This window comes from Nerophis ophidion, linkage group LG20 (genome assembly GCF_033978795.1).
Source record: "Nerophis ophidion isolate RoL-2023_Sa linkage group LG20, RoL_Noph_v1.0, whole genome shotgun sequence".
Taxonomy (NCBI): domain Eukaryota; kingdom Metazoa; phylum Chordata; class Actinopteri; order Syngnathiformes; family Syngnathidae; genus Nerophis; species Nerophis ophidion.
In genome coordinates, this window is record NC_084630.1 from 3,554,622 (window position 1) to 3,698,800 (window position 144,179).

Consider the following 144,179-nt stretch of genomic DNA (forward strand, 5'->3'; position numbering starts at 1 on the left):
TCTCAGCTGCATTCAGGCGGAAGGCGGCGTACACCTTGGACAAGTCATCACCCGGCCAACACAGACAACATTCACACACTAGGGCCAATTTAGTGTTCTCTTCATTACTATGCAAAATATACGCAGATCATCTAAACATACGCAATACAGTGAGAAGAAAATTCAAATATAATTGTTTGGCACGTGCAATGGGATTGATCAACATTCATCACCGTTTTGCATTTTGCTGGGTGACAGCACTAGTCAAAAAGTGTATGTTAGAGTAACTTAAAATCCGTAAATGATTGGGGAGATTTGGACAAAGTGTGGCTGGGGGACAAACTACACTCAGGTTCTTAATATTTCGGACTTGTAATTAAAATTAGAATGTTGTGCATTTGTGAGCAAAAATCCTTTGGCGTGTGGGTCATAAAAGAAAACACCGAATATAGATAAAGAAATTTAATACGTAAAAAGTGTTGCAACATTTCACATGTAAACAATTGCAGCATTTCCATACCTGAATCATTAGAAATGTAATTTATTAGTGATTAAATGCATCATGTAAAAATAGGTTCAGGCTTCACAACATCAGTGGATCATCTTTAGAATGTTTTTTTTTTTGTTCACGTCTTTAAAAATGTACTAGCCCACGTGCGTTTGCTGTGGTTACAAAAAAAAATGTCTTTATTGTAGAGTAGTGAGGACGAAAACAGGAGCAGCATTGTTGGCACTAAAGTCCTAACCTCCTCCAAAGGTTGTTTTTGTCTTTTTGTTGTGTGCTAGTGCTCACAAATATCACATCATTTTGGACCAGTCATTCCTTCTAACTTAATAACTGCACATTACAAACGTACAGTAGTTGGATATTTGATAATTCAGTAAATTAAACAATTGTGTTCATTTTTGAGTGTTTATTAGAATAATGTGTAAATTGTGTGGGACCTTGCTGTTGTTGTGATATTATAATTCTTCCGCAAATATGGCCACTTCTATCCAACACTTTGTTGAGTTCTGCGATCAAACTAGCCAGGCTTCCCCACATATTCATGCTGCTTCATTCCTTCATTTCTTGGAGCTCCCGTCGCCCCTAGCAACCGTCAGCTTGCTAAATGGCTTCCTCTTGGCATGGAAGCATCTCCTTCCTGCTCCTTCGCCTCGGCGGTGTCTCTGAGGGTCTTCAGCAGGACCCTCAGCAGCGTGTTTTCGCTAAGCAAGTTCTCCGAGGCGTCCGCCAGCTCCTGCAGTCGCCTCACTGCCTCGCCCAGCTGCCGGCTCTTCTCCTGGTGCTGCTCCTCCAAGCTCCGTCTCGCCTGCTGCAGCTCGGCGTTCTGCGCTTGGAGGTTGCTGGTGTCGAACTTTAGCCGGCGGTTGTCGCGCCACAGCTGTGCCAGTTGCTGGGAAAGAAGCTCGCGGGCGCGGTGCAGCGTCCGTACCTCCTCCTGGAGGGCGGTTAACTCCGCACGTAGGACACCGTCGGGTCGTGACGCGTCATCCTCGCGGCGTGGCGCTGAAGGCTCCTCCGTGTCGGGCGGCGGGCCGGAATGCTTCAGGATGAAGCGAAGGAGGTTTGGAAGCGTGATGGGAAGATCATCTGGAAACTTCCTGCTTTCATGTTTCCTTAAACACAAACACAACTTTGTCAATATGTGCACAGTAATCCCTCGTTTATTGCCGTTAATTGGTAAATGACCGTGGTTTACCCGCCAAGTAAGAGTTATTCATTATAAATCAAATACTTTCATAGCTGGGCCATAAAAAACTGTTTCCAACTATTCGAGGAATATTTTCCCACTTTGGCAGAATAAGAATGGCTTAGTATTGACTTTCATTCTGCTAGAAGAAGATAAACACAATGAATGCACCCTAAGTTAAGTTTCAGTTTTAATTCTTAAGTTTAAGTTCCACTTTCAATTCATTGTGAGGTGGAGCAACCTGAGCGGTAGGGCTGCACGGTTTTGAGGAAAACATTGCGAATTTTCTTTCAATTTGCAATTTTCTAATTTTATACATAAACATGTACAAAAGTGCAAAAATGATGAGTGAAGGAAGACATGTTACTCTTAGAATGTTAGTCAACATATTTTTGTTTCAAGGTGCCACACATTAGAACAGATATGTCCAAAGTTTGGCCTACAAGATGTCACAAGTTTAAGATTTATTAGGCCTCCAGCTTAATCTGAACTATCTGACAGTCTAATTGCTACAATTTTGCCGCCAACTTGTGGTCAACATTGGCAAAACAGTCCAATGAACACAAATTGAAGTGTAAAAGACACAGTATTTACTTGTATGACCCAACTAAACAACCTGCCCTAGTCATGCACAATAAAACGTCAACAAAACCTGCTCACTGAACTTTGTAGATATTATAAATAACTTCGCATCATACATTTTTCTAAATTACACCCATTAAAATGTACAACAATGCATGATGGGAAACATGCCAAACGCTCTCCACACTTCTCCATGTTTGGCGTATTTTAGCTGCTTGATATTTCTGATTGATTACAAAACTTTAAGGAGGTCCTTACAGAAGAAAACAAGGTAGGAGTCTAACTTTCCCATGCTATATTTTCCGGAACCGAGGGTGCAACGGATTATAAGGCGCACTGTCGATGGTCTATTTTTGATCTTTTTTCATATATATGGCGCACCGGATTATATGGCGCATTAAAGGAGTCATATTAATATATTTTTTCTAAATGGAAAACACTTCCTTGTGGTCTATATAACCTGTAATGGTGGTTCTTTGGTGAAAATGTTGCGTAGATTATGTTTTACAGATCATCTTCAAGCCGCTTTCTGACAGTGTCTTCCGGATGCGACGTTTTGTGGGCGGTCTTATTTACGTGGCTCACCTTCCCCGTCATCTTTGTTTTAGCGGTGTAGCGTGCAAGGACGGGAGTGGAAGAAGTATCAAAAGATGGAGCTAACTGTTTTAATGACATTCAGACTTTACTTAAATCAATAACGGAGGAGCATTTTCTCATCCGGTAACAACACCGGAAATGTGTCTCGTGAAAAACCGTCCGACCGGAACTCTAATAACTAAAGGTCCTTGGGTGAATAATGTAAACTCACTATACCGGTATGTTTAACCATTTCATGGCGAGTTTACTGACAGATATGAGAAAGAACTTTACACTATTTTATATTAGAAATTGCAACAGCGGAGGATAAATGTCCCATAACAAGAAAATAGAGAAAAATAAGAAGCTTATCGACTACAAGAAGCTTATCGACTACAAAGGCGGACGCACACAATTTTTCTGGATTTATGTAGATCCCAAATACAGATCAGCAGGTACCAGAAGGTAAGAAAAGTTGCTTTTGCATAATATTGCAAAAAAAAAACGCGAGATATGTCTTACATTATACACACCATATGTTGAAGCACATCAAACGGTGCAGCCTACACTTATCTCTTATGTGTGACTGCCATCTAGTGGTCACACTTATCATTACACCATGTACCAAATAAAATAGCTTCAAGGTGGGTAAGCTCAACGAAACTTATTCCTTATTTTAGGCGCACCGGGTTAGAAGGCGCACTGTTTTGAGGGGAAAAAAGGACTTTAAGTGTGCCTTATAGTCCGGAAAATTTGGTCCTCTTAATATCCATCCATCCATCCATTTCCTACCGCTTATTCCCTTTTTTGGGGTTGCGGGGGGCGCTGGCGCCTATCTCAGCTACAATCCAATTATTTATATGTGTGTGTCTATGTATATAAAAGAGAGAGAGACTGTCGATTTGATTCTCACCATTAAAACCTTTTCCAAGAGTTTGTTGTTGGCGTACTAAACCTGCGTCTCTTGTTGTTATTCATCACAACAATTAAAACGTCAATGTCAATTAATCGTGCAGTCCTACTGGGCGGACAAGACCGGCAGCCATTTAAGGGATTACTTCGACCTCTTTTTTGCTCAACACTCTCTCCAGGCCTGGTATTTCAGTTGTTTGTACTTGGTCCTACTTTTGTAGAAAACAATGTTAAACTTCAGTTCTAAATCAGTTAATTTTAGACAGCCTTAGAACTAAAAAAATCAACGAGGACTTTCGTACCAAAAGTGAGAATCCTAATAATACTTTCTAAATACAGTTTTCAACGTTCTGAAATAACACCCTTTGGTTACCTTCATACTCTTAATTTAATATAGTAATGTCTGACTGGTTTGATCCAATTCTATAGTTAAATGATCATTTTCAGTGATACAATAAGGACCCAAATTTTAAAACATGATGTGGCGAGGGACTGTAAGTTGTTTGGTCAATGCTGAAAGACAAGTTAACAAAGTGGCAAATATATATACTTTCCTCGTGATTGTTTCATGAGTGTTGCTCTCACCTGTATCGGGGAAAGAAAAGAATGGAGGGAACTCGATCCGCCATGAACTCCCACGGAAGGTCGTTACGTGCAACGTTCACCCTGGACACAAACATGATTCATTTAAAATGTTCTATTTGTGTGTCAAGTGTGGAGGTGGAGGGGGGGTGATCTCTTTGAACTGAAAATGTCTCTAAAATCCCCATTCAATCCATGTATTTGAGGTTTTTGAACAGGTACTAGTAGGGCTGGGCCATGTCGCAATACACGATATATATCTCGATATTGTGCCTTAGCCTTGAATGAATACTTGATACATATAATCACAGCAGTAATGATTCTATGTGTCTACATTAAAACATTCTTCTTCATACTGCAATGCTCATTGTAAACTTTCATGCAGAGAGGGAAAGCACAACTAAGTCAATTTAGTAAACAGTTATCAAGCAGTGGCACAAACATTCATGCCATTTCCCAAAACAGAAAGTAAAAGATTGTCAGAGACATTTTAAAACAAGCTATTAGTGCCCTTTTGTGTATGATGTCACTAAGATGACATATCAAAAGAATACTACATTAAAGTGCACTTTTTGTACAGAACGCCAATATAATAGTTAAAAACAAATAAAGTGCACTTTTGTGCATGATGTCCAATTTAATAACAGTCAAATCAAAATAAACTGCATAATAGGAAATCAAATAGTGTATGTCCTTCGTTCTGTGGTAGGTTCCTGCGGACGTTATCTCCTTCTGTTGTTGATTTTTTTTTTTCACATGGTGTTGATGTGGAAATTGTTGCTTCGACATAGGGCTGGGCGATATTGGCTTTTATTAATATCGCAATATTTTTATGCCATATTGCGATATACGATATATATTAGGATATTTTGCCTTGGCCTTGAATGAACACTTGATGCATATAATCACAGCAGTATGATGATTCTATGTGTCTACATTAAAACATTCTTCTTTATAATGCATTAATATATGCTACTTTTAAACTTTCATGCAGAGAGGGAAATCACAACTAAGTCAATTGACCAAAACTGTATTTATTAAATACTCTTCATTCTCTCACGGGTGACTTTTTAAATGAAAGAACAAATTAATAGTGTTGCTACCTTTTTGTAGTAATACTTCTGCTGCATACTTTGCATTGATTGATTGATACTTTTATTAGTAGATTGCACAGTTCAGTACATATTCCGTACAATTGACCACTAAATGATAACACCCGAATACGTTTTTCAACTTCTTTAGGTCATGGTCCACGTTAATCAATTAATGGTACAAATATATACTATCAACATAATACAGTCATCACACAGGCTAATCATCAGAGTATATACATTGAACAGAATATTGCTGTTGTCTGCTGAATATCTTCCCACTTGAAGCCAAACCACCGCCAGATGATGGACCCCCTGCTCTTTATGTCGGGCATTTATTGTTTCTTTCTCCATTTTAAGTTTCGCACCATCTCTCTCTTGTATTGTCACAAGCTCTGCTACGCTCGACCTGCCTCAGCTATGATGCTAGACTCGCGAGAGTATGTGACGTATGTAAGAAGGCGGGAAGGCTTGTTTTCCGTATCTGTGAGAAGGACAGACGAGGAGTGACAAACGCCAGTATGTAATGCACACAGCTAAAAGCAACGGTGTGACAACATATAATCGAATAATACGATATAGTCATTTTCTATATCGCACAGAGACAAACCTGCGATATATCGATATATCGTCCAGCCCTACTTCGGCATTTTGTGGGTGTGGCACCAAACGGAGATGTTGACATGCAGTTTCAAGCACTCTTCATTCTCTAGCGGGGTACTTTTCAAATGATGCTACAAATTAGCAGTGCTGCTACTTTTTGTAGGACCATAATTGCATAATTGTTCAACATATTCCCGCTTGCCTTTAACGGTGATGAGACCGGACTTTTAAAAAAAATATATATATGCCAAAGCGGACTTATATTAGAGCTGAGTAGAAGGCACTGCCGGGACACAAGCTGATGAAATATGGCCTCACATTGCTAGTTTGTCCTAACGCTAGCGGTGACTACGTGAAGCCACTGCTCGTTTATCACTCCGAAACTCAGAAATGCCACGAATATTCACAAACACTAGGTAAAAATGATTTTCCTTTTTTTAGGTTTTTATTGTAGCAACATTGTTGTTAACGTTTTGGAGAGCCCAAAACATCAAAGGAACTTACAGTTAGTTATGTGCCCACGTTGACTATTGAGCTGACTGTTTGGATAAAAAAAGATTGTTGAGCCATTACCCCGTTATGTTGGTTTGAGTTAAATATACACACACTATATTGCCAAAAGTATTTGACCACCCATCCAAATGATCAAAACCAGGTGTCCTAATCACTAGACTCGGCCACAGGTGTGTAAAATCAAGCACTTAGTCATGGAGACTGTTTCTACAAACATTTGTGAAAGAATGGGCCGATCTCAAGAGCTCAGTAATTTCCAGCATGGAACTGTCATAGGCTGCCACCTGTGCAACATATATTATATACATATATATTATATATATACATATATATATACACACACACACATATATACACACACACACTATATATATATGTGTGTGTATATATATGTGTGTGTATATATATACACACGTGTGTATATATATGTGTGTGTATATATATACACACGTGTGTATATATATGTGTGTGTATATATATACACACGTGTGTATATATATATATATATATATATATATATATATATATACACACATACATATATGTGTATATATGTATATATATACACATATATCCATATATACACACACACACACATATATATATATATATATATATAAGATAGAACTTTATTTATTCCGTCATATATATATATATATATATATATATATATATATATATATATATATATATATATATATATATATATATATATATATATATATATATATATATATATATGTGTGTGTGTGTGTGTGTGTGTGTGTGTGTGTGGAAATATCACAGATTACAGCTCGGATAGTCCCCCTCCCCTCCCCCCTGAAAATGATCTGTCTAGGGTACACTTATTAATGATGAAAAATAATACCAATCTGCGATTAATACCAATTAATTTTGAGTTTACTATGAATAACGCGATTACTTGCGATTAAATATTTTGATTGTTTGGCAGCCCTAGTTGTAACGCTTTGAGGATATCTGTAGTATTATAGTACACATTGAAGTATTGTAAATACCTTTTAGAGTGTGCGTGGTAGGTAAAAAAAGTGTGCTGAATGGGTTCAACAGTACCTGGCCACAGTGACGTTGCTGTTGCGCTGCAGTAATCTGGCCAGCTGGATGAGGACGTGGTTGAGGACGGAGCAGAATCCGCACCACTGAGTGTAGTAGAAGAGCAGCACATCCTGCGGGAGCAAGTAGAACGCAGTAGTTTCCTAAGTTCATTGAAGTCAGAGGTCATCATGGCAGACCTCCCACCTTATGGAGGTTCATGACACAAGGCAGGAAGGAGGAGGTGGTCAGCTCGGTGATGAGCGTCCTTGGAGGCTCAGACTCATCAGGCTTTGTAGCTGCGCCTCCCCTCTGGTCCTCTCCCAGCAGGTGTCTCTGCAGGAGGCTGTAGGGGGAGCTGAAATTCCTGATGAAGGCTTCTACAAGAAGAGAAGCACTTGTATGAGAGCTAAGAAGGTTAAAATGCGTCTATGACGCAACCTTGTCCTTCAAAATAAGACTTTTGAATTTACACTTTTACTGTTGATACTTGTGAAACTATCACTTTAAAGTAGAGATGTCTGATAATATCGGACTGCCGATATTATCGGCAGATAAATGCTTTAAAATGTAATATCGGAAATTATCGGTATCTGTTTCAAAAAGTAACATTTATGACTAAAACGGCGCTGTACGGAGTGGTACACGGACGTAGGGAGAAGTACAGAGCGCCAATAAACCTTAAAGGCGCTGCCTTTGCGTGCCAGCCCAATCATTTAATATCTACGGCTTTTCACTTACACAAGTGAATGCAACGCATACTTGGTCAACAGCCATACAGGTCACACTGAGGGTGGCCGTATAAACAAATTTAACACCGTTAGAAATATGCGCCACACCGTGAAACCTCACCAAACAAGAATGCCAAACACATTTTGGGAAAACATCCACACCGTAACACCACATAAACACAGCAGAACAAATACCCAGAACCCCTTGCAGCACTAACTCTTCCGGGACGCTACAATATACACCTCCAACTACCTCCTTTCACCTTTTTTTGTTTAAGTACATAACTCCAAATGTGTTCATTTATAGTTTTGATGCTTTCAGTGACAATCTACAATGTAAATAGTCATGGAAATAAAGAAAACGCATTGAATGAGAAAGTGTGTCCAAACTTTTGGCCTGTACTGTATATAAAACAGTGCTGGTTTAGAGGGCTTTATAGGTGGAATTTATAATATACCCGTTACCTGCATTGCATTGCTCTCTTTACGTAGTACGACATAAAAAATCTCTACTGTACGATATAACTCCCTATAGTTTATATTGTAATTTTAACACCAGGGATGCGGCTAAGGCAACTGCAGCAGTATTGCTACATTGCAGCAACATTGCTACATTACAGTAGCATTTTTACATCACCAGAAACAACTCTATGACGAAAGCCAGCGGCAGCATGGATGTCATCGAAACCCGAACAGAAATCGGTGCCAAAAAGAAAAACTCCTTTTTCTGGATTAAAAAAGTCAGACACGACCCTACAACAATAGGCTAATCTGCAAAAAAAAAATGCTGCTAACGAGTCGTTGCCAGCGACTTAAACGCGTCTAATATTTTTATCACTTGAAAACACGACATAAAGAAAGAGGGTTTTAAAATGCGACTAACCTTATCTTAAAACCACAATGTGTTGAAGAGAAAAATGCTCCTAACGAGCCGAACATAGTGGTTGTCCAAAGGCACGTCTGTGACAAGCAGTCCCGCAAACACTATAAGAAATGACAGAGTCCATCTCTAATTTTGTAGTACCTAGTAGAACAAGTACACACTTACGAAGAGAAAGGCTGGTAATAAAAATATATGTTTTGTTTTTTAATTGTTTTGTCCTTTTTATATATAAACTATATGATTTATAAATAAAATGAGAAAAGATAAGCAAAACTGGCATTCATTTAGTGTGTGTGTATGATTTTAGAAAAAATACTACATCGTGATAAATATCGTTATCGGGATATAAAGTTACCCATATCGGTGCACATTCACATGCTGCAGAGAGCCTGTCAATATGTCCGTCTCCACATTGTTTGGTGACTATATGCCTGTAAGTACAAACATTTGCAGTTTAATGTAAATTTTGGTCTGTAAAAATATTGTTTGCTAAACTTTTATACAAGTTTAGAATGGTTGCAATGCTAATTTTCATTAGCCTGTCAAATGAGTTGTCAATTGAATGTTAGCATTAAAGGCCTACTGAAATGAGATTTTCTTGTTTCAACGGGGATAGCAGGTCTATTCTATTTGTCATACTTGATCATTTCGAGATATTGCCATATTTTTGCTGAAAGGATTTAGTAGAGAACATCCACGATAAAGTTTGCAACTGTCGGTGTTAGGAGAAAAGCCCTGCCTCTACCGGAAGTCGCAGACGATGACGTCGAAAGTGTGGGGGCTCCTCACATATTCACATTGTTTTTAATGGGAGCCTCCAAGAAAAAGTGCTATTTGGACCGAGAAAATGACAATTTCCCCATTAATTTGAGCGAGGATGAAAGATTCGTGTTTGAGGATATTGATAGCGACGGACTAGAAAAAAAAAATAAAAAAATAAACGAGTTAAAAAAAAACGCGATTGCATTGGGACGGATTCCGATGTTTTTGGACACATTTACTGGGATAATTCTGGGAAATCCCTTATCTTTCTATTGTGTTGCTAGTGTTTTAGTGAGTTAAATAGTACCTGATAGTCGGAAGGGTGTCTCCACGGGTGTCTTGACGCGCACTGTCTCAGGGGAGTCGACGGCAGCTATGGACGGCACAAGCTCAGCTTTTCTCCGGTAAGAACTGACTTTTTAACCACAATTTTCTCACCAAAACCTGCTGGTTGACATTCGGTTGGGATCCATGTCTGCTTGACCGCGCTCTGATCCATAGGAAAGTTTCAGCTCCGGGAGTTTTAAACAAGGAATCACCGTGTGTTTGTGTGGCTAAAGGCTAAAGCTTCCCAACTCCATCTTTCTACTGTGACTTCTCCAATATTAATTGAACAAATTGCAAAAGATTTAGCAACACAGACGTCCAAAATACTGTGTAATTATGCGGTTAAAGCAGACGACATTTAGCTGTGTGTGTGCGTAGCGCTCATATTTCCTAAAAACGTGTGACGTCTTGCGTACACGTCATCATTACGCGACGTTTTCAAGACGAAACTCCCGGGAAATTTAAAATTGTAATTAAGTAAACTAAAAAGGCCGTATTGGCATGTGTTGCAATGTTAATATTTCATCATTGATATATAAACTATCAGACTGCATAGTAGTGGGTTTCAGTAGGCCTTTAAGCTAGTGATATAGAAGCCAACCTATATGTATAATCGTACTGTTATTTTTCAGTTTATGCTAAAGGTGGGAATTTTTGGGCAGCTCAAGATTTGATTACGATTCAGGAACTACGATTCGATTAAAAATCGATTATTGATGCATCCATGAATAAGTTGTAAAACTTATTTGGGGTGTTCCCATTTAGTGGTCAATTGTACGGAATATGTACTGTACTGTGCAATCTACTAATAAAAGTTTAAATCAATCAATCCTTATTTTATATATATTGATGCAGTTTTACAATTATTTTCACTAAATAAGCGTTTATCACTTGCAACTTTGAAAGATAGTGCATTTGTAATACACAGTTAAATTGATTCCCATTACATTTAATAAATCAATGGATATGTGTGCAAGACTGGAACACAAAAGCCCTATAATAAAGAGGTTGACCGGATCTCTCGGTGAAGTGGCTTAGATTTATATAGCGCTTTTCTAGACACTCAAAGCGCTTCACAGAGAAGTGAGAAGCCATCATTCATTCACACCTGGTGGTGGTAAGCTACTTTCATAGCCACAGCTGCCCTTGGGTAGACTGACGGAAGGGTGGCTGCCAGTTCGCGCCTAAGGCCCCTCCGGCCACCACCTATCATTCATCATTCATTCACCAGTGTGAGTGGCATGGGGGCAAGGGTGAAGTGTCCTGCCCAAGGACACAACAGCAGTGATTTGGATGTCAAGAGGCGTGGAGCGAACCTGCAACCCTCAGGTTTCTGGCACGGCCACTTTACCCACTACACAATGCTGCCCCATATGTTGTGTTACTATATATGTTTAACATTTTTAGCCTGTTAAAAAAATACATGTGTCGTAGCCAATTTTGCAAATTATATAATGACATTCTACTGACACCGCTTTGGCCCCACTCCTGTTGCCACAAATACCCTATTTTTCGGATTATAAGTCGCTCCGGAGTGTACGTCGCACCGGCCGAAAATGCATAATAAAGAAGGAAAAACAGATATATATACGTCGCACTGGAGGATAAGTCGCATTTTTAGGGGAAATTTATTTGATAAAATCCAACACCAAGAATAGACGTTTGAAAGGCAATTTAAAAAAAATAAAGAATAGTGAACAACAGGCTGAATAAGTGTACGTTATATGACGCATAAATAACCAACAGAGAACGTGCCTGCTATGTTAACCTAACATATTATGGTAAGAGTCATTCAAATAACTATAACATATAGAACATTCTATACATTTACCAAACAATCTGTCACTTCTAATCGATAAATCCCATGAAATCTTCTTCCTCAATGTTGCTTCTAAACAACTCTGCCAACTCCAAAGGTATTCGCCGCTTTCTCTTGGCGTTTTCTGCTACGTCCATCTTGTAATCTGCAGTACATGATTTCCTTTTCGCTGCCATTTTTGTTCAGCCCTTCTCAGTTTTTATAAGTTACCGCCAACGTTGAAATGATCCATTTTAACAGCTATGGCAGTAGCATATAGCAGTTAGCATCCCATGACCCACAATGCACTTCTGCCATGACCCCCCCCCCGCCAAATTCTTATTGGTTGACGTGTGTGTGACGATTGCTGACATTTTCTTTGTCTCTTCCGCGAATTAGATAAATAATATTTTTTAATATTTTAAGGTAATGTGTTAATATTTAACACTTAAGTCGCTCCGGAGTATATGTCGCACCCCCGGCCAAACTATGAAAAAAACTGCGATTTATAATCCGAAAAATACGGTAGATTGCCAATCTACGACAAACTCTACATTTAAAATGTGTATAACATGTGACCTTTGAAGTGGTCCTGAACTTACCTAAAGACTCAGTCAGGCTGTCGGCACGGTTTCGCTGGAGCACATAATGAACCTCGTCCTTCAGGTTGACTATGGCCGCAAACGAGCCGTCACCTTGCTCTCCAGTCCCCTGGTGGCCATGCTCAATGCTCCTGTTCCTGTGGAGCTCCGCTCCGAGCCGTACGGCCAGGGGCCAATTCTGGTCGACGTCCAGCAGGTAGAACCTGAGCGTCCTGTTGGTCTGACAGCGGAGCCCCGTGAGGTTGTCGTCTTTGGACGAGGAACTTCTGGATACTTCTTTGGTTTTGTGGAGCTGAGGTACTTTTCTGCAGCAGGCACTGTGTTTGTTCATTGGGCTGTAGCTCAGCTGGAAGCTGCTGCATGTCAGAGGCGCTCGGTCATCATGGCAGCAGTGTTTTAGTGTGGCTCCCCCTAGAGGCGTGGAGTGGAGTGAGCACACGTCACACAACACACTGGCGTTAGGGACAATTATACACTGGCAACATGGCCAGCTGGAGCCTTGATTCAGCGTGGAGTCACAGGAATGATAGCGCAGAGCCAGGTCTGCTACCTGAGAGAGGGACTGGATCAATCGGCGTGCTCATCTCAAATAACCATTTATTCTTCCTTGTCTGTTCACCTGCTGTAGGAGGCCGTCTGGCTTGGCGTCGAGCGGATTGTGCGGCAGAAAGAGCAGCAGTGCGGCACCTTTGCTTAGCTCCTGTTCCAGCAGGTAAGACTTGGTACCTGGAGGCTGCAGCCACTGCAGGACGCTCTCACGGTGCTCAAACACCCAATTGCAGACAGCCTGCGTGGTCAGGTTACGGTCCCTCCTTGGGAAAATCTACCAGACAGTGAACATTTTGTTTCAGCTCAAAACATAGTTCCAAATGTCGTGTACACACAGAAAACATTCCTGCACAATAAGAGCCAACAAAAAAGGAAAAGTGTCACACATTGACTGCACCATACTTAGAGCTGTTTCAAATGTTTTGCTTGTTAAAGCTGTTGTTTGCAACCTTTACGTAGCTGACTTAAGATCACTAACTTCCCAATGTGTTGTGAGCATTAGATCCCGCCCTCATCCGACTGACGCCCCACCTAACACATATTAATGGGGGAGGATGTCCATAGGGCCCAGAATTCCCTTGCTTTTAAGAAAATTAAGTCTGACAGTATATGACGGGACAAATAAAAATAAAAATAGATTTGTCTGAGTCACAAAACAATGCAGGTGCACTTTGAAGTATTTTATAACTTTGCAAGCATGATCTACACATGAGCTTTTACCTGTTGAACTTGTTTTCACAAATAAAAACTGAACTGAAAAATGATACAAGTCAAAATAAAGTGAATATCATTACAGTAAATGAATTTTTTGAGGAACTTTGCAAGTTCATCAATTGGTCTGTCACTTGTATCAACGATTCAACTGTGTTGTTTGACCTCTGGGCTGCTGAGGGAAGCAATTCAGTTTATGTTCAGAGTGCTTTTCTGTCTCTTGGCCTTCATGATTGGTAGTAGGAATGTCCTGATCAATGTTTTTGGCCTCAGATTCAATCCGATTTGAGTCTCGATCCGATACATTGAAAACAGATTATAGAAGTGAAAATGTTTTATAGTAAGTAGCTAAAGAAAACGGTGTAACACATTTCTATACTTATTAAATTTAACATTTTTGTTAAGGCTGGAATCCATTATTAACATTGTGTCTTATAGAGAAACGTGCTTCACTATACACACTTTTCGATTTACAACCCTGTTCAAGAACCAATTTGTTTTACCATGAATTGATTAACGTGGACCCCGACTTAAACAAGTTGAAAAAACTTATTCGGGTGTTACCATTTAGTGGTCAAATGTACAGAATATGTACTGTACTGTACAATCTACTAATAAAAAGTTTCAATCAATCAATCAATCGTAAATCAAGGTTCCACCGTAGTGCGCAATTCCAATCACTCACTCACGGTCAGACGGCTATATTTCTATCAAAAAACATCTGACTGCGTTCTGCTCGCAAGACATTATTTTTCTAAACAAGAAACATCGTCACAATTTAATCTTGGGTGATTTTGTGTGGAGATTTCATCACACCTTAGTTACAACTCCTTCAAGAAACAAACGTAACCTGTATGTCAAAGCACCACTGTTGCTTCCGCAGCTCGTCACTCTAAAATCATGTTCCCATTTGTGCACGGGCCACACTAGAAGTGCTTGGAAAAAAAACAAAATGTGTTGCCAGAGACATGTCGGGGATTTTGAGTCATGTCTTGTTTTGGGTCCAGGTGGTGTCTAATGGTGTGCATTACTCATCACAAGCATTCCATTGCTCACCAAAGAAGTGTTGAATCTTCTGTGGAGGTAAATACTTTCATCCTCCTTCATTGAGATGGCACCGGCCACCTGTCTGTTGGTCACCACCCCAAATCGCACCGTGCCCCGAAAATCTGCACCGGCAAAACACATCTTCACTTGAGATGTAGCTGCAACAAGCACATTTTCCTATCGAACAATCTTTATCAATGATGATTTCCTTACCTCTTTTTAGGGCCTCCAGAGCAGAGGTCAGATATGTGACATAGCCTGGCGGCTGAGGGGAGGAGTTGAAGTCGAAGAAACCCACCACTCGTGACTTTTGAAGCACAGGAGAGCACAATTTGAGAAACTGGGTACAGTCATTTTTTTCATACACAAAGAGCCTGCAGTACCTCGTGCCAGGAGAGGAACTCTTGCAGCGTTTCTCTGGTCGGGAGATAAGTAAGAGGCGTGATGACCCGAAGGATGAAACTTTGCACGTAGGCGGCCACAAATGGACCTCTGTACTCGATGGGTCCAAATCTGCCGAAGCAACAATTCTATTAGCACACGCACTGCATTTATTAATATAATTGCTTTATCACAGCATAGCATAACAATTCTCAGATATAGTGGACCCTCTAACCTTGAACAGTATTTGACCCACAAATTCAAGAAAATATTATCTAAAACGACATTTATATCTGAGTAAATATGGAATAAACTATAAGAAGCCCAATATGTTTCCAGCTTTTTGTCTGTGTAGAAAATCAGCGACACTAAAACCATCTCTTGAATTTGTTAATTTCTTCTGTTATTTGTGTTTTTTCATAAACAAAACACAGTAGTTTCTTCTATAAATAATACTAACTTTAAGTCCCTTATAACTTTGCAAATGTCGTTGATATAAAGATTGAACAATTCCAGTATTGATTCCTGGGGTACACTACAAAATACTTTAAACTCTGTAGACATATAACTTCACATAATGCTTCCTTTTAAGTAGCTTCTAATTTAGTTTAATACTAGATGATATATTGTTGAAACCCTTTGATAAATAAAACTATTATAATTGTGTCAAATGCTTTAATCAGATCCATAAACACTGCAACTGCACACTATTTACCAGCTAATGTATTGGTAATCCCTTACGTTATTTTGATTGAATTGATTAACGTGGACCCTGACTTAAACAAGTTTGATAACGTATTCGGGTGTTACCATTTAGTGGTCAATTGTACGGAATATGTACTGTACTGTGCAATCTACTAATAAAAGTATCAAACTGTGCAATCTACTAATAAAAGTATCAATCAATCAATCAATGATTGATGCCATTGATGTAGAGACGTTGGCTCTGTATTCCTATTGGTTGTCTGTGAGTGTTCCACGGCGTGGCGCGTTTGGGAGAGTGGCAGTGCCAGCGGCCGTGCCAACAACCTGAGGGTTCCTGGTTCGATTCCCAGCTTCTACCAACCTAGTCACGTCCATTGTCCTTGAGCAAGACACTTCACCCTTGCTCCTGATGGGTTGTGGTTGGCGCCTTGCATGGCAACTCCCGCCATCAGTGTGTGAATGTGTGTGTGAATGGGTGAATGTGGACAGTGTCAAGCGCTTTGAGTACCTTGAAGGTAGAAAAACGGTATACAAGTATATCCCATTTACCATTTATTCATTAATTTTTCCTATCATGTTTTTAGACAATTTTATGATTTTAAAAAATTGTGGAAAGTAAGGAAAGAGGTCTATAGTTTGTAAACTGGTGTTTGTCTCTAGTCTTATAAAACGGTACAGCTTTTGCTATTTTCGTTTTATTTGGGAAATTGCCTTATGAAAATGATAGGCTGCTGATACACGTTAAAGGGTCTAAAATCTTTTCAATAACCTTTTTTTTTATAATTTTTCTTTAATTTCCGTTACAAACAATTGAGCCCTTGGATTTACATTTATTCACAATTTTGATTATTTTGTCTTCTGTCACATCAGTGACAAATTAGTTTCAGAAGTATTTCAAAGCAACAGGTCTGACACTGTAACTGCAGCATTCATAAAATGTATTGCCTGGGGGAAGAAACTGTTGAATGACAGGTTGTTTTGGCGTACAGTGATTTGTAATGCCTGCTGGCAAGGATTTGTGGCCAGAGTGGATCTCAGGAAGCTGAACGAGTCTACAGTATAAGACTGTGCTGGTCAGGAGGGGTTCTGACATACAGTCAGCTGTTACACCTTCCGTCTGGAGGCAGGCTTGTCGCCGTCCTGGATGAGATCCACAATGGTAGTGTTGTCTGCGAACTTAAGCGTTTCACAGAAGAATCCTCTGAGGTGCAGTTATTGGTGTTGCAGGAGAAGGCAGTGGGGAGAGAACACAACCCTGGGGGGTACCAGTGTTGCTTGTCAGAGTGCTGGATGTGACGCTCCTGAGCCCTACCGTCCGCCTCATATCCGTCATGAAGTTGATGATCCATTGACAAGTGGAGGCTGCCACTGTGAGCTGGGTGAGTTCACAATGCAGGATATCCGGGCTGATGGCGTTAAATGCAGCGCTGAAGTACACGAACAGGATCCTAGGTTGGGTACCGGGAGAAGCGGAGGTGATGCAGGATATGGTTCAGTCCTGGTACACTGAGCTGTTTGCCTCGATAGGCAAACTGCGAGGGGTCCAGCGGGGGACCTGGGATGTCTTTCAGGTGCCGCATCACCAGACTCTCAAAGGACTTCATGACCACATACATCAGGGCGATGGGTCTATAGTCATTGAGTCCTGTCATTGCAGGTTTATTTGAGACTGCGATGATGGTGGAGCCTTTGAAGGAAGGGGCCACTTCACACAGCTCCAATGATGAGTTGAAGCTCTGCGTGAAGATGGGGGTCATCTGCTCAGCACAGACTCTCAGGTAGGAGGGAGACACCCACTCTGGTCCTGGAACCGTTCTGGTGTTTTGCTTCTGCCAGAGCCGGCACACATTCTTTTCACAGATCGTCAGTGCGGGAAGGAGAAGGGTTTGTTTTAGCTTCTCAGTGTAGCTCCTCTTAGCTACCCTGATCTTCTTCATTAGTTTGTTCCTGGCCTGCTGGAACAGGACCCAGTCCCTACTCCAGTCCCCCTTGGCCTGACGCAGCTTCCTAAGTTGAGGTATAAACCAGGGCTTGAATAGGGCTGCATGATTTTTAGAAAAAAAACTAATTCTGATTTTTCTCTCCGAAATTGCGTTTACGATTCAATTTGACTTTTTTTAAATGCACAAAACGGCAAAAATTATGAGTGAAGGAAGACATGTTACTTTTCGACTGTCATTCAACATATTGTCTCAAAGAGCCATACGTTATTACAATATGCCATAATTTACTGTGAAATTTTTTTGACTCAGAGCTTTTGTCTACATCATGCTCTTAAACTGAAGGAATATTGGATAAAAACAATAGTGTTATAATCTAATGTAATCATAATATATAATAATGTAAGCAACCATTTAAAAGAATATAAAGTTAAATTTCTCAATACAGTAGAATGTGTTTTTTCCCCATCGCGTGACCGCGGCATTCTTGCTCATGTGCCTACCCAATTTGAAGCTGAAATATTACCTTAAAGGGAACTTTGGTTTTGTAATCATATTTAAAGCGTTAAGGAGGAAGGGAAAAGTGACTTTTTTAAACACTCGTCTGTTTTGGCGATGCACATCCATCTTCTTCCTCACCTTCTTTATGATGTCTGACTTTTTTTTTAATTTTTATTCCAGCCCGCGGTTCCTTTTAAACAGCAGACTAATTAGACTGAATCTACAGTGCTTCTGTTGGTTGCAGCCAAGTGCTGCACTCCGTTTTATGTTCACAATAAAGTTTTCATTGACTACGTCAGGCCCTCTCACCGTCGGTAGAAGAGCTGGATGATGGGATACTGGTAAATGTGCTTCTGCTTCCTGCACTTGCCTTTACTCCACCAGCAGTTTATGGCCACAAACTGCACCTGAGTGGGTGGGAGAGAAAGAACATACAAAAATCTATCAAGATGCCACCTTGGTTTTCACAAAAACTGTTTCCAAAAATATTTATCGTTTTGGTTATTGCAGAGCCTCACACAGTGTAACAATACTCTTTCACTTAGTCCAGCCCTGGGCTTGAACCACAATCAGATAGGTTCAAAAATATCTGTCTTGCATAGTCGAATCGACACTTTTATTATAGTCTTGTCATCTGTGCAGCCGGTGGTAATTGAATGGTGATATCAAAAAGTCCTCATTTATTAGGGATGGATACCTTTCACATTTGAATCACAGTACCGGTTCCTGCTACCTAGGACTCAATCTTGGTACTCAAATGTACCAATTTTTGGCACTTTTGTGTTACCAAATGTTAATTGTCTAATAATAAAATATATTTTTTAAACATTTAATAGTGAGCATATAATAAATGTGGTGCACAAATGATGTTATTTCTTGTTTTCTTACATTTCAGAGTATTATTTGCAATAATTATATAGTAGTGTGTTGCTTTGAGTCCTGCAAAGTGTTTATAGTATTGTACTGCTGCTAAGTTGTAACGTGTACCTTAGTTTTCATTACCAAATTTTAAGGTGGTAAAATGTCAAATTGCTAGTGCTAATCGGTAGCATATATACAGCATAACAAATGTTGGAAAGTGGAAATGTACTGTACTTTCAAGCATATTCTATCAGGCATGATTGCTTTTTTGAAAAACTGCCACATTATCCGACTTTGTCATGTGGTTTCAACCTGGGTCCGTCTCCTCTGTTGTCAATGTGCTTTTCATGCGATGAGGCGTAACTGGCAGAACTCTGCACTGCGCAAGTGTGAGGCAAATAGGTGCAGCTGCACAATAACCCACTAGAGTGCCAAACGAAGATGCAAATATCACAGCATGTGGCATACTACTGTGGGGTTGCGGGGTCACGACAGTGTGAGGTGTTGTGGTCGCAACAATTTATGTAAACTAAGTTTCCATCCATTTCCTACCGCTTGTCCCTTTTGAGGTCGCTGGAGCCTATCTCAGCTGCATTTGGGCGGTAGGCGGGGTACACCCTGGACAAGTCCATCCATCCATTTTCTACCGCTTATTCCCTTTTGGGGTCGCGGGGGGCGCTGGCGCCTATTTCAGCTACAATCGGGCGGAAGGCGGGGTACACCCTGGACAAGTCGCCACCTCATCACAGGGCCAACACAGATAGACAGACAACATTCACACTCACATTCACACACTAGGGACCATTTAGTGTTGCCAATCAACCTATCCCCAGCTGCATGTGTTTGGAAGTGGGAGGAAGCCGGAGTACCCGGAGGGAACCCACGCATTCACGGGGAGAACATGCAAACTCCACACAGAAAGATCCCGAGCCTGGATTTGAACCCAGGACTGCAGGAACTTCGTATTGTGAGGCAGACGCACTAACCCCTCTGCCACCGTGAAGCCCCCTGGACAAGTCGCCACCTTTAAACTAAGTTTGTCATTGTCAATGCATTCTTCAATCCAACACAAATGGCTTAATTTAAACAAAACAAAAAAATAGAAGCATTATTCAATTAAAAAAAGGAAGTCATATTTTAAAGTACAAAGTTGATGTACACTACATTGCCAAAAGTATTTGGCCACCTGCCTTGACTCACATATGAACTTGAAGTGTCATCCCATTCCTAACCCCTAGGGTTCAATGTGATGTCGGTACACCTTTTGCAGCTATTATAGCTTTAACTCTTCTGCTTTAACTCTTCTGGGAAGGCTGCGACGTGTGTTTATAGGAATTTTCCACCATTCTTCCAAAAGCGCATTGGTGAGGTCACAAAATGATGTTGGCCGAGAAGGCCTGGCTCTCAGTCTCCGTTCTAATTCATCCCAAAGGTGTTCCATCGGGTTCAGGGCAGGACTCTGTGCAGGCAAGTCAAGTTCATTCACACCAGACTCTGTCATCCGTGTCTTTATGGACCTTGCTTTGAGCACATGCATGTTGGAAGAGGAAGGGGCCCGCTCCAAACTGTTCCCACAAGGTTGGGAGCATGGAATTGTCCAAAATGTTTTGGTATCCTAAAGCATTCAAAGTTAATTTCACTGGAACTAAGGGGCCAAGCCCAACTCCTGAAAAATAACCCCACACCATAATTCCTCCTCCACCAAATTTCACACTCGGCACACTCATGGGCTGATTGGAAAGTCACATAAAGTTTGGAGCTCTGCAGCAACTGACTGGGCAGAGAGTCGGTTTACGTGGCCTACTACTTTGTGGGTGAGTTGCTGTGGCCTTTTGGAACGGATGAATACCAAATTAACCCTGTATTTATTTGACTATTTTTCTCTGGACCGCTTTCTGTACCTGTTTGGCCAGCTTCTTCGCCACCAGCTGCACTTCTTGTCTGGCGGCCATGGAGTGGGCACACCAGGGCGCATAGAAGAAAACAAAAGACACCTCGGCCATGCTCCTGAGTCGCTCCACCTAGTGAGAAAAAACTGGTAAGGCCGACTCCGACACACAGGATAATTGTTGTACTGAACAAAAGCTTGTATGAAGACCAAACAGGAGGATCTTACAGAGTCCAGCTGGCCCATGTAGAGGTCTATGACTGGGGATTCAGTGGAGAAGAAGCGCAGGGGCGGGCGAGCTGCTGCCACAACATTTTTGGCACGACTGCAAACAAAAACACAAATCTCGAGTAGGTTTACTACACACACATGCTTGCTAGTCACCTGGTGCCACATTTGTGATGATGCAGCAAAACACCCTAAAGCAATGTTTTTCAACCACTGTGCCGTGAGATACCGTCTGGTGTGCCGTGGGAGATTATGTAATTTCACCTAATTGGGTAAAAAAAAGTTTTTGCAAACCAGTAATTATAATCCGCAAATAATGTGCAGTTGTTGAGTGTCTGTGCTGTTGAGAGTGAGGCAAAGTAATAATGTAATACTTTTCCATATCAGTAGGTGGCAGCAGGTAGCTAATTGCTTTGTAGATGTCGGCAACATGGTTTGTCGTGATCTCAATATGAGGGAGGCAGCATGTAGGTAAAAAGGTATCTAACATATAAAACAAAAATAGACAAAAGGCAAGTGCCACTAAGAAAAGGCATTGAAGCTTAGGGATGACTATGCAAAACAAAATTAATACAGAAATGGCTGCAAAGTACACAAAAACAGAATGCTGGACAACAGCAAAAACTCACATGCGTGTAGAGCAGACGGCGTCCACAAAGTACATCTGTACATGACCATCAACAATGTCCCCACAAAGAAGGATAGCGTCTTTACAACTTAAATGGTCTTGTTTGCCAAAACAAAGCATGTGCGGGGAATGGCGTTTAAGGAAGACATGAAACTGCTACAGGAAAATACCAATAAAACAGGAAAAGCCACCAAAATAGGAGTGCAAGACAAGAACTAAAACACTACACACAGGAAAACTCCAAAAAACTCACGAAAAGGCCCGGCGTTATGCGACAATTGGTGACAGTACACCTACTTTGAGACAAGAGCTGTAGTGATGCATGCTTGGTTATGGTCTTAATTCCTATCCAACAATTGCGCGAAATACTTTATTGTCAATATCGGCTGCCGAGTTTCACTCTTTTATGTTTTCTGCTAGTGGTGTGCCTCTGGATTTTTTTCAATTAAAAAAATGTGCCTAGGCTCAGAAAAAGTTGAAAAACACTGCCCTAAGGCATCGCAATTATGTCAGCGCTCAGAGGGCCACATGTGACAGTGAATATATATGAATATAAACATATGTATATATATATATATAAACATATACACATATATATATATATATATATATATATATATATATATATATATATATATATATGAATACAAACAGTTGTTTTTGATTATTATATTTTTTACAAGTTGATGGATAACTTGCTTTGAAATCGTACGTCAATATGACAAGCAGATGCTATTCATTTTTGGAAAAACAAAAAAATATGCTTGAAACATATGACAATAAAGTGTAGAACACATGCATATGTGCAACATTTTCCCGTCATGTTTAAAAGAACAAATACATTTACAGAAAGTGTTTGTTTGTTTGACACCTGGGCCTTAAAGTTTCAGCGGTGTGCATTGAGCAGTACGAGAAATTTCAAGTAAATTTGTCTTATGGTATCAATGATTTGAGTTCAATAACAGCAAATGGATCATTTGTCATAGATGTAATATTGAATACACAGCGAGCATATAGTGCATTTTCTGACTTGTGAATGTAGAGTTATCTCAAACAAATATGGGGAATGTGGAAAATAATAGTGTAGTAAGTAAGTACTGTATTATGTTGGAACATATTTTTACAAAAAAGAGGGTGTTTTCTCTATTTTTCCACCAGTTGAGTATATTTAAAGGCCTACTGAAAGCCACTACTAGCGACCACGCAGTCTGATAGTTTATATATCAATGATGAAATATTAACATTGCAACACATGCCAATACGGCCTTTTTAGTTTACTAAATTGCAATTTTATATTTCCCGCGAAGTGTCGTGTTGAAAACGTCACGGTATGATGAGTCGTATTATGACGCGTGCGTTTGACGTCTCGGGTTGTAGCGGACATTATTTTGCAGCCCAATCCAAGCTATAAGTAGTCTGCTTTAATCGCATAATCACACAGTATTCTGGACATCTGTGTTGCTGAATCTTTTGCAATTTGTTCAATTAATAACGGAGAAGTCAAAGTAGAAAGATGGAGGTGGGAAGCTTTTAGCCTTTAGCCACACAAACACACGGTGTTTCCTTGTTTAAAATTCCTGGAGGTAAAATTTTACTATTGATCTGAGCGGTCAAGCGAACATGGATCCCGACCCGACTACATGTCAACCGGCAGTTTTCGGTGAGAAAATTGTAGTAATAAATCTGCTCTTACCAGATATCCGTGGAGCTTCTGTCCTGCTGCAGCTTCGTGACTTAATACAGAGACTCTGGCATCAACACACCCGTGGCCACACCCCTCCGACTTTGAGGTACTATTTAACTCACTAAAACACTAGCAACACAATAAGCTCAAATTAATGGGGAAATTGTCGCTTTCTCGGTCCGGATAACTCTAGCTGCTGCTGGCTGTCATTATAAACAATGTGAGGATGTGAGGAGCCCTACAACCCGTAACGTCACGCACACATCGTCTGCTACTTCCGGCAAAGGCAAGGCTTTTTTATGAGCGACCAAAAGTTGCGAACTTTATCGCCGATGTTCTCTACTAAATCCTTTCAGCAAAAATATGGCAATATCGTGAAATGATCAACTATTACACAGAAAATGGAACTGCTATCCCCATTTAAATAAGAACATCTCATTTCAGTAGGCCTTTAATGTTGATGTGGAACCCAAATAGGATCCGAAATCATAAGTTCATGTTTAACTTTGCAGTTTAATAAGCAATGATTTGAGGTGCTGAGAGTTAAACAAGTACTTCTGTTCAGATACTCAAACACAGTTTAAGCATTATGTTCAATAGCAGCGCATAGTAATAGGACTTAAAAGGAGGAGCTATAATCCACAAACAGCCCTCATTATCTTTACGTTGCTTTATCTAAAGCTCCCAGCATACAGGCAAGTTGCTGCTAGTGCCTACCTGCATGTCATCTTGACGGCCAACACTAGCAGAACTCCGAGCACGATGGCCCCGCAAAGGAGTTCTGGTCTCCGGGCCATCAGACTCAGCACCTGCCGGAGACCCCGCCGAGCGCGCCGCAGCATTACAGCCCGTCGGCGGCTCCTCGTCCCATTTATACGCCCCGGCAGCGGCTCAACGGCGTTTCCATTCGCCTGACGTCGGTGGGGTGGGAGGTAGCGGAGGCTTTGAACCGGACACGGAGTCCTGGGCCGGGTTAGACAGCAGCGTGGACGGCGTGGACAAGTAGTCAAACACGGTCCCCACCAACCTTCTTCCAACACGTAGACTAGTCACTTCCGCAACAATGACATCAGGGGCCGTGACAAAAAAACCCTTGGATGTTTTGAAACATTCCAAAAAGGGGCATAAAAGTCTTGCAAATAACACGTATTACTTATAAAACAATATGTGTGTGTTATATAAATATATATTTTTAATTAATCACGAATCATATGCATCATTATGCATTATGCGTGTTATTATGTACAAACTCTTTGTAGACAGTCCCTACAAGTAAATGACGACATCAGTTTGAACCGGTTTAAGGCACATGACCGCTAGAGGGCACTTTATAAATACTACTACTAATAAAAAATATTAAATAAAAGCACTGAGCTGATTTTTTTTTTTTTTTTTTGGCCAACTGCAAGTCAAAGTAACGGAGCCCCTGAAGGGACATGGGGGATTTTATTTTATCTATTCATATGTTTCTAGTGCGCACAAATATTTTTCCCCATGTCCCTATAGAGCATTGGTTCTCAACCTTTTTTCAGTGATGTACCCCCTGTGAACACATTTTTAATTCAAGTACCCCCTAATCACAGCAAAGCATTTTTGGTTGAAAAAAGGAGATTAAAAAAAAGTAAAATACAGCACTATGTCATCAGTTTCTGATTTTTTAAATTGGGGCTTCACGGTGGCAGAGGGGTTAGTGCGTCTGCCTCACAATATGAAGGTCCTGCAGTCCTGGGTTCAATCCCAGGCTCGGGATCTTTCTGTGTGGAGTTTGCATGTTCTCCCCGTGAATGCGTGGGTTCCCTCCGGGTACTCCGGCTTCCTCCCACCTCCAAAGACATGCACCTGGGGATAGGTTGATTGGCAACACTAAATGGTCCCTAGTGTGTGAATGTTGTCTGTCTATCTGTGTTGGCCCTGCGATGAGGTGGCGACTTGTCCAGGGTGTACCCCGCCTTCCACCCGATTGTGGCTGAGATAGGCACCAGTGCCCCCCGCGACCCCAAAGGGAATAAGCGGTAGTAAATGGATGGATGGATGGGAGAGGGGTTAGTGCGTCTGCCTCACAATTAAAAGGTCTTGAGTAGTCAGGGTTCAATCCCGGGCTCGGGATCTTTCTGTGTGGAGTTTGCATGTTCTCCCCGTGAATGCGTGGGTTCCCTCCGGGTACTCCGGCTTCCTCCCACTTCCAAACATGCACCTGGGGATAGGTTGATTGGCAACACTAAATTGGCCCTAGTGTGTGAATGTGAGTGTGAATGTTGTCTGTCTATCTGTGTTGGCCCTGCGATGAGGTGGCGACTTGTCCAGGGTGTACCCCGCCTTCCGCCCAATTGTAGCTGAGATAGGCACCAGCGACCCCAAAGGGAATAAGCGGTAGAAAATGGATGGATGCAAAATATTGCTCATTTGTAGTGGTCTTTCTTGAACCATTTGGAAAAAAAGATATAAAAATAACTAAAAACTTGTTGAAAAATAAACAATTGATTCAACTATATATAAAGATTTATAAGTATCCATCCGATCCATTTTCTACCGCTTGTCCCTTTTGGGGTCGGGGGGGTCGCTGATGCCTATCTCAGGTGCATTTGGGCGGTAGGCGGTGTACACTCTGGACAAGTCGCCACCTCATCACAGGGCCACATACAAGTTACATCAACTCAACGCGCCCTCTTTGGGGATTGTAATAGAGATCCATCTGGATTCATGAACTTAATTCTAAAAATGTCTTTACACAAAAAATAAATCTTTAATATCAATATTTATGGAACATCCATCCATCCATCATCTTCCGCTTATCCGAGGTCGGGTCGCGGGGGCAACAGCCTAAGCAGGGAAACCCAGACTTCCCTCTCCCCAGCCACTTCGTCTAGCTCTTCCCGGGGGATCCCGAGGCGTTCCCAGGCCAGCCGGGAGACATAGTCTTCCCAACGTGTCCTGGGTCTTCCCCGTGGCCTCCTACCGGTTGGACGTGCCCTAAACACCTCCCTAGGGAGGCGTTCGGGTGGCATCCTGACCAGATGCCCGAACCACCTCATCTGGCTCCTCTCGATGTGGAGGAGCAGCGGCTTTACTTTGAGTTCCTCCCGGATGGCAGAGCTTCTCACCCTATCTCTAAGGGAGAGCCCCGCCACACGGCGGAGGAAACTCATTTCGGCCGTTTGTACCCGTGCTCTTATCCTTTCGGTCATTTATGGAACATGTCCACAAAAAAAATCTAGCTGTCAACACTGAATATTGCATCAGTTTATGAACTTACATTCATATTTTGTTGAAGTATTATTCAATAAATATATTTACAAAGGATTTTTGATTTGTTGCTATTTTTATAATATTTTTAAAAAATCTCACGTACTCCTTGGCATACCTTTAAGTACCCCCATTTGAGAACCACTGCTATAGGGGCCCCGTACAATTAACATGTCTAAAATGTAGTAACAAGTAAAAAGCTGATTTTTGTTTTTACTCAAGTACAAGTTTAAGTTCTTATCTAAAATGTACTAAAAAGTAAAAAAAAAAAATCGACCTATGAGTAAAACCGACTTCTTAAAGGCCTACTGAAATGAGATTTTCTTATTTAAACGGGGATAGCAGGTCCATTCTATGTGTCATACTTGATCATTTTGCGATATTGCCATATTTTTGCTGAAAGGATTTAGTAGAGAACATCGACGATAAAGTTCGCAACTTTTGGTTGCTAATAAAAAAGCCTTGCCTTTACCGGAAGTAGCAGACGATGTACGCGTGACGTCACGGGTTGTAGGGCTCCTCACATCCTTACATTGTTTATAATCATAGCCTCCATCAGCAAGAGCTATTCGGACCGAGAAAGCGCCGATTTCCCCATTAATTTGAGCGAGGATGAAAGATTTGTGGATAAGGAAAGTTAGAGTGAGGCACTAAAAAAAAAAAAAAAAAGCGACGGCTGGCGGCAGTGGGTGCGTTTCAGATGTAATTAGACACATTTACTAGGATAATTCTGGAAAATCACTTATCTGCTCATTGTGTTAATAGTATTTTAGTGAGAATACTGTCATACCTGAAAGTTGGATGGCTGCGGGGAACGCCAGTGTCTCTCAGAGAAGCCGATGGAGGAGCCAAGATCACAGCTGCCTTTTTGAGCTGCAGGAGGAAGTCCCATAATCCACTGAAGTCACCGGTAAGAGCCGACTTAATATCACAATTTTCCCATCCAAAAATGTGCTGTTTGACGTAGAAAACATGTTCGCTTGACTGCTCTATGTTAAAGGGGCTCTACTGCAAAAAAAAATGACGGCCACGTTTGTACTGCTTCAAATATTTAACAAATATTTCAAGTGTAGCAAAGTTCAATGTAATAAAGCTAACATAATTAAAAGTACAAGTAGTTAATTCGCACGGAAAACGACTCACGGTAATTCAAGTAAATATTATTTCCCACCTCTGCTCAGAACTGTTAATATAGGAACGATTTGCTTCATTGCATTGAAATACGAAATTCATACTGCAAGACATAAGCAAACATCTTTATTTTTTATAAACATAAAAATTACACATCAGGTACAATCTCAGTGTGGAACATTTGAGTGCAAATAAAAAAAAAAAAAATTTTAGGCACAAAAAAAAACCTACTAAAAACCTCCATTGCTTCAAAACCAAATGAGGATGGTTTAAACAATGTTTAAAAAATATTGCAGATATTTGTATGGAAGACCAAATTAGAAGAGGTGAATTGAACTGTGGAGGCACAGTGAACACCCTAAAAAAACGTTAAAAAAATAAATGTAGAAAATATTTGAACACATTTGTTCCTCTTGAAGACATCACAACTGTCACCTGAACACCTGCTTTAGTCATCTTGCCAACCATGAGCATGTCAAACACAAGCCTCAAAAGTGCTCCCTGGCTTTATTTCGGCAACATAGTTTCCAAACTAGTCCCCAAACACCTTGTTCCAAGTCCTTTTTGTTCCAGCTGACGGTCAGGAATAAAAACAACGTCCTGCAGCAAGTAAACGAGCTGCTGCTGGAATAAACAAAATAATTAAGCAACACTTTAGCTCTTTGCTACAGAGCTGCGGTTTCTGGGTGCGTGAGCTGCTGCACCACCCGGTCAACGTTCATGATGGGGCTTATGAAGAGAGCCCAGTAGAAGAGGCAGTTGCACACCAACTGAGGCACTAAAGGCCACATGAGAGCAAAGGCCAGTCCCTGAGATAGCATCGTCCACAAGTGGTTCCCCATCATGCTCGGAAGTGTCCTGGTAAGAAAGAAATAACAATGTTTCATAAAGTAGAGCAGGAAGTAGTAACTGTATTAGTTTACCTGAGCCTAGCTGTCCTGAGGTTCCACAGCAAGCAGGCTTCCAACACAGACAGCAGCACGGCGTTGACGATGACAAACAGAGAAGTCCAGTAGTGGACGGACAGCCAGTCCCAAGCGAACTCCGCGATCAGCTGGTACGGAAGCAGGAGGTACTTGACCATGAACGTGGTCCACTGTTCCCAGCAGGGTTCCGTCTGATGAGCAGGATCGTCACAGAGAGGTAAACTTTTGCGTTATGTTGCAATAACACACAGGTGTCAAACTCAAGGCCCGGGGGCCAAATCTGGCCCGCCACATCATTTCATGTGGTGGCAAAAGCCTTGAAAAAATGTGTCAATATAGTATGCTATCTTTTCTTAGAGAAGCTATTCGTTCTTTCTATTTTGACACAAAAAATACATGTATGGCATGCAATTGCATCTTTTAAACTTTATTACCAAATAACACAACAAATATACTATCACACAGTTCAAACTGTTTTTGTTAAAATGAAAATAAATATTTTCTTAACTTGTGATTTTAAAGCAATTTATCCATCACATTGTACACTGTAAAAATGACAATAGATTTTACAGTAAAAAACGGGCAGTTCAGTTGCCAGAATTCTACTGTGGAAAAATAGTGCCGTTTTTGTCTTTATATGCTGTAAAAAACACTAAGTTTTACAGTAAATTTGGGCTTTTTTTTTTTTTTTTTTTTACAGTGTACATAAAAAAATACAATAAATAATATATTACAGTGCATGTGCATTGGTTAATCCCTATAAATGTATATTCATACAGTGGGGCACAAAAATATTTAGTCAGCCACCGATTGTGCAAGTTTTCCCACTTAAAATGATGACAGAGGTCTGTAATTTTCATCATAGGTACACTTCAACTGTGAGAGACAGAATGTGAAAAAAAAATCCAGGAATTCGCATTGTAGGAATTTTAAAGATTTTATTTGTAAATTATGGTGGAAAAAAAATTATTTGGTCAACCATTCAAAGCTCTCACTGATGGAAGGAGGTTTTGGCTCAAAATCTCACGATACATGGCCCCATTCATTCTTTCCTTAACACGGATCAATCGTCCTGTCCCCTTAGCAGGAAAAACAGCCCCAAAGCATGATGTTTCCACCCCCATGCTTTACAGTAGGTGTGGTGTTCTTGGGATGCAACTCAGTATTCTTCTTCCTCCAAACACGATGAGTTGAGTTTATACCAAAAAGTTCTATTTTGGTTTCATCTGACCACATGACATTCTCCCAATCCTCTGCTGTATCATCCATGTATCCATTTTGGTATAAACTCAACTCGTCGTGTTTGGAGGAAGAAGATTACTGAGTTGCATCCCAAGAACACCATACTTACAGTGAAGCATGGGGGGGAAACATCATGCTTTGGGGCTGTTTTTCTGCTAAGGGGACAGGACGATTGATCCGTGTTAAGGAAAGAAAGAATGAATGGGGCCTTGTATCGTGAGTTTTTGAGCCAAAACCTCCTTCCATCAGTGAGAGCTTTGAATGGTTGACCAAATACTTATTTTCCACCATAATTAACAAATAAATTCGTTAAAATTCCTGGATTTTTTTTCACATTCTGTCTCTCACAGTTGAAGTGTACCTATGATGAAAATACAGACCTCTGTCATCATTTTAAGTGGGAGAACTCGAACAATCGGTGGCTGACTAAATACTTTTTTGCCGCACTGTATATCAATCCCTGTTATACGTGGCCCCCCGAGGGCAACCATAACTGCGATGTGGCCCTCAATGAAGACGAGTTTGACACCCCTGCATTAACGGTTTGCGTCACGGATGTCAAACCCACCCAGGAGTTAAAGAAGGGGGTCTCCATTGGCTGACTGGCCAGGCTGGTGGGAGGACAGCAGGTGTGTAGAAAGGGCAGGAAGGTTTCGGAGTAGTCGAATAAATACAAGTAGAGGAGTGTAAGGCGTGGTGAGCTCTTCATTGCATAGAGCAGGAACAGAGACTTCCCAGAGTTAGCAGCCTGAAAGAAAAAGACAAAATACATGTAATGTAGATGCTCCAATGATCACCTCTAGTTAATTAGCTGCTGAAATGTTTTTTTAGACAACGCACCTGGGGACGACCAGAGACTCAACCTCTTGTACTCGCCATGTGTGTGGTCTACAAACCCAATTAAAATGCAGCGACTAAATAGAACCGGGTCAAAAACAGATAGCTGAGGCTGTCAAAAAGCAGTGAGGTAGTTTTTGTATTATACAGCACATCTGATGTATATTATTTACTTTTGTCGAATAACTGCATTTGAAGTATCACGATGTATGCACTTTAAAATGTCAGTTGCCCGACTCAGCTGTTGGTGTGAAATGCTTGCGTTACTGTACTGTTTACTATTGTGAAGTGAATTATATTTATGTAGCGCTTTTTCTTTAGTGACTCAAAGCGCTTTACATAGTGAAACCCAATATCTAGGTTACATTTAAACCAGTGTGGGTGGCACTGTGTCTTGCCCAAGGACACAACGGCAGTGACTAGGATGGCGGAAGCATAGTTCGGACCTGGAACCCTCAAATGACTGGCACGGCCACCTTACCAACCGAGCTATTCTCCCGTCCAAAGGCAAAACCCAGTAACTCAATTTTGGTCAAAACTGAGCTGATAATAATTTTGGATTTCTGAGGTCAGGGGTGCCCACACTTTTTCTGCAGGCGAGCTACTTTTCAATTGACCAACTCGAGGGGATCTACCTCATTTATATATATCATTTATATTTATTTATTTATGAAAGAGACATTTTTGTAAACAAGTTAAATGTGTTTAATGATAATACAAGCATGTGTAACACATACAGATGTCTTTCTTTCACAAAGACAAGAATATAAGTTGGTGTATTACCTGATTCTGATGACTTGCATTGATTGGAATCAGACAGTAATGATGATAACGCCCACATTTTCAAATGGAGGAGAAAAAAAGCTGTCCTTTCTGTACAATACCACATGAAAGTGGTTGGTTTTTGGCATCTAATTCATCCAGCTTCCATACACTTTACAAGAAAAACATTGGCGGCAAATTCCGTAGCTTGCTTGATTGACATTCACGGCACCCGAGGGTCTTGTGAGATGACGCTGGCTGCTGCCAGTTCATTATTATGAAAAAATGACAGAGAGGAAGGCGAGAAACACTTTTTATTTCAACAGACTTTCGCGCCGTCCCTTCCGTCAAAACTCTAAAGGCTGACTGCACATTTCCTATCTTCACAATAAAAGCCCTGCTTCATGCTGCCTGCGCTAACAAAATTAGAGTCTCGGAAAGCTGGCGTGCACAAGTGATGTGCACGCCAGCTTTCTGAGGGATCGCTTGTGCACGCCAGTTTTCCGAGACTCTGTATTTAGTTAGCGCAGGCAGCATGAAGCAGGGCTTTTATTGTGAAGATAGGAAATGTGCAGTCGGCCTTTAGAGTTTTGACGGAAGGTACGGCGCGAGAGTCTGTTGAAATAAAAAGTGTTTCTCGCCTTCCTCTCGGTCATATTTTCATAATAATGATCTTGCAGCAGCCAGCGTCCTCTCACAAGACCCTCCGGTACCGTGAATGTCATTTAAGTGACGTCTTGGTGAAGATTGATGATCACTCATTTTTAGGTCTATTTTTTTTAAAAGCCTGGCTGGAGATCGACTGACACACCCCCCGCGGTCGACTGGTAGCTCGCGATCGACGTAATGGGCACCCCTGTCCTAGGTGATATGCTTTACATTACTGTATGCGATATTGTAATTTGTTCCGTAAATAAGCTGTTACGCGCATGGCAGGACCTAGCAACTACCACATAACCGAGTAGATACAACAGAAAAACCTAGTATCTCAAGGGACCAATCGGAGCTTCTTTGTCAGTCGCCTTATTGAGACATTTTCAGGCATGAGGGCCGACGGTCCACCTGATTATGTGATATTATGGCACGAGGGGATATTTGGAAGATTGGCCCAGGACGTTGCAAGCACCTTCATTAAATGTATTCTTCTTGATTCTTCCCCTTGCATACTCTTTTGGGCAGATAACTGTGGAGGTCAAAATAAAAACTGGACGCTGTACACGGCTTTTGCCCAATGTGCAAACGCAGAATGAGGCCCACCTGAGATTGTGATAAAATATCTGGAGAAAGGGCACACGTTCATGAGAGCAGCTCAATCCATGGCTCAATCGGCAAGAAAATGAAAGTTCAAGAAAACATCTATACGTTTGATGACTTTGTAGATCTTTGTAAGACAGCATCAAGATAGATTGGTTTTCCTTTGTTTTCTCAAAATCAGCTAGAAGTTAGTTACTAGGTTTTGCCTTTGGATGGGAGTATTTATGTTTGCTGAGCAGTTTGATCCTTACCGCTAGTATTATTACAACATTAAGTTTAAAGGGGAATTGCACTTTTTTTTTTTTTTAATTATTCGGCCTATGATTCACAATCCCTATGTAAGACATGTTTTTTGGTAATGCATTCTAATTCGTAAAATACAGCGAGTACGAGGTGGCTAACAATGCAGCCAATTTATGCGCATAAATATCGGCTGTATATTGTAGCGTCCCGGAAGAGTTAGTGCTACAAGGGGTTCTGGGTATTTGTTCGGTTGTGTTTATGTTGTGTTACGGTGTGGATGTTCTCCCGAAATGTGTTTGTCATTCTTGTTTGGTGTGGGTTCACAGTGTGGCGCATATTTGTAACAGTGTTAAAGTTGTTTATACGGCCACCCTCAGTGCGACGTTTATGGCTATTGACCAAGTATGGCTTGCATTCACTTGTGTGTGTGAAAAGCTGTAGATATGTGATTGAGCCGGCACGCTAAGGCAGTGCCTTTAAGGCAAGTCCCAAATACTGTTGTCTGGGTGGAAATCTGGAGAAATTTGGGAGAATGGTTGACCCGGTAGATTTTCGGGAGTGGCACTGAAATTCGGGAGTCTTCCGGGAAAATCGGGGGAGTTAGCAATAGGGCTGCGAATCCTTGGGTGTCCCACAATTCGATTCAATATCGATTCTTGGGGTCACGATTCGATTCAAAATCGATTTTTTTTTTCCAATTCAACGCGATTCTCGATTCAAAAACGATTTTTTTCCCGATTCAAAAGGATTCTGTATTCATTCAATACATAGATTTCAGCAGGATCTACCCCAGTCTGCTGACATGCAACCAGGGTAGTAGATTTTTGTAAAAAGCTTTTATAATTGTAAAGGACAATGTTTTATCAACTGATTGCAATAATGTAAATTTGTTTTAACTATTAAACGAACCAAAAATATGACTTATTTTATCTTTGTGAAAACATTGGACACAGTGTGTTGTCCAGCTTATGAGATGCCATGCAAGTAAGCCACTGTGACACTATTGTTCTTTTTTATTATTTTTATAAATGTCTAATGATAATGTCAATGAGGGATTTTTACTCACTGCTATGCTGAAATTATAACTAATATTGATACTGTTGTTGATAATATTCATTTTTGTTTCACTACTTTTGGTTTGTTCTGTGTTGTGTTTGTGTCTCCTCTCAATTGCTCTGTTTATTGCAGTTCTGAGTGTTGCTGGCTCAGGTTTGCTTTTGGAATTGGATTGCATTGTTATGGTATTGCTGGGTATTGTTTTGTTGGATTGATTAAAAAAAAAAAAATCCAAAAAAAATTAGATTTTTTAAAAATGAGAATCGCACAACGTGAGAATCGCGATTCAAATTCGAATAGATTTTTCCCCACACCCCTAGTTGGCAAGTATGACTTGTACACGCAACTGCTCTGTACTTCTCCCTACCTCCGTGTACCACTCCATACAGCGATGTTTTAAAAAGCAATACATTTTACTTTTTGAAACAGATACTGATCATTTTAAAGCATTTATCGGCCGATAATATCGGACATCTCTAGTTGACATCATCCTCAGCGTGCTTACCTTGTACTCCCACAGGTTCTGAGGAGAGCTGAGTCCCTGAGACTTGACTCTGTAGAGCTCCGTCAGCACGGTGCGTCGGTGAGCCTGATTTTGGATGCTATAAGGCGGCTTTCGCAGCTCTTCTTCCTCCATCATCAATAATAATCTGAAGGAATGGACAGAAGACATGAAGATACTGTAATGTACATTCCTGCTCTTCGAATGCTCCACTGACAATAGTGAGTACCTGCCATTGACACTCTCCTGCAGGAAAGGCTCTCTGTACAGATTAGCCCAGGGTCCCAGGTTTTCCAGCCAGAAGACAACTTCTGCTGGCGTCCATTGCGATACGGGTTTACTGACCAACAGATCCGGTTGTTGCTGCGTTGTCGCCTCACCACCGCTGCTCCACTGATAGAACAGCAACAATACCTACAGCACCATAGCCAACAAGGTTTATTCACTGAATACCTGAATGCTGTTAGAAGGTCATGTACTTTGTCTTTAACGACTACTGAATCAAACCAATAAGTCAAAGAGAATTCTCACATACCGCCACACATGAGAGCGCAGCAAAGACTCCGGAGAGGAAGAAACCGACTGCTTTGTGCTGTTTGGGCTTAAATTTACCCAAATTGTTACCATACCTTAAAAATAGAAAACAAATACAAAAACATTTAACCATAACATGAATATGCACAACATTTAGGACGACTTTACCCACCTCTGGAAAGCTTGTAAGCTTTGAGAGATTTTGGTGTTGGCTTGGATCTCTGCTTGCCTTTGCTGTACAACTTCGCTAAATAACTTGTCTGTTGCCTCTCTGGAGGAAAAAAAAACATCGTTAAGTCAGCACAAGAGATGAATTATTGTGCAAATTCCAGCTGTGTTAAATGACATAAATGAAAACTGAGGCAACAAATTGAGATAGATTTGTAGTAAAACTGGATTTTACTGCATTGAAGCTCTCAAAATGGCACTATTAGGCAGAGGTTGGGTGCACGTTGTGCTATTTATAGTAAGGATCGACCGACCGATCGGTGCCGATATTTGGCATTTTGGGATGGTGTGGCTCAGGTGCTAGAGCAGCCGTGCCAACAACTTGAGGGTTCCAGGTTCGATTCAAGCTTACAAAATACAGGAATAACATGCCATCCATCCATTTTCTACCGCTTATTCCCTTTGGGGTCGCTGGTGCCTACCTCAGCCACAATCGGGCGGAAGGCGGGGTACACCCTGGGCAAGTCGCCACCTCATCGCAGGGCCAACACAGATAGACAGACTAGGGCCAATTTAGTGTTGCCAATCAACCTATCCCCAGGCACTCTCCAAAAAACTTAATACGACAAAAACAAAGCATCAAGGGTTGGAATTGGGGGTTAAATAACCATTTGTGATTACCGGGCGCGGCACCACAGCTGCCCACTGCTCCCCTCACTTCCCAGGGGGTGATCAAGGGGATGGGTCGAATACAGAGGACAAATTTCCCCACACAAAAAGTGTACCTAAAGAAAAATCAAGGCCAGCAACACTTGCGTCCTTCTTATAATTTTTATATAAATATACATAAATATCCCACCTCCAAAGACATGCACCTGGGGATAGGTTGATTGGCAACACTAAATGGTCCCTAGTGTGTGAATGTGAGTGTGAATGTTGTCTGTCTATCTGTGTTGGCCCTGCGATGAGGTGGCAACTTGTCCAGGGTGTACCCCGCCTTCCGCCCGATTGTAGCTGAGATAGGCGCCAGCGCCCCCCGCGACCCCAAATGGGAATAAGCGGTAGAAAATGAATGGATGGATGGAAATATAAATATAATCTGCACATGCGCTACCAAACACAGACCGGTTTCGACAAGGTCTTTGTCACTGTGCCATTTTTGTTTGCCATCCTAGTCACGACCAGTGTCCTTGGGCAAGACACTTCCCCCACCTTGCTCTGTGGCCTTGTGGTTAACATGGCCGCCCTGAGATTGGTAGGTCGTGAGTTCAAACCCCGGCCAAATAATACCAAAGACTATAAAAATGGGACCCGCTACCTCCCTGCTTGGCACTCAGCATCAAAGGTTGGAATTGGGGTTTAAATCACCAAAATTAAATAGATAGATGGATGGATAGATAGAGAGAGAGATAGATAGAACTATATTGATTCCTTCAGGAGAGTTCCATCAGGAAAATAAAAATTCCAGCAGCAGTGTACAGAATTATGATCAAATTTGAAAAGTAAATAATGGGGGTAAAAATGGAAACAAAATAGAAAAATATTACAATAAGAATAATAATAAAAATCAACAATAAGAATAAAAATATAACAGTAAAATAACAATATAACAAGAGAAACTAGGCAGTAGTGACCATGTTGTGGGAAAATATTGTACTGTTATTGTTTTGCATCCCCTGTCATCCTAGTACCCTCCCCCCTTGTTTTATTATAATTTTATATTTATAAAATAATATATAATTATTGATTATTCCCGAGCGCGGCCACCGCTGCTGCTACCGCTCCCCTCGCCTCTTAGGGAGAGGAACAAGGAGGATGGGATGGCTTTTGCTCCCAGTCCTGCTCACACTGGTGTGTGAATGTGAATAAATATTTGGTGGTGGTCGGCGGGGCTAAAAGGTGCAAACTGACAGCCACGCTTCCGCCAGCCTACTCCGGGGCAGCTGTGGCTACAAATGTAGCTTACCACCATCAAGGACTACGCTTACACTGCAGGCCAAAATAGCCCTGATCAGATTTTTTTGAGATCTGATTTTTTTCCAGCTGAGAGTTTAAACTGCAAGTAAAACGCGCACAAGCCCCAAATATGACCTCGACATGTGCACTTGTTTGTACTTTTTACGTGAAAGTAAATGAAATAAAATGTATGGATGAATGGATGTTAATAGTGTCGTATAATTGAGAGGTTTGTCATCTTTTAATGGCTGTTAAGTAGACACGGACATTGGCATGGATCTACAGCTTTTGTAGCTTTTGTAAGCAAATGCGCTACAGCGTCAATTCCAATCTTTCAACAATCGCTATTTCTTTGGAATCAAAATATACAGTATAAGCCAAAAGTTTGGACACATCTTTTCCTTCAATGGGTTCTTTATTTTCATGACTATTTACATTGTAGATTGTCACTGAAGGTATCAAAACTATGAATGAACACATGTGAAGTTATGTACTTAACAAAAAAAAGGTAAAATAACTGAAAACATGCTTTATGTTCTCGTTTCTTCAAAATGTCCACCCTTTGCTCTGATTAATGCTTTGCACACTCATGGCATTCTCTCGATGAGCTTCAAGAGGTAGTCCCCGGAAATGGTTTTCACTTCGCAGGTGTGCTTGAAGCTCATCGAGAGAATGCAAAAAGTGTGCAAAGCAGTAATCAGAGCAAAAGGTGGCTATTTTGAAGAAACTAGAATATAAAACATGTTCAGTTATTTCACCTTTTTTTTTGTTAAGTACATACATCCACATGTGTTCATTCATAGTTTTGATACTTTTCCGCACTCTTGGCATTCTCTCGATGAGCTTCAAGAGGAAGTCAACTGGAATGGTTTTCGCTTCACAGGTGTCATAGTTTTGATGCCTTCAGTGACACTCTACAATGTAAATTAGGGGTGTCAAACATACGGCCCGTGGGCCGGATCAGGCCCACCAACAGGTTTTATCCGGCCCGCCTTACGAGTTTGCCAAGTATTAAAATGAGTTGCTTTTTTTTTTTTAATGAAAGAAACTGCTGTTCTGAATGTGTCCACTGGATGTCACAATAGCAATTCTGTTAGGACCAGCAAGAGGTACAAAGTAAAGCGTGGAAACTTAAAACCTGCTGTTTTGTGTCTCCCGCTTCAAACACATCGTTATTTGGCACTCTTACTCCCCTATAATGTCTTTATGTGGGTTTTAAGAATAGACGGTAGTATTTTGTGTACTCGGATTATCAACTTTTACCTTGAAAATAATTTTTTGTCTTGAAAATCAACTTTTACCTTGAATTTTTTGTCTTGAAAATCAACTTTTACCCTTGCAAGATGCCTTGTTTTCGTCCTTTCTATAATAATAACATTAATAATAATAATAATAATAGATAGATAAAACTCTTTTCTATACACCCAAAACGCTTCGGAATATCAGAGCCATTAGAGGCGGCACATGGACCAAACCGGTGAAATAAGGTGTTCTACCATCGGGTTCTAGGATTACCGCCACGACAGGCGGCAACTAAGGTATGAAAATATAGTGAGAAAACTTAACCCTTTTGAATAGTTTTACTTCCGATTCTCTCGGTTAGTTAAGTTAAATCTGGATTGATACGTGGACATGACAAAGGAGGTGTTTGATACTTCAAAGAGTTTACATGTTGTGTTTTTTGTTCAATCCCAGAAAGACTGCGACTTAAAGTTTAATCCTGGCTTTGTAGATAAACTGAGACCACGTCTAAACTCAGTGTTTTTGAAACTGCACCAATTTCCTTAGAATTTTCAACAAACTTGAAGTGTTTTTTCCAGAGGATTATTTGTGATTTGTGTGTTTTCACAATGTGCTTGTTCTATTTTTGGCCAAAGTAAACAACCTGGAGTTGTCTTTATTTTGAAGTTATCATGCCATGATTTTACCATTCCGGCCCACTTGGGAATGGATTTTACTCCATGCGGCCCCTGAGCTAAAATGAGTTTGACACCCCTGATGTAAATAGTCATGAATATAAAGAAAACACATTGAAATGAGAATGTGTGTCCAAACTTTTGGCCTGTACTGTACATTGTAGATTATCACTGAAGGTATCAAAACTACGACACCATTTTCAGGTGACTACCTCTTAAAGCTCATCGAGAGAATGCCAAGTGTGCGAAGCAGTAATCAGAGCAAAGGGTGGCTATTTTGAAGACAACTAGAATATAAAACATGTTTTCAGTTATTTCACCTTTTCTGGTTAAGTACATAACTCCACGTGTTCATTCCTAGTTTTGATACTTTTCCGCACACTCAACAGGTAGTCAACTGAAATGGTTTTCACTTCACAGGTGTCATAGTTTTGATGCCTTCACTGACAATCTACAATGTAAATAGTCATGAAAATAAAAAAAAGCATTGAAATGAGAAGGTGTGTCCTAACTTTTGGCCTGTGTTGTACATTAAGACATTACATACAGCCTATTATTTGCACACTAGTGACAAGTTATGCACCAAAACTTTAGTCGTCTTAAATAAAACCCGAAAATGGGTGTCGTGATGAAATATCCATGAGCCATTCGGCATGCACGAGTGACGTAGCTTGCCCATAGCTGACAATTAAAAAAATCACATTCAGGTCGCATTGCGTTTAGACTGCAGTCACATTTGAAGGCTACCTCCTGTTGTGGCCTGAATCTGATGCCTAAAGATAAGGGAAGGACTTAGTGATTTAGAAGTAGCTATAACACTGTAGAGCATGGGTGTCAAATTCTGGCCTGCCGTGTAATTTCATTTGGCCCTTGAGGCAATAATAAATTAACATTAGAGCTGGCCCGCCGGTGTTATACAGTGGCGGTGCCGCTGTATCACCGCATTCAACTATAATTCTCATACTTTCCAACCCTCACGATTTTTCCAGGAGAATCCCGAATTTCAGTGCCCCCACCCCCGAAAATCTCCCGGGGCAACCATTCTCCCGAATTTCCACCCGGCCAACAATATTGAGTGTGCCTTAAAGGTACTGCTTTTAGCATCCTCTACAACCTGTCGTCACGTCCGCTTTTCCTCCATACAAACAGCGTGCCGGCCCAGTCACGTAATATATGCGGCTTATACACACACACACACACACACAAGTGAATGCAACGCATACTTGATCAACAGCCATACAGGTCACACTGAGGGTGGCCGTATAAACTTTAACACTGTTACACCACACTGTGAACCCACACCAAACAAGAATGACAAACACATTTCGGGAGAACATCCACACCGTAACACAACATAAACACAACAGAACAAATACCGTAACCAGAACCACTTGCAGCCCTAACTCTTCTGGGACGCTACAAAATACACCCCCGCTAACAACAAAACCCGATTTTGCATGTCACTATAAAGTTATATAAGCCTTGCTTGTTCAATATTCCATGCAAAACTTGTTTGGGTCTCTATTAAAGTTGTTCAACTTTGGCCCGCGGCTTTGTTCAGTTTAGAGTTTTGGCCCACTCTGTATTTGAGTTTGACACCCCTGCTGTAGAGGGACGTTAGATGTATATATTTTAAAGCACTACTTGAATAACTTCACCTTTATCGTTAGTTTTAAAGCCAAAATGAGTCTAGTTTTCCTTCCTGTCGCCGAGCTGTTTCTGCTTTTCAAGTGCTTTGTGTGTGTGTTCTCACTTGTGCCTCAGCTCATATAACCAGCAATGTCACTACGGCAAGACATCATTAAAAACAAAAAAAAGTACTGGCATTTTTCCAGAACAGATATACCAATAGTAACTTTTTTAATTAATTAGTACCGCGATACATTATTAGTACCGTACAACCCAGTTCAGGGGTCTCAAAGTCAATTTACCTGGGGGCCACTGGATGCAGAAACTGGGTGAGGCTGGGCCGCAAGAAGTTTCCTTAAAAACAATTTAATATGCACTTTTTGATAAATTCTTCTTCTTTGAATGGCTTTCCCGTCCTAGTAACTTACTTGCCGATTCTCGCGATTTTTCCGGGACACACCCAAACACCAGTACCCCTCCCGTCAAATCTACCGGGGCTAACATTCTCCTGGCCCTTAGGGCGTGTTGTGATGGCACTACAAACCACCGTCATGTCTGCTGTTCCACCATACAAACAGTGTGCAGACCCAGCTGCATATTGTTTGCGGCTTCTGCAGACCCAAGGAAGTGAGTGCAAGACATACTTATTCAACAGCCATACAGGTCACACTGAGGGTGGCCGTATAAACAACTTTATCATTGTTACAAATATGCGCCACACTGTGAACCCACACCCAACAAGATTGATAAACACAACATAAACACAACAGAAAAAAAAATACCCAGAACCCAATGCAGCTCTAACTCTTCCGGGCTACAATAGGGGACAGTGTTGGGGTGGGCAGGGGTGTATATTTTAGCCCGCAAGAGTTAGGGATGCATGGGATTCTGGGTATTTGTTCTGTTGTGTTACGATGCTGATGTTCTCCCAAAATATGTTTTGTCATTTTTGTTTGGTGTGGGTTCACAGTGTGGCACATATTTGTAACGTGTTAAAATTGTTTATACAGCCATTCTCAGTGTGACCTGTGTGGCTGTCGAACAACAATGTCTTGCAGTCGCTTACTGCATCTGTTTATACCAGGGGTGCCCACACTTTTTCTGCAGGCGAGCTACTTTTCAATTGACCAACTCGAGGGGATCTACCTCATTTATATATATCATTTATATTTATTCATTTATGAAAGAGACATTTTTGTAAACAAGTTAAATGTGTTTAATGATAATACAAGCATGTGTAACACATATAGATGTCTTTCTTTCACAAAGACAAGAATATAAGTTGGTGTATTACCTGATTCTGATGACTTGCATTGATTGGAATCAGACAGTAATGATGATAACGCCCACATTTTCAAATGGAGGAGAAAAAAAGTTGTCCTTTCTGTACAATACCACATGAAAGTGGTTGGTTTTTGGCATCTAATTCATCCAGCTTCCATACACTTTACAAGAAAAACATTGGCGGCAAATTCCGTAGCTTGCTTGATTGACATTCACGGCACCCGAGGGTCTTGTGAGATGACGCTGGCTGCTGCCAGTTCATTATTATGAAAAAATGACAGAGAGGAAGGCGAGAAACACTTTTTATTTCAACAGACTTTCGCGCCGTCCCTTACGTCAAAACTCTAAAGGCCGACTGCACATTTCCTATCTTCACAATAAAAGCTCTGCTTCATGCTGCCTGCGCTAACAAAATAAGAGTCTCGGAAAGCTGGCGTGCACAAGTGATGTGCACGCCAGCTTTCTGAGGGATCGCTTGTGCACGCCAGTTTTCCGAGACTCTGTATTTAGTTAGCGCAGGCAGCATGAAGCAGGGCTTTTATTGTGAAGATAGGAAATGTGCAGTCGGCCTTTAGAGTTTTGACGGAAGGTACGGCGCGAGAGTCTGTTGAAATAAAAAGTGTTTCTCGCCTTCCTCTCGGTCATATTTTCATAATAATGATCTTGCAGCAGCCAGCGTCATCTCACAAGACCCTCGGGTGCCGTGAATGTCATTTAAGTGACGTCTTGGTGAAGATTGATGATCACTCATTTTTAGGTCTATTTTTTTAAAAGCCTGGCTAGAGATCGACTGACACACCCCCCGCGGTCGACTGGTAGCTCGCGATCGACGTAATGGGCACCCCTGGTTTATACCGACTACAACATGTGGCTGGGCTGGCACGCCGTCTGTACAGGTTGAAGAGGACGCTTAAGGCGGTGCCTCCACGTTACCCTTTTAATATTGATGTTAAAGTATGAATCGAGAGCATGACTAACCCGAGAGGGGCACTGACATTGAAAGTCTCCTGAAAAAATCGAGGGCATGAAAGTATGACGCTGTAAAGCGCCAGTCATGTAAAACTCGCGGGCCCCACCAACATTAAATTTTCACATCAAGGTGCGGGCCGCATGTATGAGACCCCTGACCTAGTTTATGCAATATCTTTGACAAAACTAGTTATTCAATACCTATAAATGATTGAAGACGGCAAATGTTTGTCATTATTCTACATGTGCCAAAAACTTTCCAGGTCAGATGAAACTCTGAATAATATGCAGATGAGGTAAAAAATCTTAACTGTAAAAATATAAAAGTTTCCATTTTTGCCAGCTATTAACAAATCAAGTTCTGCTCCAAATACACAAAATGTGCACATCTCAATAAAACCGTGACCTGTGTTCTAGGCTGAAACACAGTACAGGCAGCACTGAGGCCAGAAACGACCGCTCATGTCGCCTCCCCGTGAAAATCCTACCTCAGCAGTATATTGACTTTGGGAAAGCCTTCCCACCTCTCCCGGCATTCGGGACACTCGTTCTTGTGAGAGGACTTCCACCACAGGGCCAGACAGTGGCGGCAAAAGTTATGGCCGCAGGTCAAAGTGGTGGGGTTCACCAGGACGTCGTAGCAGCAATGGCAGGAGAACTCCTGTTTGGATATTTGGTTGCTCGTGGAAGACGTTGAGAGGAAGCGGTCTTCCTCGGACGCTTCCCGGGTGTCGTGTGGTGAATCCCCATGCATCTGGTCAAACAAAGACATCGAAATACAGACGATAAATCACAATACGCATAGATTATCTAAGCCAGTGTGGTCTTTTTGCTTATTTTATCCAATTAGCTAACTTATGTTTGCTTTGCCAGATTTGAAAACAAATTTGCTATGTTGCATGCCTTGGATAGAAGTCAAATTGAGACAAATTAAGACAAATGTCTCTTTTAACCTGCTAAGCTATTTTCAGTTATGTCATTTGCAAAAAAGGGATTTTTTTAGTGCCACATTGTGAAAACCCATGTTTAAAGTCTTCTAGGGTCTGCGGCAAGGGTGCCCAAACTTTTTCCACTGAGAGCCACTCAGAGGATGCATGGGCATTTTGGTAGTTTTCACCTTCAAAACCAGTACCACCATACTTGCCAACCTTCCCGAAATTCAGCGCCTCTCCCGAAAAATTTTCTCCAGAAAATCTCCCAAAATTCAGGCGGAGCTTGAGGCCACGCCCCCTCCAGCTCCATGCGGACCTGAGTGACGTGTATAAAGAGCGTGTCTGCCCAATGACGTTATAACTGTAGAATGATCGAGGGCGAGTTCTGGGTTTCTTATGTGGGTTTATTGTTAGGCAGTTTCATTAATGTCCTCCCAGCATGGTAACACACAACAACAGCAGTCCGTTTTCGTCTACCGTAAAGCAGTTTGTCTGCCAAACAGCAATGTTGTGACACTCTTAAACAGGAAAATACTGCCATCTACTGTACATGCATATGGTTAGAAAAACAAAGATGGACAATTCAACCCTTAACTCAACAATGAGTAGATGTGTTATGTGTGTGGAAATAAATGAACACTGAAATTCAAGTATTTATTTTATATATATATATATACGTATATATATATATATAAAATACTTGACTCGGTGAATCTATGAATCTAGCGGTAAATATACTCCTCCCATGTTAACCACGCCCTACCCCGCCCCCAACCAGGCCACCCGCACCACCCCCGACCACGCCCCTCACCTCCCGAAATCGGAGGTCTCAAGGTTAGCAAGTATGAGTAAAAATGCAATTCCAGTAAACATTTTTGGGTAAATGCTGAACGAGGCCAAAGCGGAACTGAAAGGCTATCAGAAAGGATTCTGGCAAAATTGTGCTTAAAAACCTAGCATGTTAACAGTACAATGCTAACAAAATACCAAAATATATGGCACGGAGGTGTATACCTGCTAAATTAGCTGTATAAGCTATCATGCTAACTGTAACATGCATCAAGTACCAAAATATTATACACTTTTTTTTTAAATGACAGCATGCTAACATTAGCGTGCATAAAGTACCAAAATACCTTGCAATTACCTTAAAATTACCTACTCAGTAGCCTTGTGGTTACAGTGTCCGCCCTGAGATCGGTAGGTTGTGAGTTCAAACCCCTGCCGAGTCATACCAAAGACTATAAAAATGGGACCTATTACCTCCCTGCTTGACACTCAGCATCAAGGCTTGAAATTTGGGGTTAAATCACAAAAAATGATTCCCGAGCGTGGCCACCGCTGCTGCTCACAGCTCCCCTCAGCTCCCAGGGGGTGATCAAGGGTGATGGGTCAATTACATAGAATTATTTCGCCACACCTCGTGTGTGTGTGTGACAATCATTGGTACTTTAACTTTAAAATATGACTGCGGTATAACTTCAAAATTAGTTTAAAAAAGCCAACATACTAGTGTTAGCATGCTAACAGCTATCATTCGTCAGATCTCAAAATATTTACCTGCAAAAGTAGCACAAAAAAAATGTTGGAATACTAATATTAGAATGCTGACGATTGTGCAAAGATCAATAAAAAAATGATTTAAGTCATTTGTCTCACTTCTACGGTCTAGTAGGGCAGGTGTCCAAACGTTTTTAACTGAGGGCCACATATTGAAAAATCCAAGGGTGCAGGGGCCGTTTTGATATATATTTGATTTTCAAAGCCAATACAATAAATAAATAAATAAATAAAAAACAGCTTGCATGTCAGCTTTGTGTTATTCGTATAATAAATGTCGTACAGGTAATTATGAGGGATTATGACATCACACCAAGTTTACTGTCAACACTCATGGCGTCGAGAATTTGGGACTTCACAGTCTCAGAAGAAGACATTTTGCGTACCATTTGCACCAAATGTTCTGCAAACATTCCGTGAGGAAAAAAAAACACGCTTCAACACATCAATCCTTATAAGCCACTTGAAACACCAGCATTGCTATGAAAGTGCGCTGCTAAATAAGATGCCTGAAAGCCAGCCACAAAAAAATGTGTGCATAAAATTAACTGAAAAGATGATTGATAAAAATAAGTTAATTGGTATCAATTGGCCCTCGTGTGTGAATGTGAGTGTGAATGCTGTCTGTCTGTCTGTGTTGGCCCTGTGATGAGTTGGCGACTTGTCCAGGGTGTACCCCGCCTTCTGCCCGAATGCAGCTGAGATAGGCTCCAGCACCCCCCGCGACCCCAAAAGGGACAAGCGGTAGAAAATGGATGGATACATTTATAAGATGATTGATAAAAATAAGTTAATTGGTATCAATTGGCCCTAGTGTGTGAATGTGAGTGTGAATGTTGTCTGTCTGTCTGTGTTGGCCCTGTGATGAGTTGGCGACTTGTCCAGGGTGTACCCCGCCTTCTGCCCGAATGCAGCTGAGATAGGCTCCAGCACCCCCCGCGACCCCAAAGGGAATAAGCGGTAGAAAATGGATGGATGGATGGTATCAATTGTCCCTAGTGTGTGAATGTGAGTGTGAATGCTGTCTGTCTGTCTGTGTTGGCCCTGTGATGAGTTGGCGACTTGTCTAGGGTGTACCCCGCCTTCCGCCCAAATGCAGCTGAGATAGGCTCCAGCGTCCCCCGTGACCCCAAAAGGTACAAGCGGTAGAAAAAGGATGGATAGTATCAATTTTGAAAAGCAGGAAGTTATAGGTATACAAATTAAATACTATATGAAATAAATGTGCCACTTGCCAAGATTTTAAATTGTATTTCTCAAAATTGTACTAGTTTTAAGAACTATAAGCTTATTTTTAGTTATTGACTTTACAGCATAATTTTAATTTTAGCAAGAATAATAATATTTTCCTATTCTATTTTATGACCGAAAGGACAAGATCACGGGTACAAGCGGCCGAAATGAGTCTCCTCCGCCGGGAGGAACTCAAAGTAAAGCCGCTGCTCCTCCATAAGGAGAGGCGGTTCGAGCATCTGGTCAGGATGCCACCCGAACGCCTCACTAGGGCACGTCCGACCGGTAGGACGCCACGGGGAAGACTCCCAGCTGGCCTGGGAACGCTTCGGGATCCCCCAGGAAGAGCTGTACGAAGTGGCTGGGGAGAGGGAAGTCTGGGTTTTCCTGCTTAGGCTGCTGCCCCCGCGACCCGACCTCGGATAAGCGGAAGATGATGGATAATATATTACACCTCTCTCTCTCTCTATATATATATATATATATAAATATATGTATATATATATAAATATATGTATATATATATAAATATATCTACAGTATCAATCCAACATTAGTATTATATTATATAGAGTAATGTATCACACTTATCTCTCTCTCTCTCTCTCTCTCTCTCTCTCTATATATATATATATAATACATATACAATATATAAACAATTGCAATCCAACATTAGTATTATATTATATAGTATAATATATCACACATCTCTCTCTCGCTCTCTTTCTCTCTATATATATATCTAGAGAGAGCCATATATATATATATATATATATATATATATATATATATATATATATATATCTAGTGATTTAGGGCTATATAAGTAAACATTGATTGATATATATATATATACAGTGTGCCAAAAAAGTATTTAGTCAGCCACCGATTGTGCAAGTTCTCCCACTTAAAATGACTACAGAGGTCTGTAATTTTCATCATAGGTACACATGTACATTGTAGGAATTTTAAAGAATTTATTTGTAAATTATGGTGGAAAATAAGTATTTCGTCAACCATTTAAGGCTCTCACTGATGGAAGGAGGTTTTGGCTCAAAATCACACGATACATGGCCCCATTCATTCTTTCCTTAACACGGATCAATCGTCCTGTCCTCTTAGCAGAAAAACAGCCTCAAAGCATGATGTTTCCCCCCATGCTTCACAGTAGGCATGGTGTTCTTGGGATGCAACTCAGTATTCTTCTTCCTCCAAACACGACCAGTTGAGTTTATACCAAAATGGATACATGGATGATACAGCAGAAGATTGGGAGAATGTCATGTGGTCAGATGAAACCAAAATAGAACTTTTTGATATAAACTCAACTCGTGGTGTTTGGAGGAAGAAGAATACTGAGTTGCATCCCAAGAACACCATAACTACTGTGAAGCATGGGGGTGGAAACATCATGCTTTGGGGCTGTTTTTCTGATTGATCCGTGTTAAAGAAAGAATGAATGGGGCCATGTATCGTGAGATTTTGAGGCAAAACCTCCTTCCATCAGTGAGAGCTTTAAATGGTTGACCAAATACTTATTTTCCACCATCATTTACAAATAAATTCTTTAAATTTCCTACAATGTGAAATCCTGGACTTTTTTTTCACATTCTGTCTCTCACAGTTGATGTGTACCTATGATGAAAATCACAGACCTCTGTCATTATTTTAAGTGGGAGAACTTGCACCATTGGTGGCTGACTAAATACTTTTTTGCCCCACTGTATATATATATATATATATATATATATATATATATATATATATATATATGCATGCCACTAAACTTCTGATTTAAAGCTATCACACTCACTGTACACATCATATTCACAGTAAATTACTGGATTCAGCTTTTGCTCCATCCACTCATCTGCAGTTAAATGTGTTCTTTGGAATCAGTTTCATTATCAACAACCTCATTCAAAGCGATGTTATCAAACCGATGCAAGGAGGACTGCTTCAACATGAGCCACATAAGCTGAAGTGAAACTAGTCCACCTCTGTCACATACGCTTAAAGGCTATGACCATGACGTATTCGTTGTAAACAAACAGTCTCCACAGCTTTAATTCAATAACACAGACACGGTGTCGTAAAAAGGGCCCATTTTAAAGTTTATATTAGATATACGTTAACTGCGATTGTTTTTACGACAGCACGGGACTATTTACGACGATGTTGAAGTGTTAGCGAGCCGGAGGTGTTAGCCCGCCGGCTACTTTGCTAAGAGTAAACAAGTTTGTTGCTCTTAATTAAAAAGAAATGGCACCAAAGGCACCGTCGGTAGGTGGATAATTGTATACAGAATGATAGTCCGTTGTCCAAAGAAAGCTAACACGTAGAAGAGAATCTTAAAATAAATGTCAACATTAGTCTCGAAACTAGCTGTCAATCATACCTTGCACGAGACCGGTGACTATCTGGCGTGTGACGTCATTATCGTGTCCACAGGTAACGTAAAAAAAAAAGCAATCGGTGAATTAAAAACAAAAGGGAATTATTGGGGTTGCTGTCGCCATGACTGCTAGGTCATGTGTGCGCTAGTGTTGTGTCGTTGGCGAACGATTCGTTCGAAAGAACGAATCTTTTGAGTGAACGTACTGAACCGAATCACTTCCTGAACTGATTCGTTCGTTAAGCTCCGCCGCGAGTGGAACTGGCGCGAGTCACGTGATTCACGTTCGCGAACGTACTGACGCAGATAACTGACTGTGTCGCCACGTCAATCACGTTCGCCAAATTTTTTCCGCAAAACAATGAAGACTTTGTACTGCAATGGTAATAGTTCTATAAAGCTCAAATCTGGTACATCTCCAAGATTCGAGTTAAAACGTGGGATACGCCAAGGTTGTCCTATTTCTCCATATTTATTTCTGTTAGCCACCCAACTGTTATCGGTTCATATAAAAACTAGTCATTTAAAGGGGATTTCTGTATTAGACAGAGAAATAATTATCAGCCAACTGGCTGACGACACAACACTCTTTTTGAAAGACTCTTCTCAAATTCCCCTTGCCTTGGATGTGATTCATGTTTTTTCCTTGGCTTCTGGTCTCCGTCTAAATGTGAATAAATGTGAACTAATGGCTGTGAAGAGATGTGAAATTATGTCTGTATCTCAAATTCCAGTTAAGGATAGTATTAATTACCTAGGAATACATATCACTAAAAATCAAAACTCTAGATCGGCATTGAACTTCAATCCAATTGTAGAAAAAACTAAGAAAAGATTTAACCAATGGCTACAGAGAGATTTATCCTTAAAAGGCAGAACCTTACTTTCCAAAGCAGAAGGTATCTCCAGGCTTACGTATGCAGCTATTTCTTTAGATGTTAACCACAAAATATGTAAAACTATTGACAAAATACTGATTGACTTTATTTGGAAAAACAAAATTCATTATATTAAGAAATCTGTTATAATGAACAATTACAATCAGGGTGGTCTAAACTTTCTTGACTTCACTACACTAAACAACACCTTTAAAATTAATTGGATAAGACACTACTTGAAAGACCCTACCTCAATTTGGAACTTTATTTCTCATCATGTATTCTCTAACCTTGGAGGCCTAACATTTTTGCTATTGTGTAATTATAACATTGACAGGATTCCTGTTGCGCTCTCAAACTTCCACAAACAAGCCCTTCTAGCATGCTCTCTTGTATACAAGCACAATTTTTCACCTACCAAATATTTCATCTGGAACAATAAAGACATATGTTACAAAAGGAAATCTCTTTTCCTCAACAATTGGTTTAACAATAACATTATTTTAGTGAGTCAGCTTTTCAATAAGGAAGGTCAACTTTTTAATTACCAAGAATTTCTCAACCAATTTAAGATACCTGTGACTCCCAAACAATTTGCTATTGTATTTGATGCCATCCCAACAGGTGTTGTTATGTTGTACATTCCAACACCTGTTATTATGTTGTACATCCCAACAGGTGTTATTATGTTGTACATGGCTTACACACCTCCTCTTTCTGCTGTAAAAATTCTGAATGATCCACTTGACACTCCCGTGGGGAAACTTTGCTTTGATCAAAAAAATAACAGAAAAATCCGCAGCTTATTCCAAAATGATTGTGTGTCTGTCTCCTATGTAATTTCCTTATGGAATAATGTTGTAAATGACATCTGTTGGACCAAAACGTGGTCCCTTCCTAACAGGTATTTACTTAGCAACAAAGTCAAAGAGATATCATTTAAAATCATCCATCGCTATTACCCTGTAAAGACTGTGATGGTCAGATACAAAAAGGACATTGATGTCACCTGCACCTTTTGTAACATGCACCCAGAGACTGTTAACCACTTGTTTTATACTTGTGAAAACACTCGATCACTATGGCAGGGCATCTGTCGCTTCATCCTGGACAATATTTATGACAAATTTGTGCTTTACTTTAAAGATGTGATTTTTGGTTTTACACTGTATGAACAAAAATTTGAAAAGGAATTCTACCTTTGCAACCTCATTATTTTATTAGCTAAGTTTTATATTCATAAATGTAAGTTTCTTAATACCCGTCCTATCTTTTGTGCCTTTAAAAAAGATCTGGAACTTTACATTAAAACGCTCTCTACCTCTAACAACAAAAAAGCTGTGAAAACGATGATGCTGTGTTCCAAATTTAAGTTGTTTGATGAATCTGAATAAGCCTACGGCTTTGCATTTTGTTTATTATTTATATATATATGTTTGTATTCTTTTTTTTATTATTTTGAACTTACAACCCCCTGGCGCTGTGTTGTACTGTTTTCATAATGTTTTATAATGTATATTGTTGTTTGTCTTACTGTTTGTAATTGTTGAAATTTATAAATAAACCTTTAAAAAAAAAAAAAAAAAAAGAATCACGTTCGCCAACGTGGCCTCCTACCAGCTGGACGTGCCCTAAACACATCCCTAGGGAGGCGTTCGGGTGGCATCCTGACCAGATGCCCGAACCACCTCATCTGGCTCCTCTCCATGTGGAGGAGCAGCGGCTTTACTTTGAGTTCCTCCCGGATGGCAGAGCTTCTCACCCTATCTCTAAGGGAGAGATCCAAACTCATTTGGGCCGCTTGTACCCGTGATCTTATCCTTTCGGTCATGACCCAAAGCTCATGACCATAGGTGAGGATGGGAACGTAGATCGACCGGTAAATTGAGAGCTTTGCCTTCCGGCTCAGCTCCTTCTTCACCACAACGGATCGATACAACGTCCGCATTACTGAAGACGCCGCACCGATCCGCCTGTCGATCTCACGATCCACTCTTCCCCCACTCGTGAACAAGACTCCTAGGTACTTGAATTCCTCCACTTGGGCCAGGGTCTCCTCCCCAACCCGGAGATGGCACTCCACCCTTTTCCGGGCGAGAACCATGGACCCAGGACACGTTGGAAAGACTATGTCTCCCGGCTGGCCTGGGAACGCCTCGTGATCCCCCGGGAAGAGCTAGACGAAGTGGCTGGAGATAGGGAAGTCTGGGCTTCCCTGCTTAGGCTGCTGCCCCCGCGACCCGACCTCGGATAAGCGGAGGATGATGGATGGATGGATGGTTCGCCAACGTACTGACGCAGAGAACTGAGGATGACGTCACATTGAGGATCTCGTTCAGTCACTTTGCGCGTCGTTCATTGGGTGCTGAGGACTTGTGTCGTTCGCCAACTGACACACAGCCAGATCTGCCGCTGGGGAAGCTGTTAAGCTGTTACTGACTGACTCATGATTCGCCGACCTGCACACATTCTTTAGGGTCCGCCCTGCCTACAGGAATCCTTTGCCATGGGCAAGGACCCTATTGAAACTGTAAGGTTTTATTCTTTATTATTATTCTTTATTATTCCGCACCTATGAGCTGTAATTTCACCCCCTTAACATGCTTCAAAACTCACCAAATTTGACACACACGTCGGTCTGGCAAACCTTCCCCACTTATTAAGCAACCAAACCCCAAAAATCAAAATTGCGCGCTAGCGCCCCCTAGGAAGAAAAACAAAACAGACTGCTTGTAACTTCCGTTAGGAATGTCGTAGAGACATGAAACAAAAACTTCTATGTAGGTCTCACTTAGACCTACATTTTAAAAATCAACATCCTGCAGAAAAAATCAACAGGAAGTTAAAAATTACCCCTTGAAAATAAAAGTTTTGTAAAAACCCATCACCTTTTTCAAACGTAAATTCCTCCGAGTGCGTTTGTCGTTTCGGCTTCAAACTCGCACAGGAGAGAGATTGAACCCTTTTGATTAAAAATATCCAACAAAGTTTTGATTACTGCTCCGGTTTGGATTTTACGCGCCTTCAAAGAACCCCTGCGCAAAGTTTCCTAAAAAATGTCATTTTTGCCTCTTTAAACTGTAATTTGACCCCCTTAAAATGCTTCAAAGTGCAAGTTAAAGCTCTACTATGCAAAGCGAAAGCCATTTATCAACAACATCCAGAAACGCTGATCTGTAATTTGACCCCCGTAACATGCTTCAAAACTCACCAAATTTTACACACACATCAGGACTGGTGAAAATTGCCATCTAATAAAAAAACAAACGCCAAAAGTAAAAATTGCGCTCCAGCGCCCGCTAGGAAAAAACCCAGACAAAACTGCTTGTAACTTCTGTTAGGAATGTCGTAGAGACATGAAACAAAGACCTCTATGTAGGTCTGACTCAGACCAGGGCTTGGCAGCGGCCAAAGGCGGACCCGACCAACGCTGCTTGCAGCTTTAATTAAATCTATTTTTCATATTGTGTTTATTATATACCGCTTTTAGAGTGATCATAATTGTTTAAAAAAACACATTGGATGTGATATAAAAGGAAGAGTGATTTTTATTACATATTTGATACATGTATGTCTTGTTAGAAACATTACATGTTAAAATAATGTAATGTGAAAAAAGAAAACTTGTAACACATTTTAGAATCATTTTTCTATCTAGTCAAAGCCACTGTGAATTGTTAAAATAAATGTAATGTAATAATGTAGAAAATAATTGCATTTCAAACACATTTAAGAACAAATTTCAATTTTGTCGTCGTGTCAAATGTAAAAATAATACCAAATTTGTATGTAATTTTTACCACTTTAAAAAACTTTTTTTTATATATTTTGTTTTCAGATCCATTTTAAAATGTCATGGACACTTCATGGAGAGGACACAAAAAAGAAGGGAAAAAAAGAAAATAATATTTGTAGCAAATTTTAAAATAAATTGTTATTGTCTTGTCAGAGGGCTTCACGGTGGAAGAGGGGTTAGTGCGTCTGCCTCACAATACAAAGATCCTGCAGTCCTGGGTTCAAATCCAGGCTCGGGATCTTTCTGTGTGGAGTTTGCATGTTCTCCCCGTGACTGCGTGGGTTCCCTCCGGGTACTCCGGCTTCCTCCCACTTCCAAAGACATGCACCTGGGGATAGGTTGATTGGCAACACTAAATCGTCCCTAGTGTGTGAATGTTGTCTGTCTATCTGTGTTGGCCCTGCGATGAGGTGGCGACTTGTCCAGGGTGTGCCCCGCCTTCCGCCCGATTGTAGCTGAGATAGGCGCCAGCGCCTCCCGCGACCCCAAAAGGGAATAAGCGGTAGAAAATGGATGGATGGATGGATGTCTTGTCAGAAACTGTTACTGACTGACTCATGTTTGGCCGACCTGCACACAGAACTGCTGCTGCAGAAGTGATTCAATGAATCAATTTAAGGAACTGATTCTCGTGATTCAGTACAGTCCAAAGAACTGCCGATCCCATCACTATCAAAGGGTGGTGGTATCGACCCAAGTAGGATTAATGTCGATAGTAAGTGGAGTATCGCTTCTGAATTGATACAAGCGTGATGAGAGCGATATTTTTCAGTTCGCGTCCGTGTTTATTTTCAGGAATATGCGATAGACCAGGGTTCCCCAAACTTTTTGACTATGGGGTCACATTGGGTTAAAATAATTTGGCTGGGGGCCAATTTATATTATGACATTTATATTTTTTATCAACAATTTATTCGCTTTATGCAGCACTAATTATATAAATTGTGTGTGTGTATATATTTGTGTATATATATAAATATATATATATCTGTATGTGTATATATTAATGTGTATATATGTGTGTATATATATGTATATATATGTGTGGGTGTAGATATATGTGTGTGTCTATATGTATATATAAATATGTGTGTGTATATATATGTGCATATGTATCTATATAGGGACGGCGTGGCGCAGTGGCAGAGGGGCCGTGCGCAACCCGAGGGTCACTGGTTCAAATCCCACCTAGAACCAACCTCGTCACGTCCGTTTTGTCCTGAGCAAGACACTTCACCCTTGCTCCTGATGGGTGCTGGTTGGCGCCTCGCATGGCAGCTCCCTCCATCAGTGTGTGAATGTGTGTGTGAATGGGTAAATGTGGAAGTAGTGTCAAAGCGCTTTGAGTACCTTGAAGGTAGAAAAGCGCTATACAAGTACAACCCATTTATTTATTTATTCATATATATATATATACATGTATATGTGTATGTATTTATATATAAATATGTGTGTGTGTATATATATATAAATATATATATATATATATACACAGTATATGGACAAGCGACAGAAAATAAATGGATTGATGTGTGTGTGTGTGTATATATATATATATATATGTGTGTGTGTGTGTAAATATGTACTGTATATATAAATTGTGTGTGTATATATATGTATACATGTACTATATATATGTATATATGTACTATGTATATATTTATATATATATATGTATATGTTTTGTGTGTGTGTGTATATTTATATATTTATATATGTGTGTGTATGTATATATATATATGTATATAGACTAGAAATTATCTGTAAATTGATTAACGTGGAACCCTACTCCGACTAAAGTTGAAAAACTTATTCGGGTGTTACCATTTAGTGGTCAATTGTACAGAATATGTACTGAACTGTGCAATCTACTAATACAAGTTTCAGTCAATCAATCAATAGTGCGTATTTAGAGCGCATGTGTAAAAAAAAAAAAAAAAAAATCCCAGTCCACAAGTATCCTCATTCACAACACGTTCTCTGAGATTTCCATGTTATGATACATGTTCACTTTATTTATTGACTATCTAAAAAATATTTAAAAAATATACATTTTTATTTAAATGAAGATATGAAATAATCCTAAATGAAATATAATGACTTGTTTTATATTATATTATATACTAGGTCATAAATCAGTGTCAGTTGAGTCGGTTCACAGGTCGCCTGTAGGGATTTTTAATGTCCAGCAGATGTCAGTATTTAGTGACACAGTATCAATACAGTTTAGCAAAGTGTCAAAAGGCTATACGACGCCTCATCAACCTATCACTAATGATCGCACAAGTCAGGAAATGTCAAGGCTTTTATCTGCGCTGATCAAGGTGAACCTTCTTTACTGTCAAAGACTTTTTGAAGAATCATTCAATCAAAACCACCAGTCAAATAACAAACATTGTATTCATTGTTACCATTCAACAGAATTTTGTTTAATCTTGTTGTTTGTTATCTGGTAGAGTGACAAAGGCATTTAACTTTTCCACACACCATCCCGAATCATGGTTTCAATCGTATTCCATGTTAACTACCAAACCGTAACTTAAAGGGGTTGGCTGAACAACTATAAGTACTAGCAGGTCATTGTGAGTATTGCCGGAGGCCACAGTACTCATGGACTATAAATTTGTGGGAAATTCCGATTGAAATCAATGGGACATCCTTCAAAGTCCACATTTTCCATCCATCCAAATGTTCCAATTCCAAAATATTCAGCCTTTATAGGAATTGTGTGCTTGACTTCAACAACGTTAAAAATATTCAAGGATTTCAGTTTGTCTTCAGCATTGGAGCATTTACATGCAATTCCTTCAGGAATTGCCTCATCTAGTTTTAAATGTGTTATAAAAAAAAGATCCAACAATACAACATTTCCACGTGTTTTTACCTATTCAAACCATTCCACCTTTGACACATTGCACCATTCTGGAAACTCAAACTTCCCATTTTTGTAGTTCAAAAAAAGGTCATGATTTTCCAGAATTCCTGCTCTTCTGAAGCCCTATTTCCACCCTTTTTCTGGCGACTACTCCTTCCACATTTTTCAACGCGTGTTATCTGTTCCACCGTCAAAGATTTCCTCTTAATCAGAACTGGAAAAATTCTCTGTTTTTCCGAAATTCCGTATTACCATTTGTCATTTCAACATGTTATTACTTCAACAATTCTCCACCGATTGAGAAATTGTCCAAGACATCAATACATTTCGATTAGATAGTACTTTATTTATTCCTTCAGGAGAGTGAATGCCTTGGCAGAAGACACCACCTGATTAAATGTAAAACTACAACCAAAGATGCCAAAGACTCTTATACCGCAGGATTTTTTACTTTTCAAATAATCATCAAATGTCACCGTTGACATCAGTGATGCTATTTGGAACTGAAATTATATATTTAGTAAGTAGAGAGATAAAACATTGAGACCGGGCGACAGCAGCGAAGGTCTGCCCGGCCGCAGACTGGCCTCATAGTCCTCATAGCTGTTCAACCAATCTTTTTAAGTTACGGTTGAGTAGTTAACATGGGCGCCATGTTGCATCGTACCTTGGTAGCTGTTCAGCCAACCCTTTTAAGTTACGGTTTTAAGAAGTCAATGTTCTAATAACTGTCAAAGCCTTGGCGTCTTGAAAGCTGTATCGTGTTGAAAAACGTGGATGGAGTAGTTGTTTCGGAAAACTGGAATTCTGGAAAATCCAGTACTTAATTTTAACTAGGAAAATGGGAAGTTTGAATTTCCAGAATGGTGCAATGTGTGAAGGTGGAATGGTTTGAATAGGTTAAAACATGTGGAAATATTGTATTGTTGTATCTTTTTTTGTATTTTTTTTTCCTTTATTTTATTAGACAATTAAAACTAGATGAGGTAATTCCTGAAGGTATTGCATGTGAATGCTCCAATGCTGAAGATGAACTGAAATGTATATATTAATGTGTATATATGTGTGTGTATATATATGTGTGGGTGTAGATATATGTATATATGTGTATATATATATATATATGTGTGTGTGTATATATATATATATATATATATATATATATATATATATATATATATATATATATATATATATATATATACATATATGTATATATATGTGTGTATATATATATATATATATATATATATACATATACATATATGTATACATTTAGTATATGGATAAGCGATAGAAAATAGATGGAAGGATGTGTGTGTGTGTGTGTGTGTATATATATATATATATATATATATGTAATAGTGTGATGTTGTTGCGCTGTATTATGAACGAGACAGGGTGTTATGTTTTATTTTGAAGTATTAGTTTTACTTTGAAGAACCGGATGTCTGGTGCAGGAAGTGACTGCGTTTTTTTCGGATAATTTTTCGGACTTTTGCTGATGAGGTAATAGTTCTTCATTGCTCTCTGTTTCTTGTGTAATTATTATTTCTAAACTTTCATAATACTTTAAAAGTTACAATATTGATGTTGTAGGTATAAGTGATGTGTTGTTTTAAGTATTTTTTTATGCACAATTTTGTTAAGTAAGGATTAGAGCGTCGAATGTTTGAAATGTTTGGTCATAATTACACATGGTATTTACGTAGGTATCACTCCGCCAGAAAAGTAGAGACCTGTGTATGTGTTTCATGTTTCCAACAAAGGTGGCCAATAAATGATGAAATGACAGAATGGTGTTACCATTTAGTGGTCAATTGTACAGAATATGTACTGAACTGTGCAATCTACTAATACAAGTTTCAGTCAATCAATCAATAGTGCGTATTCAGAGCGCATGTGTAAAAAAAAAAAAAAATAAAATCCCAGTCCACAAGTATCCTCATTCACAACACGTTCTCTGAGATTTCCATGTTATGATACATGTTCACTTTATTTATTGACTATCTAAAAAAGATTTAAAAAAAATAGATTTTTATTTAAATGAAAATATTAAATAATCCTTAATGAAATATAATGACTTGGTCTTCAGCATTGGAGCATTCACATGCAATACCTTCAGGAATTACCTCATCTAGTTTTAATTGTCTAATAAAATAAAGGAAAAAAAAATACAAAAAAAGATACAACAATACAATATTTCCACATGTTTTAACCTATTCAAACCATTCCACCTTTGACACATTGCACCATTCTGGAAACTCAAACTTCCCATTTTTGTAGTTCAAAAAAAGGTCAGGATTTTCCAGAATTCCTGCTCTTCTGAAGCCCTATTTCCACCCTTTTTCTGGCGACTACTCCTTCCACATTTTTCAACGCGTGTTATCTGTTCCACCGTCGAAGATTTCCTCTTAATCAGAACTGGAAAAAATCAGTTTTTCCGAAATTCCGTATTACCATTTGTCATTTCAACATGTTATTACTTCAACAATTCTCCACCGATTGAGAAATTGTCCAAGACATGAATACATTTAGATTAGATAGTACTTTATTTATTCCTTCAGGAGAGTGAATGCCTTGGCAGAAGACACCACCTGATTAAATGTAAAACTACAAAGAGCAGACTGTCAAAGATGCCAAAGACTCTTATACCGCAGGATTTTTTATTTTTTCAAATAATCATCAAATGTCGCTGTTGACATCAGTGATGCGATTTGGAACAGAAATTATATATTTAGTAAGTAGAGAGAAAAAAGAAGGAGACCAGGCAACAGCAGCGAAGGTATGCCCGGCCGCTGGCTGGCTGCATAGTCCTTATAACTGTTCAACCAATCTTTTTAAGTTACGGTTGAGTAGTTAACATGGGCACCAGGTTGCATTGTACCTTGGTAGCTGTTCAGCCAACCCTTTTAAGTTACGGTTTTAAGAAGTACCAAATGTTGGAACCGTAGGTCAGGATGGTGTGTGTAAAAGCAAAATGCCTGTGTCAGTCTCCTTAATAACAAAATAGTTAAAGCTAACAAATTATTGAAAGTTCTGCAAAAAATGTACGTTCTATATTGATTTTGCCATTGATTTGTGATTTTGATATGCTATCCACAAAGTGTCAGGCAGCGAAGTAGACTGTCAATGTTCTAATAACAGCCAATACCTTGAACTCTGAAAATTGTAACACATTGAACAATGTGGAGGAGGTCAAAACAGTCTCTCTAATGCATTGAAACTGAAGCCTAAACTTTAGGTTTGAACCTGAAACTTAACCTAATGTGTGTGCTTCACACACACACTCTCTCCTCCACTCTCTCTCTCCAGACTTGTACCTCATGACATGATTCCATCCATCCATCTTCTTCCGCTTATCCTAGGTCGGGTCGCGGGGGCAGCAGCCCAAGCAGGGAAGCCCAGACTTCCCTCTCCCCAGCCACTTCATCCAGCTCCTCCCGAGGCATCCCAGGTAAGAAAGTTCAAGTTAAAGTACCGATGATTAACGTGGAACCCTACCCCGACTTAAGTTGAAAAACTTATACGGGTGTTACCATTTAGTGGTCAATTGTACAGAATACGTACTTAACTGTGCAATCTACTAATACAAGTTTCAGTCAATCAATCAATAGTGCGTATTCAGAGCATGTGTTAAAAAAAAAATCCCAGTCCACAAGTATCCTCATTCACAACACGTTCTCTTAGATTTCCATGTTATGATACATGTTCACATTATTTATTGACTGTATCTAAAAAATATTTTAAAATATACATTTTTATTTAAATGAAGATACGAAATAATCCTAAATGAAATATAATGACTTGGTTTATATTATATTATATACTAGGTCATAAAATCAGTGTCAGTTGAGTCGGTTCACAGGTCGCCTGTAGGGATTTTTAATGTCCAGCAGATGTCAGTATTTAGTGACACAGTATCAATACAGTTAGCAATGTGTCAAAAGGCTATAGACGCCTCATCAACCTATCACTAATGATCGCACAAGTCAGGAAATAAGACTTTAATCTGCACTGAACATTGTCAGTCTTCTTTATTTTCAAAAACTATATAAAAAATCAATGAATCAAAACTGCCAATCAAATGACAAAGTCAGTATGCAGTATTACTTTCCAGGAGAAATGTATTTAATCTTGTTGTTTCTGATCTGGACATTTGACACAGGCATTTAACTTTTCCACACACCATCCTGAATCACGGTTTCAATCGTAGGCCATGTTAACTACCAAACCGTAACTTAAAAGGGTTGTTTGAACAACTATAAGGACTAGCAGGTCATTGATCTTGTTGCTGGAAGGTACAGTACTCATGGACTAAATTTTGGGGAAAATTTTTATTGAAATCAGTGGGCCACCCTTCAAAGTTCCTCTTATTCCATCTGTTTCCAACTGTTCCAACATCAACATTTTCAGACTGCTCAGCAATTGTGTGCTTGATTTCAACAATGCTAAAATAATTCCAGGATTTCAGTTCATCATCAGCATTGGAGCAATCACACGCAATTCCTTCAGGAATTGCCTCATCTAGTTTTTAATGTTTAATTTAAAAAAAATAACGACAAAAAAAGATACAACAATACAACATTTCCACATGTTTTAACCTATTCAAACCATTCCACCTTCAACACATTGCACCACTCTGGAAATGCAAACTTCCCCTTTTCCTTGTCAAAAAAAGTTGAGGATTTTCCAGAATTCCTGCTTTCCCGAAGCCCTATTTCCACCCTTTTTTCTGGCGACTACTCCTTCCACATTTTTCAACGCGTTTTATCTGTTCCACCGTCAAAACTTTCCTCTTCATCAGAACTGGAAAAATTCTCGGTTTTCCCGAAATTCCGTATTACCATTTGTCATTTCAACATGTTATTACTTCAACAATTCTCCACCGATTGAGAAATTGTCCAAGACATCAATACATTTCGATTAGATAGTACTTTATTTATTCCTTCAGGAGAGTGAATGCCTTGGCAGAAGACACCACCTGATTAAATGTAAAACTACAAAGAGCAGACTGTCAAAGATGCCAAAGACTCTTATACCGCAGGATTTTTTATTTTTCAAATAATCATCAAATGTCACCGTTGACATCAGTGATGCTACTTGGAACTGAAATTATATATTTAGTAAGTAGAGAGATAAAACAATGAGACCGGGCAACAGCAGCGAAGGTCTGCCCGGCCGCCGGGCAGACCTTCGCTGCTGTTGCCCGGGTTCCATCTTTTTTACTAAATATATAACTTCTGTTCCAAATATCATCACTGATGTCAATGGTGTCATTTGATGATTATTTGAAAAATAAAAAATCCTGCGGTATAAGAGTCTTTGGCATCTTTGACAGTCTGCTCTTTGTAGTTTTACATTTAATCAGGTGGTGTCTTCTGCCAAGGCATTCACTCTCCTGAAGGAATAAATAAAGTACTATCTAATCTAAATGTATTCATGTCTTGGACAATTTCTCAATCGGTGGAAAATTGTTGAAGTAATAACATGTTGAAATGACAAATGGTAATACGGAATTTCGGAAAAACTGAGAATTTTTCCAGTTCTGATTAAGAGGAAAGCTTCGACGGTGGAACAGTTAAAACGCGTTGAAAAATGTGGAAGGAGTAGTCGCCAGAAAAAGGGTGGAAATAGGGCTTCAGAAAAGCAGGAATTATGGAAAATCCTGAACTTTTTTTTAACTACGAAAATGGGAAGGTTGAATTTCCAGAATGGTGCAATGTGTTGAAGGTGGAATGGTTTGAATAGGTAAAAACATGTGGAAATGTTGTATCTTTTTTTGTAGTTATTTTCCTTTTTTTTATTTAACATTTAAAACTAGATGAGATGAGGCAATTCCTGAAGGAATTGCGTTTAAATGCTCCAATGCTGAAGATGAACTGAAACCCTGGAATTATTTTAGCATTGTTGAAGTCGAGCACACAATTCCTGAACAGGCTGAATATTTAGAAATTGGAACAGTTGGAATCAGATGGTAAATGTGGAACTTTGAAGGATGACCCATTTATTTCAATAGGAATTTCCCCAAAAGTTAGTCCATGAGTACTGTGCCTTCCAGCAACAAGAGCAATCACCTGCTAGTCCTTATAGTTGTTCAGCCAACCCTTTTAAGTTACGGTTTGGTAGTTAACATGGAGTACGATTGAAACCGTGATTCAGGATGGTGTGTGGAAAAGTTAAATGCCTGTGTCAATCTTCCAGATCACAAATGACAAGATTAAACAAAAATTCTGTAGAAAGGTAACACTGCATACCAAATTTGTCATTTGACTGGTGGTTTTGATTGATTAATCAACAAGTATTTGATAGTAAAGAAGACTGACAATGTCAATTTTTTGTAATTTGTAGCATCATGTTAGAATTTACTTTATATTGTATCTCAATATGTAATGAAGCTATTTGTGTACGGTTTTGTATCTAAAAAATATGTTATTCTAAGAGGGCTAATGTCACCCAAGTGAATGCTAGCTTAAACGTTAGCCACCTCAGACTTCGTTTTTTGTGAGGGTTGTGGGCCAATTTCAAACATTATATGAAATAGAATTTTTCATTTCATTTTTATTTATCTCATTCATTGATGTGCATTTACAACGATACATAATTATATCACAATTATACAATTTAAATTCACACAATTCCTGGGAAGGAACAGGATGAAGAAAATCTTATAATTTCCTGCCCCCTTTGACATAGTACATTATCTTACTTCATGAATATCATTTAAGCCGACACATATATCCAAATGTAATGAAACAATCAAAAACAAAAAACACAAGAAAAAAAACACAAAAGTGCAAAACTTCATCAAGTATAAACCCATCCATCCATCCATTTTCTACCGCTTATTCCCTTTTGGGGTTGCGGGGGGCGCTGGCGCCTCGCTTATTCCCTTTTAGGGTCGCAGGGGGCGCTGGCGCCTATCTCAGCTACAATCGGGCGGAAGGCGGGGTACACCCTGGACAAGTCGCAACCTCATCGCAGGGCCAACACAGATAGACAGACAACATTCACATTCACACACTAGGGCCCATTTAGTGTTGCCAATCAACCTATCCCCAGGTGCATGTCTTTGAAAGTGGGAGGAAGCCGGAGTACCCGGAGGGAACCCACGCATTCATGGGGAGAACATGCAAACTCCACACAGAAAGATCCCGAGCCTGGATTTGAACCCAGGACTGCAGGACCTTCGTATTGTGAGGCAGACGCACTAACTCCTCTGCCACCGTGAAGCCTAAAGTATAAACCATACCTAGAAAATAATAGTAATAATATACACCTCACGGAATGATACAGAGCAAATACAAAACCAGACAAAAACATAAGTAAAATAGTAATTAAAAAACAAAATGTAAACACTTATGGCTGTCCATATGATATTATTCTTCTATCTTTATATATTTTTTTCAATTGGAATATATTTTTACAGTTTTTTATCTCGTTGTGAAGAGAATTCCACAATTTTACCCCCACCACTGATGTACACATTTGTTTTAAAGTTGTCCTTGAATATTGTTGTTTGAAATGACCTTTTCTTCTATGCTCTGTATTCTCAGAAGTGATGACAAACATTTTTTTGTAAATTTGCTGGTAATGTTTTACTTCTAGCCTTAAACATGACACACAATGTCTGTAGCTTTACTAGCTCCTGTAGTTTCAATAGTCCAGAGTTAATAAATAATATGTTAGTGTGTTCTAAGTAATATGCTTTATGAATTATCCTTATAGCTCTTTTCTGTAATTGATACAATGCCTTTATGTTACTCTTCTAAGTGTTCCCCCACACTTTCACACAGTAGCTGATATATGGCAATATAAGTGCAAAATACAATATGCGCATTGCCCTATAATCTAACACATATTTTACCTTTTTTAATATAAAAATACTCTTAGACATCTTTTTCCGTACATGTGCAATATGAGATTTCCATGTCAGACCGTCATCCAGTATCACTCCTAAAAATCTAAGTTCAGAAACCCTTTCAATATCAATTCCATCTATTGACAGTTTGATGGTGTCCTCTCTTTTCCTCTTACCAAAAATCATAAACTTTGTTTTTTTTTACATATATTTATTAATTAAATTTACATATTTAATATGTAAATTCTACATAATTATGCTTTGGAGATGTGGCGAAAAAAATAGTGAGTAACCCTGGTCTAGGCAAGCGTGGGTGGCCAGAGCACAAAGTCATGAGGTTTGTGTGTAAATATTGTTGCTTCTACATTGTTAATGGCGAGGTTACTAAACAATCACCTGTTAGCTTACCAGCGTGAAGATATGCAGATAAGATTACAGGTATCATAAATCATGTTTCATTTCATGTGTTTTTTTAATTGAGTGTGCAATTTCACATTTGTTGGCCCTTTTTTTTGGTAGCCCTATTTGAAATTATATATAGGAGTATCAAGTCATTAGGTTTTTCTAATGATCATTTTTCTTATATTTGTGTATACAATATTTTTTTTGACTGGGCCTTTCAACTTTGGCTGTATGTTTCGCTTCAAAATAACTGATTTGAAACTCATTTGAAAAATACATCAAATGACCTGTCAATTTCTGTTTTTTTTCTGTTTCCTAGCATTTGCCAAATTCGGTGTCCCAGCTGTAAACGAAGGTGTCAAAGTTGTTGACAGTTCAGGGACTGAGATAGATGATGATGTTTTTGAGGAAATTGTGAAGGATCCGGCCACTGGGGTACTAACCATCAAATACAAAACAGGTTTGCTACCGCTTTAAATTTGTAAGCTATATTAACATTTTTATTCCAATATTGAGAAGAGGTAAATCTTTATTCATAATCAAGCTAAGTAGCTTTTGTTTTTAAAGTAAACCAATGTTCTCCTTTAGATTAGGTGTGGTTTTATGAGCAAATTGTGTCCAACATGTCTTATTTCTCCTTTTTGCAATGCTGGTTAGAATCTGTCTCCATGGTAACCTCTCCAAAGTCACAATCATTCATTTGTTCATCGGACTCAGACACAATCATCCTTGAAGACACTCCTACCAGAAAACGTCAGAGGCTGGACTCTGAAACTATGCAAGTGAGACTTCATACAGGCACTAATGCTTTTTATTGAACAAGGATTCAAATGGTTCAAACAATGATCGTAAATTGCATCGTATGAGGGCTATGTTTAAGTTCTGTCCAGATTTTAACATTGTATTGTACTAAATATACATTTCTTAAACTGTTTTATATTTTGATTTGATATTTTTATTCCAGCTGGTGAAATCCATTCTTACCAAGAAATCGGGTGGAGAAATATATAATAAATTAATACTAAGTCCTTGGCAGAACAGAGCAGAAGAAAATTGGTGAATATACTGGCAGCTGAGATGACGCAGAAGAATGGGTAAGCTGTTTATTGGTTTTGATTGGCACATGTGTTCTTATTTAGGTTTCAGAGTAATCTAAAGTAAATAATAAACATTTCACTTCATCTTATAAAACGTGTGTATGACGAATAAACTTGAATGTGATTTTTTTTTCAAGTACATCTCCGTCAAGACAGGTGAAGGAAATGTATGCACAAGGAATTGTGAACTTGTTAACCAACCTCAGAGACCCATTTTCCAAGAATGACTATGTGGGTTACACACTCTTAATTGTTGTTATTGTCTTTATTTAGAGTTGTCCGAAAGTATGTTGTGACTAATAGTGCCTATTTTTGCAATTCTCTTAAAGGAACATTTTTATGGAGAATTAAAACTATTCAGAGATGCAGTGCTAAAGAAAGGCGATCATTATTTGGAGGTAATCCTATATTCTTGAAAAATGTATTGAATAGAATAGTCATATGAGCACTTATTGGTTTTGTTGCATTTGTTGCAATGCTTTTCAGCCAATAGCCAAACATTTTTTCATAAAAGTTGGGTCACATTCAGCTGACAAAGTGTTTTGAACTGTATGTGATTGTCATGAGTCGTATGTCCCCATATTGTTTAGCTTTGGCGGAAGGACCATCTGATGAAGACAAGTCGGGAGGACCAACTGTTGGACGAGTTACCCAATTCCATCCAGAGATTGTCCTGTCTTGGAAGCGATGTCACTGATGAAACATTCGGCTGACGTGGACATGGTCATCAAAAAGAGGAAGGTGACATTTGCCCATCGGCATAACACGGTCCTGGACCAAGAGCAGTCAAGCAACATTCTATCTTATTTTCCTCGTTTTAAAGACATCAATGGCTTGGTAATTATCTCATCAACATTTTCTGTATTAATGTTGTACAACTATTGCACATTTTAACTGTCGTTTACTGTGTAATTTTAAAATCCACGCAGCTGTGGACAAAGGGGTGTACCTCGCCCCATCCTTTCTTGTGAAAGACTGAGCATTTTGTGGGAAGCTGTTTTTATACCCAATAATGGCACCCAATGGTTCCCAATTAGCCTGCACACCTGTGAGATGTTCCAAATAAGTGTTTGATGAGCATTCCTCAACTTTATCAATATTTATTTCCACCTTTCCCAACTTCTTTGTCACGTGTTGCTGGCATCAAATTCTAAAGTTAATGATTATTTGCACACAAAAAAAAATGTTTATCAGTTTGAACATCAAGTATGTTGTCTTTGTAGCATATTCAACTGAATATGGGTTGAAAAGGATTTGCAAATCATTGTATTCCGTTTATATTTACATCTAACACAATTTCCCAACTCATATGGAAACGGGGTTTGTACACACCTCTTATCTGTTTACATTGGGACAAGCGCAAACAGTGAACAGACATTACTTATCACCACAGCAAAGAACTCTGTACTTTTCTACTCAACATGGAATGGATATATTTGTTGCTTTTATGCAAATTCCTCTCCACCGTGATGACAGAAGAACACAACGGTAACATTTCTCTCCCCAAATGATGACGTGTATACAGTTGGGAAAGGACCCTAACTAGGATAGAACCAATTGTCGTAGTCTAATTTACTTCTGTCGTTTCTCCCTGCAGTGTGTTCAATGCCCAAACTGGGTGTCCACGTTAAAACTGTCCACCAGCAGAGGTACTTTAGTCCCGGTACAGAGTTTCCGCTGTCGTGTGAAATGGGATACACGTCCATGTTCGGCCCCCGAACAATTGTATGTACAGAGCGTGGAGAGTGGACCAAAACCAAGTTCATGTGCTGCGGTGGGTCTCAGACTCCGTTATTTGTCCATGTTTCTTGCTTCGCTCTGATGTGGTCTCTCTTGTAGCAAAACGATGTCCTCATCCACGCCGACCGGTCAATGGAGAGATATACTACCAGGATACGGTGTACAACAGTACAATCAACTACACCTGCCATGAAGGGTAAGCATATAACTTGTGTTGGGGTCATGGTATTGACACACTTTGAAAATAATACGCAGCCGGCGTCGTCTGTTTTGCACACTGATTTGAATCCGACTTGAATGGTGGACAAGACGACAGCTTTGTCTTGCAGAATGTCAACATGTTCTTAAACACTGCAGCTACAACTCCTCCAGCCAGCTATTGTTTGTATTCCGTCATGTAGCTGTCAGAGTTAGTTTGTGACGGACCCCAAGATGCAGAGAAGGAGGCAGGCATTGAGTAAGAAAACATGATTTAATAAAACACTAAGACAAAACCGAACAAAAAGGTACAAACAAACGGTGTGCACGCTGGCGGATAACAAACTTGGCTATGAACAAAACAAACTGGTAGCAGGGAACAAAAAACAGTAAGCTACAAACAGCTACCGAATATAGCTTACCGCTGCGCTGCAAAGACACGACCAGTAGGAACGACAAGTAGAAAATCAGTGACACGACAGGAGCGACAATCCAATCCAATAATCCAGCACTTGACTGGAGGTGGAAAAAAACAGGTTCAAATAGGATCGGGCTGATTGACACCAGGTGTGGCCAGGTGCCAATCAGCCACAGCTGAGGGGGAAAAAAACAGGAAACAGACTAAATTAGAGCGCTGACAGGAAAAACTAAAACATGGCCACACTGTCACGGACAAGCCTGACAGTACCGTCTTCCCGGAAGTGGAAAAACAGTGGTGGTTAACCAAGTAAGCAAAGGGTCTAGATCAGACCTGGGCAAATTAAGACCCGGGGGGCCACATGCGGCCCGTTAAGCTTTTCGATCTGGCCCGCCGAACATTCCCAAAGAATGTTTTTTTTAGATCTTTAAGATGGAAACTGTAGTTGCAATTATGATGTGCAGTGATGTTTTCAAATGACTGCAAGTCTTGAACTATACAAAGTATTTCCATGGTTTGTAATCTGCGTTTTTGCGTGATATTCTAGTTACTGTGGTCATCTAAGTCACAGCAGGTACCAAGCAGTGTGGGTGGAGGAGCGTTTCCACAGAGTGTTTCCAGAGTCCATCCATCCATCCATCCATCTTCTTCAGCTTATCCGAGGTCGGGTCGCGGGGGTAGCAGCCTAAGCAGGGAAGCCGAGACTTCCCTCTCCCCAGCCACTTCGTCTAGCTCTTCCCGGGGTATCCCGAGGCGTTCCCAGGCCAGCCGGGAGACATAGTCTTCCCAACGTGTCCTGAGTCTTCCCCGTGGCCTCCTACCGGTTGGACGTGCCCTAAACACCTCCCTAGGGAGGCGTTCGGGTGGCATCCTGACCAGATGCCCGAACCACCTCATCTGGCTCCTCTCGATGTGAAGGAGCAGCGGCTTTACTTTGAGTTCCTCCCGGATGGCAGAGCTTCTCACCCTATCTCTAAGGGAGAGACCTGGAAACTCATTTGGGCCGCTTGTACCCGTGATCTTATCCTTTTGGTCATGACCCAAAGCTCATGACCATAGGTGAGGATGGGAACGTAGATCGACCGGTAAATTGAGAGCTTTGCCTTCCGGCTCAGCTCCTTCTTCACCACAACGGATCGGTACAACGTCCGCACTACTGAAGACGCCGCACCGATCCGCCTGTCGATCTCATGATCCACTCTTCCAACACTCGTGAACAAGACTCTTAGGTACTTGAACACTTCCACAGGGTCTCCTCCCCAACCCGGAGATGGCACTCCACCCTTTTTCCGGGAGAGAACCATGGACTGTTTCCAGAGTGTCAGTCTAAAATGCAGGTGTCAGGGACAGATGCGGAAGGAGATTTTCACAACAAAGTTCTAAAGCTTAGTGATATATCAGATGTATCAGATTATAGGTGGGTTTATTTGTAACTTGCGCATTCATATTTCGCTGTTTTGTTGTATTTTTGTTGCATTTCGCTAGATTGTAAAATATGTCGACGGAGAGTGGGTGTGGCGTTCATATATTGTCAATATTCTGTTACGATCCGTTACTCGGATCTTCACATGTTGTTCTTTATATTTCCATCTGTGTTTTCATTCTCCATTCTGACCCGTTTACTTCTTGTTTTGTTGGTTTCCATGGTCACTTATTATTTCCACCTGCTAGTCTCGGTTCTCGCACACCTGTTCTTGTAATCACCACCCTTTATAAGCCAGCCTCCTCCGTTTATTCTTTCTGGGACTCTAGTTTGCTCTCACGCAACTATATGTCTGTTTTGATCGTTTGCTTTCACGCAATTCCTACTATTTTCGCGAACTCTCACGCTACTCAGCTCGTTATTAGCTCACATGCTAAATGTTTTATTTACTCCTTTTTGTGCCAACGTGCCAGTTTAATTTCCTATTTTGTATCTCCTAGTTGTCATGCTAGCGTCTTTAGTTTGCCTTTTGTTAGCTCCAGTGTTTTTGTTATAGCTCTCCTTCAGTTGTTTAGAATAAATTGGTTATATCTTACCTTTGTTGTGTTCTTTGTTTTGACGCATCCTCGAGGGAATCGAATTTTTGTCCGCAAAGATCACGGGCTGAGAACACACACCCAGCAGCTCAGACTGAGGCAGAACTGCTCGGTCGTTAAGTTATGTTTACTTTTTGGATTGTTGCTCTTCTTCATGCAGGAGTTGACACAATTTCAGTGTTTTATCGTTCATAGTTAATATTGTAGATCCCACATTCTTTGTTTTCATGTACATTCTGCGTGCATCATTCAGTTTTTTAGTTTTTTACTCAATATGACAGTAATGTTCTTAGAATCCTGAAATAATGCGAAAAAAGCAATTCAAAATGTATTCAAGCATAACTCCCAAACCACACATGCAATATGTCTAATAATGCTTGTACTAATGTATCTTTGTGAGTTTTACTAAAAACAAGTGATTTTGTAAGGTTTCCAAACACAACATATTTTGTTACTCAATATTACAGTAATGTTCTTAGAATCCTGAGATAATGCGAAAAAAGCAATAAAAACTGTATTCAAGCATAACTCCTAAAACACACATGCAACATGTTTTATGATGCATGTATGAATGTATCTTCATAAGTTTTACTAGAAACATGTGCTTTTGTAAAGCTTCATAGCAGGGGCGATTCCAGGAGTGCACATGTGACCACCGAGGAACAAGCTTCATCAGTATCATGCTTCAAAAAGCTGTGCAATACAAAACTTGCTTATTGTAAGCATTAATCCTGACTTCCTCATTATGATTTTATGAAATCAGCACAAATTGTTTTATGAATGTTTGTTTTGTAGGTTAAATTGTTTTGTATCTTGTGCTATTAATTTAATGTTGCTGATCAATTTGAGTGTGTTGCTGTATTATTAATTGCGTTAATTTAATTTCACTTTTCATTATCTAATGATTTAATTTAGTTTACAGTTTAAATAAGGATATATTTTTATTATTTTATGAAAATGTATGCACTTCAAATGTTTTCTGTTTGAGACTAAAAAACAATGTTAATAATAACGTTATTCTTTGTTATAGGCCAATCTATATATATATATATATATATATATATATATATATATATATATACACATACATATATATATATATATATATATACACATACATATATATATATATATATATATATATATACACACATATATATATATATATATATATATATATATATATATATATATATATATAAAGAGAGAGAGAGATTTATTTAATGTTAATTTGGATAAAATATTATGCAGAGGTGTACTTATGACAAGTATATATACAAAACCCATTCCAGTTGGCATACTGTGTAAATGGTAAATAAAAACAGAATACAATGATTTGCAAATCCTTTTCAACTTATATTCATTTGAATAGACTGCAAAGACAAGATACTTCATTTTCGAACTGGTAGACTGTTATTTTTTGCAAATATTAGCTCATTATACCGCCATTTAAAAACCACTGGTATATATGATATAGACATAATATATCAGTATATACAATATACTGTACATACAAACCCCGTTTCCATATGAGTTGGGAAATTGTGTTGGATGTAAATATAAACGGAATACAAGGATTTGCAAATACTTTTCAACCCATATTCAATTGAATGCACTACAAAGACAAGATATTTGAAGTTCAAACTCATAAACTTAATTTTTTTTTTTGCAAATAATAATTAACTTACAATTTCATGGCTGCAACACGTGCCAAAGTAGTTGGGAAAGGGCATGTTCACCACTTAGTCCTCAGGTTGGACCCGCAGCGGAGGGAGACGCAGAATACGCATGTCCCACAACAGTTTTAGTGAGGTTATTGTCATGCCTGTTAATCGGGTTTTATGTTTGATCATGTTTTGTTTTGTTTTCTGGACTCTTTTTGCGTTTGCACTTCCTAGTTTTCTTGGTCAACATAGCTACTCATTAGTTTCCACCTGGTTCCCCTAGTCACGCCCCGATCCTCAGCCTCTCACACCTGTTTCTAGTTACCACAGCCACTATTTATGTCACTTGCTTTCTGTTCATCGTTCTGGGTACTTTGCATTCTGCCTTATGCCTTCATGCCTTCATTTTTGCGTACTAACCTTCACGCCTTACCATCCTGTTAACTATTTGGACCACGAAAGATCCTTGTATTTTTTGCCTCAGTGCAAGTTTTTTGTTAATTGAATATCTTTGATAGTATCTTTTGTTTATTCATAGTTCATTCATGCCATCGCGCAAGTGTTTTTGTTTCCTGTTCGTATTTTGTAGCCAAGTTTTGTACCTCCTCGTGAGCACCCTTAGTTTGCTTAATTTTGTATTTAGTGTTTAAATAAATAACCATGTACTCACATCCATGCCTGACTCGTCCCACATCATCTCTGCATCGAGGAAGCAAAAACTATCCAAGTCCCGGCTTCACAATTATAAAGTCATACCTGAAAGTCGGAGGGCTGCGGTGACCGCCAGTGTCTCTGATGGAAGCCATGAAGGACCCAAAAAAATCACAGCTGCCTTTTTGACAGATGATGCGGGAGTACGCAAACTCCGCTCAAGTCTCCGGTAAGAGCCGACTTAATATCACAATTTTCTCATCCAAAAACTTGCTGGTTGACATGTGGTAGAGAAACATGTTCTCTTGACCGCTCTACTCCATAGTAAAGCTTCACAACAAACAAAGAAACACCGGCTGTGTTTGTTTTGCTAACGGCAGCTGCAATCCACCGCTTTCCACCAACAGCATTCTTCTTTATTGTCTACATCAGGGGTCACCAACCTTTTTGAAACCAAGAGCTACTTCTTGGGTACTGATTGATGCGAAGGACTACCAGTTTTACACTTTACATTTTAAGTGTTTATATATATATATATATATATATATATATATATATAGTCATTTGTAAGTTAAATGTGAGTGTGATTTAAACAAGAATAGCTAAATAAATAAATAAATATATATATATATATATACATTTTCTACTGCTTATTCCCTTTTGGGGTCGCGGGGGGCGCTGCCGCCTATCTCATCTACAATCGGGCGGAAGGCGGGGTACACCCTGGACAAGTCGCCAACTCATCGCAAAGCCAACACAGATAGACAGACAACATTCACATTCACACACTAGGGCCAATTTGGTGTTGCCAATCAACCTATCCCCAGGTGCATGTCTTTGGAAGTGGGAAGAAGCCGGAGTACCCGGAGGGAACCCACGCATTCACGGGGAGAACATGCAAACTCCACACAGAAAGATCCCGAGCCTGGATTTGAACCCAGGACTGCAGGACCTTTGTATTGTGAGGCAGACTTACTAACCCCTCTTCCACCGTGAAGCCATATATATATATATATATATATATATATATATATATATGTATATATATATATATATATATATATATATATATATATATATATATATATCTATATATATATAAAATGGGCATTTCTGTCTGTCATTCCGTCGTACATTTTTTTTTCCTTTTATGGAAGGTTTTTTGTAGAGAATAAATTATGAAAAAAACAATTGAACGGTTTAAAAGAGGAGAAAACACGAAAAAAAAAGTAATTAAATGAACCAAAATGAACCATTAAATGAACCAAAATATGACTTATTATATTTTGTGTAAAACATTTGGACACAGTGTGTTGTCAAGCTTATGAGATGCGATGCAAGTGTAAGCCACTGTGACACTGTTGTTCATTTTTTTATTTTTTGTGGAAAATTTTTTAATGATAATATCAATGAGGGATTTTTAATCACTGCTATTTTGAAATTGTTACCAATATTGATAATATTCCTTTTTGTTTCACTACTTTTAGATTGGAACGTGTCATGTTTGTGTGTCCTCAATTGCTCTGTTTATTGCTATGTTGGTGGGTTGGCTTTGGTTTTGGAATTGGATTGCATTGTTATGTTATTGTTGTGTGTTTTGTAGGAATGATTGATAAATTCCTTATAAAAAATAAAATAAATAAATAAAATAAACGGCCAGCTTCCAAGGGGCGACCCATCTAGTCCTTGCGGGCGCCACGTTGGTGACCCCTGGTCTACATTATTAATAGAACAAATTGCCGATTGTATTGTACCATATGTCCCGGCAAGAAATCTGCGTTTGAAAGACTCCGGCTTATTAGTGATTCCTAAAGCCCAAAAAAGTCTGCGAGCTATAGAGTGTTTTCCGTTCGGGCTCCAGTACTCTGGAATGCCCTCCCGGTAACAGTTCGAGATGCTACCTCAGTAGAAGCATTTAAGTTTCACCTTAAAACTCATTTGTATACTCTGGCCTTTAAATAGACCTCCTTTTTAGACCAGTTGATCTGCCGCTTCTTTTCTTTTTCTCCTATGTCCCCCCCTCCCTTGTGGAGGGGGTCCGGTCCGATGACCATGGATGAAGTACTGGCTGTCCAGAGTCGAGACCCAGGATGGACCGCTCGCCTGTGTATCGGTTGGGGACATCTCTACGATGCCGATCCGACTCCGTTTGGGATGGTTTTCTGTGGACGGGACTCTCGTTGCTGTCTTGGATCCGCTTTGAACTGAACTCTCGCGGCTGTGTTGGAGCCACTATGGATTGAACTTTCACAGTATCATGTTAGACCTGTTCGACATCCATTGCTTTCGGTCCCCTAGAGGTTGGGGGGTGCCCACATTTGAGGTCCTCTCCAAGGTTTCTCATAGTCATCAATGTCACTGGCGTCCCACTGGGTGTGAGTTTTCCTTGCCCTAATGTGGGTTCTTCCAAGGATGTCGTAGTCGTAGTGGTTTGTACAGTCATTTGAGACATTTGTGATTTAGGGCTATATAAATAAACATTGATTGATTGATTGATTGATTGAACAAATTGCAAACGATTCAGCAACAAAGTCGTCCAAAATACTGTGTAATTATGCGATGAAAATAATAATTATCTCTCCACAGGTACACTTTGTCTGGGCCCAGAAGTGCGACATGCCAAGCCAATGGAACATGGAGCGCATCGAAACCAGAGTGCAAACGTACATTTATTAATAAACATTCTAACTGTATTTTTAAGCACGGCGGTGCATAACATTTTTGTCTCTCCCCCTGTCAGCTGTGACATGTGGTCTCGCTCCAATACCCAAGTTTGGTCTGATCATTTATAATAAGAAGATCAGAGGAAACACCACCCATTTCGGCACCCATGGGACATATAAGTGCCTGCCTCCTTACGCCGTCTTTGGGAAGGCGCATGCAGAATGCACTGCTCATGGAAACTGGACCCAGACACCTGAATGTCGAGGTACTGGTACACCCCTCTCCTGTTCTTCTTCTACCAACACTATCATAGTTATTCGGTGTCGAACCCCAAGATGCAGAGAAGGAGACAGGCATTTTGTAAGTTATTATGATTTAATTAAATACTAAGACAAAAACAAAACCAAATGGGTACAAACAAAAAGCGCGCGCATGGGCGGAATAACAAACTAATGGTCTTTAGCATAGAAGCTAGCAAGAAACAAAAAAGGACCAAGCGTGGAAGCTAGCGGGTAGCAAACAGGAAAAACTGGACATGGCTAATACTAACAGAAACAGCTTACCGCTACGACGACCAGGACAAAATGTAGCACGACAGGTAGTAGCTGTAACAAAACGACACGACAAGAGCGACATGTGGCAATGACAATACAATGATCCAGCAACTGACACAAGACAAAGCAGGTACAAATAGGAGCAGGCTGATTGGCAACGGTGTGGCCAGGTGCCATTCAGCCGCAGCTGAGGAGGAACACAGGACACAGGGAGAAAAACAGGAAGCTGAACCAAAATAAGAGCACTAGACAGGAACTAAGGACAGGAAATACTAAACACACAGGACACAGACAAATGCACAGGAAAAAACTAAAACATACACAAACTGTCAGGGGAAAGCCTAACACATTGGGGCACATTCAGCAACCGTTCCTAAGAAACATTTTTGTTCTTAGGCCCACTTATGAAGTTTTTAAGGAGATTTTTGTATTCACCATTTTTTTCTTAGTTGGGATTTGTTCGTAGGTAAGAACAAAATCTAAGAGAACTCTGTTTGTTCTTAAGTGGGACAAGTTCCCTTACTTCAGGGGTGTCCAAACTTTTTCCACTGAGGGCCGCACACGGAAAAATTAAAGCTTGCGGGGGCCGTTTTGATGTTTTTCATTTTTTCAAACCATAACAAAATATATGGAATTTGTTTGGTTTTTTTTACCTTGAGGGCTCCCCGGGATCATAAAGGGTCTAAGTCATTAAAATGTTAAAAACAAGTCAAATTATTATTATTATCTTTTTTATATTTAACGCTTACTGTAAATCTCTACAGTATATCAACTTCAGGTTGATATAAAGTTAAAAAAAATAAAATAAAAAAATGTTTTATGCCTTTTCTGTCAAAGACAACTTTGTTTTTGATCTGAGCCGAGGATGTCGTTGTGGCTTGTGCAGCCCTTTGAGACACCCGTTATTTAGGGCTATATAAATAAACATTGATTAATTGATTTTCATAATAAAACTGAGATATGCAGTATTTCCCCGACTGCCCAAAGCATTCAGAAAGCAATATTTGATGTGAAATAGAGCCTTGAAAAGATCAATAATGCAGGACACCACTTATTTTAATTTATTATTATTTTTGAGGTATTACAGTGAAAAGATGAATAAAATCCCATTAAATATATTTGGGATCCAAAAGGTTCCCCACTCATAAAGTGATACATTTTTATTATTATTATTTTTTTTACTTTCAACACTTAAGTGACGAGATCAACTTCAGATATATGTGTCGAATTCACCTTTAAACTATAATTTTGTTTGTTTTATGCTCTTTTGTCAAAGAAAACATTTATGTATTTCTATGGCAAACACACAATGTATGCAATATTGTCCACAGAAAACATTTAAAAGTGAAATATTTGAAATAATTGGAGCTTTGAATAGGTCAATAATTCATTATAACATTGTTTTTATTGTTTTTTTGGAGCAACGGCAAAAAAGAAAAAGAAATATAGACAAAAGAAAAAAAAACTGCCTACATGGCAGCTTTATGTCAACATTACAACTTTTTCTCGTTAGATTTGCCCTCTGTCCACTTTTTGTAATTATTTTTTATTTTTGCAATAGCATTTCCAGAATGTGTGGCGGGCCGGTAAACGATTAGCTGCGGGTCGCAAATGGCCCCCGGGCCACACTTTGGACACCCCTGCCTTACTTCTATTGTCTAATTTCAAATTAATATCATAGATAGATAGATAGATAGATATACATAAGACAGACAAATAGCAAAATGAACAATATATAGACATTTCAAAATTCCATGTGCCGCAGATCGTGCCCTGGAGAGGGAGCACATATTTCACGACCATGTAGACCTATTTGCCCGAAGTGATGAAAATGTATTTGAATGCTTTAGGCTACCTCATACTCGCCTACCCTCCCGGATTTTCCGGGAGACTCCCGAAATTCAGCGCCTCTCCCGAAAACCTCCCGGGACAAATTTTCTCCTGAAAATCTCCCGAATTTCAGGCCGAGCTGGAGGCCACGCCCCCTCCAGCTCCATGCAGACCTGACTCAGCATTGTTGTGCCTCTCATAAACAGGACAATACTGCCATCTACTGTACATAGAATAGAATAGAATATTGATCGCAGGGGGAAATTCAGCACCACAGTTCGCTCATAATAAACAATGATAATAATAAATAATATAGTATATATAATATATTATATATATAATATATGTCCAGGGTGTACCCCGCCTTCTGCCCTATTGTAGTTGAGATAGGCGCCAGCGCCCCCGCTGGAGAACGGATGCCAATGGCATGAAACATATCTCCGCGACGGGAGGAGAATCACTCGCGGCATTGGGGCAAGCAGAGCAGAGAGTGAGAGAGAGAGTTGTCATTCACTGAGTGATTCATGTCGTTAATCCACGGTGAACGAATCGTTCAGTCCCTCCCCCCGCCCCCATGATGACGTCGAGGGTTCAGTAAGTCTCATAATGCGCCAGTCCACTCATACCAGCATGGTCGCAGCAGAACTCAACGATACAGCTTTCAAGACCCAAGGCTTTGACTGTTATTAGAACATTGACTTCTTAAAACCGTAACTTAAAAGGGTTGGCTGAACAGCTACCAAGGTACGATGCAACATGGCGGCCATGTTAACTACTCAACCGTAACTTAAAAAGATTGGTTGAACAGCTATAAGGACTATGAGGCCAGTCTGCGGCCGGGCAGACCTTCGCTGCTGTTGCCCGGTCTCATTGTTTTATCTCTCTACTTACTAAATATATAATTTCAGTTCCAAGTAGCATCACTGATGTCAACGGTGACATTTGATGATTATTTGAAAAATAAAAAATCCTGCGGTATAAGAGTCTTTGGCATCTTTGGTTGTAGTTTTACATTTAATCAGGTGGTGTCTTCTGCCAAGGCATTCACTCTCCTGAAGGAATAAATAAAGTACTATCTAATCGAAATGTATTCATGTCTTGGACAATTTCTCAATCGGTGGAGAATTGTTGAAGTAATAACATGTTGAAATGACAAATGGTAATACGGAGTTTCGGGAAAACCGAGAATTTTTCCAGTTCTGATGAAGAGGAAAGTTTTGACGGTGGAACAGTTAAAACGCGTTGAAAAATGTGGAAGGAGTAGTCGCCAGAAAAAGGGTGGAAATAGGTCTTCGGGAAAGCAGGAATTCTGGAAAATCCTCAACTTTTTTTGAACTACAAAAATGGGAAGTTTGAGTTTCCAGAATGGTGCAATGTGTTGAAGGTGGAATGGTTTGAATAGGTTAAAACATGTGGAAATGTTGTATTGTTGTATCTTTTTTTGTCGTTATTTTTTTTTATTAAACATTAAAAACTAGATGAGGCAATTCCTGAAGGAATTGCGTGTGATTGCTCCAATGCTGATGATGAACTGAAATCCTGGAATTATTTTAGCATTGTTGAAATCAAGCACACAATTGCTGAGCAGTCTGAAAATTTTGAAGTTGGAATCAGATGGAATAAGTGGAACTTTGAAGGGTGGCCCACTGATTTCAATAAAACTTTCCCAAAAATTTAGTCCATGAGTACTGTACCTTCCAGCAACAAGAGCAATGACCTGCTAGTCCTTATAGTTGTTCAGCCAACCCTTTTAAGTTACGGTTTGGTAGTTAACATGGACTACGATTGAAACCGTGATTCAGGATGGTGTGTGGAAAAGTTAAATGCCTGTGTCAAATGTCCAGATCAGAAACAACAAGATTAAATAAATTTCTTCTGGAAAGTAATACTGCATACTGACTTTGTCATTTGATTGGTAGTTTTGATTCATTGATTTTTTTATAAAGACTTTGTCAACAAAGAAGGCTGACAATTTTCAGTGCAGATTAAAGTCTTGACATTTCCTGACTTGTGTGATCATTAGTGATAGGTTGATGAGGCGTCGTATAGCCTTTTGACACATTGCTAAACTGTATTGATACTGTGTCACTAAATACTGACATCTGCTGGACATTAAAAATCCCTACAGGCGACCTGTGAACCGACTCAACTGACACTGATTTTATGACCTAGTATACAATATAATATAAACCAATTCATTATATTTCATTTAGGATTATTTCGTATCTTCATTTAAATAAAAATGTATTTTTTAAAACATTTTTAGATACAGTCAATAAATAATGTGAACATGTATCATAACATGGAAATCTAAGAGAACGTGTTGTGAATGAGGATACTTGTGGACTGGGAATTTTTTTAATTTTTTTTTATTCAGCTCTGAATACGCACTATTGATTGATTGATTGAAACTTTTATTAGTAGATTGCACGGTTCAGTACATATTTTGTACAATTGACCACTAAATGGTAACACCCCAATAAGTTTTTCAACTTAAGTCGGGGTAGGGTTCCACGTTGATCATCGGTACTTTAACATGAACTTTATTACCTGGGATGCCTCGGGAGGAGCTGGATGAAGTGGCTGGGGAGAGGGAAGTCTGGGCTTCCCTGCTTGGGCTGCTGCCCCGCGACCCGACCTAGGATAAGCGGAAGATGGATGGATGGAATTATGTCATGAGGTACAAGTCTGGAGAGAGAGTGTGTGTGTGAAGCACACACATTAGGTTAAGTTTCAGGTTCAAACCTAAAGTTTAGGTTTCAGTTTCAATGCATTAGAGAGACTGTTTTGACCCCTTCCACATTGTTCAATGTGTTACAATTTTCAGAGTTCAAGGTTTTGGCTGTTATTAGAACATTGACAGTCTACTTCGCTGCCTGACACTTTGTGGATAGCATATCAAAATCACGAGTCAATGGCAAAATCAATATCAAACGTACATTTTTTTTAGCAGAACTTTCAATAATCTGTTAGCTTTAACTATTTTGCTATTTAGAAGACTGACACAGGCATTTTGCTTTTACACACACCATCCTGACCTACGGTTCCAACATTTGGTACTTCTTAAAACCGTAACTTAAAAGGGTTGGCTGAACAGCTACCAAGGTACGATGCAACCTGGTGCCCATGTTAACTACTCAACCGTAACTTAAAGAGATTGGTTGAACAGCTATAAGGACTATGCAGCCAGCCGGCGGCCGGGCAGACCCTCGCATGCTGTTGCCCGGGCTCCTTCTTTTTTCTCTCTACTTACTAAATATATAATTTCTGTTCCAAATAGCATCACTGATGTCAACGGCGACATTTGATGATTATTTGAAAAAAAAAATCCTGCGGTGTAAGAGTCTTTGGCATCTTTGGCAGTCTGCTTTTTGTAGTTTTACATTTAATCAGGTGGTGTCTTCTGCCTAGGCATTTACTCTCCTGAAGGAATAAATAAAGTACTATCTAATCTAAATTTATTGATGTTTTGGACAATTTCTCAATCGGTGGAGAATTGTTGAAGTAATAACATGTTGAAATGACATATGGTAATACGGAATTTCGGGGAAACCGAGAATTCTTCCAGTTCTGATTAAGAGGAAAGCTTCGACGGTGGAACAGTTAAAACGCGTTGAAAAATGTGGAAGGAGTAGTTGCCAGAAAAAGGGTGTAAATAGGGCTTCAGAAGAGCAGGAATTCTGGAAAATCCTTAACTTTTTTTCAACTACAAAAATGGGAAGTTTGAATTTCCAGAACGGTGCAATGTGTCGAAGGTGGATTGGTTTGAATAGGTAAAAACATGTGGAAATGTATTGTTGTATCTTTTTTTTGTACATATTTTCTTTTTTTTATTAAACATTTAAAACTAGATGAGGCAATTCCTGAAGGAATTGAGTGTAAAAGCTCCAATACTGAAGATGAACTGAAATCCTGGAATTATATTGCATTGTTGAAGACGAGCATACAATTCCTGAACAAGCTGAGTATTTTGAAGTTCAAACAGTTGGAATCAGATGGAAAATGAAGAACTTTGAAAGATGTCCCATTAATTTCAATAGGAATTCCTCCAAAGTTAGTCCATGAGTACTGTACCTTCCAGCAACACTAGCAGTGACCAGCTAGTCCTTATAGTTGTTCAGCCAACCCTTTTAAGTTACGGTTTGGTAGTTTACATGGACTACGATTGAAACCGTGATTCAGGATGGTGTGTGGAAAAGTTAAATGCCTGTGTCAATCTTCCAGATATCAAACAACAAGATCAAACAAAGTTTAGTTGAAAGGTAACACTGCATACCGGATTTGTCATTTGATAGTAAAGAAGACTGACAATGTCCAGTGCGGATAAAAGCCTTGAAATTTCCTGACTTGTGTGATCATTAGTGATAGGTTGATGAGACGTCGTATAGCCTTTTGACACATTGCGAAACTGTATTGATACTGTGTCACTAAATACTGACATCTGCTGGACATTAAAAATCTCCACAGGCAACTTATGGACCGACTCAACTGACACTGATTTTATGACCCAGTATATACATTAATATAAACCAAGTAGCGATGCGCGGATAGGCAATTATATCATTCTCATCACCAAGGTCGTCATCCACCCGAATCATCATTTTATCAGGACCGTACCCGCCCGCTGAAATATATCAAAAGTCTGCCACCTTTACCGCTCACAGAACTTTTTAAACCAGTTTCGCAGAGTAATGAAGACAATGTGGACCACTAACATACTATCCAATTGCGTTCTTCCTGATGACAAGAATATGGACATGCTGAGAAGCCTTTGCCTTAGACATCTTCAATAACATGTACGAACCGATTGTTGGTCCAGCAACATGTTGCGTGCAACCTCCACAATTACAAGTACAAGATTGAAAGGCATACTGGGTGATACAGAGTACACTGATGGTTGTGATATAAACAACTTTAACACTTACTAATATGCACAACGCTGTGAAGCTACACAATACAAGATTGACAAACATATTTCGGGAGAACATCCTCAAAGTAACACAACATAAACGCAACACAACAAATACCCAGAATCCTTCATATCAGTGACACTTGCTAAATATATTTTACAACCCCGCACCCCCAACTCCGCCCACCTTACATACGCACGTGGCGGGTGGGGGGTTGGGTTTGCTGCTACCGGGGGTGTATAAAATTGTCAGGATGTGTCATAAATACAAAGGATTCTGGGTATTTGTTGTGTTGCGTTTATGTTGTGTTACTGTAAAGATGTTCTCCTGAAATGTGTTTGTCGTTCTTAATTGGTGTGGCTTCACAGCGTGGCGCACATTACTAAGAGTGTTAAAATTGTTTATATCACAACCATTAGTGTACTCTGTGTCACCCAGTATGCCTCGCAATCGTGTGCGCGTCTTTGTGGAAGCCACACACAACGTGATGCTGGACTGACAAGTAGGTCGTACATGTTGTAGAAGGCGACAAAGCCAATGGCCACATCGCACGTTTTAATACTTATTATCTGGGTGACTGCTGGCAGTCATTCAAGAGAATAATAGCGTCCTCTATTGTCTTCTTTATTTCACGACTCGGGTCTTAAATGGCTCTTTGAATGGCAGAGAATACCCATCCCACAACCATGTATAACAAATATTTCTGGATGGTTCAACCGCCACCCGCCCGAATCTAATTAAAATCCTAATTAAAATCTATTTTTCCGTCTTGTCAACCGCCCGACCCCGCGGTTTATCCGTGGACTCTGCGGATGAGACTGCAAACCGCGCATCTCTAAAACCAGGTCATTGTATTTCATTTAGGATTATTTCATATCTTCATTTAAATAAAAATATGTTTTTTACACATGCGCTCTGAATACGCACCATTGATTGATTGATTGATTGAAACTTTTATTAGTAAATTGCACAGTTCAGTACCCATTCTGTACAATTTTCAACTTTAGTCGGGGTCGGGTTCCACGTTAATCAATTCATGGTAAAAGCGTAATGAGTGATCCATCGAGCTGGATTTGAACCAGTGCCCTAAGGAACGAAGCATAAGCTGAGCTCATACAGAATTTGGGTTTAAGCGCTATTTTTGGTTTACAGACTAATTCTAGTCTTGTACCCATCACTACTAACCATGCTTTCTTTCCCTCTCTTGTCAATAATGCCTTTTTTTACAGACAATTTCTAGTCTAAATACATATATACACACACACACACATATATATATATATATATATATATATATATATATATATATATATATATAATATGTATACAGTATATACACAAAACATACACACATTTATATATACAGTACATATTTACACACACACACATATATATATACACATATATATATATATATATATATACATATATATATATATATATATATACACATATATATATATCTATACACACACACATCCATCCATCCATCTATTTTCTATCGCTTATCCATATACTGTATGTATATATATATATGTATACAGTATATACACAAAACATATACATATATATATAAATATATATATTGTACATATATATATATAGTACATGTATACATGTATATACACACACACATTTATATATACAGTACATATTTACACACACACACACATATATACATATACACACACATACATATATATATATAAATACACACATATATATATAAATGATAAATAAATGATAAATGGGTTGTACTTGTATAGCGCTTTTCTACCTTCAAGGTACTCAAAGCGCTTTGACACTACTTCCACATTTACCAATTCACACACACATTCACACACTGATGGAGGGAGCTGCCATGCAAGGCGCCAACCAGAATCTGACAAGATAATAAAAATGTATTTTAAAATTTGCTACAAATATTATTTTCTGTTTTTTTCCTTCTTTTTTTGTGTCCTCTCCATGAAGTGCCCATGACATTTTAAAATGGATCTGAAAACAAAATTTAAAAAAAGAAGTTTTTTGAAGTGGTAGAATTTACATACAAATTTACAAATGGTATTATTATTTTTACATTTTAACATTTGACACGACGACAAAATTGAAATTTATTCTTAAACGTGTTTGAAATGCAATTATTTTCCACATTATTACATTACATTTATTTTAACAATTCATAGTGGATTTGACTAGATAGAAAAAATGATTCTAAAATGTGTTACAAGTTTTGTTTTTTCACATTACATTTTATTATTTTAACATGTAATGTTTCTAACAAAACATACATGTATTAAATGTATAATAATAATCACTCTTCCTTTTATATCACATCCAATGTGTTTTTTAATTTTTTTTAAACAATTATGATCTCTCTAAAAGCGGTATCTAACAAACACGATATGAAAAATAGATTAAAAAAATGTGTGCAGGTCGGCGAATCATGAGTTAGTCAGTAACAGCTTCCCCGGTGGCAGATGTCGCTGTGTGTCAGTTGGCGAACGACACAAGTCCTCAGCACCCAATGAACGACGCGCAAAGTGACTGAACGAGATCCTCGATGGGACGTCATTCTCCGCAACACAGTCACTTCCCTGCGTCAGTACGTTTGCGAATGTGATTCACGTTGCAACAGAGTCAGTTCCCTGCGTCAGTACGTTCGCGAACGTGATTCACGTCGCGACAGTCAATTCCCTACGTCAGTACGTTCGCGAACGTGAATCACGTGACTCGCGCCAGTTCCACTCATACCGGCATGGTCGCAGCGGAGCTTAACTGAACTGAGAAAGGAACGAATCAGTTCAGGATGTGATTCGGTTCAGTACGTTCACTCAAAAGATTTGTTCTTTCGAACGAATCGTTCGCGAACGTCACAACACTAATGCTACCGCAGCTGTCCCCCCTTTCTTAAACTTACGTTCTGACATGATGTATTCCCCTCGGGGGATAACACAAATTTCTCTTCTGTAATCTGTTTGTGTTTTCTCCGTGTGTCTGATGTTCGGCTTATCCGCCCGAATTGTGCCCTTATATGGGGGGATTAAAGAGCGTTTACCTATGCAAATGACGGAATTACGGGTGTTTGTATATGCATATTGGGGTAATAAGGGAGTTTATATGCAAATTATGATAGACGTGCAAACCATTTGGCATTCAGCAACTTACAGTAAGAACAGCAGGTGGGAACAATTTGACCCCTTAAGAACACTCTAGTTGCCCGCTAACGATTAGCGCTCTACTTGCCAACTCCTGATTATTACTGTAGTTGCCAGCTAGCAATTAGCGCTGTAGTTGCCAGCTAGTGATTGGTGCTCCAGTTGCCAGCTAGTGATTAGCGCTGTAGTAACAATTAGTAATTGGTTCTCTAGTTGCCAGCTAGTGATTAGCACTGTAGTAAGAGCTAGAGATTGGTTCTCTAGTTGCCAGCTAGTGATTAGCGCTCTTGTTGCCAGTTAGCGATTAGCGCTGTAGTAACAGTTAGTAATTGGTTCTCTAGTTGCCAGCTGGTGACTAGCGCTGTAGTGACAGCTAGAGATTGGTTCTCTAGTTGCCAGCTAGTGATTAGCGCTCTTTATAACAGCTAGCGATTAGCGCTGTAGTAACAGTTAGTGATTGGTTCTCTAGTTGCCAGTTAGTGATTGCCGCTGTAGTGACAGCTAGTAATTGGTTCTCTAGTTGCCAGATAGTGATTACCGCTCTAGATGCCAGCTAGTGATTAGTGCTGTAGTGACAGCTGGTGATTGGTTCTCTCATTGCCAGCTAGTGATTAGTGCACTAGTTGCCAACTAGTGATTAGTGCTGTAGTAACAGCTGGTGATTGGTTCTCTAGTTGCCAGGTAGTGACGCTGTAGTTGCCAGCTAGTGATTGGTGCTCCAGTTGCCAGCTAGTGATTAGCGCTGTAGTAACAGTTAGTAATTGGTTCTCTAGTTGCCAGCTAGTGATTAGCACTGTAGTGACAGCTAGAGATTGGTTTCTCTAGTTGCCAGCTAGTGATTAGCGCTCTTGTTGCCAGCTAGCGATTAGCACTGTAGTAACAGTTAGTAATTGGTTCTCTAGTTACCAGCTGGTGATTAGCGCTGTAGTGACAGTTAGCAATTGGTTCTCCAGTTGCCAGCTAATGATTAGCGCTGTAGTGACAGCTAGTAATTGGTTCTCTAGTTGCCAGCTAGTGATTAGCGCTGTAGTGACAGCTAGTAATTGGTTTTCCAGTTGCCAGCTAGTGATTAGTGCTGTAGTAACAGCTAGTGATTGGTTCTTTAATTGCCAGCTAGTGATTATAGCGCTGTAGTGACAGCTGGTAATAGGTTCTCTAGTTGCCAACTAGTGATTAACGCTGTAGTGACAGCTAGTAATAGGTTCTCTAGTTGCCAAATAATGATTAGCGCTGTAGTAACAGCTAGTGATTGGTTCTTTAATTGCTAGCTAGTGATTATAGCGCTGTAGTGACAGCTGGTAATAGGTTCTCTAGTTGCCAACTAGTGATTTTCGCTGTACTGACAGCTAGTAATTGGTTCTCTAGTTGCCAACTAGTGATTTTCGCTGTACTGACAGCTAGTAATTGGTTCTCCAGTTGCCAACTAGTGATTAGCGCTGTAGTAGCAGCTGGTGATTGGTTCTCTATTTGCCAGCTAGTGATTAGTACTGTAGTGATAGCTAGTAATTGGTTCTCCAGGTGCCAGCTAGTGATTAGTACTGTAGTGATAGCTAGTAATTGGTTCTCCAGTTGCCAGCTAGTTATTAGCGCTCTTGTTGCCAGCTAGTGATTAGCGCTGTAGTGACAGCTAGTAATCGGTTCTCCAGTTGCCAGCTAGTGATTAGCGCTGGAGTTGCCAGCTAGTGATTGGCGCTGTAGTGACAGCTAGTAATCGGTTCTCCAGTTGCCAGCTAGTGATTAGCGCTCGAGTTCCCAGTTAGTGATTAGCTCTGTAGTAACAGCTGGTGATAGGTTCTCTAGTTGCCAGCTAGTGATTAGCGCTCTATTTGCCAGCTAGTGATTAGCGCTGTAGTGACAGCTAGTAATTGGTTCTCCAGTTGCCAGCTAGTGATTAGCGCTGGAGTTGCCAGCTAGTGATTAGCTCTGTAGTAACAGCTGGTGATAGGTTCTCTAGTTGCCAGCTAGTGATTAGCGCTCTAGTGACAGCTAGTGATTAGCGCACTAGTTGTCAGCCAGTGATTTGAGCTGTAGTGAGAGCTATTAATTCGCTCTCCAGTTGCCAGCTAGTGATTAGCGCTGTAGTGACAGGTAGTAATTGGTTATCTAGTTGCCAGCTTGTGATTAGCACTGTAGTGACAGGTAGTAATTGGTTATCTAGTTGCCAGCTTGTGATTAGCGCTGTAGTGACAGGTAGTAATTGGTTCTCTAGTTGCCAGCTAGTGAATAGCACCTTAGTGTCAGCTAGAAATTGGTTCTCCAGTTGCCAGCTAGCGATTAGCGTTGGTGCCGTCATACAAGGGAAAGGCGATGAGAATTATAAGGCCCAACAACCCACTAGGGCACCCACTACCACATCCGCACAAGCAATAAATTAGGTAGATGGGCCCACACCGGTACTTTTTCAGGGTACCCAGAATTCCTAACAACTACCCTAATTACCGTTATCGTTGCCAGCTAGCGATTAGTGCGTTAGTTGCCAGCTAGCTGATAATACTATATCCCTTGAAAATTTTAGTATTGCCCAATAACAGGGTATCCTCGACACCAGTTTAATTTAATATACAATTGTAAACAAGATATATGGGGTTCACCGGTCTCTGGCGTGTAAAAAGTTGAAGACCCCTGGTTTACACCGTACAGAAAAGTAGTTGTGTTTTAATAACCACCGATATTTATTCTCTTTTCAGTGGTCACATGTCCTCCACCGGAGAACATTTCCAATGGGTTCATGTCTCCCGAGGACAAGAAACTTTACTTCCTCACGGAGATCGTCAGCTACGGCTGCAATGGCGACTACGAGCTGGAAGGAAGCTTCCAAAGTGTTTGTCAGGAGAATGGAGAATGGTCTGAGAAACCCGCCTGCAAAGGTACATCATATCATATACTATGTTTGACTGATGCAGTTGTTGTGTGTTTTGCTGTATGAGTAAGCCAATCACAACAATTATGCTATGTGCAGGGGTGTTCAAAGTGCGGTCTGGGGCCTAATTTACATGGCACATTCTAGTAATACCATGACCGAAAAAAACATAAACAAGTGGAATAAGCTGTCAAATAAGCTGTCACATATACTGTAACATTATACATGGTAGACTGACCATACGTCCTCTTTTACGGGACTGTCCGGGGTGTCTGGGCGGGGTTTCTTAAATGCCTTAAATGTCTGGCGTTTTGTGTCAAGGTTGCGTGTATTTTCAATGTACGTACAGGATTAAGAAGGTTTATAAACAAAACAAATTGTAAAAGGTGTGCGCACGCAACATTTGTGAGCGAGGGGTAGACAGCGAGAAGGTGACGGAGTGATTAGATTGTCAATCAAGGCATACTTGGTCAACAGCCATACAGGTCACACTGAGGGTGGCCGTATAAACAACTTTAACACTGTTACAAATATGTGCCACACCGTGAACCCACACCAAACAAGAATGACAAACACATTTTGGAAGAACATCTGCACCGTAACACAACAGAACAAATACCTAGAACCCCTTGCAGCACTAACTCTTCCAGGATGCTACAATATGCACCCCCCACCTCAACCCCGATTATGTCACATCAGATACTCCACTTTGAAAAATATTTTTGGAAGAAGATTTTGCATAATTTTGTGTGTTTGCCATACAAAAACACAGTTTTATTTGACAAAAAAAAGGGCGGAAAACAAACAAACAAAAAAACATTTCTGAAATTAGGAACAAATCTGAAGTTGATGTAGACTTCAGAGATTTAAGCGTTAAATATAAAATATATGTATGCCCTGGCACACCTTTATCATCATTTCATGATCCAAGCAAAACACTTTTTACGCTTTTATACTGAAATAAATACACCTACAACTTATTAAACAAAACTACCAGCAGCGGTTAAGTTTAGATCCATGAAGGAAAGAAGAAAGTGAATGAATGTTTATAACTGAATACATTTACATATGCATACATATTTGTCTCCTTTTTGTATTATTTCTTTTAATGAATTAACGTTTATGACAACCTTTTTTTCCAAAACAACAACATAGAATGTGAGATAAAACAGGACAATGCATACGTTTATCATTTTTTTTCAAAATGCTTAAAAAAAAGGGGGACCCAAAAAATTTACTGTGGGACCCCATTTTTATGATTTGATGGGGTTCATGGGACCCCATTTGGAAAATTCCTAGCGCCAACACTGCTGTCAACAGAGGAGAAAAAATGCTTTATTTAAATAAATGTATTATTTATAAAGCAAGTTCAAGTATCATTGACAAATTTGCACCTAGTCCCGGCCTTGGCACGCATATATGTGTCCTCTTTTTGGCATTTCAGAATATGGTCAGCCGAGTACTTGGTAATTGTTATATATTGTATATATCAGTGGTTCTCAACATGCTTTCAGTACCCCCTAATCAGAGCAAAGCATTTTTGGTTGTAAAAAAGAGATAAAGAAGTAAAATACAGCACTATGTCATCAGTTTCTGATTTATTGAATTGTATAACAGTGCAAAATATTGCTCATTTCAAAAATAAACAACTGATTCAATTATAAAAAAAGATTTCTACACAGAAGTAATCATCTGGATTCATGAACTTAATTCTAAACATTTCTTCACAAAAAAAGAAATCGTTAACATCAATATTTATGGAACATGTCCACAAAAAATCTGGCTGTCAACACTGAATATTGCATAGTTGCATTTCTTTTCCCAATTTATGAACTTACATTCATATTTTGTTGGAGTATTATTCAATAAATTTATTTATTAAGGATTTTTGAATTGTTGCTATTTTTAGAATGTTTTTTAAATCACTCACGTAACCCTTGGCATACCTTCAAGTACCCCCAGGGGTACGCGTACCCCCATTTCAGAACCACTGGTATATATGATCCATCCATCCATCCATCCATCGTCTTCCGCTTATCCGAGGTCGGGTCGCGGGGGCAGCAGCCTAAGCAGGGAAGCCCAGACTTCCCTCTACCCAGCCACTTCGTCTAGCTCTTCCCGGGGGATCCCGAGGCGTTCCCAGGCCAGCCGGGAGACATAGTCTTCCCAACGTGTCCTGGGTCTTCCCCGTGGCCTCCTACCGGTTGGACGTGCCCTAAACACCTCCCTCGGGAGGTATATATGATATAGACATAATATAATATATCAGTATATACAATATACTGTACATGCAAACCCCGTTTCCATATGAGTTGGGAAATTGTGTCAGATGTAAATATAAACAGAATACAATGATTTGCAAATCCTTTTCAAACCATATTCAGTTGAATATGCTACAAATACAAGATATTTGATGTTCAAACTCATAAACTTTGTTTTTTTTTGTGCAAATAATAATTAACTCAGAATTTCATGGCTGCAACATGTGCCAAAGTAGTTGGGAAAGGGCATGTTCACCACTGTGTTACATCACCTTTTCTTTTAACAACACTCAATAAACATTTGGGAACTGAGGAAACTAATTGTTGAAGCTTTGAAAGTGGAACTCTTTCCCATTCTTGTTTTATGTAGAGCTTCAGTCGTTCACCAGTCCGGGGTCTCCGCTGTCGTATTTTACGCTTCATAATGCGCCACACATTTTCCATGTGAGACAGGTCTGGACGGCAGGCGAGCCAGGAAAGTACCCGCACTCTTTTTTTACCAAGCCGGACTGTTGAACGACTAAAGCTCTACATAAAACAAGAACGGGAAAGAATTCCACTTTCATATATATATATATATATATATATATATATATATATATATATATATATATATATTCACTTTTAATTATCAAATAAGTAAATTTAGTTTACAGTTTAAATAAGGATATGTTTTTATTATTTTAGGAAAATGGATGTACTTTAAATGTTTTCTGTTCCAGACTAAAAACAATGTTAATAACGTTATTCTTTGTTATAAGTCTATATATATATATATATATATATATATATATATATATATATATATATATATATATATATATATAAACCCAATGTAGCCCCCGAGTCCAAACATTTGGGGACCCCGGATTTAGAAATTGAAGCGTTGAAAGTAAAAAATAATATATATTGATATATGACTTATTTTTAACATGTTTATTAGTGGGGCTCTTTTGGATCCACGAGACCCTTAGTCTGATTTTTTTTTTCAGCTGTTTTAATTCAAAATAAAAATTGACCACAAACAATGCTGTAATGAATTATTAGGGCTCCAATTATTTCACAACAAAAATGATATTTTTGAATGCATGGGGTTTCTTTTTTTTTAAGGCCTAAACATAAAAAAAATCTAACTAAATGGGAAAGGTTAAATCTGAAGTTGATCTAAATTTAAGTGTCAACGGAAAATATTGAAGGCTGACTTATTTTAACACCTTAATGACTGGGACCCTTTTGGGTCCCCAGGACCTTTAACCTTCACCAAAATTGATGGCTTCAATGGTTGCATTATATATTGTATTGTATACCAAAACTGGCCCCCGCATTTTTTCATTTTTCAGTGAGCGGCCCTCAGTGGAAAAAGTTTACACATCCCTGCTATATTGTGGAGAAATAGTACAACTCATCTGAAGTATTGTTGTTCCTGTGACATGCAGCTCCATGCAGCATCGACATAAAAAGAGGAAGAATATTGTACAAGGAAAAAAAAGTCTGGATTGAAGCCCTGCAGCCTAACAGAGTCCTCCATCTTGAAATTGTGTCCGTCTACTGCATGGATCATGACAGGAAGTGTGGCTATGCTGTGTCGACCCAGTGCATCGATGGAAAGCTCCAAATCCCTGAATGCTTCGAAGGTAACGTACAGACGGGGTTCTTAAATTTACATACAATTTTGTTGTGCTGAAATAAAAAAAAAAGGTTAACAATATTTATGCTACGTAAATACACTGTCAATAAAATCAAAGTGCAAATGAATTGCAGCTCTGCCACTTTAGTCATAATTTTTGCGCTAAAGAAACTTCTTTATGACTTTAGCTCCATACGTCTTCCATTTGTTTTATATCGTCATTACTGCCACTAGTGGTGGAAAAGTGTATTACAACTGAGTAGCACAGCTGAGAAATAGATATTTTTTTGCGTTCCTCCAGGTGGCGCTCATGCCCCAACAATGGACCTGACTACAATCCGGAAAATATAAGTGATTTTAAAAAAAGCAAGAAAAGTTGAGAAGAATACCAAAAATAAAGTCAAATGAAGGAATTCAAAAGAGCTACTGTGATGTGCGACCACTTTTTCATTATTTTCATGGCTAAAAGGAATTCCTTTTTAGACCTTGCAATAAGAGAATCTGCAGATATACAGAAAATGGCACAAAATAGGCTCACCTTAGTTTTTTTTTTTTTAAAGGGAGGAGGCGGAGTCACACTTAAAAAAAAAGCTGCTCTCCAGACAAATGAAAAACAATTCCTGACAACAATCAGCTGCAACAGATGTACAATTGTTAACCAATGGATAATGACACAGCTTCAAAACAATCAGAATATTCACACGCACACCAAAAAACTGAATGACTTGTCTATGTTTAACTTATATATTTAGTTAACTAACTTATTTTTATAATTTTTTGTTTTTGTTTTTCCAGAGCCAAGCAAAACTCACTACAGCCTTTATTCAGATTCTCTTCCATCTGAAATAGAAGAGTGCTAGGATGACAGCGGGGTCCTCTTATCACATCACTGAAATACTTTAAGTGATATTATAATATCATCTTGGTCTCCAAAAATAAGTATGTGTGTGGTGTCAATTAAATACAAATTATACCGCAAAGGCAGCATCACTTGCATTTCTTTCACCAGTGTACTTGCCAACCTTCCCGGATTTTCCGGGAGACTCCCGAGATTCCGCGCCTCTCCCGAAAACCTCCCGGGACAAATTTTCTCCCGAAAATCTCTCGAAATTCAGGCAGAGCTGGAGGCCACGCCCCCTCCAGCTCCATGCAGACCTGAGTGAGGACAGCCTGTTTTCACGTCCACTTTTCCACGATATAAACAGCGTGTCTGCCCAATGACGTTATAACTGTAGAATGATCGCGGGCGAGTTCTTGGTTTCTTATGTGGGTTTATTGTTAGGCAGTTTCATTAACGTCCTTCCAGCGCGGTAACAACACACAACAACAGCAGTCACGTTTTCGTCTACCGTAAAGCAGTTCGTCTGCCGTAAACAGCAATGTTGTGACACTCTTAAACAGGACAATACTTACATGCACCACAACACCTCCAGGCAACTTCAACCCTTTACTAATATCGTCCTCCATTCACATCCCATCTCCCCGGATTGTAAATAACCTAATGTAAATAATTGAATGTATTTCTAATGTATATACTTGTTCTTATGCTATCTGAACTCACTATGTTCTCTGCTGGCTGTACATATCCTACTAAGTAAGACCTACACTGTTTCAATGTCCATTTCTCTGTTGATGCAATTGTTGATGACTGAAGTACTGATATCAACCAAAGCTCCTCATCCCACCCCCCGGATTGTAAATAATGTCAATAATTCAATGTACATACTATGATGATTTACTTGTGTGATGACTGTATTATGCTGATAGTATATATTTGTACCATGAATTGATTCACGCTTTTTGCGGTGTTACCATTTAGTGGTCAATTGTACGGAATATGTACTGAACTGTGCAATCTACTAATAAAAAGTTTCAATCAATCAATCAATCATGCATACGTGACAATAACATCTGCGGCTTTTAGAGAGTGCAGTGCACAACTGCGCACACAACAGCTGTAAATATGCTCCTCCCCTCTTAACCACGCCCCGCCCCCGACCACGCCCCCGCCCCCAACCACGCCCCCCATCCCGAAATCAGAGGTCTCAAGGTTGGCAAGTATGTTCACCAGTAGCCTACATTCTAAAGAAACTGTGTTATGTGTACCATAGTGGACTGTATGTTGGCTTGAAATGTGTATCCTCTCATTTCCCAACTCAATGTCACGATGATCTGCGATGTGGTGGCGACTTGTCCAGGGTGTACGCCGCCTTCCGCCCGATTGTAGCTGAGATAGACACCAGTGTCCCTCGCAATCCCAGAGGGAATAAGCGGCAGAAAATGGATGTATGGATGGATGGATGTCACGATGATGTACCAAAGACATATTGTGACAGCTCAACACATCACTGGGATGTTTGTATGTTTGATTTCATTCATTTAAGGTCAAACAAAAGACAATCAACATAATATTTAAAATAAAAAATGAACGAAAATGAGTAGAAAGAAGTAAAACGTGTAACATCTGTCCCATATTCAAACAGTTGCAACATTTGTTGTTCGATTTAGAAGACGAGCAATGTACAAAACCCCAAACCAGTAAAGTCGGCACGTTGTGTAAATGGTAAATAAAAACTGAACACAATGATTTGCAAATCCTTTTCAACTTATATTCAATTGAATAGACTGCAAAGACAAGATATTTCATGTTCAAACAGCGAAACACATTTTATTTTTTTTGGGCAAATAATCATTATCTTAGAATTTAATGGCAGCAACACATTGCAAAAAAGTTGGCACAGGGGCATTTTTACCACTGTGTTACATGGCCTTTCCTTTTAACAACACTCAGTAAACGTTTGGGAACTGAGGAGACCAATTTTTGAAGCTTTTCAGGTGGAATTATTTCCCATTCTTGCTTGATGTACAGCTTAAATTGTGGTATTTTAGACTTCATAACGCCCCACACATTTTCAATGGGAGACAGGTCTGGACTACACGTAGACCAGTCTAGTACCCGCACTCTTTTACTACAAAGCCCACTCTTTTACTACAAAGCCACACTGGTGTAACACCAGCAGAATGTGGCTTGGAAATAAATTGCTGAAATAAGCAGGGGCGTCCATGAAAAAGAAGTTGCTTGGATGGCACACATGTTGCTCCAAAACCTGTATGTACTTTTCAGCATTAATGGGGCCTTCACAGATGTGTGAGTTACCCATGCCTTGGGCACTACTTTGTGCCCACAACGGTCTGGATGGTTCTTTTCCTCATTGGTCCGGGGGACACGACGTCCACAGTTTCCCCCCCCAAAAAATGGAATGTGGACTCGTCAGACCACAGAAAACTTTTCTACTTTGCATCAGTCCATCTTAGATGAGCTCGGGGTCAGCATAGGTGGCCATTTCTGGGTGTTGTTGATAAATGGCTTTCGCTTTGCATAGTAGAGTTTTAACTTGCACCTACTGTACAGTGGTTTTCTGAAGTGTTCCTGAGCCCATGTGGTGATATCCTTTACACACTGATATCACTTTTTGATGCTGTACCGCCTGAGGGGTCGAAGGTAACAAGCCTTGCCGTTTACATGCAGTGATTTATCCAGATTCTCCGAATCTTTTGATGATATTGTGAAATCCCTAAATTCCTTGCCATAGCTCGTTGAGAAATGTTCTTAAACTGTTCGACAATTTGCTCGCGCATTTGTCTCCAAAATGGTGACCCTCGCCCCATCCTTGTTTGTGAATGACTGAGCATTCAATGGAAGCGACTTTTATACCCAATCATGGCACCCACCTGTTCCCAACGGTTGGCTGCACAGTACGCATGGACTGCTTGGTGGCCGGGCAGGCCGCTATCACCACTTATTACAGGATATTCATTAAGGATTCAGCTCTTTGTAGTTTATATTTAATCAGGTGGTGTCTTCTGTCAAGGCATCTATTGATGTCTTGAACAATTTCTCAATCCAATTAGTCTGAATGATCACACAAGTCATGAGATTTCAAAGTTCAAGGCTTTTATTTGGACATTGTCGGTCTTCTTTACTGTTGAAGATTTACTGAAGAATCAATCAAAACCACCAGTCAAATAAAAAATCTAGTATGCAATGTCACCTTTCAACAGAACTTTGCTTCAACCTGTTGCTCTAATATGTTCATTAACTGGGAGATTGACACAGGCATTTAACTTTTCCACACACCGTCCTGAATCACGGTTTCAATCGTAGTCCATGTTAACTACCAAACCGTAACTGAAAAGGGTTGGCTGAACTGCTATTAAGGTACGACGCAATCTTGGTCCATGTTGTCTACCAAACTGTAGCATAATAGGGTTGGCTGAACTGCTATTAAGGTATGATGCAATCGCCGTCCGTTTTGGCTACCGAACCGTGACATAAAAAGGTTGGTTGGACTGCTATTAAGGTTTGACCAAATCAGTGCCCAAGTCAAGTACTGAACCACAATTTAAAAGGGTTAGTTGAACGTATTTTAAAGTACAATGCAATCAGTGCCCATGTTCATCACCGAACCGTAACTTAAAAGGGTTGGCTGAACAACTATAAGGACTATACGGCAGCCGGGCAGGTTATGCTAAAGTTGCCAACCCTTTTAAGTTACAGTTCCCTAGTTAACAAAAAATGTTCACACGGGGTACATCACTGAAAAAAGATTGAGAACCACTGGCCTAGATCTTACCATTAAAAGCAGATACGGTTGAAAAATCCAAAGGAATCCATCCCTATATGTCATCAAAAAGAAAAACTTTGGTCAAGTGATCCCAACAATTAACCATCAGTATATTTGTTGCTCGTCCGCCTTTAGACTGGAAGGTTGTGAGTTCGAACCCCGACCAAGTCATACCAAAGACTATAAAAAAAGGACCCATTACCTCCCTGCTTGGCACTCAGCATCAAGGGTTGGAATTGGGTGTTAAATCACCGAAATTATTCCTGAGCGCGACCACCGCTGCTGCTCACTGCTCCCCTCACCTCCCAAGGGGTGAACATGGGGATGGGTAAAATGCAGAGGATAATTTCACCACACCTAGTGTGTGTGTGACTACTGTTTCTCAAAAATAGTAAAATCTCGTTGTGACGGACTCCCAGCCGTCCTCGTGTGGGTTGCGGTGACACTGGACACACGACGCGTCATAGCAGGTTTGATTTACTTTTATTGTTTCACACGACCTTTCTTCGGGCCAGTCGGGCGCGCCCATTTCTAGTGCGCCGGCTCCTTTTCCTGGTCGCGCTGCACCTTTGCCTGCTGCGTCTGCAGTGGGGACTCATTTTGGCGTGATCTCAGTTGTCGATATGGGTTGTTGGGCTCGTGATCGGGCTGCCGTGGTTTCCTCCTCTCTCCCCCCCGATTGTGCCCCCTTCGCCTCTCTTATAGTCCAGGAGCAGATGCGCAGATTGTGAGCAGGTGTGTGTCTTACGCACCTGACTCAGATTGCCGTTCTTGTGCCGCTCCGCGTACGTCACGCCTTTCCTCGCCGCCGCATGCCCCGCCTCCTGGCCTCCATTTTGGTCCGGAACGCCTCTGTCCGCCCGCTGTCGGCCCGTCGGCTGCGTCTCTCCAAACTTTTTATTTTTATTTTTTTACAGCGTAGCTCAGGGGTGCCCACACTTTTTCTGCAGGCGAGCTACTTTTCAATTGACCAACTCGAGGGGATCTACCTCATTTATATATATCATTTATATTTATTTATTTATGAAAGAGACATTTTTGTAAACAAGTTAAATGTGTTTAATGATAATACAAGCATGTGTAACACATATAGATGTCTTTCTTTCACAAAGACAAGAATATAAGTTGGTGTATTACCTGATTCTGATGACTTGCATTGATTGGAATCAGACAGTAATGATGATAACGCCCACATTTTCAAATGGAGGAGAAAAAAAGTTGTCCTTTCTGTACAATACCACATGAAAGTGGTTGCTTTTTGGCATCTAATTCATCCAGCTTCCATACACTTTACAAGAAAAACATTGGCGGCAAATTCCGTAGCTTGCTTGATTGACATTCACGGCACCCGAGGGTCTTGTGAGATGACGCTGGCTGCTGCCAGTTCATTATTATGAAAAAATGACAGAGAGGAAGGCGAGAAACACTTTTTATTTCAAGAGACTCTCGCGCCGTACCTTCCGTCAAAACTCTAAAGGCCGACTGCACATTTCCTATCTTCACAATAAAAGCCCTGCTTCATGCCGCCTGCGCTAATAAAATAAGAGTCTCGGAAAGCTGGCGTGCACAAGTGATGTGCACGCCAGCTTTCTGAGGGATCGCTTGTGCACGCCAGTTTTCCGAGACTCTGTAGCATGAAGCAGGGCTTTTATTGTGAAGATAGGAAATGTGCAGTCGGCCTTTAGAGTTTTGACGGAAGGTACGGCGCGAGAGTCTGTTGAAATAAAAAGTGTTTCTGGCCTTCCTCTCGGTCATATTTTCATAATAATGATCTTGCAGCAGCCAGCGTCATCTCACAAGACCCTCCGGTACCGTGAATGTCATTTAAGTGACGTCTTGGTGAAGATTGATGATCACTCATTTTTAGGTCTATTTTTTTTAAAAGCCTGGCTGGAGATCGACTGACACACCCCCCGCGGTCGACTGGTAGCTCGCGATCGACGTAACGGGCACCCCTGGCGTAGCTTAATTGAGAGTTAAGTCAAAGTTAAGTTAGTGCTAGCCAATGAGCTAAAAGCCATAGCCTGACAACTCATTGACCAGCACAGCTGTTATGGCTTTGGGAAGTGAGGTTTACAAAAGGTACTGTACCATTGCACACTTTCAAGACCCACAATAAAGACGCATTCTATTATATTCTATTGTGTCTGGCAAAGAAAAATAATAACAATATTACAGTGAAATGTTTGTAACCCCTGGACTTTCCCTTTGTTAGAACAACACAGGTAAGTAAAATGGGACCCATTACTTCCCTGCGTGGCACTCAGCATCAAGGGTTGGAATTGGGGGTTAAATCACCAAAAATTATTCCTGGGCGTGGCCACCACTGCTGCTCACTGCTCCCCTCACCTCCCAGGGGGTGATCAAGGGTGATGGGTCAAATGCAGAGAATGATTTCGACACACCTAGTGTGTGTGTGACAATCACTGGTACTTAAACTTGAACTTAAATACTGCATTTCAAAATGCCCACAACAGCAGGCACTAAAAAGGTTGTAATTCTACGGTTGTCCGCACGATGGCGTCCACACACAGCACAAGCTCAGTTAGGCCCGGTGCTGTGGACCACGTCCCTCCCACTAGTGGTTCTTTGAGGCAAACGTAAGAGGTAAAAAAAAAAATAAAAAGGTTTTTGGCCCTTAAAATAAAAGCTGTTAAAATTGTACGGTTAGAAAAAAAAGTTTTAAACTTGGGTCCAAATGTATTCCTCTCTAATCCGGTAGGTGGTGATTAATGCACATTAAAAAAAACAAACAAAAAAAAACACCTGACCATGAATTGATTAACGTGGACCCCGACTTAAACAAGTAGAAAAACGTATTGGGGTGTTACCATTTAGTGGTCAATTGTACGGAATATGTACTGTACTGTGCAATCTACTAATAAAAGTATTTTATTTGTATTTTCCCCATAAAGAAATACAATCATATGTGCTTACGGACTGTATCCCTGCAGACTGTATTGATCTATATTTATATGTATATATTGTGTCTTTTTATGTTGATTTAATAATACATTTATTTTTTTTTTTTAAACAATAAAATATTTTTAATTTCTTGTTCGGCCCGGTACCAATCGGCCCGGTGGTCGGGGACCCCTGATCTATGGCAAACCATGTCAAACTTAAGAGGAAAAAACAGGGCTAGAAAGCTATTAAAATTGTCTTGTGTACGGTTAGAAAAAAAAAATCGTTCCTCTCCATGTCCGGTAGGTGGTGGTTAATGCACTTTAAAGGCCTACTGAAAGCCACTACTAGTGACCACGCAGTCTGATAGTTTATATATCAATGATGAAATATTAACATTGCAACACATGCCAATACGGCCGCTTTAGTTTACTAAATTGCAATTTTAAATTTCCCGGGAGTTTCGTCTTGCAAACGTGTAATGATGACGTGTACGCAAGACGTCACGGGTTTTTAGGAAGTATGAGCGCTGCACACACACACAGCTAAAAGTCGTCTGCTTTAACCGCATAATTACACAGTATTTTGGACATCTGTGTTGCTGAATCTTTTGCAATTTGTTCAATTAATAATGGAGAAGTCAAAGTAGAAAGATGGAGTTGGGAAGCTTTAGCCTTTAGCCACACAAACACACGGTGATTCCTTGTTTAAAATTCCTGGAGGTGAAACTTTACTATGGATCAGAGCGCGGTCAAGCAAACATGAATCATGACGGAATGTAAACCAGCAGGTTTCGGTGAGAAAATTGTGGTAAAAAGTCGCTTCTTACTGGAGAAAAGCTGAGCTTGTGCCGTCCATAAAGCTGCCGTCGACTTCCCTGAGACACTGGCCTCAAGACATCCGTGGACGTACACCTCCGACTATCAGGTACTGTTAAACTCACTAAAACAATAGCAACACAATAGAAAGATAAGGGATTTCCCAGAATGATCCTAGTAAATGTGTCTAAAAACATCAGAATCTGTCCCAATGCAATCGCGTTTTTTTTTTTAAACTTATTTATTTCAATTTTTTTTCTAGTCCGTCGCTCTTAATAACCTCAAACACAAATCTTTCATCCTCACTCAAATTAATGGGGAAATTGTCATTTTCTCGGTCCGAATAGCACTTTCTTTGTTGGAGGCTCCCATTAAAATTAATTTTTTTTAAACTTATTTATTTCTATTTTTTTTCTAGTCCGTCGCTCTTAATAACCTCAAACACGAATCTTTCATCCTCACTCAAATTAATGGGGAAATTGTCATTTTCTCGGTCCGAATAGCACTTTTTTTGTTGGAGGCTCCCATTAAAATTAATGTGAATATGTGAGGAGCTGTCATGCCAAATTTCTTCAGCCCTACAAAAACCTTCCCTCCCATTTACTTCCGGGGTCATGATTAATACAGCCGTTTTGTTAACGCTATATTATAAAAATATAACGCTATATTATAAAAATACAGACGTTTTGTTAACGCTATATTATAAAAAAAATTTAAAAAACAATTTACAAACACAAGCTATGGGATGACGCATTTACTTCCGGGGTCACGTTTCCTCTTATGTCATCCCATAGCTTGTGTTTGTAAATTGTTTTTAAATTTTTTGTTATAATATAGCGTTAACAAAACGTCTGTATTTTTATAATATAGCGTTATATTTTTATAATATAGCGTTATATTTTTATAATATAGCGTTATATTTTTATAATATAGCGTTAACAAAACGGCTGTATTAATCATGACCCCGGAAGTAAATGGGGGGGAAGGTTTTTTTAGGGGGAAGAAATTTGGCATGACAGCTCCTCACATATTCACATTGATTTTAATGGGAGCCTCCAACAAAAAAGTGCTATTCGGACCGAGAAAACGACAATTTCCCCATTAATTTGAGCGAGGATGAAAGATTTGTGTTTGCGGATATTGATAGCGATGGATTAGAAAAAAAAAAAAAAAAAAAAAAGTTTAAAAAAAAAACGCGATTGCATTGGGACGGATTCCGATGTTTTTAGAGACATTTACTAGCATAATTCTGGGAAATCCCTTATCTTTCTATTGTGTTGCTAGTGTTTTAGTGAGTTTAACAGTACCTGATAGTCGGAGGTGTACGTCCACGGGTGTCTTGAGGCCAGTGTCTCAGGGAAGTCGACGGCAGCTTTATGGACGGCACAAGCTCAGCTTCTCTCCGGTAAGAAGCGACTTTTTACCACAATTTTCTCACTGAAACCTGCTGGTTTACATTCCGTCATGATTCATGTTTGCTTGATTGCGCTCTGATCCATAATAAAGTTTCACCTACAGGAATTTTAAACAAGGAATCACCGTGTGTTTGTGTGGCTAAAGGCTAAAGCTTCCCAACTCCATTTTTCTACTGTAACTTCTCCAATATTAATTTAACAAATTGCAAAACATTTAGCAACACGGATGTCCGGTAGAGGCAGGGCTTTTCTCTTAGCCTAGAAAGTTGCGAACTTTATCCTGGATGTTCTCTACTAAATCTTTTCAGCAAAAATATGGCAATATCGCGAAATGATCAAGTATGACACATAGAATGGACCTGCTATCCCCGTTTAAATAAGAAAATCTCATTTCAGTAGGCCTTTCACGTGTACTTAAGCCACGGAGGAGCCAATAAAGTCGCAGCTGCCTCTTTGACAGCTGCAGGAGGAACGACACAAGCTCCGCTCATGTTTACGGTAAGAGCCGACTTTATTCCACAATTTTCTCACCAAAACCTGCCGGTCGACATGTGGTAGAGAAAGACGTTCGCTTGACTGCTCTGTTTCATATTAAAGCTTCACAACAAACAAAGAAACACCGGCTGTGTCCACCGCTTGCCACCTACATCTTTCTTCTTTGATGTCTCCATTATTAATTGAACAAATTGCAAAAGATTCAGCAACACAGATGTCCAAAATACTGTGTAATTATGCGATGAAATCGGACGACTTTTAGCCATGTGTGGTGCTGGGATAAAATGTCCGCTCCAACCAATAACGTCACAAGCACACGTCAACATAAGCGTCATCATTCCGCGACGTTTTCAACAGGAAAATTTTAAATTGCAATTTAGTAAAGTAAAAAGGCCGTATTGGCATGTGTTGCAATGTTAATATTTCATCATTGATATATAAACTATCAGACTGCGTGGTCGCTAGTTTCAGTAGGCCTTTAATCACGAGTGTCTTAAAGCAGGGGTTCTCAAATGGGGTTACGTGTACCCCTGGGAGTACTTGAAGGTATGCCAAGGGGTACATGATATTTTTTTTTATCCATCCATCCATTTTCTACCGCTTATTCCCTTTTGGGGTCGCGGGGGGCGCTGGCGCCTATCTCAGCTACAATCGGGCGGAAAGCGGGGTACACCCTGGACAAGTCGCCACCTCATCGCAGGGCCAACACAGATAGACAGACAACATTCACACACTAGGGACCATTTAGTGTTGCCAATCAACCTATCCCCAGGTGCATGTCTTTGGAAGTGGGAGGAAGCCGGAGTACCCGGAGGGAACCCACGCATTCACGGGGAGAACATGCAAACTCCACACAGAAAGATCCCGAGCCTGGGATTGAACCCAGGACTGCAGGACCTTCGTATTGTGAGGCAGACGCACTAACCCCTCTGCCACCGTGAAGCCTTAATTTTCTAAAAAATAGTACCAATTTAAAAATCATTTATAAATATATTTATTGAATAATACTTTAACAAAATATGAATTTAAGTTCATAAACTGTGAAAAGAAATACAACAATGCAGTATTCAGTGTTGAGAGATTTTTTGGGGGGGACATTAGATTAGATTAGATTAGATAGTACTTTATTTATTCCGTCAGGAGAGTTCCTTCAGGAAAATTAAAATTTTCAGCACAATCCCAGTCAAGATCAGACAAACATTACAGGGAGACAGAACAGGATCGCTGACGGGTCTGCTGGCTTCCAGCGCCCCTTACAAAAAAGATGACATACAGGTAAACAGGGGGGGGGGGGGGGGGGGGGGAAGAATAGAAGATTAAAATAAAATTAAAAAAATCGGTCTTAGCCTGGGCCCTGGAGTGGGGGTGCAGACTGAGGCCAAGGGGGAAAAAAAAAATACAATTAAAAAAAACCAAACAAAAAAAACATGTTCTTAAATAAGAAAATGTGTGGCCTTAAAAAACAAACAAAAAAAAAACACCTGACCAGGATTTTCACTGTGGTAACGATACACATTTAACATACTTATTTGATTGTTCTAAATAGGAAAAATGTACGTTACAGTCCAACCAAAAGCTAAACGCGGTGAAGCATTGTCACGGATGTTAGAATTTTCGCACCTTTTACACTGAAGGGCCCACCGGATGTAGTGCTTCGTGGCTAACTTGACGGCGTGTGGGCGCTGTCAGCACAGCAGCCAGGCGGGGGAAACCCTCTCTCTCTCTCTCTCTCTCTCTCTCCCTCCCACACACCCACCCACTCTCAGCAAGTCCACAGCGTGTGTCTCAGCTGGCTCCTCACTGGGGGGAAAAGGAAAAAAAAACAAAAAACACAACCCCGGCACTCGGAACCACAGCGACGCCGAGCTCGCAGCGCTCAACATGGCCGACACAACAAGTTTGAACGAGTCGTCGTCGTCCACCAGGGACGGCGCTAATCGCTTCGCCCGCAAAGGAGCTCTGAGGCAGAAGAACGTCTACGAGGTGAAGGACCACAAGTTCACCGCCCGCTTCTTCAAGCAGCCCACTTTCTGCAGCCACTGCACGGACTTCATCTGGTAAGCAGCCGCCTGTTGCAACTTTGCTCTTACGCAACTTCGCTTTGCAAACTTTTTCCCTCACCACCTGATCCTGAGAATCTCACCTCGTTGTCGAAGGAGCTGACTTTTTACTCACATTCGGAAGTAACCACATTCTAGGCATTTTGCACAAGAGACGACATTTCCTGCAAGTTTTCCTCCTACAGTTGCGGCACATTTCTGAATTAGTCATAGATTCAATCAATCAAGCCATCTTCTTCCGCTTATCCGAGGTCGGGTCGCGGGGGCAGCAGCCTAAGCAGGTTCCGGTAATCAATCAATCAAAGTTTATGTACATAGCCCTTAAAGTGACATTTTGCACAAGAGACGATATTTCCTGCAAGTTTTCCTCCTACAGCTGTGGCACATTTCTGATTAGTCATAGATTCAATCAATCAATCAATCAATCAATCAATCAATCAATCAATCAAGCCATCTTCTTCCGCTTATCCGAGGTGGGGTCGCGGGGGCAGCAGCCTAAGCAGGTTCAGGTAATCAATCAATCAATCAAAGTTTATTTACATAGCCCTTAAAGTGACATTTTGCACAAGAGACGACATTTCCTGCAAGTTTTCCTCCTACAGTTGCGGCACATTTCTGAATTAGTCATAGATTCAATCAATCAAGCCATCTTCTTCCGCTTATCCGAGGTCGGGTCGCGGGGGCAGCAGCCTAAGCAGGTTCCGGTAATCAATCAATCAAAGTTTATGTACATAGCCCTTAAAGTGACATTTTGCACAAGAGACGATATTTCCTGCAAGTTTTCCTCCTACAGCTGTGGCACATTTCTGATTAGTCATAGATTCAATCAATCAATCAATCAATCAATCAATCAATCAAGCCATCTTCTTCCGCTTATCCAAGGTGGGGTCACGGGGGCTGCAGCCTAAGCAGGTTCCGGTAATCAATCAATCAAAGTTTATTTAAATAGCCCTTAAAGTGACATTTTGCACAAGAGACGATATTTCCTGCAAGTTTTCCTCCTACAGCTGCGGCACATTTTGAATTAGTCATAGATTCAATCAATCAAGCCATCTTCTTCCGCTTATCCGAGGTGGGGTCGCGGGGGCAGCAGCCTAAGCAGGTTCCGGTAATCAATCAATCAAAGTTTATTTACATAGCCCTTAAAGTGACATTTTGCACAAGAGACGATATTTCCTGCAAGTTTTCCTCCTACAGCTGCGGCACATTTTGAATTAGTCATAGATTCAATCAATCAAGCCATCTTCTTCCGCTTATCCGAGGTGGGGTCGCGGGGGCAGCAGCCTAAGCAGGTTCAGGTAATCAATCAATCAAAGTTTATTTACATAGCCCTTAAAGTGACATTTTGCACAAGAGACGATATTTCCTGCAAGTTTTCCTCCTACAGCTGCGGCACATTTCTGATTAGTCATAGATTCAATCAATCAATCAATCAATCAATCAATCAAGCCATCTTCTTCCGCTTATCCGAGGTGGGGTCGCGGGGGCAGCAGCCTAAGCAGGTTCCGGTAATCAATCAATCAAAGTTTATTTACATAGCCCTTAAAGTGACATTTTGCACAAGAGACGATATTTCCTGCAAGTTTTCCTCCTACAGCTGCGGCACATTTTGAATTAGTCATAGATTCAATCAATCAAGCCATCTTCTTCCGCTTATCCGAGGTGGGGTCGCGGGGGCAGCAGCCTAAGCAGGTTCAGGTAATCAATCAATCAATCAAAGTTTATTTACATAGCCCTTAAAGTGACATTTTGCACAAGAGACGACATTTCCTGCAAGTTTTCCTCCTACAGTTGCGGCACATTTCTGAATTAGTCATAGATTCAATCAATCAAGCCATCTTCTTCCGCTTATCCGAGGTCGGGTCGCGGGGGCAGCAGCCTAAGCAGGTTCCGGTAATCAATCAATCAAAGTTTATGTACATAGCCCTTAAAGTGACATTTTGCACAAGAGACGATATTTCCTGCAAGTTTTCCTCCTACAGCTGTGGCACATTTCTGATTAGTCATAGATTCAATCAATCAATCAATCAATCAATCAATCAATCAAGCCATCTTCTTCCGCTTATCCAAGGTGGGGTCACGGGGGCTGCAGCCTAAGCAGGTTCCGGTAATCAATCAATCAAAGTTTATTTAAATAGCCCTTAAAGTGACATTTTGCACAAGAGACGATATTTCCTGCAAGTTTTCCTCCTACAGCTGCGGCACATTTTGAATTAGTCATAGATTCAATCAATCAAGCCATCTTCTTCCGCTTATCCGAGGTGGGGTCGCGGGGGCAGCAGCCTAAGCAGGTTCCGGTAATCAATCAATCAAAGTTTATTTACATAGCCCTTAAAGTGACATTTTGCACAAGAGACGATATTTCCTGCAAGTTTTCCTCCTACAGCTGCGGCACATTTTGAATTAGTCATAGATTCAATCAATCAAGCCATCTTCTTCCGCTTATCCGAGGTGGGGTCGCGGGGGCAGCAGCCTAAGCAGGTTCAGGTAATCAATCAATCAAAGTTTATTTACATAGCCCTTAAAGTGACATTTTGCACAAGAGACGATATTTCCTGCAAGTTTTCCTCCTACAGCTGCGGCACATTTCTGATTAGTCATAGATTCAATCAATCAATCAATCAATCAATCAATCAAGCCATCTTCTTCCGCTTATCCGAGGTGGGGTCGCGGGGGCAGCAGCCTAAGCAGGTTCCGGTAATCAATCAATCAAAGTTTATTTACATAGCCCTTAAAGTGACATTTTGCACAAGAGACGATATTTCCTGCAAGTTTTCCTCCTACAGCTGCGGCACATTTTGAATTAGTCATAGATTCAATCAATCAAGCCATCTTCTTCCGCTTATCCGAGGTGGGGTCGCGGGGGCAGCAGCCTAAGCAGGTTCAGGTAATCAATCAATCAATCAAAGTTTATTTACATAGCCCTTAAAGTGACATTTTGCACAAGAGACGATATTTCCTGCAAGTTTTCATCCTACAGCTGCGGCACATTTCTGATTAGTCATAGATTCAATCAATCAATCAATCAATCAATCAATCAATCAATCAAGCCATCTTCTTCCGTTTATCCGAGGTCGGGTTGCGGGGGCAGCAGCCTAAGCAGGTTCCGGTAATCAATCAATCAAAGTTTATTTACGTAGCCCTTAAAGTGACATTTTGCACAAGAGATGATATTTCCTGCAAGTTTTCCTCCTACAGCTGCGGCACATTTCTGATTAGTCATAGATTCAATCAATCAAGCCATCTTCTTCCCCTTATCCGAGGTGGGGTCGCGGGGGCAGCAGCCTAAGCAGGTTCAGGTAATCAATCAAAGTTTATTTACATAGCCCTTAAAGCAGGGGTCGGGAATCTTTTTGTCTGAGAGAGCCAAGAAACCAAATATTTTAAAATGTATTTCCCTAAGAGCCATATAATATATTTTTTAACACTGAACACAAACGCGTGCATTTTTAAGTAAGACCAACATTTCCATTTTATAACAGGTCTTTTATTCTTTGTATTAACATTGTTATTCTGAAGCTTACTGTGGAGGGGGCGTGGCCTGCGGGCCTGCAACAAAGCGGGATGTTGCCTCGAAATCAGCGACAGGTGCGTGGATGGCCCACCTAGGCCTTGTTATCTAATCACCTGTCGCTCTGTTATAAGCAGCAGCCAGGAGGAGAGACGGGGTTGGGGCTGGAGCCAGAGCGCGAGTGAGGACGAAAGAGAAAAAGACAATTGCTGGAAAGCACCTGAGAGAAAATTTAAATAAAACAATATTGTAACCCTAAAACAGGCTCTTGGTGGTCTGAAGAACCCCCAGGAGGACAAGCCCAACACTAACCAATGATAAATAAATTACTTCTTACCATTAACACAACTTCTTGAACATAAAAAAGCATGAGAATGTTTTATATTTTGAACGTTATTTTTAACACTGTGATTACAAGTGGAATTATTCATTACTTATCCTGTTAAGCAATGTCAGCTCAGATTTATCCGAGAGCCAGATGCAGTCATCAAAAGAGCCACATCTGGCTCTAGAGCAGGGGTGCCCACACTTTTTCTCAGGCGAGCTACTTTTCAATTGACCAACTCGAGGGGATCTACCTCATTTATATATATCATTTATATTTATTTATTTATGAAAGAGACATTTTTGTAAACAAGTTAAATGTGTTTAATGATAATACAAGCATGTGTAACACATATAGATGTCTTTCTTTCACAAAGACAAGAATATAAGTTGGTGTATTACCTGATTCTGATGACTTGCATTGATTGGAATCAGACAGTAATGATGATAACGCCCACATTTTCAAATGGAGGAGAAAAAAAGTTGTCCTTTCTGTACAATACCACATGAAAGTGGTTGCTTTTTGGCATCTAATTCATCCAGCTTCCATACACTTTACAAGAAAAACATTGGCGGCAAATTCCGTAGCTTGCTTGATTGACATTCACGGCACCCGAGGGTCTTGTGAGATGACGCTGGCTGCTGCCAGTTCATTATTATGAAAAAATGACAGAGAGGAAGGCGAGAAACACTTTTTATTTCATGAGACTTTTGTGCCGTCCCTTCCGTCAAAACTCTAAAGGCCGACTGCAGATTTCCTATCTTCACAATAAAAGCCCTGCTTCATGCTGCCTGCGCTAACAAAATAAGAGTCTCAGAAAGCTGGCGTGCACAAGTGATGTGCACGCCAGCTTTCTGAGGGATCGCTTGTGCACGCCAGTTTTCCGAGACTCTGTATTTAGTTAGCGCAGGCAGCATGAAGCAGGGCTTTTATTGTGAAGATAGGAAATTTGCAGTCGGCCTTTAGAGTTTTGACGGAAGGTACGGCGCGAGAGTCTGTTGAAATAAAAAGTGTTTCTGGCCTTCCTCTCGGTCATATTTTCATAATAATGATCTTGCAGCAGCCAGCGTCATCTCACAAGACCCTCCGGTACCGTGAATGTCATTTAAGTGACGTCTTGGTGAAGATTGATGATCACTCATTTTTAGGTCTATTTTTTTTAAAGGCCTGGCTGGAGATCGACTGACACACCCCCCGCGGTCGACTGGTAGCTCGCGATCGACGTAATGGGCACCCCTGGTCTAGAGCCTTAAAGTGTCCTCTTTGGGGATTGTAATAGAGATCCATCTGGATTCAAGAAATTAATTCTAAACATTTCTTCACAAAAAAATTTATCTTTAACATCAATATTTATGGAACATGTCCACAAAAAAATCTGTCAACACTGAATACTGCGTTGTTGTATTTCTTTTCACAGTTTATGAACTTAAATTCATATTTTGTTGAAATATTATTCAATAAATATATTTATAAAGGTTTTTTAAATCGGTACTATTTTTAGAATATTAAAAAAAAATCTCACGTACCCCTTGGCATACCTTCAGGTACCCCCGTTTGAGAACCCCTGCTTTAAGACACTCGTGATTAAAGGCCTACTGAAACCCACTACTAGCGACCACACAGTCTGATAGTTTATATATCAATGATGAAATATTAACATTGCAACACATGCCAATACGGCCTTTTTGGTTCCCACGAAGTGTCATGTTGAAAACGTTGCGTGCTTGTGACTTTATTGGTTGTAGCGGACGTTTTATCCCAGCACCACTCACGGCTAAAAGTCCATCCATCCATCCATACCGCTTACTCCCTTTTTGGGGTCGCGGTGTGCGCTGGCGCCTATCTCAGCTACAATCGGGCGGAAGGCAAGGTACACCCTGGCTAAAAGTCGTCCGATTTAATCGCATAATTACACAGTATTCCGGACATCTGTGTTGCTGAATCTTTTGCAATTTGTTCAATTAACCTTCGTCTTGTGTTAGGGTCGGCACCGACCCGTTTTAGTTCTTAAATGCATAAAAACACCACATTTATTTTTTTGCATCAAAGCTTTTTGACTTTGTCAGGAACCTCTTTGTCAACAAAATATAACATTTTAATTTTTTTCACTAAATTATAAAATGCTCTGGTCGAAATTATGCCCTTGGTGTTGTTAGGGTCGGTTTTGACCCGGTTATAAAAATAAGATGATAAAGCAATGATAAGAGCCAAAACTGAACACGCTGACAGCCAGCTCCTCTCCCAATCATGTGAGCTTTAGTGGATTCTCATTTTACTTTGTTATCCTGTACAAAAACAAACAAAAGACGGACACTAAAAGTGTCACTTTTTGCCACTCTGATTTTGTTTTTTTATTAGTTTTGGAACTAGTAATCTATTTCTCTTGGTTTCATTTGCTTGATTGGTTGTTGTTGGATTTCTGTTGCTGAAAAAAATACTTTTTAGCCTTTTTCTTGAAGTAAATATATATGGGTCGAAATTGACCCGTAACACCATGGATGTTACTATAGTTAAAATTCTTAAAATGAAAAAATAAACAAAACACATTTATTTAAGAGATGTGTTCTAATACCCCTTAGTAATAGTTAGGTAACACAACAACCTTTTTTTATTTATATGATTCTCTTGAGGTTCGTTTTACCATTTTTAAAAATTTAAATCGAGGGGTACACTGACAAAAAAAGGCCCAATGGCCCAAACCAAAAATATTAAAACCAATATTTTCAAGGATAAGGAAGCCTAACAAGGTAACCAAGAGATGAGAAACAAATTGGATGATAGATAATTGTTTTTAGTGTATTTTACAGCTGATTTAAAACATGGGTCAAAACCGACCCATTAACATAAGAGATGGTAACAGAAAGCTAACACAAGAGGAAGGTTAACAATGGAGACGTCAAAGAAGAGTGCTGTTGGTGGAAAGCGGTGGATTTCGGCCGGCTGTAGCAACACAAATACAGCCGGTGTTACTTTAGTTGTTGTGAAGCTTTAATATGGAACAGAGCAGTCAAGCGAACGTCTTTCTCTACCACATGTCAACCGGTGAATCTGTGAATCAGTTGAAGAATGGGGGGATTGTGGACGTTTGAAAAATGGCCAAATGATTTCGAATGGGGAAAATGCAAAAAAAAAAAAGGAATTATGGGAAATCTGGGTTTGTTTTTTTTTGGGGATAATTTTTAAATTCCTGAACAGGTTAAATACTTTGAAGTTGGAATGGTTTGAATCAGATGAAAATGTGGAATTGTGTAACTTTGAAGAATGTCCCATTGACTTCAATGGGAATTTCAGGGAAAAAAAGAGAATTTCGGGACAAGTGGGATTTTTGGGGGAAAATGGTAAAAAACAAAAACTGGAATGAGTTGAAATGTTTGGTGTTGAAATTTTTCAAATCGGTCGAGAAATGTTGAAGAAGTAACTTGTTGAATTGAGAAATGGAATTACGGAATTCCTAAAATTTCGGAAAAACCGAGAATTTTTCCAGTTCAAAAAACAACTTTGTTTTTTTTTGTTTTAAATAAGAGGAATGTTTTGACGGTGGAATGGTTGAAATGGGTTGAAAAATGTGAAAGGAATAGTCGAACTTAAAAAGTGTGGAAATAGGTCACCAAAACGGGAATTCCTAGAAATGTGTTGAACGTGGAAAAACGGTAGTTTGAATGTCCAGGATGAGTTTAATTTGTTGAAGGTGGAATGGTTTGAAGATTGTGGGAATTGTGGAAGTTTGAAAAAGGGCCGATTCATTTTGAATGAGGAAAATGCAAAAAAAAAAAAAAAAAAAATTGGATTATGGGAAATCTGGGAATTATTTTTTAAAATGTTTGAAGTAAAGCTCACAATTCCTGGACAGGCTGAATATTTTTACATTGTAACGGTTTGAATCAGATGAAAAATGTGGGAATTGTGGATCTCTGAAGAATGTCCCATTGACTTCAATGGAAATTTCAGAAAAGAATGGGACTTTCGGGAAAAGCGGGAATTTTTGGGAAAATGGTAAAAAAAAACAAAAAAAAAACTTGAATGAGTTGAAATGGTTGGTGTTGAAATTTTTCAAATCGGTCGAGAAATGTTGAAGTAACATGTGGAATTGAGAAATGGAATTACGGAACTCCTGAAATTTCGGGAAAACCGATAATTTTTCCACTTCAAAAAGCTACTTCGTTTTTTGTCTTGATTAAGAGGAATGTTTTGATGGTGGAATGCTTGAAATGGGTTGAAAAATGTGAAAGGAGTAGTCGAACTTTGGAAGGGTTGAAATAGGTTCTCGAAAAAAGGAAATGTCTGGAAATGTGTTGAATATGATAAAATGGTAGTTTGAATGTCTAGGCTGAGTTGAATTTGTTGAAGGTGGAATGGTTTGAAGATTGTGGGAATTGTGGAAGTTTGAAAAATGGCCAATTCATTTTGAATGGAGAAAAATGCAAAAAAAAAAAAAAAAAATGGAATTGTGGTAAATCTGGGAATTATTTTTTAAATTGTTGAAGTAGAGCTCACAATTCCTGAACAGGCTGAATATTTTGACGTTGGAATGGTTTGAATCAGATGAAAAATGTGGGAATTGTGTAACTTTGAAGAATGTCCCATTGACTTCAATGGGAATTTCAGGGAAAAAAAGAGAATTTCGGGACAAATGGGATTTTTGGGGAAAATGGTAAAAAACAACAACAAAAAAAAACTTGAATGAGTTGAAATATTTGGTGTTGATATTTTTCTAATCGGTCGAGAAATGTTGAAGAAGTAACTTGTTGAGTTGAGAAATGGAATTACGGAATTCCTAAAATTTCGGAATAACCGAGAATTTTTCCAGTTCAAAAAACAACTACGTTTTTTTTTTTTGTCTTAAATAAGACAAATGTTTTGACGGTGGAATGGTTAAATGGGTTGAAAAATGTGAAAGGAATAGTCGAACTTAAAAAGTGTGGAAATAGGTCACCAAAACGGGAATTCCTAGAAATGTGTTGAACGTGGAAAAATGGTAGTTTGAAAGTCTAGGATGAGTTTAATTTGTTGAAAGTGGAATGGTTTGAAGATTGTGGAAGTTTGAAAAAGGGCCGATTCATTTTGAATGGGGAAAATGCAAAAAAAAAAAAAAAATGGATTATGGGAAATCTGGGAATTTTTAAAAAAAATGTTTTAAGTAAAGCTCACAATTCCTGAACAGGCTGAATATTTTGATGTTGGAACAGTTTGAATCAGATGAAAACTGTGGGAATTGTGGATCTTTGAAGAATGTCCCATTTCTTCAATGGGAATTTCAGAAAAGAATGGGAATTTCGGGAAAAGCGGGAATTTTTCCAAAAAAAAAAAAAAAAAACAAAAAAAACTTGAATGGTCTGAATGAGTTGAAATGGTTGGTGTTGAAAATGTTCAAATCCGGTGAGAAATGTTGAAGAAGTAACATGTTGAATTACGGAATTTCGGAAAAACAGGGAATTTTTACAGTTAAAAAAACTACTTTGTTTTTTGTCCTAATTAAGAAGAATGTTTTGACGGTAGAATGGTTGAAGTGGGTTGAAAAACGTGGGAGGATAGTTGCCAGAAAAAAGGATGGATATAGGTCTTTGGAAAACCAGGAATTCTGGAAAATTCCGGAATTTTTTTGCACTTGGAAAATTGGGAAGTTTGAATTTACAGAATGGTGGAATATGTTACAGTGGGTTGAAAAATGTGGAAATGGTGGAAGTTTGAAAAACGGACAATTAATTTTGAAAAGGGATAAATGTCCTGGAATTGTGGGAAATCTGGGAATTTTTGGAATTTGTCAATGGAAAGCCTGCGATTCCCGAATAGTTAATAGTTGAATAAATGGATGAGTTTCGGTGTAGAAAACCATACGTGTGAATGCTTTGGCATTAGCTCACACACGTTGAGACTATTCAGTTCAGTGTTTATTATTGCAGTGAAACCATTTTTTAGTAAAAAAAATTGAAATGGAAAACTGGACACGTGTAAAAGTTCACAGAGCGTCTCCGTCCTTCCTGGCAGTCTGCAGGTAATAATCATAACGGCTGTCTCAAAGTTCAAAACTCATCAAAGTTGTAGCACACAGGTGTCAAACTCAAGATCTGGCCCTCAAACACCTGGAAATGATACCTTTTAATAAAGTACTTCATTTTTTCTCACTAAATGTAATGTTTTTTTTAAAATTTTGACAGAAAAAATATATACTGCTTGAAATTGCATCCATTTTAAACTTAAATAGCATCCAATATTGCAACAAATATTACAATATTATCATATTTTAAAACAGTTTTTTGTCTGGATAAATAAAAATACTTTACATCAACCTACCCATCAAATTAATAAAAATGACTGTACATTTTACGTTGTTCTTTACAGAATATTACTGTAAATAAAAAAACAAATACTACTGTTTTTTGCGCTAAAATTCTGTTGACTGAGCTTCCAGTTTTTGACTGTAAAATTTACAGTTGTAGTTTTTAACGGTGTATGGTAAGACGGTATATTTGTTTTTACGGTGGAAAAACTGGCAGCTGAGTTGCCAGAATAAAAAAAGAACTTGTTTTGTTTTTTCCATTCACGATATAATGTTGTAAAAAAACTATGTGAATTTGACGCAAAAATTCTGGCGTCTAAGTTGCCAGTTTTTCCTTCACCCCCCTTACCGTTGTCCATCCATCCATTTCCTACCGCTTGTCCCTTTTTGAGGTCGCGGGGGGGGGGGGCGCTGGAGCCTATCTCGGCTGCATTCGGGCGGAAGGCGGAGTACACCCTGGACAAGTCGGCACCTTATCGCAGAAATGCTGTCAACTAGAGTGGGGTTCGAACCCAGTACCTCTCATTCCAAGTCAGCAGTCTTACCATCTGAGCCATCCTTGGTCTCCATTTACCGTTAAATGTTGTAAAATAAAACCCAACCCAAAACACTAGATTTTACAGTAACATTTTGTAAATGTAAAATGTTACTGTAAAATTTAAATCATTTGTATATTTATTAGTTAAATCCAGGGCCAAATTCATACATCATAGCGTCCCGGAAGAGTTGGTGCTGCAAGGAATTCTGGGTATATGTTCTGTTGTGTTACGGTGTGCGTATGTTTGTCATTCTTGTTTGGTGTGGGTTCACAGTGTGGCGCATATTTGTAACTGTGTTAAAGTTGTTTATACGGCCACCCTCAGTGTGACCTGTATGGCTGTTGACCAAGTATGCATTGCATTCATTTGTGTGTGTGTAAAAGCCGCTTATATTGTGTGACTTGGCCGGCACGCTGATTGAACGGAGGAAAGGCGGACGTGACGACAGGTTGTAGAGGACGCTAAAGGCACGTCCCCAATATTGTTGTCCGGGTGGAAATCGGGAGAAATCCGGGTGTTTGTTTGCCTCGGGAGATTTTCGGGAGGGTTACTGAAATTCGGGAGTCTCCCGGGAAAATCGGGAGGGTTGGCAAGTCTTACCCACTGAGCTATCCTTGGTCTCCATTTACCGTTAAATGTTGTAAAATAAAACCCAACCCGAAACACTAAATTTTACAGTAACATTTTGTAAATGTAAAATTTTACTGTAAAATTAAAATGAAAATCATTTGTGTAATTCTTAGTTAAATCCAGAGCCAAATTCATACATTATTCGGCCCTCTGATCATACTTGCCAACCTTGAGACCTCCGAATTCGGAGGTCTCAAGCGGGCGGGATTTGGTGGTAGCGGGGGGGGGGGGGGGGGGGGGTTGTATATTGTAGCATCCCGGAAGAGTTGCTGCTGCAAGGAATTCTGGGTATATGTTCTGTTGTGTTACGGTGTGCGTATGTTTGTCATTCTTGTTTGGTGTGGGTTCACAGTGTGGCGCATATTTGTAACTGTGTTAAAGTTGTTTATACGGCCACCCTCAGTGTGACCTGTATGGCTGTTGACCAAGTATGCCTTGCATTCACTTGTGTGTGTGTAAAAGCTGCTTATATTGTGTGACTTGGCCGGCACGCTGATTGAACGGAGGAAAGGCGGACGTGACGACAGGTTGTAGAGGACGCTAAAGGCACGTCCCCAATATTGTTGTCCGGGTGGAAATCGGGAGAAATCCGGGTGTTTGTTTGCCTCGGGAGATTTTCGGGAGGGTTACTGAAATTCGGGAGTCTCCCGGGAAAATCGGGAGGGTTGGCAAGTCTTACCCACTGAGCTATCCTTGGTCTCCATTTACCGTTAAATGTTGTAAAATAAAACCCAACCCGAAACACTAAATTTTACAGTAACATTTTGTAAATGTAAAATTTTACTGTAAAATTAAAATGAAAATCATTTGTGTAATTCTTAGTTAAATCCAGAGCCAAATTCATACATTATTCGGCCCTCTGATCATACTTGCCAACCTTGAGACCTCCGAATTCGGAGGTCTCAAGCGGGCGGGATTTGGTGGTAGCGGGGGGGGGGGGGGGGGGTTGTATATTGTAGCATCCCGGAAGAGTTGCTGCTGCAAGGAATTCTGGGTATATGTTCTGTTGTGTTACGGTGTGCGTATGTTTGTCATTCTTGTTTGGTGTGGGTTCACAGTGTGGCGCATATTTGTAACTGTGTTAAAGTTGTTTATACGGCCACCCTCAGTGTGACCTGTATGGCTGTTGACCAAGTATGCCTTGCATTCACTTGTGTGTGTGTAAAAGCTGCTTATATTGTGTGACTTGGCCGGCACGCTGTTTGAACGGAGGAAAGGCGGACGTGACGACAGGTTGTAGAGGACGCTAAAGGCACGTCCCCAATATCGTTGTCCGGGTGGAAATCGGGAGAAATCCGGGAGATTGTTTGCCTCGGGAGATTTTCGGGAGGGTTACTGAAATTCGGGAGTCTCCCCGGGAAAATCGGGAGGGTTGGCAAGTCTTACCCACTGAGCCATCCTTGGTCTCCATTTACCGTTAAATGTTGTAAAATAAAACCCAACCCAAAACACTAAATTTTACAGTAACATTTTGTAAATGTAAAATGTTACTGTAAAATTTAAATTAAAATCATTTGTATAATTCTTAGTTAAATCCAGAGCCAAATTCATACATTATTCGGCCCTCTGATCATACTTGCCAACCTTGAGACCTCCGAATTCGGAGGTCTCAAGCGGGCGGGATTTGGTGGTAGCGGGGGGGGGGGGGGGGGGGTTGTATATTGTAGCGTCCCGGAAGAGTTGGTGCTGCAAGAAATTCTGGATATATGTTCTGTTGTGTTACGGTGCGTATGTTTGTCATTCTTGTTTCGTGTGGGTTCACAGTGTGGCGTATATTTGTAACTGTGTTAAAGTTGTTTATACGGCCACCCTCAGTGTGACCTGCATGGCTGTTGACCAAGTATGCCTTGCATTCACTTGTGTGTGTGTAAAAGCCGCTTATATTGGGTGACTTGGCCGGCACGCTGATTGAACGGAGGAACGGCGGACGTGACGACAGGTTGTAGAGGACGCTAAAGGCACGTCCCCAATATTGTTGTCCGGGTGGAAATCGGGAGAAATTCGGGTGTTTGTTTGCCTCGGGAGATTTTCGGGAGGGTTACTGAAATTCGGGAGTCTCCCGGGAAAATCGGGAGGGTTGGCAAGTCCTACCCACTGAGCTATCCTTGGTCTCCATTTACCGTTAAATGTTGTAAAATAAAACCCAACCCGAAACACTAAATTTTACACTAACATTTTGTAAATGTAAAATTTTACTGTAAAATTTAAATGAAAATCATTTGTGTAATTCTTAGTTAAATCCAGAGCCAGATTCATACATTATTCGGCCCTCTGATCATACTTGCCAACCTTGAGACCTCCGAATTCGGGGAGGTCTCAAGCGGGCGGGATTTGGTGGTAGCGGGGGGGGGGGGTTGTATATTGTAGCATCCCGGAAGAGTTGCTGCTGCAAGGAATTCTGGGTATATGTTCTGTTGTGTTACGGTGTGCGTATGTTTGTCATTCTTGTTTGGTGTGGGTTCACAGTGTGGCGCATATTTGTAACTGTGTTAAAGTTGTTTATACGGCCACCCTCAGTGTGACCTGTATGGCTGTTGACCAAGTATGCCTTGCATTCACTTGTGTGTGTGTGTGTGTGTGTGTGTGTGTGTAAAAGCCGCTTATATTGTGTGACTGAACGGAGGAAAAGCGGACGTGACGACAGGTTGTAGAGGACGCTAAAGGCACGTCCCCAATATTGTTGTCCGGGTGGAAATCGGGAGAGATTCGAGTGTTTGTTTGCCTCGGGAGATTTTCGGGAGGGTTACTGAAATTCGGGAGTCTCCCCGGGGAAATCGGGAGGGTTGGAAAGTATGTCTCTGATGGCAGCCATGACTCAAAGGCCCTCAACGAAAACCAGTTTGACATCCCTGCAGTAGCACATGCATCCACAGGCGTTTTTGATAGTATTTGAGACACTTAAAAACAGTCCAGTCTAACCAGTCTCAGTGCAGTTAACAAACCACGCCAAACTTAAAGGACAGCTGCACTTTTTTTATTTTTTATTTTCCCTATCACTCTCAATCCTTATGCGAAACAAGCAGTTGTTTATATTCAGACAAGGTAAGCGCAAAAGAAGCATCTGCGGAAACGGCCATGCTGATTGCCGACAACGTAACTGGGAACGCTCAGAGCTCGGCTGTAACGCCGTTCTCATCCCCGACCTGCATTTTCCCAGGTAAAAGGAATGCACTAATAAGGTCACCAATGGTGAATAGGAAAAGTGTGACGATGAAGCATAGGTGGAACATGCTTGCACATCTCTGGTCGTAGACAGGATTCAGGTGTTAGTGGCCGTCTTCCATTCTGAAGGTTGCTGGTTTCATTTCCAGTTCTCAATACCGAACCACTCAGGCTCCGTTTACACCAGGGGTCACCAGCGCGGTGACCGCGGGCACCAGGTCGCCCGTAAGGACCAGATGAGTCGCCCGCAGGCCTGTTCTAAAAATAGCTCAAATAGCAGCACTTACCAGTGAGCTGCCTCTATTTTTAAAAATTGTATTTATTTACTTGCAAGCTGGTCTCGCTTTGCTTGACATTTTTACATCTAAGAGAGACAAAACTTAAATAGAATTTGAAAATACAAGAAAATATTTTAAAGACTCGGTCTTCACTTGTTTGAATTAATTTTTAGGGTCCTTGGCCCATGGGCCAAGGACCCTATTGAAACTGCTGTGTTTTATTATTATTCCGCACCTACGCGCTGTAATTTGACCCCCTTAACATGCTTCAAAACTCACCAAATTTGACACACGTCGGTATAGCAAACCTTCCCAACATATTAAGCAACCAATCCCCCAAAATGAAAATTGCGCTCTAGCGCCCCCTAGGAAAAAATTACAGACAAAACTGCATGTAACTTCTGTTAGGAATGTCATAGCGACGTGAAACAAAAACTCCTATGTAGGTCGGACTCAGACCCAATTGTCATACACTCACTTCTTTCAGCAAAAATCTACAGGAAGTTGGCAAAAACCCCTTCAAAATAAAATTTTCGCAAAAAAATGCAATTTTTGCCTCTTTGCGCTGTAATTTGACCACCTTAAAATGCTTCAAAACTCACCAAACTTGGCACACACATCTGGACTGGCAAAAATTGCGATCTAATGAAAAAAAACAAACCCCAAAATCAAAAACTGCGCTGTAGCGCAATTTTTTAATAAAACACAGAAAAAACTGCTCCTAGGAAGAAAACACAAACAAAATTGCTTGTAACTTCCAGTTGGAATGCCGCAAAGACATGAAACAAAAACTTCCATGTAGGTCTCACTTAGACCTACATTTTAATAATTGACAGCCTGCAAAAAAAAATCAACAGGAAGTTGGCAATTACCCCTTCAAAATAAAAGTTTTGTGAAAACTCCTCCGAGTGCGTTTGTCGTTTCGGCTTCAAACTCGCACAGGAGAGAGTTTGAACCCTTCTGATTAAAAGTATCGATCAGAGTTTTGATTACTGCTCCGGTTTTGATTTTACGTGCCTTCAAACAACACCCGCGCAAATTTTCCTAAAAAATGTAATTTTTGCCTCTTTCATCTGTAATTTGACCCCTTTACAATGATTCAAAACTCACCAAACTTGGCACACACATCAGGACTGGCAACAATTGCGAGCTAATAAAAAAACCAAACCCCAAAACTCAAAATTGTGCTCTAGCGCCCCCTAGGAATACAACACAGACATACTGCTCCTAGGAAGAAAACACAGACAAAAACTTCCGGTAGGAATGTCAAAGAGACATGAAACAAAAACCACTATGTAGGTCTCATTTAGACCTACATTTTAATAATTAACATACTTTAGCAAAAATCAACAGGAAGTTTGATATTTTCACTTCAATACAACAACTGCATTACTTTCACAATGCATTAGATTCTAAAAATAGTGGCACCAAGGCGTCTTCTACCGCTTACCCGGCCGTGGGTCTCGGGGGCAGCAGCCAAAGGCGGACCCGACCAACGCTGCTTGCAGCTTTAATTTTACTTTGCTTCTTATAACTTTCAGAAAGACCATTTTAGAGAAAAAATACAACCTTAAAAATGATTTTAGGATTTTTAAACACATATACCTTTTTACCTTTTAAATTCCTTCCTCTTCTTTCCTGACAATTTAAATCAATGTTCAAGTAGATTTTTTTCAATTTTTTTTTATTGTAAAGAATAATAAATACATTTTAATTAAATTCTTAATTTTAGCTTCTGTTTTTCGAACAAAGAATATTTGTGAAATATTTCTTCAAACTTATTATGATTAAAAAATATATATATATTCTGGCAAATCTAGAAAATCTGTAGAATCAAATTTAAATCTGATTTCAAATTCTTTTGAATTTCTTTTAAAATTTTTCTTCTGGAAAATCTAGAAGAAATAATGATTTGTCTTTGTTAGAAATATAGCTTAGTCCAATTTGTTCTATATTATAACAACGTGCAGATTGGATGTTAACCTATTCAAAACATGTCATTAAAATTCTAAAATTAACCTTAATCAGGAAAAAATACTAATGATGTTCCATAAATTCCTTTTTTAATTTTTTTCAAAAAGATTCAAAATAGCTAGTTTTTCTATTCATTTTTTTCGGTAGAATTTTGAATTTTAAAGAGTCGACATTGAACATAAACTATGTTTCAAAATTTTATTTTCATTTTTTTCGTGTTTCCTCCTCTTTTCCATCCATCCATCTTCTTCCGCTTATCCGAGGTCGGGTCACGGGGGCAGCAGCCTAAGCAGGGAAGCCCAGACTTCCCTCTCCCCAGCCACTTCGTCTAGCTCTTCCCGGGGGATCCCGAGGCGTTCCCAGGCCAGCCGGGAGACATAGTCTTCCCAACGTGTCCTGGGTCTTCCCCGTGGCCTCCTACCGGTTGGACGTGCCCTAAACACCTCCCTAGGGAGGCGTTCGGGTGGCATCCTGACCAGATGCCCGAACCATTTCCTCTTTTAAACCGTTCAATTAAGTGTTTTTTTCATCATTTATTCTCTACAAAAACTTTCCGGAAAAGGAAAAAAAAAATGTACGACGGAATGACGGACAGAAATACCCATTTTTTTTAATATATACATAGATTTATTTATTAAAGGTAAATTGAGCAAATTGGCTATTTTTGGTAGTTTATTTAAGTGTGTATCAAACTGGTAGCCCTTCACATTAATCAGTACCCAAGAAGTAGCTCTTGGTTTCAAAAAGGTTGGTGACCCCTGCTTTACATTAACCAGGGTAAATCCCACCTAACCTTATCCAATGCCACAGTTTAGGACCACCTGCACCCTCTGTCCGTCGGCACAACCCGACCGAGTACGCATGCGCGGAAAATCCGCACGTTGCTTTGTGTGCTACTTCTTAAATTCAACTTATCTGAACAATATCCAGTGTTGTGGTATTTCAATGAACTGGAATCCAGTGTGCTGTGGGGCCCGATTTTAACGGGTTATCCGGCTTAGTGTAGACATAGCCTCAGTTGCTCTTTATGCGGCGTCAGCAGTAGGTGAATGAGGTTAATGTGTCAAAGTGCTTTAAATACCATCAGCTCTGTGAGCAAATACAATCTGGGCTCCTATAGACACCATATATCTCGGGTGACTATCAGGTAACTGATAGTCACCCGGCAAAATTAAAGCCGCCACACCCTAAAAATAAGTGTCTTTATGTGGAAACAAATTCAATTAATATAAAGTATTGTAGCGTCCAGAAGATGTGACGTTATTTTCAACCAATCTTATGCATTCAAACTAGGGCTGGGGAATATGGCCTTTTATTTATATGTCAATATTTTTAAGCCATATCACGATATATATCTCGATATTTTGCCTTAGCCTTGAACGAACACCATCCATCCATCCATCATCTTCCGCTTATCCGAGGTCGGGTCGCGGGGGCAGCAGCCTAAGCAGGGAAACCCAGACTTCCCTCTCCCCAGCCACTTCGTCTAGCTCTTCCCGGGGGACATAGTCTTCCCAACGTGTCCTGGGTCTTCCCCGGTTGGACGTGCCCTGAACACCTCCCTAGGGAGGCGTTCGGGTGGCATCCTGACCAGATGCCCGAACCACCTCATCTGGCTCCTCTCCATGTGGAGGAGCAGCGGCTTTACTTTGAGTTCCTCCCGGATGGCAGAGCTTCTCACCCTATCTCTAAGGGAGAGACCTGGAAACTCATTTGGGCCGCTTGTACCCGTGATCTTATCCTTTCGGTCATGACCCAAAGCTCATGACCATAGGTGAGGATGGGAACGTAGATCGACCGGTAAATTGAGAGCTTTAGCTTCCGGCTCAGCTCCTTCTTCACCACAACGGACCGGTACAACGTCCGCATTACTGAAGACGCCGCACCGATCCGCCTGTCGATCTCACGATCCACTCTTCCCTCACTCGTGAACAAGACTCCTAGGTACTTGAACTCCTCCACTTGGGGCAGGGTCTCCTCCCCAACCCGGAGATGGCACTCCACCCTTTTCCGGGCGAGAACCATGGACTCTGACTTGGAGGTGCTGATTCACACTTGATGCATATAATCACAGCAGTATGATGATTCTATGTGTCTACATTAAAACATTTTTCTTCATACTGCATTAATAAATGCTCATTTTAAACTTTCATGCAGAGAGTGTCAGGCTCGCCCCTGACAGTTTGTCTACGTTTTAGTTTTTTCGTCTGCATTTGTCTGTTTCTTGTGTTTAGTATTTCCTGTCTTTTAGTTCCTGTCAAGTGCTCTTAATTTGTCAGCTTCCTGTCTTGTTCCCTGAGTGCTGTGTTCCTCCTCAGTGCGTTTAGTATTTCCTGTTCTTAGTTCCTGTCTAGTGCTCTTAATTTGTCAGCTTCCTGTCTTGTTCCCTGAGTTCTGTGTTCCTCCTCAGTGCGTTTAGTATTTCCTGTTCTTAGTTCCTGTCTAGTGCTCTTATTTTGTCAGCTTCCTGTCTTGTTCCCTGAGTTCTGTGTTCCCCTTCAGCTGCGGCTGATTGGCAGCTGGCCACACCTGTTGCCAATCAGCCGGCTCCCATTTGTACCTCCTTTGTCTTGTGTCAGTTGCTGGATCATTGTATTGTATTGTACTGCATTGTCGTTGCCACATGTCACTCTTGTCATGCTACCTGAGGCGGCATCGCTCAGTTGGTAGAGCGGCCGCACCAGCAACTTGAGGGTTGCAGGTTCGATTCCCGCTTCCGCCATCCTAGTCCCTGCCGTTGTGTCCTTGGGCAAGACACTTTACCCAGTGCCACCCACACTGGTTTAAATGTAATTTAGATATTGGGTTTCACTATGTAAAGCGCTTTGAGTCACTAGAGAAAAGCGCTATATAAATATAATTCACTTCACTTCATTTTGTTACAGCCCCTACCTGTCATGCTACACTTTGTCCTGGTCGTCGTAGCGGTAAGCTGTTTCTGTTAGCATTAGTTATTTCCAGTTTTTCTGTTTGCTATCCACTAGCTTCCATGCTAAAGTTCCCTTTTTGTTTTCCTAGCTCCCAGTGCTAGCTCCCTTAGTTGGTTGTTCCGCCCACGTGCGTGCTTTTTGTTTGTTCTTGTTTAGTTTTAACTAAATCATGTCTTCTTATCCAATGCCTGCCTCCATCTCTGCATCATGAGGTTCGACAACAAATACCCGTGACAGAGAGGGAAATCACAACTAAGTCAATCGACCAAAACGGTATTTATTAAACAATTAAACAGCGGCACAAACATTTATGGCATTTCCAAAACAGAAAATGCAAGATTGTCAATACATTTTAAAACAAGCTGAGTGCACTTTTGTGCATGATGTCACCAAGATAACATATCAAAACACTGAATTAAAGTGCACTTTTTGTTTTTAAACAGAACTCCACTACAATAGTTTAAAACAAATATAGTGCACTTTTGTGCATGATGTCACACAAGATGTTCCAATAACTGTCAAATAAAAATGAGCTGCGTAACAGGAAAAAAAATCAATCAATCAATCAATGTTTATTTATATAGCCCCAAATCACAAATGTCTCAAAGGACTGCACAAATCATTACGACTACAACATCCTCGGAAGAACCCACAAAAGGGCAAGGAAAACTCACACCCAGTGGGCAGGGAGAATTCACATCCAGTGGGACGCCAGTGACAATGCTGACTATGAGAAACCTTGGAGAGGACCTCAGATGTGGGCAACCCCCCCCCCCTCTAGGGGACCGAAAGCAATGGATGTCGAGCGGGTCTAACATGATACTGTGAAAGTTCAATCCATAGTGGCTCCAAGACAGCAGTGAGAGTCCCGTCCACAGGAAACCATCTCAAGCGGATCAGCAGCGTAGAGATGTCCCCAACCGATACAGGCGAGCGGTCCATCCTGGGTCCCGACGAGCGGTCCATCCTGGGTCTCGACTCTGGACAGTCAGTACTTCATCCATGGTCATCGGACCGGACCCCCTCCACAAGGGAGGGGGGGACATAGGAGAAAGAAAAGAAGCGGCAGATCAACTGGTCTAAAAAGGAGGTCTATTTAAAGGCTAGAGTATACAGATGAGTTTTAAGATGAGACTATGTGGTAGCTTACTACGGACGTTATTAAATTCTGTTGTTGGCTAGTTTTTTCATACGACCTGGAAATGGTTGCTTTGGCATTTTGTGGGTGTGGCACCGAACGGAGATGTTGACATGCAGTTTTAAGCACTTTTCATTCTCTAGCGGGGGACTTTTCAAATGATGCTACACATTAGCAGCAGGTGCTACTTTTTGTAGCGACGCTTTTGCCGCATACTTGTTCGACATATTCCCGTTTGAAGCCAAAACCACCGCTGTTTTTCTTAGGAATGAATTCTTCCTTCATTTGTTACCAGATTGGCGCCTTCTTTCCCTCGTATTACCACTCGCACCACTCCGCTAGCATCACAGCTAATGTTACCCAAGCTGCTACCTCTCATTTGAGGGCGTGTGACGTATGTAGGAAAGTGCGCTTTTCTGTGAGAAGGAGAGCCAGGAAAGAATAAGAAGAGCCTGTAGTGTAATGCCCGCAGCTAAAAGCAACTGCGTGAGAACGTATACTTGAATATCACGATAGTCATTTTCTATATCGCACAGATATATCGATATATCGCCCAGCCCTAATTCGAACATGTATTCCGTCCATCTCACTTCACTTCGCCTTTAGACACACATTACTTCTTCATGCGCCACCAAACCTCAGCAGGTCATACTACTCAGTGGCCTAGTGGTTAGTGTCCGCCCTGAGATCGGTAGGTTGTGAGTTCAATCCTCAGCCGAGTCATACCAAAGACTATAAAAATGGGACCCATTACCTCCCTGCTTGGCACTCAGCATCAAGGGTTGGAATTGGGGGTTGAATCCCCATCAATGATTCCCGGGCGTGGCCACCGCTGCTGCTCACTGCTCCCCTCACCTCCCAGGGGGTGATTGGTCAAATGCAGAGAATAATTTCGCCACACTTACTGTGTGTGTGACAATCATTGGTACTTTAAAGGCCTACTGAAACCCACTACTGATAGTTTATATATCAATGATGAAATATTAACATTGCAACACATGCCAATACGGCCGCTTTAGTTTACTAAATTGCAATTTTAAATTTCCCGCGGAGTTTCTTGTTGAAAACGTCGCGGAATGATGACGCGTGTTTGTGACGTCTCGGGTTGGAGAGGACCTACTAGCCCAGCACCACACACGGCTAAAAGTCGTCTCTTTTCATCGCATAATTACACAGTAATTTGGACATCTGTGTTGCTGAATCTTTTGCAATTTGTTCAATTAATAATGGAGACGTCAAAGAAGAATGCTGTTGGTGGATTGCAGCTGCCTTCAGCACCGAAACACAGCCGGCGTTTCTTTGTTTGTTGTGAAGCTTTAACACAGAGCGGTCAAGCGAACACGTTTCTCTACGTCAACCTGCAAGTTTTTGAATGGGAAAATTGTGATATTAAGTCGGCTCTCACCGGAGACTTCAGTGGATTATGCGACCTCCTCCTGCAGCTCGAAAAGGCAGCTGTGATCTTGGCTCCTAGGCTTCTTTCAGAGACACTGGGGTTCACCGCAGCCATCCGACTTTCAGGAATGACTTTACAATCTCACTAAAACACTATTAAAACAATAAGCAGATAAGGGATCGTCCAGAATTATCCTAGTAAATGTGTCTAATTACATCCGAAACGGTCCCACTGCCGCCGCCTGAGCCGTCGCCTTTTTTTTTTTTGTGCTTCACTCTAACTTTCCTCATCCACAAATCTTTCATCCGCGCTCAAATTAATGGGGAACTTGTCGCTTTCTCGGTCCGAATCACTCTTGCTGCTGGAGGCTCTAATTCTAAATAATGTGAGGATGTGAGGAGCTCTACAACCTGTGACGTCACGCGCACATCGTCTGCTACTTCCGGTACAGGCAAGGCTTTTTTTATTCAAACTTTATCGTGGATGTTCTCTACTAAATCCTTACAGCAAAAATATGGCAATATCGCGAAATGATCAAGTATGACACATAGAATGGACCTGCTATCCCCGTTTGACTAAGAAAATCTCATTTTAGTAGGCCTTTAACTTTATATTTTTAACAGTATGCATGGATATAAATGGCCTATTATTTAAGCATTATTGACTCGCGATGCAATGAAAATTTAGCAACCGAAAGAAGACTTTGACAATCGGAACAACGCCGCCGGAACAAAACATGGTGACGACGTAAGCAATATGCCACGGGATTTCCCTGCAGGGGAGGAAGCATGTCTGCCATGTGGACGTAACTTTAATACATCCCAGTTATACCGCGGACAGTGATCTGCAAACATGTGCAACCATTAAGAGGACGGTGGCGGCTTTTAAGGAGAGGAAGTCCATGCTCGCTGCAGCTCTTGTTGGTCATCGGGGAGATGGAGGGACTGGATTAGAGTCTCTAAACACGAGTAGAGTCTAAAAAAGCTTGCTAGATGTGTTGCTTGTCGTTTTTAATTAAGAAAAAGTCACGAAAAGGTTCAAGACACTTGAAAAAGTGTAGAATAAGCAGCAACAATTACAAATACAGCAAAATGATGTAATGTAATAGATTTATGTTAATACTAATTATTAACACATATTTGCTTGAGGACCACATGGCAGTTTACCATGAATTGATTAACTTGAACCCTGAATTAAACAAGTTGAAAAACTTATTGGGGTGTTACCATTTAGTGGTCAATTGTACGGAATATGTACTGTACTGTGCAATCTATTAATAAAAGTTTCAATCAATCAATCAATCAATCAGTTATGGCTGCCATCAGAGGGCCAAATAATGTAAGAATTGGCCTCTGGATTTCATTATTAATTATAAATTGTTTTAAGTAGACGGCGACTTGTCCAGGGTGTACCCCGCCTTCCGCCCGATTGTAGCTGAGATAGGCGCCAGCGCCCCCCGCGACCCCAAAAAGGGAATAAGCGGTAGAAAATGGATGGGATGGATGGATAGACTTACAGTGAAAACTTTACATTTACAACATTTTACTGTAAAATATAGCGTTTTTTTTTTTTACTGATTTTTTTTTTTTTACCACATTTTACAGTAAATGGAAAAACAGTACTACTTTTTTTGTGGGGGGTTTTACAGAAAAAGCTGGCAGCTTAGTTGCCAGATTTTTTTTGTGTTAAATTTCCATTGGTTTTTACAACATTATATTGTAAATGGAAAAACAGTACAAGTTTTTTTTATTTTTTTATTCTGGCAACTTAGCTGCCCTGCGATGAGGTGGCGACTTGTCCAGGGTGTACCCTGCCTTCCGCCCGATTGTAGCTGAGATAGGCGCCAGCGCCCCCCGCGACCCCAAAAAGGGAATAAGCGGTAGAAAATGGATGGGATGGATGGATAGACTTACAGTGAAAACTTTACATTTACAACATTTTACTGTAAAATATAGCGGTTTTTTTTTTCACAGATTTTTTTTTTTTTGTACCACATTTTACAGTAAATGGAAAAACAGTACTACTTTTTTTGTGGGGGGTTTTACAGAAAAAGCTGGCAGCTTAGTTGCCAGAATTTTTTTGTGTTAAATTTCCATTGGTTTTTACAACATTACATTGTAAATGGAAAAACAGTACGAGTTTTTTTATTTTTTTTATTCTGGCAACTTAGCTGCCCTGCGATGAGGTGGCGACTTGTCCAGGGTGTACCCTGCCTTCCGCCCGATTGTAGCTGAGATAGGCGCCAGCGCCCCCCGCGACCCCAAAAAGGGAATAAGCGGTAGAAAATGGATGGGATGGATGGATAGACTTACAGTGAAAACTTTACATTTACAACATTTTACTGTAAAATATAGCGTTTTTTTTTTTTACTGATTTTTTTTTTTTTTTACCACATTTTACAGTAAATGGAAAAACAGTACTACTTTTTTTGTGGGGGGTTTTATGGAAAAAGCTGGCAGCTTAGTTGCCAGATTTTTTTTGTGTTAAATTTCCATTGGTTTTTACAACATTACATTGTAAATGGAAAAACAGTACAAGTTTTTTTTTTTTTTTTATTCTGGCAACTTAGCTGCCCTGCGATGAGGTGGCGACTTGTCCAGGGTGTACCCCGCCTTCCGCCCGATTGTAGCTGAGATAGGCGCCAGCGACCCCGAAAGGGAATAAGCGGTAGAAAATGGATGGATGGATGGAACTTAGCTGCCAGTTTTTCCGCCTTAAAAACAAATGTACCATCTTTCCATTGACAGTAATGCACCGTTAAAAACAACAGCTGTGGATTTTACAGTCCAAAAATGGCAGCTCAGTCAACAGAATTTTAACACAAAAAAACAGTAGTAGTTTTTTTCAATTGGCAGTAATATGCAACGTAAAATTTATTGTCATTTTTATGAATTTAAAGGGTAATTTTCTGTTAAGTAATTTTAAATTTTTATTTAGACAAAAATATGTTTGGAAAGTATGATAGTATAGTGTAATATTTGTTGCAATATTGTATACTATTCAAGTTTAAAAGGTTATGCCATTTTTTTTTCTGCCCAAATGAAAAATTCCATTACATTCAGTGAGAAAATGTGAAGTACTTTATTGACACAAACCATTTCCAGGTGTTTGTGGGACGGATAAAATGATGTCGCCGGCCAGATTTGGCCTTGAGTTTGACACAAGTGCCTTAGATTTATGTAAATTTTTTAAAGTATTTTAAAGAAAATTATATCATTAGAGCAAATTATGCAAATTATACCATAATGTCACAGTAACCACGCCCCTAACCATACCCCCCACCACCACAGATGTCTTGAATTTATCCATTTGTAAGGAAAAGCACCTTTCAATGGTCAATATTAGAAATTGCCGATATCCGATATTCCAATATTGTCCATTTCTTAATTACCGATTCCGATATCAACTGATACCGATATACACAGTCGTGGGATTAACACGTTATTATGCCTAATTTTGTTGTGATGCCTCGCTGGATGCATTAAACAATGTGACAAGGTTTTCCAAAATAAATCAACTCAAGTTATGGAAAAAAAATGCCAACATGGCACTGCCATATTTATTATTTATTATTGAAGTCACAAAGTGCATTATTTTTTTAACATGCTTCAAAACAGCAGCTTGGAATTTGGGACATGCTCTCCCTGACAGAGCATGAGGAGGTTGAGGTGGACGAGGTTGGGGTAGGGGGTAGTGCTGCACGGGGGTTCTGGGTATTTGTTCTGTTGTGTTTATGTTGTGTTACGGTGCAGATGTTCTCCCGAAAAGTGTTTGTCATTCTTGTTTGGTGTGGGTTCACAGTGTGGCGCATATTTGTGACAGTGTTGAAGTTGTTTATACGGCCACCCTCAGTGTGACCTGTATGGCTGTCGTAAATTTACGTTTTTTAAAACCGATACCGATAATTGCCGATAATATCGGACATCTCTAGTCAACATTCATGATGGTATTCTAAAATATTGCATTTTCCTTATAAGTGCTATTAATGGTTTGTATGTTTGGCAACACTAAATGGTCCCTAGTGTGTGAATGTGAGTGTGAATGTTGTCTGTCTGTCTGTGTTGGCCCTGCGATGAGGTGGCGACTTGTCCAGGGTGTACCCCGCCTTCCGCCCGATTGTAGCTGAGATAGGCGCCAGCGACCCCGTAAGGGACAAGCGGTAGAAAATGGATGGATGTTTGGCAACACTAAATGGTCCCTAGTGTGTGAATGTGAGTGTGAATGTTGTCTGTCTATCTGTGTTGGCCCTGCGATGAGGTGGCGACTTGTCCAGGGTGTACCCCGCCTTCCGCCCGATTGTAGCTGAGATAGGCGCCAGCGACCCCGTAAGGGACAAGCGGTAGAAAATGGATGGATGTTTGGCAACACTAAATGGTCCCTAGTGTGTGAATGTGAGTGTGAATGTTGTCTGTCTATCTGTGTTGGCCCTGTGATGAGGTGGCGACTTGTCCAGGGTGTCCCCTGCCTTCCGCCCGATTGTAGCTGAGATAGGCGCCAGCGACCCCGTAAGGGACAAGCGGTAGAAAATGGATGGATGTTTGGCAACACTAAATGGTCCCTAGTGTGTGAATGTGAGTGTGAATGTTGTCTGTCTATCTGTGTTGGCCCTGTGATGAGGTGGCGACTTGTCCAAGGTGTACCCCGCCTTCCGCCCGATTGTAGCTGAGATAGGCGCCAGCGACCCCGTAAGGGACAAGCGGTAGAAAATGGATGGATGTTTGGCAACACTAAATGGTCCCTAGTGTGTGAATGTGAGTGTGAATGTTGTCTATCTGTGTTGGCCCTGCGATGAGGTGGCGACTTGTCCAGGGTGTACCCCGCCTTCCGCCCGATTGTAGCTGAGATAGGCGCCAGCGACCCCCCCGTAAGGGACAAGCGGTAGAAAATGGATGGATGTTTGGCAACACTAAATGGTCCCTAGTGTGTGAATGTGAGTGTGAATGTTGTCTGTCTATCTGTGTTGGCCCTGTGATGAGGTGGCGACTTGTCCAGGGTGTACCCCGCCTTCCGCCCGATTGTAGCTGAAATAGGCGCCAGCGACCCCGTAAGGGACAAGCGGTAGAAAATGGATGGATGTTTGGCAACACTAAATGGGCCCTAGTGTGTGAATGTGAGTGTGAATGTTGTCTGTCTATCTGTGTTGGCCCTGTGATGAGGTGGCGACTTGTCCAGGGTGTATCCCGCCTTCCGCCCGATTGTAGCTGAGATAGGCGCCAGCGACCCCGTAAGGGACAAGCGGTAGAAAATGGATGGATGTTTGGCAACACTAAATGGGCCCTAGTGTGTGAATGTGAGTGTGAATGTTGTCTGTCTATCTGTGTTGGCCCTGCGATGAGGTGGCGACTTGTCCATGGTGTACCCCGCCTTCCGCCCGATTGTAGCTGAGATAGGCGCCAGCGACCCCGTAAGGGACAAGCGGTAGAAAATGGATGGATGTTTGGCAACACTAAATGGTCCCTAGTGTGTGAATGTGAGTGTGAATGTTGTCTGTCTATCTGTGTTGGCCCTGTGATGAGGTGGCGACTTGTCCAGGGTGTACCCCGCCTTCCGCCCGATTGTAGCTGAGATAGGCGCCAGCGACCCCCCCGTAAGGGACAAGCGGTAGAAAATGGATGGATGTTTGGCAACACTAAATGGTCCCTAGTGTGTGAATGTGAGTGTGAATGTTGTCTGTCTATCTGTGTTGGCCCTGTGATGAGGTGGCGACTTGTCCAGGGTGTACCCCGCCTTCCGCCCGATTGTAGCTGAAATAGGCGCCAGCGACCCCGTAAGGGACAAGCGGTAGAAAATGGATGGATGTTTGGCAACACTAAATGGGCCCTAGTGTGTGAATGTGAGTGTGAATGTTGTCTGTCTATCTGTGTTGGCCCTGTGATGAGGTGGCGACTTGTCCAGGGTGTATCCCGCCTTCCGCCCGATTGTAGCTGAGATAGGCGCCAGCGACCCCGTAAGGGACAAGCGGTAGAAAATGGATGGATGTTTGGCAACACTAAATGGGCCCTAGTGTGTGAATGTGAGTGTGAATGTTGTCTGTCTGTCTGTGTTGGCCCTGCGATAAGGTGGCGACTTGTCCAGGGTGTACCCCGCCTTCCGCCCGATTGTAGCTGAGATAGGCGCCAGCGACCCCGTAAGGGACAAGCGGTAGAAAATGGATGGATGTTTGGCAACACTAAATGGTCCCTAGTGTGTGAATGTGAGTGTGAATGTTGTCTGTCTATCTGTGTTGGCCCTGCGATGAGGTGGCGACTTGTCCAGGGTGTACCCCGCCTTCCGCCCGATTGTAGCTGAGATAGGCGCCAGCGACCCCGTAAGGGACAAGCGGTAGAAAATGGATGGATGTTTGGCAACACTAAATGGTCCCTAGTGTGTGAATGTGAGTGTGAATGTTGTCTGTCTATCTGTGTTGGCCCTGGAACAAGCGGTAGGAAATGGATGGATGTATGGCTCTAACTGTAATTCCTCAAGGGAAGTTCAACATACAGTTAATTTATTTTTATTACACGCGCGGTTTGCAAGGTGAGACGTCAAAGTGATGAGAGACTTTGTGGGAGACCACCGCTGTATGTCTTTAACAAACTAATTGCCATTTATTTTGTCCGCGGCCGGACTTGAATCATAGTCGTCCATTTCCAAACGTCTTCATGAGCTACGGCTATTGCATGTTAACTATCAATCAATGTTTATTTACATAGACCTAAATCACAAGTGTCTCAAAGGGCTGCACAAGCCACAACGACATCCTCGGTTCAGATGCCACATAAGGGCAAGGAAAAACTCACAACCCAGTGGGATGTCAATATGAATGACAATGAGATCGGATGCAACAGACGTCGAGTGGGTCTAGTGCAGGGGTCGGAAAGACCCATATTGGACCAAAAATACAAAAACAAATCTGTCTGGAGCCACAAAAAAATTAAAAGCCATATTACATACAGATAATGTGTCATGAGATATAAATTGAATTAAGAGGACTTAAAGGAAACTAAATGAGCTCAAATATAGCTACAAATGAGGCATAATGATGCAATATGTACATACAGCTAGCCTAAATAGCATGTTAGCATCGATTAGCTTCCGGTCATGCAGTGACCAAATATGTCTGATTAGCACTCAACATAAGTCAATAACATCAACAAAACTCACCTTTGTGCATTCACGCACAACGTTAAAAGTTTGGTGGACAAAATGAGACGGGAAAAGAAGTGGCATAAAACACGTCCTAGAAAGTCGGAGAAAGTTGTACATGTAAACATACTAGGGTGCATTCAAGGACCGCCAAATTTAGTAGGACAAAACGGCGCTCGCCAAATACTCGAATCAGTGAAGCATATTTATTACAAGCAGTGTGATTTATAACAATTAGGTAGGTTTGTTTCATGTTTGTCCTCCTGCAGAAACCATATTAAAACAAAAAAACAAAACCAAAAATTTCCTTAATTTTGTTTCCATTTTTCATACATTTTTGAAAAAGCTCCAGAGAGCCACTAGGGCGGCGCTAAAGGCAGCCGCGGGTTGCCGACCCCTGGTCTAGCATAATATTGTGAAAGTCCAGTCCATAGTGGATCTAACATAATAGTGAGAGTCGTCCATAGTGGTCTAACATAATAGTGAGAGTCCAGTCCATAGTGGATCTAACATAATAGTGAGAGTCCAGCCCATAGTGGATCTAACATAATAGTGAGAGTCCAGCCCATAGTGGATCTAACATAATAGTGAGAGTCCAGTCCATAGTGGATCTAACATAATAGTGAGAGTCCAGTCCATAGTGGATCTAACACAATAGTGAGAGTCCAGTCCATAGTGGATCTAACACAATAGTGAGAGTCCAGTCCATAGTGGATCTAACATAATAGTGAGAGTCCAGTCCATAGTGGATCTAACATAATAGTGAGAGTCCAGTCCATAGTGGATCTAACATAATAGTGAGGGTCCAGTCCATAGTGGATCTAACATAATAGTGAGAGTCCAGTCCATAGTGGATCTAACATAATAGTGAGAGTCCAGTCCATAGTGGATCTAACATAATAGTGAGAGTCCAGTCCATAGTGGATCTAACATAATAGTAAGAGTCCAGCCCATAGTGGATCTAACATAATAGTGAAAGTCCAGTCCATAGTGGATCTAACATAATAGTAAGAGTCCAGTCCATAGTTGATCTAACATAAAAGTGAGAGTCCAGTCCATAGTGGATCTAACATAATAGTGAGAGTCCAGTCCATAGTGGATCCAACATAATAGTGAGAGTCCAGTCCATAGTGGATCTAACATAATAGTGAGAGTCCAGTCCATAGTGGATCTAACATAATAGTAAGAGTCCAGACCATAGTGGATCCAAAATAATAGTGTGAGTCCAGTCCATAGTGGATCTAACATAATAGTAAGAGTCCAGTCCATAGTGGATCTAACATAATAGTAAGAGTCCAGTCCATAGTGGATCTAACATAATAGTGTGAGTCCAGTCCATAGTGGATCTAACATAATAGTAAGAGTCCAGTCCATAGTGGATCTAACATAATAGTAAGAGTCCAGTCCATTGTGGATCTAACATAATAGTGAGAGTCCAGTCCATAGTGGATCTAAAATAATAGTGTGAGTCCAGTCCATTGTGGATCTAACATAATAGTGAGAGTCCAGTCCATAGTGGATCTAAAATAATAGTGTGAGTCCAGTCCATAGTGGGGCCAGCAGGAGACCATCCCGAGCGGAGACGGGTCAGCAGCGCAGAAATGTCCCCAACCAACAGACCTGTGACCCCCCCTTCCACAAGGGAGGGGGGCAGAGCAGAAAAGAAAAGAGACGGCAGATCAACTGGTCTAAAAAGAGGCCCTATTTAAAGACTAGAGTATACAAATGAGTTTTAAGATGGGACTTAAATGCTTCTACTGAGGTAGCATCTCTAACTGTTACCGGGAGGGCATTCCAGAGTACTGGAGCCCGAATAGAAAACGCTCTTTAGCCCGCAGACTTTTTTTGGGCTCTGGGAATCACTAATAAGCCGGAGTTCTTTGAACGCAGATTTCTTGCCGGGGAAAACTAGGTAGGAAAAAAGGACCAATCGCAGCCTGTTTGACAGTACGAGCCATTCATTTAAAAATAGAGGACAGGTATTTCCAGATCACGTGTTCCAGGACAGGGAAGGAGGCACGAGGCCTAATGAGAGCCCGACCACTTTGTATAATTACAGCTTTGACTTTAAAATGCTCTCCCGTGTAATGTCCTCCGTAAATCTTCAGAGGATGATCTTATTTGTGTCAATGTGACAAAAGATTAAAGCACAGATAAAATTTGTCAAATTTAATAAAAAAAAAAGTTGAACACTGCAAAGTCAGCTGATTAGTAATTCTTGTAAGGAAGAAACCCACATCCCAGGTACACCCAGTAAGGTAAATAATTCAAAAAATATATATAACTACCACATTTTTGGGGCTGCAAGGTGCACCGGTCTTTAAGCCACACCCAGCAAATTTTAGAAGAAATAAATATTTTTTCACATACTATAAAGATTTATACTGGTTCCAAAGATCATGTAAATGTTTATTTACATCCGTGGCCTAGTCCGTCGTGAGTTCAAACCAAAGACTATACAAATGGGACCCATTACCTCCCAGCTTGGCACTCAGCATCAAGGCTTGGAATTGGGGGTTAAGTCACCAAAAATTATTCCCGGGCGTGGCCACAGATGCTGCTCACTGCTCCCCTCACCTCCCAGGGGGTTAATCAAGGGTGATGGGTGAAATCCTGAGAATAATTTTGCCACACCGAATGTGTGTGTGACAATCATTGGTACTTTAACTTTAATACCTTAATTTCCAAACGATGCCTGTAACAAGGCAGTAAAACGGCCGATCAAACAAAACAGAAGTCATCGTCATGGACCCACTACCTAGCACGGTGACGTTTTGGTGCCTTTAAGAAACTGAAACACTACAAAAAGAATGCCGTTGTAAGCTAATAGTAGTAACACATACATGTGACGCTTAGCTGGCACCGTGGCGGTGTTTGCGGTTTCCCGTGGGTGCAGCGTACAGGTAGGAATAATAATTTATTATACAATAAAACAAACTAAAGGCTCTGGATGCTGTGGGGCTGTCTTGGTTGACAAGACTTTGCAGCATCGCGTGGACATCGGGGGCGGTACTTCTGGATTGGCAGACCGGGGTGGTGGTCCCTCTCTTTAAGAAGGGGGACCGGAGGGTGTGTTCCAACTATCGTGGGATCACACTCCTCAGCCTTCCCGGTAAGGTTTATTCAGGTGTACTGGAGAGGAGGCTACGTCGGATAGTCCAACCTCGGATTCAGGAGGAACAGTGTGGTTTTCGTCCTGGTCGTGGAACTGTGGACCAGCTCTATACTCTCGGCAGGGTTCTTGAGGGTGCATGGGAGTTTTCCCAACCAGTCTACATGTGCTTTGTGGACTTGGAGAAGGCATTCGACCGTGTCCCTCGGGAAGTCCTGTGGGGAGTGCTCAGAGAGTATGGGGTATCGGACTGTCTTATTGTGGCGGTCCGCTCCCTGTATGATCAGTGCCAGAACTTGGTCCGCATTGCCGGCAGTAAGTCAGACACGTTTCCAGTGAGGGTTGGACTCCGCCAAGGCTGTCCTTTGTCACCGATTCTGTTCATAACTTTTATGGACAGAATTTCTAGGCGCAGTCAAGGCGTTGAGGGGTTCCGGTTTGGTGACCGCAGGATTAGGTCTCTGCTTTTTGCAGATGATGTAGTCCTGATGGCTTCATCTGACCGGGATCTTCAGCTCTCACTGGATCGGTTCGCAGCCGAGTGCGAAGCGACCGGAATGAGAATCAGCACCTCCAAGTCCGAGTCCATGGTTCTCGCCCGGAAAAGGGTGGAGTGCCATCTCCGGGTTGGGGAGGAGACCCTGCCCCAAGTGGAGGAGTTCAAGTACCTAGGAGTCTTGTTCACGAGTGAGGGAAGAGTGGATGGTGAGATCGACAGGCGGATCGGTGCGGCGTCTTCAGTAATGCGGACGTTGTACCGATCCGTTGTGGTGAAGAAGGAGCTGAGCCGGAAGGCAAAGCTCTCAATTTACCGGTCGATCTACGTTCCCATCCTCACCTATGGTCATGAGCTTTGGGTCATGACCGAAAGGATAAGATCACGGGTACAAGCGGCCCAAATGAGTTTCCAGGTCTCTCCCTTAGAGATAGGGTGAGAAGCTCTGCCATCCGGGAGGAACTCAAAGTAAAGCCGCTGCTCCTCCACATGGAGAGGAGCCAGATGAGGTGGTTCGGGCATCTGGTCAGGATGCCACCCGAACACCTCCCTAGGGAGGTGTTTAGGGCACGTCCAACCGGTAGGAGGCCACGGGGAAGACCCAGGACACGTTGGGAAGACTATGTCTCCCGGCTGGCCTGGGAACGCCTCGGGATCCCCCGGGAAGAGCTAGACGAAGTGGCTGGGGAGAGGGAAGTCTGGGTTTCCCTGCTTAGGCTGTTGCCCCCGCGACCCGACCTCGGATAAGCGGAAGATGATGGATGGATGGATGGAAAACAAACTAAAAACAAAGGCGCTTGCACAAAGGCATTAGACAAAACAAACAGAAAGCGCTAGTATGTAAACTAGGGACATAAACTGAACAGGAATAGCGCGGAAGCTAAAGTAACAAAAGTAGTCTTTACCACAATGCAGGACGAGCGGCGTCAACTGTTGCGTGGGACCAAACAAAAGTCCAAGAACGAATGTCAAACAAAGGCGAGCATATATAGGGAGATAAGTAATCAAGGGCAGGTGCGTGTGATCAAAGGAGAGACAGGTGACACAAAATGCGTAACCATGACAACGGAACCAAAACAGGAAGTGCCACCGGGAACCCAAGACGTCAAATACAACACAATAACAAAAAAAGCACAAAACCCAGAATACGACATGGTCCAAGACCAGGAGCATGACAATACACTTGTAAAACATGAATCGTTTTAGTTACATTGTAAAACTTAACAGACGTCGCTTGAAGTGGTGAAAGAGGAATAACATCGAGCAGAAACGCTATTGACAAATACTTCCGGTTCAAGGAATGAAACAGGGGAGCACCTGCTGTGAGTGAGCTCGTCCAAACAATAACACACCCTTTTCAGTGTCTCTGTTGGTGTTTCATGTTAACTATTTGTTGAATACAAAACATTATCGCCGTTCACGAAGAAAAATCCATAAATTATCAGCACCGCTTTATAAGCCGCTAAGGGAAAAGCGTGGGGAAAAACTAGCGGCTTATAGTTGATTTATACGGCCACAACATTAGGTACACCTACATATTCTCTGTTTGATACATCCATCCATCCATCCATCCATTTTCTACCGCTTATTCCCTTTTGGGGGCGCTGGCGCCTATCTCACCTACGATCGGGCGGAAGGCGGGGTACACCCTGGACAAAACGCCACCTCATCGCAGGGCCAACACAGATAGACAACATTCACACTCACATTCAAACACTAGGGACCATTTAGTGTTGCCAATCAACCTATCCCCAGGTGCATGTCTTTGGAGGTGGGAGGGGCCTATCTCCAGGTGCATGTCTTTGAAGGTGGGAGGGGCCTATCCCCAGGTGCATGTCTTAGGAGTTGGGAGGAAGCCGGAGTACCCGGAGGGAACCCACGCATTCACGGGGAGAACATGCAAACTCCACACAGAAAGATCCCGAGCCTGGATTTGAACCCAGGACTGCAGGACCTTCGTATTGTGAGGCAGACGCACTAACCCCTCTACCACCGTGAAGCCCCTGTTTGATACAGCGCTGCATAAAAAAAAAGCTGCTTTTAGCCGCATTTAACGGGTTTTAATGTGAAAAAAACAACTTTTCTTAGCTGTTGATACCTGTTTTTGTGTATTTGGGGTCCCAAATGTCCTTAACAGTTGAAATCAAACCATGGAGGATTTGGCACTGATATTTTTAAAACTAACATGCCTTCCTCCAAACTTGCTCCCAACGAGTCGTTTTGAAACACAATTTACATATTTAATGAGGTGTTTTGCCTTGCTTAGCAGAGATCTTCATGTATAGTAGAGATCTACCCTAATAATTTAGCAAAAGACCGGCATTGGAACGCCTCAGAATGACTTGCTTTGACTTTCGTTTTGCTTGAAGAGATAAAGACAATTATCTATCCCAAGTTCTTATCAATGCACACACACACACACACACACACACACACACACACACACATACATACACACACACACTTTTAATCTCTCTGGCTTTATTGGTGTCACGATGTACCAGGTGCAAAGAGTCAGGGTGAACAAGAATGCGTTTGTGCTCATGTTAACTTTTAGTTTCGATCTCCGCCAAGGCGGGGCAGCCAGGTTGCACGAAAACATGTGAGGAGGACGACCATTTGAGAGAATGCTCCGGACTTTAGACGGCTCAGCGCTAGTATTCCTATTATTACTCCTTTTGTTTAGCATAACATCGGATATCTTGGACTTGCATAACACATGTTTTATTCAAACACATTCGAGGACCTGTTGGCATCTTCAGTTTAAAGGGGAACTCTTTGGAATTTTGCATATTTTTCACAAGCCTTATGTAAGACGAGAACACATGTTTTTTTTTTTTTAATGCATTCTAACTAGTAAAAAATGCAATCAAAAGTCAGATAACTATAAAGCCTATGGGTTACCTATAAAAACCACTAAACACATCCATTAAGGTTTTATGTACATGATGCAAGTATATATGTAACGTAGTAACAGGCACATTCATAATAACATGTAATATTTATGTATTATGCTCATTTTTATCTTACGGCGGCATATTAATTTCATAAATGTTTGCTTTTTCCTTCTAACAACGCTGATTTGTTGCATTTCAACTCTGCAGACAGACTTCATGATAGCCAACAGACATGATACAACATCACCTACTGTACAATGTCTGCTCTCACTAGGATGCAAACTGATACGATGTTGATACATTCCCGTTTGGACGAAAAATGCCTCATTGCACTTTGAATTGCCTTGTGTACGAATTGTGCTCTATAGATAAACATGCCTTGCCTTCCTCTCCTGAAAGGTTAGAAAAACAAAGTAAATAAAACCCGTGGCCTCCTACCGGTTGGACGTGCCCTAAACACCTCCCTAGGCAGGCGTCCGGGTGGCATCCTGACCAGATGCCCGAACCACCTCATCTGGCTCCTCTCCATGTGAAGGAGCAGCGGCTTTACTTTGAGTTCCTCCCGGATGGCAGAGCTTCTCACCCTATCTCTAAGGGAGAGACCTGGAAACTCATTTGGGCCGCTTGTACCCGTGATCTTATCCTTTCGGTCATGACCCAAAGCTCATGACCATAGGTGAGGATGGGAACGTAGATCGACCGGTAAATTGAGAGCTTTGCCTTCCGGCTCAGCTCCTTCTTCACCACAACGGATCGATACAACGTCCGCATTACTGAAGACGCCGCACCGATCCGCCTGTCGATCTCACGATCCACTCTTCCCTCACTCGTGAACAAGACTCCTAGGTACTTGAACTCCTCCACTTGGGGCAGGGTCTCCTCCCCAACCCGGAGATGGCACTCCACCCTTTTCCGGGCGAGAACCATGGACTCGGACTTGGAGGTGCTGATTCTCATTCCGGTCGCTTCACACTCGGCTGTACTGGAGAGGAGGCTACGCTGGATAGTCGAACCTCGGATTCGGGAGGAACAGTGTGGTTTTCGTCCTGGTCGTGGAACTGTGGACCAGCTCTATACTCTCGGCAGGGTTCTTGAGGGTGCATGGGAGTTTGCCCAACCAGTCTACATGTGCTTTGTGGACTTGGAGAAGGCATTCGACCGTGTCCCTCGGGAAGTCCTGTGGGGAGTGCTCAGAGAGTATGGGGTATCGGACTGTCTTATTGTGGCGGTCCGCTCCCTGTATGATCAGTGCCAGAACTTGGTCCGCATTGCCGGCAGTAAGTCGAACACATTTCCAGTGAGGGTTGCCCTTTGTCACCGATTCTGTTCATAACTTTTATGGACAGAATTTCTAGGCGCAGTCAAGGCGTTGAGGGGTTCCGGTTTGGTGGCCGCAGGACTAGGTCTCTGCTTTTTGTAGATGATGTGGTCCTGATGGCTTCATCTGACCGGGATCTTCAGCTCTCACTGGATCGGTTCGCAGCCGAGTGTGAAGCGACCGGAATGAGAATCAGCACCTCCAAGTCCGAGTCCATGGTTCTCGCCCGGAAAAGGGTGGAATGCCATCTCCGGGTTGGGGAGGAGACCCTGCCCCAAGTGCAGGAGTTCAAGTACCTAGGAGTCTTGTTCACGAGTGAGGGAAGAGTGGATCGTGAGATCGACAGGCGGATCGGTGCGGCGTCTTCAGTAATGCGGACGTTGTACCGATCCGTTGTGGTGAAGAAGGAGCTGAGCCGGAAGGCAAAGCTCTCAATTTACCGGTCGATCTACGTTCTCATCCTCACCTATGGTCATGAGCTTTGGGTCATGACCGAAAGGATAAGATCACGGGTACAAGCGGCCCAAATGAGTTTCCAGGTCTCTCCCTTAGAGATAGGGTGAGAAGCTCTGTCATCCGGGAGGAACTCAAAGTAAAGCCGCTGCTCCTCCACATGGAGAGGAGCCAGATGAGGTGGTTCGGGCATCTGGTCAGGATGCCACCCGAACGCCTCCCTAGGGAGGTGTTTAGGGCACGTCTATCCGGTAGGAGGCCACGGGGAAGACCCAGGACACGTTGGGAAGACTATGTCTCCCGGCTGGCCTGGGAACGCCTCGGGATCCCCCGGGAAGAGCTAGACAAAGTGGCTGGGGAGAGGGAAGTCTGGGTTTCCCTGCTTAGGCTGCTGCCCCCGCGACCCGACCTCGGATAAGCGGAAGATGATGGATGGATGGATGGAGCATGGGTGTCAAAAGTGTGCCCCGGAGGCCATTTGCGGCACACACCTAATGTTTTAAAGGCCGGTGGCACATTCTAAAAATACCATTAAAATAAACAAAAACATAAACAAAAGTGAAATAAAAAAGCTTAAAGGCTAAATGTAATTTAGAAAAAGTTGCAACGTTGTCTAATTAACAAAACTGTCAATGCTCAAAACATAATATTGAATCAAAATCAATGTTATTTTGAATTATCGACCTATCCAAGTTTCCGATTACTTCACATCAAAATATTTTTGGTAGAAGATTTAGCAAATTTGTTAAAAAAATAATCAAAAAATGTATATTTTGTTTTTTTCCTCCTGTACCGAAAATGAACCGAACCGTGAAAATGAACCGAACCGTGACCTCTGAACCGAGGTACCTACCGAACCGAAATTTTTCTGTACTGTTACACCCCTACAAAATAAACACGTAAAGCTCACTTTATTAAGTTATTCCTCATCCACGAATCCTTCTTCTTCAGTGTCCGAATGAAACATGCCACAAGAGGTCTGGCAACTCCGGTAATCAGCCGTCTACCTTATTTTCCTTCGTAGAAGAAGAAGCGGGCGGTGCATGCTGGGATATATGACTGCGGTAGGCGTGCCGAGTTTGCACTTGCTAGGTTTGTGTTCACAGTCATCCACTGTTTTATGTGCTAGTAGGACCTCAGGCCCTCCACTACCTGTGCTTTATGACCCTGACAGTTTTACGGCATGACATGTGGTCCATGCCGCTCTTCGGTCAATGCTAGGGAGAGCTAAACATGTCCAGGGTTACATTCTATAACTTGT

The 144,179-nt window shown here is 40.7% G+C and overlaps 4 protein-coding genes across 5 annotated transcripts in view; 2 read left to right on the forward strand and 2 right to left on the reverse strand.

Annotated features, from left to right (window-relative positions):
• Positions 1-426: 426 nt before the first annotated feature.
• On the reverse strand, positions 427-24,871 carry txndc11 (thioredoxin domain containing 11). Its single transcript, XM_061880338.1, has 13 exons — positions 24,526-24,871; positions 21,497-21,593; positions 21,282-21,401; positions 18,829-18,926; positions 15,376-15,505; positions 15,206-15,299; positions 15,002-15,114; positions 13,305-13,508; positions 12,686-13,235; positions 7,790-7,962; positions 7,604-7,716; positions 4,329-4,409; positions 427-1,599 (listed from the first exon to the last, which is right to left on the reverse strand). The coding sequence occupies exons 1-13, from the start codon at positions 24,648-24,650 to the stop codon at positions 1,080-1,082; spliced, it is 2,418 nt and encodes an 805-aa protein (XP_061736322.1). The 5' UTR covers positions 24,651-24,871; the 3' UTR covers positions 427-1,079.
• Positions 24,872-28,293: 3,422 nt separating this feature from the next.
• Positions 28,294-49,779, reverse strand: LOC133538654 (bifunctional apoptosis regulator-like). The gene is made up of 9 exons (XM_061880339.1): positions 49,584-49,779; positions 43,949-44,214; positions 35,711-35,809; positions 35,540-35,633; positions 35,234-35,418; positions 35,008-35,152; positions 30,919-31,098; positions 29,106-29,299; positions 28,294-29,040 (listed from the first exon to the last, which is right to left on the reverse strand). The coding sequence occupies exons 2-9, from the start codon at positions 44,212-44,214 to the stop codon at positions 28,848-28,850; spliced, it is 1,356 nt and encodes a 451-aa protein (XP_061736323.1). The 5' UTR covers positions 49,584-49,779; the 3' UTR covers positions 28,294-28,847.
• A 17,939-nt stretch (positions 49,780-67,718) lies between these two features.
• On the forward strand, positions 67,719-94,020 carry LOC133538655 (beta-2-glycoprotein 1-like). Its single transcript, XM_061880340.1, has 8 exons — positions 67,719-67,977; positions 68,087-68,263; positions 68,329-68,425; positions 75,766-75,842; positions 75,920-76,108; positions 88,980-89,159; positions 92,850-93,047; positions 93,836-94,020. Exons 1-8 carry the CDS (start codon positions 67,911-67,913, stop codon positions 93,898-93,900), a joined length of 1,050 nt encoding a protein of 349 aa, XP_061736324.1. The 5' UTR covers positions 67,719-67,910; the 3' UTR covers positions 93,901-94,020.
• A 10,942-nt stretch (positions 94,021-104,962) lies between these two features.
• prkcaa (protein kinase C, alpha, a) overlaps positions 104,963-144,179 on the forward strand; it is a 522,844-nt gene continuing 483,627 nt past the window's right edge. For both annotated transcript variants that reach the window (XM_061880341.1, XM_061880342.1), the window contains exon 1: positions 104,963-105,354. In XM_061880341.1, the coding sequence (XP_061736325.1) occupies positions 105,179-105,354 (176 nt within the window). In that variant the 5' untranslated portion in view covers positions 104,963-105,178. The remainder of the gene's footprint in view (positions 105,355-144,179) is intronic.

What these genes read in the sequence shown, in the direction of transcription:
- txndc11 (XM_061880338.1), bottom strand. Translation starts at nt 24,650, where the DNA reads ATGCTGCGGCGCGCTCGGCGGGGTCTCCGGCAGGTGCTGAGTCTGATG. An exon ending in ATCCAGCTCTTCTACCGACG is followed by an intron (nt 15,506 to 18,828) that starts GTGAGAGGGCCT and finishes TTGCTTCGGCAG; the next exon opens with ATTTGGACCCATCGAGTACA. An exon ending in GTGTCATGAACCTCCATAAG is followed by an intron (nt 7,717 to 7,789) that starts GTGGGAGGTCTG and finishes TTGCTCCCGCAG; the next exon opens with GATGTGCTGCTCTTCTACTA.
- LOC133538654 (XM_061880339.1), bottom strand. Translation starts at nt 44,214, where the DNA reads ATGCATGGGGATTCACCACACGACACCCGGGAAGCGTCCGAGGAAGAC. An exon ending in CAGGAGAGTGTCAATGGCAG is followed by an intron (nt 35,153 to 35,233) that starts GTACTCACTATT and finishes CCATTCCTTCAG; the next exon opens with ATTATTATTGATGATGGAGG. An exon ending in CCCCCTTCTTTAACTCCTGG is followed by an intron (nt 29,300 to 30,918) that starts GTGGGTTTGACA and finishes CCTGCTCATCAG; the next exon opens with ACGGAACCCTGCTGGGAACA.
- LOC133538655 (XM_061880340.1), top strand. Translation starts at nt 67,911, where the DNA reads ATGGAATGGATATATTTGTTGCTTTTATGCAAATTCCTCTCCACCGTG. An exon ending in ATCGAAACCAGAGTGCAAAC is followed by an intron (nt 75,843 to 75,919) that starts GTACATTTATTA and finishes TCCCCCTGTCAG; the next exon opens with CTGTGACATGTGGTCTCGCT. An exon ending in AATCCCTGAATGCTTCGAAG is followed by an intron (nt 93,048 to 93,835) that starts GTAACGTACAGA and finishes TTGTTTTTCCAG; the next exon opens with AGCCAAGCAAAACTCACTAC.